General features: G+C 44.7%; 1 protein-coding gene across 1 annotated transcript; it reads right to left on the bottom strand.

Moving 5' to 3' along the window:
* Nucleotides 1–13,790: 13,790 nt before the first annotated feature.
* LOC144680590 (complement factor I-like) lies at nucleotides 13,791–108,709 on the bottom strand. The gene is made up of 13 exons (XM_078541750.1): nucleotides 108,251–108,709; nucleotides 94,342–94,389; nucleotides 69,726–69,993; nucleotides 68,072–68,228; nucleotides 67,750–67,952; nucleotides 66,839–66,955; nucleotides 66,553–66,660; nucleotides 35,734–35,763; nucleotides 33,436–33,554; nucleotides 28,279–28,382; nucleotides 22,907–23,190; nucleotides 18,950–19,048; nucleotides 13,791–14,270 (listed from the first exon to the last, which is right to left on the bottom strand). The coding sequence occupies exons 1-13, from the start codon at nucleotides 108,311–108,313 to the stop codon at nucleotides 14,053–14,055; spliced, it is 1,818 nt and encodes a 605-aa protein (XP_078397876.1). The 5' UTR covers nucleotides 108,314–108,709; the 3' UTR covers nucleotides 13,791–14,052.
* Between the last annotated feature and the right edge of the window lie 13,187 nt (nucleotides 108,710–121,896).

Genomic DNA, 121,896 nt, shown 5'->3' with positions numbered 1-121,896 from the left:
ATGAAGGGGAAAGGAAAAGACAATAAGTGACTATTGCAGAGCGAGAGAGCTATGCAATAGAGGAAAGGGGAACTTAATGGTGATGAAGGAGAGTGTGAATGGGCAGAAGCTGGGAGAGGGAAGAGGTTGAAAGTGGCACTTTTCGTGGGAGATAGGGTGGAAGCATGAATGGGGAGGGAGAATGTCAGTATGAACCGGGGAGGAAAAGAGCATCAGCACAAACTGAGATAACAACAACAACTTGTATTTGTAAAGCACCTTTCACATAACAAAAAATCCTAAGGTGCTTCACGGACGGATTACAAAGAAAGTTTGACACCGAGCCACATAAGGAGATATTAGCTTTGTCAAAGAGGTAGGTTTTTTAAAAAGGAAAGATAGGTTGAGAGGTTTAGGGAGGAAATTCTTGAGCTGAGGGCCCTGGCAACTGAAGGCATGGCCATCAATGGTGGAGCAATTCAAACTGGGGTGCTGAAGAAGTCAGAATTGGAGGAGCGTAGATATCTCAGAGGGCTGTGGGACATAGATAGATTACAGAGGTAGGGTGGGGCAAGGCTATGGAGGAATTTGAAAACAAGGATGAGAATTTTAAAATTGAGGCATTGTTTAATCGGGAGTCAACGAAGGTCAATAAGCACAAGGGTGATAGATGAACCGGACTTGGTCCGAGTAAGGACACAGGCAGCAAAGTTCTGGAAGACCTCAAGTTTATGAAGGATATAATGTAGGAGGCTGGCAAAGAGTCAAGTCTAGCAGTAATAAAAGCATGGATGAGGTTTTCAGCAGTAGTTGAGCTGAGGCAGGGGCAGACTTTGGGTGACGTTGTGGAATTGGTAATAGGCGATCTTAGTGATGGCCTAGAAATGTGGGCGGAAATGAACCTCAGGATGAAATACAATATCAAATTTGTGAACAGTCTGGCTCAGCCTCAGTTTCCAGGGAGAGTGATGGAGCCGGTAACTAGGGAACAGAGTTCATAGCAGGCATCAAAGTCAATGGGTTTGGTCTTCCCAATATATAATTGGAGGAAATTTCTGTTCATCCTGTACTGGATGTTGGACAAGCAGTCTGATAATTCAGCAACAATGGAGAAATCGAGAGATGTGGTAGTGAGGTAGAAGTAGATGTCATCTCTTTGCAATCATCAGCGAATATGCCCACTTCTGAGTTTATGATGAAGCAGCTGAAGATGGTTGGACCTAGGACACTATCCTGAGGAACTCCTGCAGTGGTGTTCTGGGACTGAGATGATTGGCCTCTAACTTTGCTGATGATTGAAAGGAGAGTGATGGGATGGTATTTGGTTGGATTGGATTTGTTTTGCTTTTTGTGGACAAGACATACCTGGGCAACTTTCCACATTGTCAGTAGATGCTAGTGTTGTAGCTGGAATAGCTTGGCTAGGGGCCAGACTAGTTCTGGATCACAAATCTTCAATACAAATGCCTGGATGTTGTCAGGGCCCATTGCCTTCAGTCATTTCTCAATATCACTATGTTGGAGTGAAGTGAATTGGCTGAAGACTGTGATTGTGATGCTGAGGACCTCAGGGGGAGGCCAAGATGGATCATCCACTTGGAACTTCTGGCTGAAGACGTTTGCAAATGCTTCAGCCTTGTCTTTTGCATTGATGTGCTGGGAACCCCCATCATTGAGGATGGGGTATTTGTGGAGCCTCCCCTTTCTGTTAGTTCTTTAATTGTCCACCACTATTCATAGTTGGATGTGGCAGGACTGCAGAGCTTAGATCTGATACATTGGTTTAGGATCATCAAGCTCTGTTTATCGCATGCAGCTTCCGCTGTTTAGCATGCAAGTGGTCCTGTGTTGTAGCTTCACTAGGTTGACTCCTCATTTTTAGGTACACCTGGTGCTGCTCCTGGCATGCTCTCCTGCACTCTTCATTAAACCAGGGTTGATACCTTGGTTTGGTGGTAATGGTAGAGTGAGGGATATGCTGGGCCATGAGGGTACAAACTGTGGTTGTATTCAATTCCGCTGTTGCTGATGGCCCACAACACCTCCTGGATGCCCACTTTTGAGCTGCTAGGCCTATTCTGAATCTATCCCATTTAGCACGATTGTAGCACCATACAACACAAAGGAGGGTATGCTTAGTGTGAGGAAGGGACTTCGATAGATGGGGCTACAATAGTTCACCATGTTTCTTTGTTGACCACAAAGCAAAAGAAGTCCATCCCATGAAATAATTATTTGAAAGTGCAGCCTACTCTCTAATCAAATCAGAAAATGACAGCAGCAGGAGAAATGAGCTTGTGCAATCATACAAAATACAATTGAATTTCTGGGAGATATCACATTTCAAATAATTCATTCAAAATTGGTGAATGGTGATGTTGTGAATAAAGAGATTTTGTGGGTGAATCTAGTGAAAGAGTGTCTGGTTTATAGGTTCAGGTGCATTACACATCATCTCAGATGGATTTGTGTTTTAAACTGAGCAAATTGTAGCAAAGAGGCCCAGGAATGAAGAGCCTATATTACCTAACCTGAATAAATTGAAAGCTTTATTGGCGATAGCATCAAGTCAGTGAGAGATTCCACATATACTGCATTCAATTTGTCTATTTCTCTAGTGCAGTCAACACACACATTGGTTCCTTAACTTCTTCTTAGTTTGTTCCCTAAAGAATGTTGTGCACAATATTATTAAGGTGGTTTGGTTTTTGGCTTCTGGGTTTTCTTTTTTGAGGCTTTTTGAACTTTTTGGGTTTTTCCTATAGTTCTGCTTTCTGAGTCAAATGTTTCCCCTTTCTGGTTTTTGGAGCTTTCTATTTTTCATTTTATGATCTAAGTAGTTTATATGCAGTGTCATTGACAAATTTCTTCACGTGACATTCAGTTAGTTTATTTCAAAAAAAGAAAGAGCTTATAGTTGCACAGCGCCTTTCATATCCTTGGAATCTTCACAACCAATGCGAAATGTTGTAATGTAGAAAAATAGCAACTAATTTGCATTTGCAAGTTCCTATGAGCAGCAATGAAACAATCTGTTTTCTGGTGTTGTCGTTTGAGGGATAAATGTTGACCAGGACAGCAGCAGAACTCCCCTGCTCTTCTTCAATAACATTAGTTTTATCTGTAAAGATACTCACGGTGTATGATGCAATCTCTGCCCCAATCAAAAACAGATTCAGCTCTCTTCTCTCTCGAAGGCAAGCAGAGAGTCAGCACCTAACAAGTCAGCTAGTAATGCATCAGATATTCATTACTCCCCTGGAAAAGAAGATCAGGTCTAGTCGTACCTTTACATAGTTTAAAAAGGAGACCCATGGTCCTCCCCAGTCTGTTAACTGGAATAATCTGTCAATAGAGATGCTGTACAGTCCCATAGACATCTTTCAGATCACCTTTGTACAAATTTTTGTTTTGTACAAATTTATCATTTACTTCCTTACTCTCGTGCACTATGCCTGTATTAGTAAAAATCAAAATACTTGGTCTTTTTACAGTTTCAACCATTGGTTTTCAGGGAATTAAATATTTGAACTCTTATATCTTGCTACTATTCACACCCTTCAGCATCTTTCCATTGAGTGTTAACTTCCATTCCTTGTCTTTTCTTTCTCAAGATGCAGTTCCTCATATTTCTCCTTAGTAACTTGTCACCAGCTTGTCCTCTCTGCTAACCTGTTCATGTTTTCCAAAGTCTTTTACAGTCCTCACTATTGGACAAACTCATTACTTTGGTGCCATTAACATATTTCAGCAGAGAATCTATGAATAATTTAGAGGGAACAATGTTTAAAGAGCTTGACAGCAAAAAAGATCTAGATGTCATCATGCACCTATTATTGAAGTTTCAATACCAATGTAGAGAAACTGTAACTAAATCTAACAGGCCATTAGGATGCTCTAATAGAACTATTCATATTAATTAATGGACACTATTTTGTCAATATACAGATCACTGGTCACACTTCATCTGGAGAACTGTACCTAGTTTTATTCCCCCTACATGGTGGGTGATATAGTAGCTTTGGAAATGGTCCAGATGAGAGCCACAAGAATGATTCCTAACTTAAAGAATTTCAGGACTCAGATAAGCTGACAGGTCTTGACTATTTACTTAGAGCAGCCTAGATTTAGTCTAGGTCTAACCAATGTTTTACCATGTGTAGTTTTAGGTGTCCTATTATGGAAGTACGTAAGAAACCATTCAATATTGATTCACCAAGATGCTGCTAAGAATGAGAACCTATGACTACAAGAAGAGACTAACTATTTTCACAGAGTATCTCACAGGATGCTCGAAAGAAAAATTAAGACATTTATTACAAGAAGGAATTTAGTATCATGAAAGTTGGTTGATCTGGAAAAATCTAGATCCATATCATCTTTCATATTTGGCTTCAAATTCCTGGGCTCGTCCCGACATCAAGAAGACATTTCTGCACCAAACTAGTTATACTGTAAAATCCAACTTCTGTCTCTGATTTGCTGCTCTTTTGTGATATTTAAAATATCTTAGGTCAGGCTGCTGCCTTTCCCTAGCACTGCTGTGGTTGAGAGACTACAATCTCCTGCTTGAAGAATCCTGCTTCAGACACCAGGAAGTAGGCTTCGTAGTCTTGAGTATATTAACAGCAAGTCTTTATTAACAACTCATAACTACATACATATATACGGTAGAGGGTACAGGTATGGAACTGACTCCATCCTAGGTCTTTACACATCTCTGTCCAACTCTAGACTGACTCTGGATCATGTGCCTTCTTACATCACTGTGTGGGTGGTACTGTACTCAGTCCCACAATAACTCTGTATGTACCAGACCCTACTACTACACCTCCCCCCAAATCTTTATCCCAGAGATATTGAGTCACTTTAGTTTACTTCAAGTCTTACATTGTTAAGTCTTGTGCATTTACCTTATTTTTACAGCCTTAATGCTATTGCAGCATTATTGCTGTTATATTATTCACATTAATAATTTTCTCACTACCCCACCTTCCCCTTCAAGTCCTGGACGTTAGAGGCTCACGTGGTCTGGAGGCCTTATAACCCTTCCACATCTCGTTCGCCGTTCTGTTGGGAGTGTGGTAGGCTCTGGTGGTTCTGGTTCTTGTTGTTGGACTGGCACCTGCATATGGTTTCATCAGTTTCTTCCATTGCTTGGTGTGAAACCATACCTGGTTCATCTAGCTAGCTTGGCAGCACATGATCATTGTTACTCTTGATTGTTTCTTGCAGGGTGGATGAAAATAGTATTCACCTGCTTCATGCCTTTTCTTCTTCATTTTCCATTTGGGCCCCTGGGAAGCTCTCTAAGGCTGAGCAGTGGTGTTCCTGTGGTTCACCTCTGCTTTTTGTTGTTGATGGTACGAGACTGTGATAAGGTTCCAGCATCCCTGGCATCTTGGCTGGATGTTGCAGTGTGTACAGAGTGATTGATATGTCTACCAACTGTACCATCAAATTGGAGGTAGAGACTCCTCAGACTGTTGATCCTTCTCTGGTACCACTCCTGCTGGAGGCGCTATGATAATCTCATGTGCGGTAGGTTGGTCTAACCACTGGGGAGTTTCCCAGATCTGGAATGATCGACAAACCTGCTCCGCAAAAAGAGAAGAGAGGTTGCAGGTGATATCAGAGTCTGAATACTCTTCAGTGTTTGAGGACTCAGGATTGTGTTGCTCTGGTTGGCTAATGACAGTGGTAGCCTTGACATCTTCTGCAGTCTGGAGGAGATCCAGGGCTAGGCAGGCACCTCTGCTCAGAAGAGAGAGAGGTTGATTCCTGACAATCCACATCAGCTCAAAGATCTGTTTGTTGCCATACCTCAGTGGTTCAAGGATCATGTCAATGTCAGGGAATTAGACCCCACCTGCTCCATAAAGTGGCGTGTTTGTCGTTCGAATCCAAAGGCCTTGGAGCCAGGTTCCTCATCTGACAGGACTGTCACACTGGCACCTGAATTTAATTTAAAATTTGTTAGATGACCATTTATCAAGAAGACAGCATTCCAAAATGAAGAACCACAATCTTTGATTTCACCCAAGAGGCATGGTTGTGCCTTCAGGGTATTTGCTCTCATCCTCGTCGATTAGCTTTGGGCTATCTTTGTGGTGCTGGGGATTAGACTTGCACTGTTTACCAAAGTGTCCCTGTCGGTTGCAGTGGAGGCATTGGGCTGTACTCGCAGGACAATGGTCTCTCTTTGAGGGCACTTCGCACTGCAGCGCTGGCAAGATCGCTCTACTGGACGGTGCAAGAATTACTTTTCTTGACTTGGATGGTCTGTATGTTTTCTCTGACCTGATATGGTGGACTGAGAATTGATTTCTGCCCCATGAAGTGTTCTGTCCTCTTAGGATGGTCCTGCATTGTTCACGTAGCTCAGACAGCCTAATTAGCTGGATTGCCTTTTCTAGGGAAAGATCATCTTTAGCTTGTGGGTGGTCAGAGAGTGAATTGTTTGCAACACCCACCACAATTCTGTCTCGGATGAGCTCAGACTTTAAATTGCCATATTCACATCCCTCTCCCAGCCTGTAGGGATTGTTTATGAAGGAATTGACAGGTTCCCCGGAAGTTGGACCTATTTATTAAATTTGACTGTCTCTAATGTTTCATTGGATCTCAGGTTGAAATAAACGTTGAAGGATTTTAAAACATCATCAAATTTGGCAGATGACTCATCGATAGCTGGTCCTGCAATGATGTCATCTGCAATTGGCCCAATCAAGTAAAGAAGTGTATTGACTTGTTCTGTTTCTGATTTTTTTATTTAGACCTGTAGCAATGCTGAATCTTAAAAATCTTTTCCTCCAAAGACTCCAATTCTGTGACTGGTCTGGGCCATGGGTGAATCCCAGTGGTGCTGGAAGTGTGGAACTGTGAGCGTTTTGAAGATTTTTTAAAGTGTAGGTATAGCTTTAAGAGATTACAGGCTTCCAAGGTGAATTCGCCGTTTACTGCCGAACAATGGATCTTCCCGCACTTGCCGTTTTTTTTTTGGTGGCTTTCCAAAATCGTGGCGGCATGCTTCTGCCTGAAGAAGGGTCCGCAATGGATGCAAGGATCAGCTAACTGCTGACTTAATTTAATCAGTGGTATAGCGTTGTGAGTTAGGACATGTAGAAAAGAATCACAGGCTTGCCGTTTAGGAAATCGGATAGTATTATGAACATACAAACATATGAATTAGGAGCAGGAGTAGGCCACTCAGCCCTTCGAGCCTGCTCCACCATTCAATAAAATCATGGCTGATCTGAATGTATCCTCAACCCCACATTCCTGCCTATCCCCGATAACCTTTCACTGCCTTGTTAATCAAGAATCTATCTTGCTCTGCCTTCAAAATATTCAAAGACTCTGCTTCCACTGCCTTTTGAGGAAGTGTGTTCCAATGACTCACAACACTCTGAGGTAAAAAAATTTCTCCTCATCTCTGTCTTAAATGAGTGACCCATTATTTTTAAACAGTGACCCCTAGTTCTAGATTCTCCCACAAGAGGAAACATCCTCTCCATGTCCACCCTGTCAAAGCCCCTCAGGATCTTAAAGGTTTCAATTAAGTTGCCTCTTACTCTTCTAAACTCCAGGGGATACAAGCCTAACCTGTCCAGCCTTTCCTCATAATACAAACCGCCCATTCCTGGTATTAGTCTAGTAAACCTTCTCTGAACTGCTTCTAATTCATTTACATCTTTCTTTAAATAAGACCAGTACTGTACACAATATTCCAGATGTGGTCTCACCAATGCCCTCTACAACTGAAGCAGAACCTCCCTACTTTCGTAACCAATTCCCCTCACAGTAAATGATAATATTCTATTAGCTTTCCTAATTACCTTCTGTACCTGCATGCTAACCTTTTGTGATTCATGCACTAGGACACCCAGATCCCTCTGAATCTCAGAGCTCTGCAATCTCTCACCATTTAGATAATAAGCTTCTTTTTTATTCTTCCCGCCAAAATGAACGATTTCACATTTGCTCACATTATACTCTATTTGCCAGATCTTTTCCCACTCACTTAACCTATCAATGTCACTTTGTAGCCTCCTTATGTCCTCTTCACAATTTACTTTCCTACCTATCTTTGTGTCATCAGCAAATTTAGCAACCATTCCTTCAGTCCCTTCATCCATGTCATTAGGCAAACAGAGTGCAGCTGAGTGAAGATTGGAGTTTGGTGAGAGGAAAGTTTTATGTGCTAATCTTCTTCTTAAATTTTGCTGTTAAAATCTAATCTAGTCTGTAATTAGCAGTAACTGGAAAGTACTGTGTCAGCAGGCTAAGCTCTTTCTTTCTTGCAGTTTAGGCAGGGTAAACTCACTCTCAGTGGTAGGAGCTGAGTAGTTAATTAGCTAACTGGTTGAATCTGGTTACTATAGCCCCAGTTCAGTTTACTATAAATTCAGGGTTCTTTAGTGCAGCCTTGGCAAACGGAATGCAGCTGACTGAGTGAAAACTTGGAGTTTGGTGAGAGAGGAGAAGGAATTGTTCGTTTCCACTTTCTATCTTTCTCACCCCATAAAAATTGGTTCTTGCTCTACCATAGGGAAAGGAGCTAGCTGGTTGGTGAGTATCTGGTAAGTGGGTAAGTTCTATTCTATCCCTAATGTTTAAAATAGTACACAATTTGGTGGTTAAATTAATAAAATAAATAAGAAAGCAACATAATTAGGTGATTAATATAATTTATTAATTATTTAAAACACATTAAGGATGGCAGGACAGGTGATATGTCAAGGCTGCAGCATCTGGAACCTCCTGGATAACACTGTGATCCAGGGCAAACGTATCTGCAGTAAGTGTTTGCGGCTTGAGGAACTTCGGCTCAGAGTCATTGTGCTGGAGGCTGAGCTGCAGCCACATCAAGGGGGGGGAAAGTTACCTGGATGCTTTATACCAGGAGGCAGTCACACCACTTAGGATAGAGTCTTCTGATTTGGTCAGTGGCCAGGGACAGGAGGGTGTGACTGTGAATGAGGCAGGTAAAGGGACACAGAAGGCAGGACTGTAGGAGTGTGAGCCTTTGCAATTGTCCAACAGGTTTGAGGTTCTCTCAGCTTGTTCGGATGAGAGTGGGGGCTACAGGATGGATGAGCAAACTGACCATGGCACCATGGTACAGGAGGGCATCCAATTGGGGGGAGCAAAAACGAATGTAGTGGTAGTAGGGGACAGTATAGTAAGAGGGATTGACACTGTTCTCTGTAGCAAAGAGCAAGAGTACAGGCAGCTTTGTTGCCTTTGCCGGGGTTTGGGACATCTGCTCAGGGTTGGAGAGGAACTTGCAGTGGGAGGAGGATGATCCAGTGGTTGTGATCCATCTAGGTACCAACGACATAGGCAGGATGAGGAAGGAGGCTCTGCATAGTCAGTATGATGAGCTAGTTACCAAATTGAGAAGCAGAACCTCAAAGGTAATAAGTCTTGCATCATTCCCTGAGCCATGTGCAAATTGGCATAGGACAAGTAAGATTTGAGAAATGAATGCATGGCTGAAAGACTGGTGTGGGAGAAGTGAGTTCTGGTTTGTGGGGCACTGACAACATTATTGGGGAAAGTGGGATCTGTGCCGTTGGGACAGTCTACACTTGAACTGTGCCGGGGCTGGTGTCCTCATGAGCCACCTAACTAGGGGAGTATTTATGTCACACGAGATGGGACATTTTAATAAATATCACAGAATCTTTATTAAAGTTTTTTAAAACCGACATGAAACCTCATCCCGCCGGTGGATGAGGTTTCATGTTTTTTCAGAAGCCCACTGGGGCTCTTGGCCTGCCCACCAACCTTAAGATTGGGCAGGCAGGGCCTTTAATTGATGTAACTACCCCGTCAATGGCCTCAATTGGCTATCGACAGGTCAGCGGGCGGATGGCTGATCTCGCTGTCCCTTGCCTTCCTGAATATTTAAATGGGGTGGGAAGACGTCAGTGGTTCCCCCCGATGTCATCCCGCGTCATTTTTGCATCGGTGAGCGGGCCCCGCCCCCAACTCGCCGACGGAAAAATTCTGCCCCAAGTCCTTCTTCAGTTAGTCAGCTGTGCTCCATTTGCCCAAAATGTCTGATTCCATTCAGATTCATGAATTTCTGAAACTCTGTGTTGGTAAAGGCTGTGCCGTTATCAGAAACGACGATTTCAGGTAGGCTAAAACAGTGATGCAGCTTCTCAACAGTTGCGTTTAATGTTGGTGATTTAACTTCGTATACATCCATCCATTTAGAATGTGCATCTACAATCAACAAAAACATGGTAACTCAAATGATCCTACATATTCGATGTGTACTATAACCCAGCGTCGACCAGGCCATTCCCATGATGTAGGGGAGCTGAAACAGGCCGCTTCTGCTGTTGCTGACAATGGAGACAGGGCTTGACCATGCTTTCAATGTCGATGCCTGGCCAACAGACAGAGCTTCGCGCTTTGATATGCCTGGATGCGCACTGTGAAGCTCTGTCAAGAGTGGATCTTTACCTTGTGATGGGATGACAACTCTTGATCCCCATAACGAAATTCCATCTTGACAGCTTAACTCTCTGTTTCTGGAATGGAATGGTCTCAAATCTTCAGGTACAGGCCAATTTGGACAACGTTGCTAAACAAAGTCTCTGACTTTCGACAACATTGGATTTCTGTTCATCCAATTTCTTATTTACTTTGCGCACGCAGGAAATTCAGTAATAACACAACTTCTTGTGGAACAGGAGCATGTACCATGCTATCTGGTAATGGGAGAAGACTGAGTGCATTTGCATTTGCAATGTGCAAGCCAGGACGGTGCATAAAGGTGTACTCATATGCAGATAATGTCAGAGCCCAACATTGTATTCTTGCTGATGCTATTGGTAGAACGGCATTATCCTCACTGAATAAACCCATTAATGGTTTATGGTCCAACACAATAGTGAAATGTCGTCTATGTAGGTCCTGGTGGAATTTCTTCATTCTGAATATTACTGATAAACCTTCCTTTTCTAGCTGAGAATAACCCTTCTCGGTTATGGAGAGGGTTATTGAGACATAGCCAATGGGCCTTTCTGATCCATTTTCCATTCTATGTGATAACACGGCTCCTAGACCACAAGGAGAGGCATCACATGTTAATACCAATTCTTTCAATGGGTCGTAGTGTATCAATAAACACGACAAATGCAACGGTTTCCTTACTTTCACAAAGGCTTCTTCCTGTTGTGAATTCCACAACCAACAGTAATTCTTTTTTTAACAAGATGATAAGTTAGGCAAGAAGCGACTATAATAGTTGATCATACCCAGGAAGGACTTGAGTTCGGTTACATTGGATGGTGAGGGCGCATCTTTTATTACCCGAACTTTCACTTCTACAGGATGCAAACCCATGGCGTCCACCCTGTGACCCAGGTAAGTAACTTCTGGTGCTTGAAATGTGCATTTTTCCTTCTTTAACCATACGTCAGCTTCCATGAACCTTCTTGGCACCTCCTCCAGGTTGGCCAAGTGTTCGGTCTCGGTTGACCCTGTGATCAGAACATCATCTAGGTATACTACCACTTGGGAAGTCCTTGCAAAGGACTCTCTATTGTTCTTTGGAAGATAGCACATGCAGACAATACTCCAAAGTGTAGGTGAGTGCACTGATAAAGACCCTTGTGTGTGTTAATAGTCACGTATTCTCTTGACGTGCTGTCCAGTTCTAATTGTGGTAGGCATGACTCATGTTGTATAGGACTTGCCTACAGCCAGCTTTGCACGTAAGTCGTCTATCCTTGGAATTGCGTACTTGTCTAGTTTTGCTGCCTCATTTATAGTCCCCACAAATGGTTATGGTTTGGCCAGGCTTAACCACTGGAACTATGGGTCTTGCCCACTCTGAGAATTGGACAGATTGGTTGATGCCCAGTCTTTCTGACCGGCACAGTTCTGCATCTACCTTCTCCTTCAACACATAAGGCACAGGTCTGGGCTCAAAGAAATGTGGTGTCACCTAAGGATCCACATATATCTTGGCCTGCATGCTTTTTAACTTCCCTAAATCATCTCAAAATACCGTGTTGTATTCCCTTAGCAGTTCAGGGATGCCTCCTGTCTTCAGGTGAAATTTCTCAGATCTTCTGTAACCAGTCTTGGCCTAAAAGACTGGGTCCTTCTCCTTTCACTATTACCACAGGCAGCTGGGCTGTCTGTTGCCTATATGACACTGGTACTGTGGAGATGCCCTTTACCTGAATAGATTCTCTAGTGTATGTCTTTAATTTAGCGCTTGCCTGCTCCAGGTTTATTGGCTGTCTACCTTCATTAAGGTATTTAAAAGTGCTCTCCCACCACTATAGTTGAGGCACCCATATCCACCTCCATTACTAGTGGCTTCTCATTCACTTGGATTGTGACAATGATAGGTTGGGTTTTTACAACAGTGACGTTATATAGGGAATAAATATTGGTGTCGGCAGCTTCAGGTCCTGCTGTATTTTTTAATTCAATCATGTTGGTTGCTGTTTTATGGGCTGTTCTGACTTTGCCCTGCATTGCTTTACCACGTGACCTTTCTTATGGCAGTAATGGCATTCTGCTCCTTGAATTTACAGTCCAGTCCGGTCCATGGTCACCTCCACCTCTATAACAACTTAATCTTGGAATCATTGCTGAAGTGTTTCTACTTGACCTTTTCATGTTTCTTACAGTGGACATTGCATCTCGCTTCAATGCTGTGGGTCAGATTTTCGCACCACGCTCAGCTATAGGTTCCCGCCGAAGATTAGCACCATGTTGTACGTGTTGCAAAGCCTGTGAATCTCTCGCAGCACTTTCCATGGTGAAGGAGATTTCTAGGGCGTGCTTAAAGTTGATGTTGACATCAGTGACTAAACGGTGCTGTACGGTGTCGTTGTGAACTCCACAAACTAATCGGTCCTGCAGCATATCATTTAGTGTGTCCCCGAAATTGCGGTGTTCTGTCAACTGTTTAAGGTTCACTATATAGGTTGCGATGGACTCTCCCAGAGCCCTAACTCTGGAATTAAATTTAAAACGCTGCATTATTACAGATGGCTTTGGCTGGAAGTACTTTTTCACGAAGTCCACTAATTCATTATAGGACTTAGAATCGGGCGCACTCGGGGCCATCAGGTTATGAATGAGATTGTATGTTTTACTGTCACATATGCTCAAAAGGGTGGCTTTCTGCTTTTCATTCACGGTAATTTCATTCACTATGAAATAAAACCTGAGGTGCTCTACATACTAGCTCCAGACTTCCATTGTCATATCATAAGGATCAATTCTGCTGAAGAGTAGCATGACTGGTGGGTAGTCTTTTCTTTTACTTAAGATTCGATGTACTCACGGTAACCAGGCAAGATGCAGCGTCAGAGCTATCCCATCCTCGTCGCCAAATGTAATGACTTGACGGAGTGGACAGGTTTCAACAAGGAACAGAAACTTTATTACAGAGAGCTTTTCAGATGCTACATACTCGACCAGGACTCTCATTAGGAAGCCCCACCTCCTGGATTGCCTGCGCTTAGGGCTCATTGGTCAGGGCCTCTCAGAACATCAGATGATCCCTGATAGACAGCAGGAGAGGCTATACCCACAGTTACTACAACCAGCAATTTGGAACATGCTGCAGGTGGAGTAGGCAGCATGTTTCTTGCTAGTTTATCTTTATCTTGGTTCAACCTGGAGACCTTTTAGGGAACCCTCACTTGGATTTCTGGTGGAACCCTTTGGCCTTCTCTTGATCTGATGATGTTTCTCCTTCCCTAGCTTTTTAAATATTTAAAACTTAATAGTGACAGTTCCTTGTAAAATAATTGATAAAATGATGGTTTTGATGTCATGAAGCATGTCTTTATTGTTAGTACAAAGGGTTATTAAGCAACACATCAGTATCTAACTCTTTTTAATTCTGATCATTGTTGTTTACCACATTTTTCCTGATAACACAGGATGATTGGTTGTAATTGTATTTGTATATTGAATGTAATTATGTTATCATTTTTAAAACCTCTCTAATGAAAGTGTGAGTTATAAAGTATGCATTTTCTGCAAAATTTAGGTGTTGGTACAAATGAAGAAGACTTTGAACATTCAGGCATTGTACTTGCTAATAAGAGCTCTACCAGTATGGCTGCTAATCCATTCAAAGTAATGAGACACCTTTGTGTACACACCAGGATATCCATATGTTCCACAATCTTCACCCCAGCTAACTAAACCCCACACGTAGGCTTTATTTCTTTCATCAGAACAGACTAATGGACCGCCAGAATCACCTTTGCAAGCATCGACTGTTCCATCTATTTTTCCTGGCCAAGAAAAGAAGTATGAATATTAGGAAGATATCTTCAAATTTGAAATAATCACTGATACAGATTCAAATTTGCTTTCATTTGGCTGATTATTTTTAACAAATAATAAAAATAACTTAATCTTTTTAGTGCTCATATTAGGAACATCTGTATCACTTCGTTGAATAACTTTAGGAATGGCAGGAGGAATTCAATGCAAAATTAAAAATTACAACTTTGAAATTAATTTAAGCATTCTAAGTTAATTTGGAAAGTATTGGAAAAAATATATATTTTGCAAATATGTAAGTAGCTCTTTCGGAGAGCTAGGGCATGCTCGATCAGCCAAATGGTCTTTTTCTGTGTTGTATAATTCCATGGTTCTGGAAATTCTGCAGGATCGCTTGGTCTTCCACAATGAGTTTAGTGACATTGGACCTCTGCTATTTGTTAGGGATTTCCTCTACTTTATCATTGGGCTTATGGCAGAAGGTCATGAGGAATTATAGGGCCCATTCTGTATTTAGCATCTGAAAATTTACACAACACAATTCGGATGTATGTTGTTCCCTGATACATATTATACATATTTTAAAAGTTCTAAAAGCAGTAAGTATTTGTAGAATGAAATCATTTTCATCAGACTTTCACTGTAATTCCAACAAGAGTACAGAGGAACATCCAGAAACTCCAGCGGGACCCAGATGTGTCAATTCCGAGTCCTAAATGGGAGTTTCATAAGAGCAGGGTGGTTCATTCAATCCCAAGCTTGTTCCATCATTCAGTCAGATCATATCTGATCAGTACTTGCACTCTCAATGCACAGCATTGCACTGTATCCCTTGAACAGCTCATGTAGCACAAATCTATTGACCTCAATGTTGACCATTTCAGCTATCCCAATATCTACAAACCTTTAGAGATGTGAAAAGATGCTTCCTGATTTCACTCCTAAAAGCCTATACCCAATTTTAAGATTATGCCCCCTTGTTCTAAATTCCCCCACCAGAGGAAATAATATTTCTGCAGCTACCTTACCAAACATGTTCCCCCAATACCCTATCCTCCCATCATTCAATGGTACCCCAGAATCACCTTTGCAAGCACCCATTCATCCCAAAAAAAGGACATCTTATGGAATTGGTAGAGCTGTGGAAGGGCCATTCTACGCTGGTTCCCTGGCCCTAAAATGACTCAGCAAATCTTTTGAGTTTATCAGGAAAGTGGTCTGGCACAATAAAGATTAAGCTAAGTCTTTAAAATTTGCAACATCAACTCACTTGGTAAAGATGTTAAAGTGGGGATAGGGGCAAACAAATCGCCATAGCTAAACAAATTACAAAGTCAACAGCATTCTACAGGAAAAAGGAAAACAGCCATACGTTCAATAACCTAGCTGGAGGAGGAGGCAACTGAGCCAATCAGCTGAGGAAATAATGGAAAGGAAGGTTCTGCACCCACAGTTGACTTGTACAGGACAAGTGCTAAGGTTTAATGATAAATAAAATCTGTTTTCTGACGCTCCTACTCTGTTATGTGAACAGAACAGTAAGGAAACAGCTGCCAGCACAAAGCTCATTGCATTTCCTGGCCTTCTCCAGAACTGGAAGAAGCGTAGAAGCAGAGAGAAATGCCAGCCCAATAGTAGGATTCTCAACAGTATGGCCAGCCTACAGAAATTCAGCCACACCAGCATTCACTAGACCAGATAGAGTCAATCAGCGGAATACAGATTAAGAGTGGATTCTGGGTGCTGTTAACATACGTGGAAGCCAGAAGAACAGGTTGTGCAAGTGAAGAAGGATGTTAAACAGAAGGTAAGGAAATGTCAGCCCTCATCTGAAGATCATTTAAACAATGGTCTGAGGGGTCTTGCAAAGAAAAGACAAATAAATGATGGCAGAGCATCTATTTATGTGAAAGTGTGGAAACATCGCTCTAAAAATATGCAGCAGACGACAGGGATAATGCCAGAATCCAGTGTCATTCATTATGACAACATCAGAGATGGCTACTCCAATGCACTCCACAGCAAATGACAACTACAGAAATCCCTGCTTACATCCCACAGAATACAGAGGCCTGGAGAAAAGTCATAATCTCCAAAGTGCGGGCTTTGACTGATAGCATTCAAGACTTGGGTGTCAGGATGATGAGAAAGGATGGATCAATATTTGCCAAATTCTGAGATCTCCAGACATCATTTCAAATATTTGTTTACCTGATGATCAGTGGCAACCTTTACAGCCTTCCGGACTCAGCATTGAGTTTAACAACTTCAGATAAGGAACTCTGTCCTCCATTTTGAATTTTTTTCCAGAACCTATATCTTGTTCTCATGTTTTTGCTTTCAAATGGCGCTGACCCTTTTCCCACTATTAACACATACTGCTATGTTGCTTTCAGATAGCGCTGACCTTTATTCCGCTATTAACACCTACACTGGACCAAAGCTTGAGTCTTTAATACTATCATTACAACTCCATTTGTCTTGTGTTCCATGACATCTTTAATCTTTAATCATTTAATCTCGCCTGCCCAGTAACCAATCCCTGATCTTCTATTTTGTTCCACCTGCCCCTCCCCACTTTGCCAACAGCATAAAACCTATCATATTTCTATCTCCCCCTCCAGTTCCGAAGAAGCATCATTAGAGTCAAAATGTTAGCTGTTTCACTCTCCACAGATGCTGCCAGACCCATTGCGTTTTTCCGGCAGTTTCTGTTTCTATTTCAGATTTCCAGCATCTGGGGTATTTTGCTTTTAATTTAATAAAAGATATAATTAAACATCCGGGAGAATATGTGCAAAAATAATTGAAGGTGGCAGGACAGGTTGAGAAGGGTGGTCATACAGGGCAGAATCTTCGGCTCGCCGAGGTGTAAAATGACACGCGGTGACGTCAGGTGTGCGTTCCGACATCATCGTGCGTCATTCAGATTTTCAGTTCGGCAGGTGTGCACCTGAGTCGGCTGCACGCCCACCAAACTATCAAAGGCCTATTAAGGCCAGTTAACTATCAATTAAAACAATAAACTGAGCTGCCCGTCCAACCTTAAGGTTGGCGGGCAGGCATATTTCATGGAATCTCATCCATGGGCAGGATGGGGTTTCATGAAGGTTTTTAAAGGTTTGAAAAAATTTTTCATAAAATTCATAGGCATGTCCCAGCTCATGTGACAGTTTCACATGAGGGTACATGCCCTAAAAATTTTTTCTTCCTTTAATAAAATTTTTTAAACTTGAAGTAATCTCCCTGAGGCAGCTCTGTGCCTCAGGGAGATTTCTGTACTCCTTCGCGCGCATGCGTGAAAGAACGCAGGCCCCAACTCAAGCAACACCCCCGCCCACTCAGGGAGTGCTCAGCGCTTCTGGGCTCGCATCATGCTGGGCGGGCCTTAATTGGCCCGCCCACATAAAATGGCGGCACACAGCTGATCGCGGAAGGCGATCAGCTGCGCGCACACCCATGCCTGCTCCCGCATAACACCCCTGACAGGGAGAAAATTCTCCGCACAGGATCCTGGGCTTTATGAATAGAGGCTTAAATTACAAAAGCAAGGAAGCTATGGTGAACGGTTATAAAACACTAGTTTGGCCTCAACTGGAGTATTGTGTCCTATTCTGGGCACTGAACTTTGGGAAGAATGTGAAGGTATGCAGGGTAGATTTATGAGAATGGTTTCTGAAGGATTTGAATTATGTGGGTAGATTTGAGGAGCTGGGGTTGTTCTCCTTCGATAAGAGAAGGCTAAGAGGAGATTTGGTAGAGGTGGTCAAAATCATAAAGGGCCGGGACAGAACAAATAGTGAGAAATTGATTCCATTGGTGGAAGAGTCGAGGATACTGATTTAAGATAAATGACAAAAGAACCAAAGGTGACATGAGGAAAAACTTTTATACACAGTGAGTGGTTAAGGTGTGGACTACACCGCCTGGGAATATGGTGGAGGCAGATTCAATTTTGGCTTTTAAAAGAGAATTGGATAATTATCTGAAGAAAACAATTTGCAGGGCTAGCGGGAAAGGGCAGGAAGTGGAACTAGCTGAGTTACTCTTGCAGAAAGCCAGCACGGACACTTCAGACCGAATGGCCTCCTTTTGTGCTGTAACCATTCTCTGACTGTATGATTTTTATGTTAAAGTATGCAGACGTCCGCTTCAGTAGTGGCATAGCTAGGTTGCACACGAGGCGGTGGAAAAGAAATGGTGGAGGAGGAGCTGGGAGAGCAGTACAAAGGTGCTCGTCAGAAAAAGAAACAGCACAGTAACTTTCTGACAGCTGATGACTTTGTGATTTACTGCTGTAAAGAAACAGGTCTTTCGAATAGTGTGGACTTTACATTAGCCAGGAAGGCGGTCCTGACAAGCAACTCACCCCTGCTTTGTGCTGGTGTGTGATGATTGAGCTGGGGGACAATGGAGGCAGCCAGGATTCCAGAAGGTAATGTAAACCCTACCAGTGATATAATTGCTGAAGAGGGCAGTTGCAAGAAACATCCACACTGATTTTCAGCAAAATTACTGGCGTACATCAATGAGGCATAGCAGATCCAGATCCCATCCCAAAATCTGTTACCACTTGGTCCACTATTGCCCCAAGATCTCTTATAAAAGCTTGTGGATTGTTGAACCCTTTATGTTCCTAAGAGGAGGACCGGATTTTTCATGATTGAGATCAATGTTTTAACCTTACCTGCACATTCCATTCCTTCCGAAAAATCAGACTTGTAAATAGCTGAACAGTTTTCAAAAATATCAACATTAGCCCAGCGTAAAAGGCTTACTTTATCACCTAGAAATACAATAATGCAAGTAAGTGACTACAGCACACTTTAATGTAACACCACCTATTTAATGCTGTCATTTGTGCAGCTAAGTTGATTAACTATTCTTCCAGCTAGAAACTTGCATATTAGCAATGCCATTTAAAATGGAACAAAAACAGAAAATGCTGGAAAAGCTCAGCAGGTCTAGTAGCATCTGTGGAGAGAGAAACAGAGTTGACTTTTTGAATCCGTATGACCCTTCTTCAGAGCTCTCAAAAAGTTAACTCTGTTTCTCTCTCTACATATGTTGCTAGACCTGCTGAGTTTTTCTAGATTTTCTGTTTTTGTTTCAGATTTCCAGCAATCGCGGTATTTTGCTTTTACCATTTAAAATGGGTTTTGTAGAATTTTGAAGAATTATGTAATCAATTTGGTTAATTTTATATGTAATTCAGTTTCTTACAGACGCATTCAAAATTATTAGGATTTCCCCAGAGATCTTTCCCATAATCTTCCAAATGGAAATCCTCCAATCTTGGTCGAGCTATCAAGAACTAGCTTCTATCAAGAGGCTAGATGCAAAATAATATTGGCAGAAGCCTAGCAATAAATTACTTCTTTGTTCTCTTAACAATGGAATCCCTCTTCCTGGTCATGGACCAAGGCTAAACTAGACATTTCACAACCTTGGCATTATATTTGGCCCTGAGCTGAGCTTCTGTCTGCATATCATCTTCAACCTCCAACCCAAGACTGCCTGCTTCAACTTACAGCACATTGCCCATCTTCACCCTGCCTCAGCTCAACTGCTACTGAAACCCTCATCCATGCCTTTGTAACCTCCAGAGTTGTCTATTCCAATACTCTCCTGCCGGCTTCCCATCCATAAACTCTGTTGGCTGCATCCCTAACTCGGACCAAATCCTGTTTACCCATCACCCCTGTGTTCGCTAACCTACATTGGTTTCCATTCTATTAATAGTTCAATTTTAAAATTCTTATCCTTGTTTTCAAATCCTTCCATGGCTGTGCACCTATCTATTTCTGTAATATCCCCCTGTCCTGTAATCCTCCAAGATCTCTGCACTCCTCTAATTCTGCTCCACCCCATCTTGATTTTCTTCACTTCACCATTGGCAGCCATGGCTACACTGCCTAGACCACAAACTCTGGAATTCCCTCTTTAAACTTGCCTGGCCACTTTTCTCTCCTTCTTTCAGAAGTTCATTAAAACCTACCACATGGACCAAGCACTGGGTTACTTGTCTTATTATCTCTTTATGTGGCTTGGTGTCAAATTTTGTTTGGTAATCACTCCTGTGAAACAATTTGAACATACAAACAATGAAATTGGAGCAGGAGTAGGCTATTTGGCCCCTTGAGCCTACTCCGCCATTCAATAAGATCATGGCTGATCTGTTTGTGTTTTGAATTCCACATTCCCATCTACCCCAGATAACCTTTGATTCCCTTACCTAACAAGAATCTATCTACACAAAAACAGAAATACCTGGAAAAACTCAGCAGGTCTGGCAGCATCTGTGGAGAAGAGCACAGCTGACGTTTCAAGTCCTCATGACCCTTCAACAGAACTAAGTAAAAATAGGAAAGGGGTGAAATATAAGCTGGTTTAAGGTGGGGGGGGGAGTGGTGTTGGGACAAGAAGAGCTAGGTAAAGGGCAGTGATAGGTGGAGATAACCAGAAGATGTCACAGACAAAAGGACAAAGAGGTGTTGAAGGTGGTGATATTATCTAAAGGAATGTGCTAATTAAGGGTAGAAAGCAGGACAGGCAAGGTACAGATAGCCCTAGTGGGGGTGAAGGAATATTAAAAAGGCTAAAAGGTAGAGATAAAACAATGGATGGAAATACATTTAAAAATAATAGAAATAGGTGGGAAAAGAAAAATCTATATAAATTATTGGAAAAAACAAAAAGGAGGGGGAAAAACGGAAAGGGGGTGGGGATGGATTCATGATCCGTTTTTTCCCCCTCCTTTTTGTTTTTTCCAATAATTTATATAGATTTTTCTTTTCTCACCTATTTCTATTATTTTTAAATGTATTTCCATCCATTGTTTTATCTCTACCTTTTAGCCTTTTTAGATTCCTTCACCCCACCCCACCCCCACTAGGGCTATCTGTACCTTGTTTGTCCTGCTTTCTACCCTTAATTAGCACATTCCTTTAGATAATATCACCACCTTCAACACCTCTTTGTCCTTTTGTCTGTGACATCTTTTGGTTATCTCCACCTATCACTGGCCCTTTACCTAGCTCTTCTTGTCCCAACACCCCCCACCCTTAAACCAGCTTATATTTCACCCCTTTCCTATTTTTACTTAGTTCTGTTGAAGGGTCATGAGGACTCGAAACGTCAACTGTGTTCCTCTCCACAGATGCTGCCAGACCTGCTGAGTTTTTCCAAGTATTTCTGTTTTTGTTTTGGATTTCCAGCATCCGCAGTTCTTTGCTTTTATATATATATATAAGAATCTATCTACCTTTGCCTTAAAAACATTAACCCCGTTTCCACCACCTTCTGAAGCAGAGAGTTCCAAAGTCACACAACCCTATGAGAGAAAAAAATCTCATCTCTGTCCTAAAAGGGCAACCTCTAATTTTAAAACAGTGCCCCCTAGTTCTGGACTCAGAAATGTTGGTGAAAGATTGGAATGGCCAGAAAGAGGGGATCATTAAATCTACTATATAAAAGCAAGTTGTTGCTGTCGTTGAGACACATCACCTCATTAAAATATTTACTCCTGGGAGCAGGTTGGTAGCTCATCCTCTGTCCCACCTCCATTAAAACCTCAAGAGACTGGGCTTGAGGTAGATTGGATTTTGGTTTGAGATTTTTAACATCCCACCTAATCCAGACACATCCATTTTTTGACTTAAAATGCCACCTTGTGGTCCTGGAAGTAAGCTGGGTTTCTTTTAATGTGGGAGTTTCTGCAGAGAGTTAAATGTAAGATTGTGAGAGCCAGCAGTTTGGGGGAGAAAGGGCAGGGGACATTATCCTGTCTATTTATAACTTGCTGTCTGTGGGAAACTGGCTTATGGAGGGTGTGTGCGTGCGTGTGTGCGCATGTGTATGTGTTTTGTGTGTGTGTATGTGTTAGAATATGTTTGTGTGTTTGTTAGGATGAGTGTGAGTGCTTGCAGGCATTAGAGCACATGTACACGTGTGCATGCATGTGTGTGTGTGTGAGGCAGATGCGTGTGTACTTATTGGTATCTGTTTTTGTGCATTTATGTGTGTGTTTAATTATGTATGTGTTTATGTATGTTAGAGTATGTGTTTGCTGGGTGGCTTAAAAAAAGGGCAAAGGATAGCAAATGATAAAAGCACAATCTAGGGAGGGGTACAATTAAGGAATCCACGATTAACCAAAATCATAAACTCACCTCTGACATATTTTTTTCTTGTAAGTTTTGGGATTTAAATTATGATGGACATTTTTCTGGTAATATGTGCCCAAAAGCCTTGATTTCCCTTGCTTGCTTGTAGTTTGAGCAGCATTAAAAGTTTAAACTGAAAGTCCACCAAGACTCACTAGAGTTAAGTTTAACTTAACGCATGTCTCTCAGGACATGAAGCCTAATTGATGCAAATCTTGAGGTCAGTTAGAGGATAATTGCTGCAAGGGTTTGAAAAGAGGGCAAAAAATCCCCCAAATATGTAAGACAAAACAGAAGCATTGATAGGAAATAAATTTTGCAACTAGAACTTCAAAAGTATGAGTGAGTTACTTGTTTGTCAGAAATGTACTTTAGATCCTGGTCTAAAACAATTGCACTGTTATAATGTTTATTTTGAAAGTAAAATCTTCAGAAAAGTATAAGACTCTCCACACATAACTCTGTAATAGTATGTTTACCTGCTGCTTGACCCCAACCAGATATTATGCAAGTCTTGTTGGGTCTGAATAGATACTCAGACCAGGGGATGCAGACAGGTTGGACGTCATCACTCAGTGGAATGCATTCCTTGTCTTTAAAGACATGAACCACTTTTATTAAGGCAATGTCATTCTGGTATGTTTTAGGTTTGTAGTTATGATGGACAATGATTTTCTCGACTGGTAAAATTTCTTCATTATCTGCAACATCTCTTTTATTGTACTTTGCAATTCTCACCATGTAGTCAGACAAGTGGTAAGGCCTGGAATAAGGACAAAAGAAATGAATAAAAATAATTTCTGCAACCTATTGCAAATTTTGTCAGATATTATAGTGCCAATCATTAGAAAGTAAATGATATTTGGGACATAGCTTATTTTCATTGACAAACCTTGGTGAAAAGTATATGGGGGGAAATCCATTCACGTAGTGAGACTAATGTCGATTTTCTGGTGCGGACAGAAGCTCTAGTTTCTACATATGCAGCCCTTGTGGCATTCTTCAATAATATTAATGAAGGATGCTGCACAAATTGTACAGGGATCAACCTGTGGCAGAATCTGCCCTTGGGGAATTGACATCAGCCTGCACAGTGCTACTAGAAATGGCGCAATGTGAACAAATTTCACCCCCATAATCCCATAGTTCCATATTCCGTTAGTGACGATCACGTAACACATGCTACATAATGATACTTACATTCTTCTCAAGCAAACCATATAACCAGTATCAATGTTAATACACTAATCCAGCTATGGCATGCACAATAGTTTGGAGAGAATACCAATTGAAAAAAGGTTGGCAGATGTAGAAATAGAGCGACCAGGGTGGGAATATTTTGAAAGACAAAGGACGGAATTTAATGTTGGCAGCGGGGGTCTCGCCCACCAGCTGGAGGACTGGCCGGAACCTCACGTTGCCTCCATTGGTGAAGGCCTCCCAGAATCAAGTGCCGATTAGGCACCTAACTCGCCAGCAGTGGGCCTTCCCCAGGATTTAGTACCCTAGGGGCAGAAATCCTGCCCTCCCCCTGCCTAAGAGTCGCTCAAGACCCCGGACTGTGAGGAGTAAAGTGAAGAACTTCAAAAGGACATAGACAAGACTGTGGAAAGAGTGGATAGGTGGCAGATGAAGTTCAATGCAGAGAAATATGAAGTGATTCACTTTGATAGGAGAACTTGGAGACACAATATAAAATAAAGGCTAGAACCCTAAAGGGGAGGTAGATGCAGATGGACCTGGATGTACATATGCATAAGTCATTGAGGGTAAAAAAGCATACAATATTCTGGGCTTTATAAATAAAGGCATAGAGTACTAGAGCAAGGAAGTTATGTTGAACTTGTTTCAGTCACTAGTTCAGCCTCAGCTACAGTATTATCTCCAGTTCTGGGTGCTGCACCTTAAAATGGATGTGAAAGCATTGGAGAGAGTGCAGAAAAGGTTCACGAGAATGGTTCCCGGGATGAGGAACTTCAGTTATGAAGATAGATTGGAGAAGTTAGGACTGTTTTCCTTGTCAAAAAGAAGAGTAAGAGGGGATTTGATATAGGTATTCAAGATCATGAGGGATCTGGACAGAGTAGATAGGGAGAAACTGTTCCCACTTGTGAAAGGATCGAGAATGAGAGGGTACAGATTTAAAGTAATTAGTAAAAGAAGCAAAAGTGATATGAGGAAAAAAGTTTTCACACAGCCAGTGGTTAGGGTTTGGAACTGCCTGAGAGTGTGATGGAGGCAGATTCAATCAAGGCATTCAAAAAGGAATTAGACAGTTATCTGAAAAGGAAGAATGTACAGGGTTACCAGGAGAAGGTGGGGGGAATGGCAATGGGTTCATGAGTTGCTCACTTGGAGAGCTGGTGTAGACATGATGAATCAAATGGCCTCCTTCTGTGCTTTAACAATTCTGTGATTCTGTAATCAGGCGAAGGTGGAAGGGTGGTAGGATCCCGACACCATCCCCCTCCAGCCCAGTCAACTGTCCCCCTCATCCCCAAACCCATTAAATTCCAGCCAGAATTTCCATGGCCAAATTATTATTTCTCAATTCCCACTGCCTCACGTTTAAAGGCAAATCTTGCACATAAAAGGACATGGAACAAGTAATGGGTCACTCCCTATTTGGAAGCAATTGTTGATTTGTGCAGGGGAAGACAGTAGAAGACATTTAGGATTGTGGAAATCAGAGGAGAGGACAGCTTTTGTGTTCTGTGCCAGATATGTACAAATACTAAATAAGTACTTTAGCCTAAAAATTGGATCTCATTGCTTTCATTTCCCAAGCAGAAAATAGGTGCTGTACGGACCAATTTTGTGAAACTATGTCCTATGCCCCAAAGATGTCTGAAGTACATCTGACAGGTTGGTCAGACTATTTTACAGGTTTCCTTAGTAGCTGCCTAAAACAGTTGTTAGGTAATGAAGAGTTTGCGCCTGTTCTAGGATTCCTTCCCAAAACTGGACTGCCCTGGATGCACTGAGTTACAGGCTTGTTGCGTTCAAGTTAACCTGGTCTGCAATGCAGCCTAACCAGAGTCCTCAAAAAGATAAGTTTCTTAAAACATTCTTACCTTCAGGTGGAGCAAGGAGAAGCAGGAGCATTTCTCTCAGCTTCATTGCAGTCCTGAATACTATTGACAGGCTCTGCTCAGGCTCCTCATCACAACCTTCCCTGCCCTTCCCAGGATCTATTTTCACCAGCAAGCTGCTTGAGGACGTACAGTAGGCTTCTGAGTTCAGTTGGTCTAATTCAAATGAGGCCTGAAGACAAATTTCTATTGGGCCTCGAGCCTACATGTGCAGACCCAGTTCATGCTAAATTCTACCCCTTTGCCTCAACTTTTGTAGAGGAAGTGAATATTGAGATTGTAGAACTGCAAGATATGGATGTAGAACTGTTAGCAAAGCTTACTATTCAAGTGAGTCAGTATTTAAAAAAAATCAAATTTAAAATGGACAAATCAATGGGACATAATTTATTTCTGAGAATTCTGAGGGAAATTAAGGATAAAAGAGTGAATTGTGACTGGTCAGCAGAGATTTCTCAAAGATAAGCTGTACATGGCCAACCTTATATCAATTTTATATCCTGATTGCTCTTTCTTTTCTCAGTGTCAAAATGTTTTTACTGGTATCATTCCTGTTAGGCACCTTTGAACGTTCTGTTACATTGAAGTCACTTAACAAATGCAAGTTATTGTTGTTATAGAGTTATTTGATGAAATAACTGGGAAGATAGATTAATGGAAATAAAATGGACGTGGTAAAATCATTTGATAAAGTGCAACATAAGGAAATTAAGGCAATGTTCAGGCATGCGGAATTAAAGGGAATGCAACCAAGTAGATGTTTGGAAAGCTGAAAGTAAAGGATTAGAATAAACAGGAGTAAATTAGACTGGAAAGATGTGGGGGACCCAATATTAATGGGTATTTCAGTGGACTCTGCTGTAACTGTGGCAGAAGGTCCACCAGAATAACTGGAACTAAGACTGCTAGCTGATTGTACCCAGGTCCTCTGCAGATTGGGCCGAGCCTTCCCATTGCATATCTAACAATGCACACTGATTTAAACTGTACAAAGGTAACATTAATAGGTTGTTTCGAGGGGAATTGGATGCGATGCACGCCAAGGGTCAATATAGGCTCCACGTCTGTACTACACACACACACTGTGACAGGGACGGGGCTGGAAAATGTGGTGAGCTGTTCAAAAGTCCAGTGACCTCGTTGGGACCGGAAAATCCAACTGACAGGAGGGGCCGTAAGTACAGCACTGTGTGTCCCATACTGGAAAGGAAATTAAAGCTGTAGAGAATGTACACTGTAAATTATCCAGGATCATGCCAGGATTGTAAAATAATAGTTATGAGGTGAGACTTGAGATGAGGGGATTAGAAATAAAGAAAATAAGGGATGATTTATTAGAGTTGTTTAAAAATGTGAAGAGTTTAATACAGTAAATAGTAAAGGCTATTAAATCTGGTTGAGAAATCAATGAAGAGTTGACATAAATTTCAAAATTGGCTCAGAGGGAATGAGGAAAGAGGTTTAGAGAATTATTTGTTTTACACAGAGTCTTGTTGGAGCAATCACAGGGAGTGATTAAGGACAGAAACCATTCTATATTTTCAGGGAAAACTGGATAAATATTTGAAACAGAGTAAGACACGAGGCTACTGTGCGAGGTGGTTCATTTTGATAGGAAGAACATGGAGAGATAATATAAAACAAGGGATACAACTCTAAAGGGTGTGCAGGAGCAGAGGGACCTCGGTGTATATCTGCATAAGTCATTAAAGGTAGCAAGAACAGGTGGAGAGAGCAGTTAATAAAACATACAGTATCATAAGCTTTATTAGTAGATGCGTAGAGTACAAGATCAAGGAGGTTATGCTGAACTTGTACAGGACATTGGTTAGACCTCAGCTGGAGTATTGTGTGCAGTTCTGGGCACCACACTTTAGGAAGGATGTGAATGCATTGGACAGGGTGCAGAAGAGGTTTACAAAAATAGTTCCAGGATGAGAAACTTCAGTTACGAAGATAAATTGGAGAAGTCGGGACTGTTCTCCTTGGAGAGGAGAAGGCTAAGAGGAGATTTGATAGGGGTGTTCAAAATCATGAGGGGACTGAGTAGATAGGGAAAAACTTCCCACTCGTAAAAGGATCGAGAATGAGAGGGCACAGGTTTAAAGTGATTTGCAAAAAAAGCAAATGCGATGTGAGAAAAAACTTTTTCACACAGCGAGTGGTTCGAGTCTAGAATGCAATGCCTGGAAGTGTGGAGGAGGCAGGTTCAATCGGGGCATTCAAGAGAGGATTAGATGATTATTTAAATAAAATCAATGTACAGGGTTACAGGGAAATGGCAGGAGAATGGTACTGAGTCACAATGGGCTGGATGGCCTCCTTCTGCACCATAACCGTTCTGTGGTCCTGTGATTGATACAGGAAGAGAGTGGGGCAGTGAGATAAGTTTTGGATTACTCTAGCAAAGATAGCACAGGTCTGATAGCCCAAATGGGTTCATTTTGTGCTGTAAATGTCCATCTTACTTTAAATGGTAAGATTTTAAATAAAGCAGAGAAACAGAAGAACTTTGCTGTGCAGATACCCAGGTCATTAAAGGCAGCTGCACAAGTAAATACAGCCATTAAAAAGACCAAGGGAATGCTCAGTTTTTTACTAGAGGCAAATGGTGCAAAAGCAAGGAAGTAAAGTTGAACTTAGACCACAGATGGAATGTTGCATGGAGTTACGTTATGGTTCTAAGAGCATCCCACTGCACATAGCGGGTTATTACATGGCGTACCTTATGAATAGTTAGTGCAAATGCAGTTTCACACCTTAAACAATGTGCAGCTGTCAAAATCCAGCAGCCACCAATGAAGACTCCTCCACAGTTCATATTTTTACCTTCATAAACTGCTATTTGCCAAGGAAATTCACCCTTTGGAAACAAAAGATTGACGTAATTGTCTGGTATTTATAACGGCACATCGAGAGAAAGAAAGACATAAAATACATCCACTGTTCAAATTCAGCTATGTTTCAAAGAATAGACAACATCTGTAAAAACGGACAATTCTCATGCAATTTTAGATATTTTAGACCTGAAATTCCATATGGATCTCCCAATCTTCCAGTTATGTTAACTTCTCCTGAAGTTTCGTCAATCTCACACCCAAATCACAGTGGGAGATGTGGACAAACCTTGCGGAAATTCTTTTCAAAGGGGATGCATAGAAAGTGAACACATGTCAATTTTTCTAGGGCTGTGCTTCCTCTGAGTGGCTACAAATGCTTTTCTTTCATTTATTCCAGTGTTTCACCTAGACGCAACCAAGGTGGATGGCTATTTGTACTCTACAAAAAACATCATAGGAATGTTGTGACCTTCATCTCTTAGCAGCTTGTTCCTAGCTGATCCCTGTTGGCTGCTTTATTTCTACAGCTTGGTCTTGGGCAATGCGATGTCAACTAATGTGGTTGCTCTGAGGAGGAAAGCTGGTGTCTAGCAAATGCTGCTGTACTTGGAGTTGGCAGGGTCAGGCAGGTGGGTTCCAGCCATCACTATTCTACTGGGCCCTGGATTTGTGTCCTTACTGATCAGCAAGATGCTGGTATATAATATAACTAATAATCTAATATAACTATAACTATCAGAACCTGATTTCCCAGAGGATACATTGTGGTTGGCATGGTCTGGAGGCCCTTACCCTGAGCTAGGGTGTGTGTTTCCATGGAGGTGGACTTGCTGACTGGTCCCTACTGCTCTACTGGAGCCTGTAACAAAGGTAAACCTTCCCTGATGTTATAGCAAAGGAGAACTTAAGAGTTATATCCATCAGATGTTGCATGTTTTTGGAGTCTAATCTCAGAGCATGCACATAAATGCAACATTCCTCAAATAATCTCCTTTTCAAGTGAGTTCTGGGTCTCACTTCTGGAAGGTAATAGACAGCCTTCTCCTCATCCTTAGTCATAAGTGGATATGGTTGCGTAGTGGTTATGTCACTGGACAATATAAATGGAAATCAAAAGCTGAGATCAGTAAAAGTGATCATGAGGTTGGCAGATTGACATAAAACCCACTGGTTCACAAATGCCATTTAGGAATGGATACCTGCTGGCCTGGTCCACGTGTGACTCCAGTCCTGCACCAACGTGGATGTCTCTTTATTGCTCTCTGAAGTATCCAGAAAGTTATAGCAAACCAGTGCAGGACAACTATGCATGGACAATAAATCCCTTGCCAGCAATACCCACTCACTTCCCAAGAATACATTTTGAAAAGCTGGGACAGAGTCATATCCTCACCCATTCACCATTCCTCTGGCTCCATCATGCTCTGTGAATCACGTTCTGACTAATACCACATAGTCCTTCTCTAGGTCTATGAAATAAGAAAACTTGATACTGCTGTTGTGTTTGAGGGGGTTTCACGTCGAGCAGGTCTGTGAGAACTTGAGTCCAACTTTATCTCCTTCATCTGCTTCTTCTTCATTATCCTCCATATCTTCCTCATCACCATGGTTCATAAACAGGCAGTCAGGTTTTTTTGTCCTTCCTCTCCCTACCCCTTGCTCTGGTGGATTTGCAGGAAAGGAAGACAGGGACTGTGAATAGGTGAAGAAGAGAGTGGAAGTTTGTGGCTGTATTGTGCTTCACAGAGATGCTAGGGTGGCAGTGTTGGTATTCAGTGACTAGTCAGCTACTGGCAATGTGCTGATGGAATGATCATCTCCCACAGCAAGACCTGAGCGCTTCCCCATGAGTTCCATGGTTCCCCTCATAAGGGCATAAGACAGTTAAAGATGTCCTGCAGGCATTATGCATCAAATTTTCCTGCAACAAGATTGTGTAGATTCGGGGAAAACCAGCAGTTGAAGAGTGTGCACCAATGACAAGGGAGAGTGATGTAAGAGATGTTGGGTATCAGCTTTTTAAATTGAAGGAAGGAATTTTAGAGTCATGCATATAAGAATTGTTAGGGGGATGGCCATAATGTATGATGCCAAGTTTGGCTGCTTCCTATAACCAGAGTGCATTGTGAAGGGTTAGTTGTACATGTGTTGCTTTCAGAGGGTGAAAGCATGATGGACATGGAAGTAAGGAACAGAGTTTGATTTATTACCTTGCTTATTCTGGTCAGGTCATTGAACTCCTTATAGAACTATTCTGCAGTCCTGGGCGTGAGACAGTTGGCACTCAGTGGCAGTACCACCTTCCAGCAGGTAACACCACTGAGGGGCTTTTTGCCACAGATATACAGCAGCCTGAGTCTCTTGGTTTGCAGGTTTGACTATGAAATTGTGCCACCTTCTCCTTTGCCAGCCTGCCAGACTCTGCTTTTGTTTGGCTTCATATGCCAGCTGCTCCTATGATATTCTTAAAAATTGCAGAAAATGATTCCTAAGATACGTAGTCAAGGTAACTAACAGTCAAGTGAGTGAGCCAAGCCATGTTTCTCACTTATGTGTTTTCCCCCCAGTCTGGTCACAACTCTTAAAGGCCGTACTCTAATTTCTACGCCGCTCAGCACATTACATTCATTTTACACAGAATTTACACCAGTCATCCCTCCAATAGCTATTAAAAAGAGCTGACCCAGAAAACTCTCATATAAATACTTCCTCAGGCCTTCGGTGAGCATAAATCTTTTTTACATTGGTGCAAAAGCAGTGCAGCTCCCCGTGTGGAATAGCTTTGAATCACTACTTTGAGAGTCCTGGTCGCAAACTCAGTACCACCATTGTGAACCCTGATTTATCTACGAAAGGCACAAGTCCTGATCAAAGGCATTGTCCTAGAAATCCAGTGGCACTGCTCCTGTTTAACAAGTGTAAATTTGTCATCTAAGCATCCACTCTGACGGACAGCCCCTCTTGCACAGAAATTTGCCACCCACCATATTGGATTGGGTTCCTCTGTAGGCAACCAGGATGCAAGCTGGAAATGAGCTTTAAAATGCTTATTGATTTGAAATAGCATTGACCTCTAGTGTCCCTCGCTGCCTCAGCTCATCTAAGAGTGCTTCAGCTGAACTACTCCTCCCATCACCAATGCACTAATGGTCCCACAATCCACAGTACCACCATTCGATCGCCTTCCTTCAGTCCAGATTTATGGTTCTTGCCTTCATTTCATTACAACTATAAAACACTAACACAAAATCTGGAACTAGAACAAGTTTATCCAAAAATACAATTCCATCTCTATTAGTTAAATGAAAAAATTAAGAATCACACTGGGGAATTGCAAGTAGTTATCTTCTGTGCTTATTTACTTATCTTAGTGCTCCTACAAAATATTTTCTCAATGGTTACAGCTTGAGAGGTGAAGGCTGCTGAGCTTCATTTGAGGACATTTCAGAAGGCTGTGGTAGGTGACCTCAAGCAGGTGTTGAGGGCTCAACTGCAGACTGCAATATCTTAGTGTTGGTTGTGTCAGCCTGACACAGCTGGCTGTCCAAAACTAATAAAGGAGTTGCTGACAGGGCACTAGGCATGTATTCATCCTGAGAAATAACAGCAAGTGCCTCTCCCACTCATACAGCTTTGTGCAAGAACAGAGTGCAGATGTAACATAACATTCTGCAAGTCTGTCAAAACTGGCCCCCAGAGCCAAGTCAGTGGTTGTGCTTCCATGAGAGTAGTCATAGCAATTATGGAAGCTGTCAGCAGGCTTCCATGATGGTGAGCAATATTGTCATGTTCTTGTGACTGGTCACTCTGCTCATGTTGGACAGAATGGTCTCCATGCTCTGTCTTGATACATAATGGAGCTGGACTCTTCCATGCTCTGAGGCTTTGTGCACTCACACACTGGCAAGGCTGTCCAGTGCACCTTGTTTTATCCTGGTGTATGACCATCAGCCTTCTTTTATACCCTGGGCCTTCCAAATCACCATATGAATCTCTGCAACTGAGCATGTAGACAATCTCCTCTCCAGTGAGCTGACATCTGTGGCATCCTAACTTCCTGCCCGACCTTCTACACGCTTGTGCCATGTGATTCATTATGTGAAGACCCATTTTCTAATCAACCTTCAAAAGAATGCATACTATCAATCTCTGAGCTGGGACTTGCTAGGGTTGGATGAAGTGACAGTGCATCTTCAGGAAGGCTGATCTCCTCTTGAAGTAGCACAGGGGCCTTGATTTTTTTTCAACATCTGAAATGAAAGTGAAGACCAAGGGATAGGTTTTAGTGTTAATACCAAGCAGGGAGAGAATAGTCTGGTGAAAGCAGTTCCATTTTGTCTTGCAGCATAAGGTGAGGTACAAGTAAGAGGGATCAAGAGGAAAAGGGTGTGAAGAAACTTTGCACAATGTCTCCTCCATGTGTACCACTCACCAGGGCTATGACTTTCCATGCCTCTGCTGGCCAACACATTTTATCCCATGATGGGGAGGAGGTGCAGGCAGGCTTGGCTTCCCCAGAGACAGAATTCTAGCAATAGCTGTGCACAAGATTCTGCATGAAATTACGGTGTGTGTTAGTGACCATCTTGTGAGGTACATAGGGAATGTGCTGTCATAATCACATAGTTGATATGCAGTGTGTAAGATGGGAGAAGTGGGAAGTAAGGGTTGCAATAGTAGTGAGTGTGAGAGTGTGAGGGGAAGGAGGCGGAATGATGCTTGTTGCGGTGATTGTAGGAGAGTGAAGGTAAGCAAGGAGGGGACAATTGTGAAGCGAGAGGTGAAAGTGTGAATAGAGACTAAGAGGATGGTACATTTACCTTGACAGCTCTGGTGAGATCACTGAATTTTCAACTTTGCAACAGTGGCCTGGAAGCTAGGCTCCAGGCATTGACCTACTCAGTGACTTTTTGGTGGCGGAGGAGTTGCCTGGAGGGCAATGAAAATAATATCAGCAGAGATGTAAAGCGGCTGCCAGCTCATTATCATTTGTTTTACACTATTGCACAAAGTCAACATCTACCCCAGGTTCTTAAAGAGCAATAGAGATTAAAAGTAATGAAATAATGAACATACCTGTAAAGCCTCTTTACCTCCCACAAGCCTTTTAGATCTCTTCAAGATGCTTGTGTCTCTGGTGACATTTGTAATCCCACAGGATATTTTAGGAAGTGATGATTTGAGCTGGCTTCTTTCTAAAGGTAATGTTAAATGCACATTGTGTTTATAGGCCCTCTAGTAAGACTAATACACCAAATTCAAGCCAGTCTACACAGACCGCTGTTTTTCAGCACCTGGAGATGTAAATTGGAGACAGGTCATCAAACCAATGGGGATAATTTTGACTTTGTGCAATAATGTATAACAGGTGATAGCGAATCAGCAGCCCATTTTACATCTCCCCTGTTTCTTATTTAATTCCTGTTGTGCTGAATTGTATCCTAATTAACCTGTGGGGAAAATCTGGTAACTGAATATTAACTGTCTGCATGCAAGATTCATCTATATGCTGTTACTGGAAAGTCAGATGAGTTCCTCTCCTTTTCAATTGCACATTTCCCCTCTACATGGTGGAAGGTCCATACAGGCAAAAACATGTGGCTGACCTAGATAGGTGGATTGAGAGCTTGCTGCAGCTATTTGTCTGCATTGCCAGAGACCCTCTGCCTCTTCCAGCAGGGAACAAAACCATTGTGGGCTATACTGTAAATAACCCCAAGATACATGAACCAGTGGGATTGCAGACCTGCAGAAATAAGGCTCCATGGTTCTTCCACTGGGATAAAACTGAACATATGTTCTCTTGGTCTCTATAATATAATGAAGCCCAGCAGAGCTACACAGACTTGATAGATCACTATAAACAGGGTATTTCACTTCAGAGGAAAAGTTCTTGAGGCCTTAATCAGCACTTCTGAAATGATTTTACCTTTATTTTCAATTTACACAATTACAGATATCTTTTGTGTATTCAGCAACCAAGTCGCTGGCACCTTGATGAGTTTCCTGGACAGTAAATAGTACATGCCAGAGAAGAACCTGAAGCGTTTTGTTTCTCCCTTAATTGCCTCATTTGCAATTTCTCCCCTCCACTGTTAACATAAGAGGGACATGTGTCAATCACCATCTGATACCTCCCAAAAGTCACTGTTCTTCATCTGTAGGTCTAGTGAGTGAGCATAATAAGCTATTTGATCATGGGGAGCTCAATCTATTCCACATTTAATATCAAGGGGTGAATTTTATGGTGTGGGGGTGGGGGAGATATATTCCTCACCTCCCCCCCACCAGCCAGGTCACAAAGTCAGTCAGCACCACACCAACCTTCAATCTGGCTGCACCGAAGCAATAATAGGCTTGGAGGGGCTGGGGGGCAGGGGGGGGGAAGGGGGCGGTCTTCATGAGGTAAGAGTAGGACTTCCGCCCCTCAAGGACAGGAAGTCTTGTCCTCGAGAGCTGATGGCAGTTCTGTAGTCCCAGCAGCGCCAGAAGCAAGTAGTGGGACTACATACAGTCCCCTGGAAGGAAGAACATGTGGCGGGATCTTCCGGTTCCACCCGCCACGGGACTGGAAATTTCTGCCTGAAGACAACGGATCTTTTGCTAGTCCATTCAATTTTCCATCCTGCCCATGACAATGCCTGTGGCAGGTGGGACTGGAAAACCCCGCCCATGGCTACTGGACTTTAAGGTAAGTCTGGGCATTTTGGCTGGGGAGGGACTGGAGACCCAAGCGAGGTAAGGGGAGGGTTTTAGGGGCTGGGGGGAGGACAAAAGTCAAGGCACCGTCATGGCGGTGGGGTGCCCTCCTCCCAAAGGAGGTACTCCCCCTTCCTTCCTACCTTTACCTGAAATCTTAGGCTAATCGCTTTCCTTCCGCCTTAGCCAATCACGTATTATTGCAGTGGAGGCGGAATGAGGTCCTTAATTGGCCATTAATTGGCCACCTCCTCCTTTCAAATATGCCGGCTATGGCGGGGGGGCGGCATAAAATTCAACCCCAAGGCACATCCGCCCATTTTGTGCAGCAAGGTACACTGAAGAGCGATCGAGAGTGGGCAGCATAGCTTATTTATTCATCCCTTCCACAGATCTACTGAGACCAATTGTAGCAATGCATTGTTATGCCATATGAGATAAACTAACTGCACAAACCAGCAGTCTATCCAATGGCCTATCTGGTTTAAGTCACCCAATTCTGCACCAGACAATGTGTTTGGCTGAGGAGATCATTATAAGAGTGCTGAAGCAAGTCTCTGACTCTTTTGGTCTCAGCTGTATGAACTGTAATCACATAAATTGAAAACACAATTGAAAATTGTTTCAGAAGAAAGCTTACACTTCACTAGGAAAAAAATCGCTATCACCACTTACCTGTATTATAATCTTTGATTGTGGTCGATCCTTTATAAAAACAAAGACACAAGAGGTGTATTAATCATAATGAAAACCATTTCCCTTTAATGTTATTAACACCATCACACCAGGGATTTACAACAACTGTCAACAAATAAATACACAAGTACACTGACTGCAATACCAATTCCTAAACAGATGGATAATGTGGAATGAAATTCCCAAGTATATACATAACCAACTAATATTGACTAATTAATATATTTAGATCCCACTAATACAGTAATGGATGACTCTAAAGTTGGTAATAGCTTGAACTATTGTAAATACTTCAATGGGGTAAAATCAACATAACTACATGATAATACCAAGCACCAATGTGTTGATGTGTTTATTAAAATATTTGAGAACGTCGTGTTCGGAGAGAATCGTGATGGTTTAGAGGGAGGTGTGGAATGGAATAGAAACTCTACCAGTCCATCTTGGACTACATCTTAAAATATATCTCTATAATTTCCTTCAGCCCAACAATGCACTGATAACTCTGCATTCTCCAGTTCTGGCCTCTTGTACGTTCTTGATATCCATTGTCCCACCTCCCTAACTCTCTCCGCTTCTCTCTTCTCCATTAAGATGCTCCTTAAAACCTACTGCTTTGACCAAGTTTTTGGTGTCAAATTTTGTATAGTAACACTTCGCTGAAGTGCCCAATTAGTCTATAATGGTGTTTATGGACTACATGAGGGTCTTTCCACTCTATTTCATCTAACACTATCCACACATCCTTATTTCTTTCCCCCCATGTGCTTATTCAGCTTCCCATTAAATGGATTTAGGCTATTTGCCTCAACAATTCTTTGTGGTAGCACATTGCACATTCTAAACTCTGGGAAAAGTTTATCCTCAATTCCCTATTAAATTTATTAGTGGTGATCTTATATTTAAGACCTCTGGTTTTAGATTGCCACAGAAATGGTAACATTTTATCTACACCTACCTTATCGAAACCTTTCATTATCTCAATGACTTCATCAAGATACCTCTCAGCCTTCTCTTTTATAGAGAAAAGTGCCCTAGTCTGCTCAGTTTTTGCTGAAAAGTATATTCTCTTGGTACTGGTATCATCCTTGTGAAGCTTTTTGTACCTTCGCCAATACTTTATATACTTCATATAATATGAAGACCAGAACAATGTACAGTATTTCAAATTTGGTCTAAACAAGGTGCAAAACAAGTTAACATAACTTCTCTGATTTTCAGTTGCACCCCTCCAGAAATGAACCCCAATACTCGTTTTGCACTTTTTTTAATGTCGTGTTTGTCCTCTGGCCATACGTTTAGTAATTTGTATTTCTGAACCCTGGATCATTTTTTCCTCTACCCCATTCAGATTCTTATTATCCGAGCAGTACATCTTATCTTGTGACCAAAATGTACCAGTCTTTTTGTTGTTGAAGAAACTCCAGAGACGGATGTAGTGGAGCGCCCATAGTAGAGGCTCTAATACCAATCTTTGCATGTCGCATGTGGCTATACAGGCCTTGGGATAAACTGTCAACTCCTCCTTGGAAGGTGTTGCTAATCAAATCATTATATGAAGTCCGTATAGGGATTTTAATAATATTATGGATGCCATGGGTCCATTTGCTTTTAGATTTGTAGGCACATTAACATGAAAGTCTAGGAACAACGTCTGACTTGTGTTGATAATGGATGATGTTGCTGTCCCTTCGCATGATGAAACACCCACATTCTTTAGTCAACACCTCTGATGACTGTCTGCGGGCCAGAAAACACAACCTATATCTGGACCATCTCAGCCCAGTGTTCACAGGGACAGGGTGCAGAAGCCTTTCATAAACATACAGCTGCCACCTCACAGCTAACAGAAAAAAAGTGCAATAGTAGGTAAAACAGCACAACACACAAAGAGTGTTAAGAAGAGGAATTGATGGAAGGAACTAGATTCGGAGATACATTGCTTTCTCAGTAATAAAGCACGATGGCACCTGATTTGCAGATTTCCAGAAGCTTTCATTTATATGGCTGCAGGAAATACATAAGCTGTTGAGAAAAGTGGGATGACTTGAAGATAATTAGGTTGTTGTGCAAATGTAGAGGAAAGCAGTTTATTATTGGGCATGAAAGACAGTGGCAGGACTCTTCATGCACTGAGTAGATGTGATGATTAAGTGAAGATACACTCTGTGGAGACTTTACAAAATGACACTCATACATGGAAAAGATACTTGCATAGCTAGCTATTCAGGCTCCTAAGCAATTGACAAAACAATAATTTATAAAACCTATATTGAAGGACATAGCCTGAATTGTCTAAGAATTGGAAAAGATGCTTCACCATGCCCATGGAATGCTCAATGGTGGCTCTGGCAGAGGCATATACCTCACTGTACTTGTGCTCCTGTGTTGTTTATGGCTGTAGCGACAGGATGCGCTCACCTGAACTGTAATGAGACCAGTGTCTTGCTGGAAAGGGAGATGGCAAAGGCTTTAAAATAGTAAGTTGAGAAGAGGAATCCACAAGAAATAAAACAAGCCTAAAAATGACGAAACAGGAAAGCAGACCATAGGACAGACTAAACTAAGGAAGGACATAAATGACCAGGGAGTAAATAGTTATAGAACAGGAGTGTTAAAAATAGTTAAAAATAAAGTGAGAGGAACTGCTATTAATAATGAGTTAAACTTTACATACAGCAATGTACAGTTTCAAAATAAAACAAGAAAACTGGAGGTAATAATACATTGGGAGGAACCAGATATCACAGGATCATGGCTACAGAAAAAATCAGAAATGAGAATGAAACATTGTAGACTCTAACACATTTAGAAAAGATAGAGAGGGAACAAAAGTGGTCAGGGCAGCTTTATTTATTATATAGGTAGGTAATTAGCCATTGTCCACAAGGGACCATAGACATCTATCTCTATTAGAGAGAGAATGGTTATATAGTTTGAGGGACACTAGTCCACATCAAGCATGGAGTAGGTGAGGAGGCAGGTCCCAAGTCTACCTCAGCTAGACCAGGAATTGAACCCATGCTGTTGGCCTTATTCTGAGCCACACATTAACCAACTGAGCTAACTGGTCAGTTTTATTTATTAGAGATAATATAATGGTAATAATAAAATGTAACATAGCCATCAGTAAAACAGAAATAGAATCCATGTGGATAGAGATAAAAAAACAAAGCATCAATTACACTAATGGTCTACAGACCTCTTGATAGTGGAAGGGAGGTGAAGAAATACAAAAATAATTCAAAGAAATTGGTAAAAGACATAGAATAATAACCATGGGTGATTTCAACTACCGTGCCAGAAGAGGTAGATAAAGAGGATAAAGGGATGGAGTTTCTACAATGTTACAGGACTTTCCTTTCCAACCTAATATGTAAGAAGTCCAAAAAGGCAGAATTAATTACTGGATCTTGTTGTAAGGGTTTGTTCAGTAGGTCTCATGAAGGGGTTCAGAGGCTTGTAAGGTTGAACAATAGTATTTATTGGTAATACATAACTAAATACATATGTACAAAATATAGCCCAAACTCGGAACTAACTTTGACTTCTACTTGAGTCTCTCCATACAACTCTGTCTCCTGTCTACTGTCATGTGTCTCTCTACATCATACTGTGGGCGGTACTGTTCTCCAGTCCCACATTAACCCTTGCTATGTCAAACACTCTTATACTACAGATCTAGTAATAGAGAATAAACCAGGGCAGCTAAAGGAAGTAAAAGTAGGGGAACATCTAGGCAATAGTGACCACAATATAATGCGTTTTAAGAAATAATGGAGAAGGACAGAAGTATGACAAAAAAACAAGGTAATATATTGGAGAAAATCTGATTTTGAAGGGCTGAGAATAGAACTTGGGAAAAGAAAATGGACAACAGCATTGACAAACGATGATGTAAAACGGCAATGGGGAAAATTTAAAATGGTAGAGCCCAGGAAAAATAAAAGCTTAAAAACAAGAATAAAATAAACCTTAATGAGACACCATGGATGAATAAATAAATATGAAAAAGTGAGGTAAGAAAATAGGAATGCACTAAGCACATGGAGAGCAGGAGAGAGTATGACAAGGTAAATATGAAAAAATTGGGAGAGCAGTCAAAAAGAGCAACTAAAAAGGCAAAGAGAGGGTATGAAATTAAATTAGCAAGGAACATAAAGTAATAAAATATTCTGCAGGCACATAAATAAAGAAAAGAAAGTTGGGATGGGATTAGGGCCAGTGAGGGATGGTCAGAATGATTTCACAGGCAGTGGTTGTGAAATGGCAGAAATATTTAATAATTATTTGGCTTCAATGTTTACCAGGGAGCCCTATCAGGTGGAGATGACATCCGCAGGTGAGATGAAAAATAATAAAATTGCATTTAAAATAAAAAGAGATGAATATTAAATTAAACCCCTTGTTCAGACAGTTTGCATTCATGCATTTTAAAAGAATCTAAAGAGATAGCCGAGGCACTATTACAAATATTTACAAGGCATTGCGCCAAAGGATTTGCATTATACCTATATTATAAGCATTATATCTAATATTAGTCCAAGGAACTGTAGACCAGTCAGCTTAACATCAGTGGTAGGAAAGATAATGGAATTCCCACTGAAGGAGAAAACAGAAAAACAACCAGAAACCAAAAATATAATAATGAATAGTCAGCATTGATTTCACAAGTGAAAGTTTTTCTTCACCTAACTCATTGAATTCTTTGAAGAAGTGACAGTGAGAGTACACAAGGGTAATTTAATTGGTATACTATGTCTTGTTTTTCAAAAGGCCTTCAAAAAGGTACCAAAAAGAATGGCAGAAAATAGGAAGTGGTGTTCCAGAAGCATCAGTGCTGGGACCACTGCTGTTCACAATTTACATTCATGGTTTTGACATTGGAATCAAAAACAACATTTCTGTATTTGTTCTAAGTTGTGGCAGAATAATCTATACTGAGGAAAACAGCAGCAAATTACAGGAAGACATCAATAAACTTGTAGAATGGGCATATAATTTGCAAGTTAATTTGAAAATAGGTGTGAGAATATAAGAAATAGGAACAAGAATAGGCAATAGAACCCATCTAACTTGCTCCACCATTCAATAAGATTGTCCATATCAGCTCCACTTTCCTCACACCTCTTGATTCTCTTAGTGCTCAGAAGCCTATAAATCACAGCCTTGAATATGCCCAAGGATTGACTATCCACAGCACATCCCCAGTGGATAATTCCAAAGATTCACAACCCTCTGAGTAAAGAGGGTTGGGGCACAGGGGAGCATGTAGAAAAAATTTAGAAGGATGGTACCTGAATGTGAGGTTATACTTACCAGGAAAGGCCAACAGACTGAGTATATGTTGTATACTTGAAAAGTGAAGGGTGGGCAGTAACCTAACGGACGTCTTTAAAATTATGAAAGATTTTGCTAGAGCGGATACAGAAGGAATGTTCCAACTTGTGGGGAAGAGCGAAAAGTAGAAATCATCAATATAAGATAGTCATCAAGTAATCCAATAGAGAATTCAGAAGAAACCTCTTATAAGGTTGCAAAGAATAGTAGCAAGTCTGAGGATTGGGAGTGTTTTAGAAACCAGCAAAAGGCCACTAAAAAGTTGATAAAAAGGGGAAAAAATAGAATGAGAATAAACAAGCCAGGAAGAGCTTTTACATGTAAATAAAAAGAAAATAGCTAAAGAAAATGTTGGTCCCTTAGAAGCAGAGACAGCAGAGATTATCATGAAGAATAAGGACATGGTGGAGACATTGCACAGGTATTTTGTATCTGTCTTCACCATAGAAGACACAAATTGCATACTAGAAATAGCGAAAAAGCTAAGGGCTAATAAAAGTGAGGAAATTAAGGTAATTAATAGCAGTAAAGAAAATGTACTCAGTGGACTAAAATCCGACAAATCCCCAGGACCTGATGGCACCCAAGGGTTCTAAAAGATTTAGCTGCAGAGATAGTGGATGCAATGATTATGATTTTCCAAAATTCCCTAAATCCTAGAACAGACCCAGCAGATTGGAAGTTAGCAAATGTAACACCGCTATTCAAGAAAGGAGTCAAAAAATATGGAACTACAAGCCAGTTAGCCTGACATCAGTGTTGGGAAAGTGCTGGAATCTATTATTAAGGAAGTCTTAACAATGCATTTAAAAAAGCATTGTATGATGAAAACAAGTCAACATGGCTTTACAAAAGGGAAACCCTGTTTGACAAATTTATTAGAGTTTTTTAAGGATGTGACTAGTAGGGTAGATAAAGGGGAATCAGTAGATGTCGTATACTTGGATTTCCAAAAGGTATTTGATAAGGTGCCACACAAAAGGTTAATACACAGGATGAGGGCTTATGGAGATGGGGTGATACATTAGATGGATAGAGGATTGGTTAATGGACATAAACAGAGAGTAGGCATAAATGGGGCTTTTTCAAGTTGGCAGATTGTGACTAGTGGAGTGCCTCAAAGATCAATACTGGGGCCTCAGCTATTTACAATGTACACTAATGACCTAGGCAAAGGGACAGAGGGCAAGGCCCGGGAGAGGGAGAGATGCACAAGATGCAAAACACCGGGGCATGAGTCTTTGGGGGGGGCCCAGGCTCAACCCACAGCTTTTGCCTTTACTGCAGCACCGCCCATCTCCAACTCAAGTGGCTGCCTCATGCCTCAGTGTGTTCAGACACAAGGGCTTGGTGGGCAGTCCGGTCTGGGACAAACTTACAGCACTCGAGATCAAACTGACCTGGAGCGAAAGCCTGAGTCCATGCGGCCATTTGTTTTGACAGGATGCATTCTGGGTGATGTAGTCTGCCTTTGGCCATGCTCTCACCCTGCCACACAGGCGCTGGCTCACTAAAGGACTACAGGAGTCGCCCTCACGTCAATATGGTGGAATGGGCCAGGGAGGCCAGGAGAAACAGCAGCTGCAGCAATACCGAGACCTGGGACAGCTCGAGTGTTAGACAAGGCCGAGAGGAAGGGTGCCTTGTCACCTCCACAGCTATCCCAAATTCCTACTCAGTGATATTAATCTCCCAACCTCCCAAGCATGGGGGGAGTGAGTGAGTGAATGAGTGCAAGAGAGAGTGAATGAGTAAGTGTGCATGAGAGTGAGTGAGTGAGTGTGTGAGTTAGTGTGTGAGAATGGACAGAATAATACGGGGCCTTAGGCAGCTCAGCCCCCAAACCCCCACTGGAAGTAAAATCGGCGTGGAGCCAACCCGCTTGACACTGGCCCTCCCCACAGCCACAACATGCTATAGGCAGGTTCAACATGGGCCAAGTGGGACTTCTGTCCCTCACTGGAGGGGGAGTCCCACCCTCTGGAGCTGCCAGCCAATCGGATTGGCCAGCAGCTCCATTAGTCCCAGCAGTGCCAAGGGCATGTTAGTGTCCGCTGCTGGCACTGCAAGAAGAAGATGGAGAAGGCCCAGGGCTACCCGAAGCCAGTGAGGTCAGGGTCTTGGCCAGGGACGGTTTTGGCTGGTCAGGGAGGGGAGCAGGCTATGAGAGAGGCAGGAAGAAAAGGGGGCTTCAATCTTAGGGCGGCTGCCCCCTAATCCGCAAAAGACAGCCCCCAAAGATTGAACTGCCCTTCCTTCTGGCCCTTTGAAAGTTGCATTAAAAAAAATCGGGCTGCTCACTCCCATCTGACTGCTCACACCAAATGTTTTATGGTGTGAGTAACGTATTATCAGGGTCAATTGGCTTGGTAACAAGCCTAATCGACCCTTTATTACCTATTTGAATATGGTGGATAGTCTGCCGATTTCGGCACCTACCCACCCCTGTGTTATGGCGGTGAGCTCGGGGGTGGGTGGGGAGGCGGTGGAGTTGGCACTCATCCTATTTTACATGCCCCCCCCACCCCTGCCATCAGAAACACGCCGAGTATGTGTGAGAGTGAGCGAATGTGAGAGTGAGTGTGTGAGAGTGTGAGTGAATGTTAGGGTGAGTGAGTGTGTGGGAGAGTGTGTGTGAATGAGTGTGTGTGAGCATGTGTGTGAGAGTAAGTGAGTATGTATGAGAGTGAGTGAGTGAGTGTGTATGAGAGTGAGTATATATGTGAGTGTGAGTGAGTGTGTGTGAGAGTGAGTGAGTGTGTGTGAGTGAGTGTGAGTGTGATAGACAGAGAACCACACACACACATATGATGCTTTGTGCAGGGACATACACAAACACATACACACATACTCCCCTTCTTCTTTCTCCTCCCTTCCCTAAAAACCTATCTACACACTGGGCCAGGCGAGGAGGCTAAAAGGCAACCCACTTCCAACCCCCAATTTTGTGTGAATTCTGCTGAGGCCAGCTCAGAGTATGTGTCACTAGAGGCAAAGGCAAGGTTGGTGTTAGTTAAACCCAACTCCTTAGCTCGGTTCCGGGCCCTTCTTCCTTCCCTGGTGACCAGGACTTGGGACCTAGTCTGTCTCTGAGCTCTGCCTCTTAAGCAAAAAGACAAACAGTTTTATTAGTCAGCTCTGCTGCTTGGCACTTTTTAATGGTCATTTTTATTAATTACTCAGTTTTTTAAATGATGTAGTTAGTGATTTGGCATTGGTTTTCCTTGCTCAGCAAGTTGTTTACTGTTTCTTTGTAGTTTAACTACTTTTTGAAATTCATGTTTAATGTTGTGCTGAACCAGATCTCAGGCAGCTGCTGGGTTTCTTGCTGAAGTGGAGTAAAAGGCTCACAAGAAGTCTGATTGTTTTTTGGAGGACTGGCAAAAACGGGTTATTTTTGCTTCCATTGAAATGGGAAGTGTTGGAAATACTCAGCGCAGCTGGTGACACCTGTGCAAAGAGAAACAGAGGTCAGTGACCCTTTGTCAGATCTAGTGCAGATCGTGGACCTAAAGCGTTGACTCTGTTTCTCTCTGCACAGGTGCTGTCTGACTGCTGAGTATTTCTAGCATTTTCTGTTTGTATTTCAGATTTCCAGCATCTACAATACTTTGCTTTCCTATTATGTGCTCCATGCTGGGCATTTGTAAGTATGGTACTTAGTTTCAATTTAAAATGAGAAAATATTTATCACTCAATGTAAAGTGTAATTTTTCTGTTAACAAAGCCCACTTGTGTGGTTAGAAATAGCACATTACTGCAGGTGAATTGTTTGGTGCTAATTTACTGTAAGTTTTGTCATTTTTAAACTTGGAAGTGAAACCACGAGTCATGCACCAATCAAATATGTCACTGTTACTTCAAGATATTCTCATTTGTACTTGGGATTGTTGTTTGCGGTGCTTGTGAGGTTCAAGTCTTTTGGATGTTGCTGTCTGGATATTGCATTGGGTCAGGTTCAAAGAAGCAGAGCTGGCTGCATAATATTAACAGCTAAGTTGTGTGTAATTGTCTGACCTGTGGTTGTAAAGTGTATCTTACTGAAACCTGAGCTTTTGATGGGCTTTATAAATAGAGGCATATAGTACAAAAGCCAAGAAGTTTTACTGAACCTGTACAAAACAGTTCGACCTCACTGTGAATGTAGTTCCCAATTCTGGGCACCCGAAGGATGGGAAGGCTTTGTTAAGGGGTCAGAAGAGATTCACTAGAATGTCTCCAGGGATGAGGGATTACAGGGAAGCTGAGGTTGCTCTCCTTCAAGCCAAGAAGTCTGAGGGGATTTGATGGAGCTGTATAAAATTATGAAGGGTTACATAGAAAAAATAGAAACCGTTTCCAATGGCTGAAGGATCGATAATCAGATGGCCCAGATATAACTTAATTTAAGTTGATTGGGAAAAGAGCCAGAGGCACCACGAGGAAAAACTTTTACACAAGGAGTGGTTAGGATTTGCAATGCACTCCCTTTCTGATATTGTGGTGGATACAGATTCAAATTAGTGTTCAAAAGGAAATTGGATAAATACTTGGAGAAAAAAAATTATAGGGAAAGAACAGTTGGGGGTGGTGTGTGGTAGGCCTGACTGGATTATAAAAGAAGTGGTGCAGACTTGATGGGCTCAAACAATGAACAGAAAAAGTTAACCTGCAGGTACAGGAAGCAATTAGGAAAGAAAATGGCATGTTGCCTTTCTTGCAAGGGGATTGGAGTACAAGAATAATGTAGTCTTGCTACAATTGTAAGGGACTTTGGTGAAACCACACCTGGAATACTGTGTGGAATTTTGGTCTCCGTATTTAAGGAAGGATATACTTGCATTGGAGATTGTACAGCAAACATTCACTAGATTGGTTCTTGGGGTGACAGGGTTGTCAAAGTAACATTGGGAAAGGGTAAATTCACTCCACAGAGATTACTAGGTGTTTGTAGGCAGCTTTGATCGAGGTCAGCAGCAAGTGCTATCACTTCACCAGTAACTGCAAACTCTGGACCAATATTCTCTGTTATACATCAAGGGGAGAATTTTCCCCATGTCGTGCGGGCCGAGCGGGAGCGGGCGTGGGCACACGCAGACCTGATCGCCGCCCACGATCAGGTCTGCGCCGCCATTTTATGCAGGCGGGCCAATTAAGGCCTGCCCAGCGTATTTCTCGACTCCCGAGGACAGCTGGAGTGGGTGGGCGGTGGCGGGCGTGCACAGACCACCGGGTCCAATGGCAACCTGGCAGCCTGTTTAAATGAAGGCCTGGCAGCCTTTGCAAGGCTGCTCACAATGGCTGACAGAAGAGCACAGCAGAGGGCTTCTGTGCAGTACGCAGGTCCGGAGGGTAGGGCAGCGGGGCAGGCCAGGCCGGCGGGTAGGGCAGCCGGGTAGTGTGCCCCTCGTTTCTCAGATGTGTGCCTAGCTGCCCTCCTGGAGAAGGTGGCAGCACAGTGGGAGGTCCTGCTTCTGAGGGACGGGAAGCAGAGGCCTCCCCACCTGACCAAACGTGAGTGGGAGGAGGTAGCCAAGAGTGTGAGTTCTCATAATGTGGTACGAGACACATGGGTCCAGTGCCGTCAAAGATTCGATGACCTCCTTGCGCTTGGGAAGGGTGAGTACCATGTTGGCTGAGTTCACTTAATGCAGTCGTCACCCTTTCTCCCCAGCAACTCTGGGTACAGTAACGGCATTGAATCCTTCATGGCATGTATCCCTCGCTGGGTGGGCCAGCAGATATTGCCCATGCCCAGTTCACTCTGAGAGGGTTGAGCTAGGATGGGTTCTGCACCCGCAGCATGTGTGACACTGACACCCAGAGTATAGAATGGGGGTGAAACTCAAGCATCTGCACTTAGGCATAGTGCTGGAACTGGGAAGCATGTCAAAGTCAGGGTGCTAACATGCTGGGAGGGGAGCTTCCAGGTGGCAGGGCACCAATGCAGCTGCTGGTCTTTGCGCTCCACGTGCTTGTGCGTCCCTGCTTAGCAAGGTTACACCTTGTGGTGCCACATGTGATGGAGGCAGCATGGGCAAGAGGGGTCAGCCCTGGCTTCTTTGCGTGAATGTGCGGCAGCTGCGCGGACGAAGAACTGGAGCCCTGCAATGTCCCACTCTGGCTGGGTTGGCAGGGATGTGATGGGAATTCAGGTATAGGCTGGACTAATCAATGCTCTTCTCTCTTTTTCAGGAGAAGACTGCGCACAATTCCACTGAGCGGATGCGGACTGGCGGAGGCCAGGCCCAGTTGGCGATCCTGACACCTTTTGAGCAGCAGGCCATGGATCTGGAGAGGTGCCATGCGCCCAGGTCCACCAGTGGCGGTGAGGCTGGGGTGCCATGGGGAAGTATGTTTGCCGAGCACTCAGGTCACCATGTGTGTCCCAAAAGCCATGGCACTGCTGAATGCTCAGTAAATGAAGTTTGCAACATGGGTTGAATGTTGATTATGGAAGGATGAGCGCATACTGATCGGGGCATGCAAAGTGACATTGTCTGCACTGTAACTAATCAAATGTCCTTGTTCTTCCTTTCAGCATCACTGGAGCAGGGCCAGGAGGAGGAGGCAGAGAGGCCACATCTCACACATGAGTACCCAGTGGAAATCGACTCACCAGTGTCATACCATTCTAGCCAGGCAGGCACCAGCGCAGATACTAGCACCTCAGTGAGGGCACTTCACACTCACTTGAGGTGCGGGCAGAGACTGAGAGTGCCCAGGGTGCCGGCAGTCGGAGGCACATGCTTGATCGGTGGCTGATGATTTGCCTCTGGAGTCGACCATGAGGCAGCAAATGCTGGAAATGCAGCAGGGTATGCGGGAGGATCTGGCGGAGATGCATGAGGCTATGCGTGGCATGATGTCCATGCTGGAGGAGTCCACGCGGAGCATCATCGATGCAATGAGCCTCATGGCCGAGCGCCATGCTTCCTCCATGGAGAGAGTGGTGACTCTCGTGGAGAGGCTCCTCCAGGAGAACAATCAGGGCCTATTGGGGTTGCGCTCGGACCTGCAAGCCCTCACAGGGGCATTGACATCAGCTGGTCATTGCCCGTGTGGGAGATGGTTTGGGCACCAAGTATCCCAGTTTGGTGCCCATCCATCTACGGTGAGCAGGGAGGTCCAAAGTGACCTCATGTCAGCACAGCAGCTGCCTGTCATCTCTGCAGTCTCCTCTCTGGATGAGGGCAGCAGCTCCTCCACCCCTCCGTCAGTGACCGTGGCATCTGATAAGGCTGCGGCAACTGGGGAGAAGCCAGCTGTGCAACTGGCAGCTCCCTCCCAGGCAGGGCCATCAAAGGCTCCATGGGCCAGACGATGGCCGCCAAGGTCATCGAGGCCAACAGGACAGCACAGTGAGCAGGCTGTCTCAGAATGCCAGTGCCAGCGAGGGGACAGCACCCAGACGTAGCAAACGTAAGCGTAAATTTAAGGCACCTTAGGCACAACACAGGTTTCTTACTGGTGCTTTTATGTTGCCCCATAGTAGTTAATTGAAGACATGGTGTGATGTACAACATCTTCTTTATTGGTTTCTGAAGTTACGTTTGTAATCTCAATAAATTTTGATACGTTGCCATGCCTCAGGGTGATTCCTTACTTCTACAGGTGGAAGGGAACCCTCATGAGTGAGTTGTTTGACATTCAGCTTTATTCACAAAGGCCTTAGTTAATGTTACTATCCAGGCAGATTTAGCACTCAGGTATCGAATATGGAGCCTGCAGGCCTGGCGTGTGTTGAAGGTCCATCACTGGTGTGCTAGCTGAAGGTTCTTTGGATTAAAGCCTCCTGGGTGTCCCTGCCTCTCTGGAGTATGCCCGAGTCAGCGTCTATCCCCTCAGTGTTCTCCTGTGTGCGCTCATCCTCGGACTTACTGCTGGACTCATCGTGTGCGTCCGGAGCAACTGCGTCTATGTCTTCCTCGTCCATTGCATCGCCCCTTTCCAGCGCCAGATTGTGGAGACTGCAGCATACAACCACTATCAGCGACACATGATCTGGGGGGTACTGGAGTGCGCCGCCCCCTGAACGGTCCAGGCATTGGAAGCACATCTTTAGAAAACCGATGGTTCTTTCCACCACAGCCCTTGTGGAGTTATGGCTCCTATTGTACTGTTGCTTAGCCTCTGTTCTTGGATGGCGGAGAGGCGTCATGAGCCACCATTTATAGACTCACAGAGTACGACAGCACAGAAAAAGGCCATTCAGCCCATCAAGTCTGTGCCGGTGAAACAAGTACCTAACTATTCTAATCCCATTTTCCAGCACTAGGCTCATAGCCCTGTATGCCATGGCATCGCAAGTGCACATCCAAACACTTCTTAAATGTTATGAGGGTTTCCGCTTCTACCACCCTTTCAGGCAGTGAGTTCCAGATTCCCACCACCCTCTGGGTGAAAAAATTCTTCCTCACATTCCCTCTAAACCTCCTGCCCCTTACTTTAAATCTATGCCCCCTGGTTATTGATCCCTCCACCAAGGGGAAAAGTTCCTTCCTGTCTACCCTATCTATGCCCATCATAATTTTATAGACCTCAATCATGTCCTCCCTCAATCTCCTCTGCTCCAAAGAAAATAACCCCAGTCTATCCAATCTCTCCTCATAACTAAAACTCCCCAGCCCAGGCAACATTCTGGTAAATCTCCTCTGCACTCTCTCTAGTGCAATCACATCCTTCCTATAATGCGGATTCCAGAACTGCACACAATATTCTAGCTGTGACCTAACCAGCGTTTTATACAGTTCCAGCATAACCTCCCTGCTCTTTATATTCTATGCCTCGGCTAACAAATGCAAGTATCCCATATGCCTGATACTTGCATGTGCAACAATATTTGTAAAGGATTTCATTCATCCAGGAATTACAATAATGCTTGTACTTATTTGCATTTTGTTTATATGCAGTGTCCATAAACCATCACCCATATAAACTAGGATATGAAATTTTCTTATATTCGTTTGTGGGATGTGCACGTCGCTGGCTAGGTCAGCACTTGTTGCCCACCCTTAAATTTTTATTTATTCCTTCATGGGATGTAGGCAGCACTGGCTGGGTTAGCATATATTTCCCATCCCAAATTGCCCTTGAGAAGGTGGTGGCGAGTTGCTGCAGTCCATCTGGTGTTGGTGCACCCACAGCACTGCCAGGGAGGGAGCTCCAGGATCTTGACCCAGCGACAGCAAAGGAACAGCGACACACCTCCAAGTCAGGATGATGAGTGACCCAGAGGGGAACCTACAGGCAGTGGTGCCCCCACATGTCCCCCGCCCCCCCTAGATGGCAGCAGCCGAAGGCTCGGAATGTGCTGTCCAAGGAGCCCCGGCGAGTTGCCGCAGCAGATCCCGCAGATGGTACACATTGCTGCCATTTACAGGTGAGTAACTCACCTCCTGACTCCCCAGAGCCTGTCCACCATTGATAAGGTACAAGTCAGGAGTGTGATGGAATACTCCCCACTTGCCTGGATGAGTGCAGTTCCTACAACACTCAAGAAGCTGGACACCGTCCAGGACAAAGCAGACGGCTTGATTGGCACCACATCCACAAACATTCACTCCCTCCACCACTGATGCACAGTAGCAGCAGTGTGTACCACCCACAAGACGCACTGCAGGAACCCACCAAGGCTCCCCAGACAGCACCCTCCAAACCCACGACCACTACCACCCAGAGAACAAGGGCAGCAGACAGATGGGAACACCACCACCTGGAGGCCCTCCTCCAAGTAACCCACCACCCTGACCCAGAAATACATCACTGCTCCTCCACTGTCGCTGGGTGAAAATCCTGGAACTCCCCTCCCAACAGTTCTGCGGGTGCACCCACAGCGCATGGACCGCAGCAGTTCAAGAAGGCAGCTCACCAGCACCCTCTCAAAGGCAACCAGGGAAAGGCAACAAATGCTGGCCCAAACAGCGAAGCCCACATGCCGTGAATGAATTTTTAAATAACTGCGCGTCAGCGGTGGAGGGAGTGAATGTGAATGGTGTGCCAATCAAGCAGACCGCCCGTACTGGACGGTGTCGAGCCCCCCGAGCGCCACCGGAGCTAAACCCATCCAACCAAGCGGGGAGCACTCCACCACACCCCCGACTCGCTCCCTGCAGACGGCGGACCGGCCCCGGTAAGCCAGGAGGCAAGTCACTCACCGCAGGACCCCCAGCCCCCGACCTGCTCCCGCACCCACAGCATTCACATGGCTAGTCCAATTCAGCTTCTGGCAACCCCGGGATATTGACAGTGGGGGATTCAGGGACGGCAATCCATTGAATGTCAAAGGGCATTGGCTAGATTCTCTCTTGTTGGAGATGGGCATTGCCTGGCGCTTGTGTGGTGCAAATGTTACTTGCCACTTGTCAGCCCAAGCCTGGATATTGTCCAGGTCTTGCTGCATTTGGACAGGGACTTTCAGTATCTGAGGAGTCGCGAATGGTGCTGAAAATTGTGCAACATCAGCGAGCATCCCCACTTCTGACCTTATGATGGAAGGAAGATCATTGATGAAGCAACTGAGGATGGATGGGCCGAGGACACTATCCTGAGGAACTCCTGCAGTGATGTCCTGGAACTGAGATGCTTTTGAGGGGATAGTCATTGTCGCCCAGCAGCCATCCAACCAGCCGGGCTGGAGCACTGAAGAGCCTTGGCACCCGGGAATGTCTGAGTATGTAGGCATCATGGGAGCTGCCTGGATACCTGGCACAGACTTGGAGAACCATCATCCTGTGATCACGCACTATCTGCACGTTCATGGAGTGGAAGCCCTTCCTGTTGACGAAGGCACCGGGCTCACCTGCTGGTGTCTTGATGGCCACATATGGGCAGTCTATTGTACCCTGGACGCGGGGGAAGCCAGCAATGGCCGCGAAGCCTCTGGCTCGCTGTGTCTGGCTGGCCTCATCCCAGCGGTAGCGGGTGAAAGTCAATGCATGCCTGAACAGAGCGTCTGTCACCTGCTTGACACAAGTGTGGACCAGCTGACTGGGAGACTCTGCAAAGATCACCCACTGACCCCGGAGGCATAGAAGTTGAGGGCAGCTGTGACCTTCAACGCCTCTGGCACGGGATGCCCGTCCACACAGTTTGCGCAGATCTCAGGGCCTATCATCTGACAGATGGAGGTGACTGTCTCCCTTGAGAGATGGAGCCTCCTTCAGCACTGCACCTCAGACATATTGGGGTAGCTGCTTTGCCGCCTGTAAACCCTGGCAGCAGGATAGTGGCGTCTTCTGCGGCCTCTTCTGCCTTGGACTTTCTATTGGCCCTGCGCCCCTTGTGCCTACGCCTCTCCTCCCAAAGATGGCTCCCCTGGGGGCTGAATGTGGACTCCCAGCCTCCTGCCCCTTCTGGCTCTCCCTTCCTCCTCAGAGGAGGTGCCTCCAGTGGAGAGCACAACTCCCATTCCCAGGCTAAGGGGAGGCTTCCTGAAACATGCAGGCCCCAAAATGATCTTTAGTATAGAGTCCTGACCTGATATTTTCAAAACAAAAAGGTTTACACAGGAGAGATGGGCTGCCTAAACCAAATAGGGACAAAAAGACTTGCAAGTAACATTAATCAAGAATCATTTCATTAGGACTAGAGCGAGGGGAAGTCAGGCAAGAAATAGGAACCCAGACGAGATTAAGTGTACAGTAGGAGAGTCAGCTGGTAATTATGGGCACAGATATTGCATCTGTTGCCTTATTATACACCCTGCCCAATATGCTAATATATGACATAGATGCTGATGCATCACTGGCATCAATCAGTCGTGTGTTACACTATTGAGAGAGATGTTGGAACGCCATGTTCAGGAGCAATGTGCCTATTCTGTAACCCGTTTAGATGTAGTACTATTAAACAAGTACCAGAATATGACTATAGTCTGTTCAGTAACCAAGAACCATGCCTAGAGTCCACAGATAAGAAGGACCATCTCAGAACATGGTGCTAGCAGTGAAGACGTCAATGTAAAAAATACATTAGTGTTATCGACAGAACAAGAGAGTGAAGGAAAGCTTGAAAGCAACTTGTACTTATGATTCGACAGAAGGAGGAGGCAAACCGGAGAGGTAACGATGACCGTACCCGGTGAGCAGCCCCTGTCCCCACCCTGCCTGTTTGACTGCCTCGAGGGCCCGCAGGAAGGTCAGCAGCGGGAGTTATGGAACAGCCATTTCCTTCAGTGTGGAGCAGCATCGGGCCTTCATGCTAAAGAGCAGAAGCATCAAGTCAGTTCCTGTCTTTATGCTGTAGGACCAGTAGCAGACAATGTTCTCTTGAGACAGGGGGTCAAGGAGGCCATCGTGGACTTTGAGACCGTATTCAAAGCCTTTAACACCTATTTTAGCCCGAAGTGAAATTCAGTTATGTAACGAGTATGTTTTAACCAAAGGTCCCAATGACCTGGGGAATCGATTGAATTATTTTGCACCGACCTATTGCGCCTAGTTAGTTCTGGGAGCTGAAGGACAAGCTAATTAGTGATTGCATAGTTTCAGGTATCCGAGATGAAAAACCCTCCACTGTCTACAGACTAAAGGTGGCCTTGCTTTAGATCAACCTGTCCAATATGTGAGGCACACCGAGCTTAGAGAATTTAACCGGGCTATCATTCGACGTCACATGACTCCATTGACTGGGATTATTGCACCTCTTCATTTCAAGGGGCAACAGATCGTTGATTCTCTCTCTGTTGTTCACAATCAATGCACATCCTTATTGAATGGTGATGTTAGCGTACTTCTAAGAATTTTGGAAAAGCCAAATGATGCCCAGCATTTGAACAACACAATGTGCATGGAACAATCTTCAACCTTTTACTTAGAACCAGTGGAACTTCAGGCTTCAGCAGCTGAGGAAGTTTATTCAATCACCAAAAGTTCCTTTCTTTCACAGAGAGGCCAAACATTAGACCCTAGGCGGAGACTGAAGTTATAAATCTCTCAGTTCTTCATGAAGTTAGGCCAGAGGTGGCAGATACAGAAGGCACTGCGGCAGATGGTGAAGACCTCCTGGACCTGAATTGGCTTTTTCCAGAAGAAAGTGATGATGAGGAAGCCATTGCAGCACTGTGCAATCCTTTGGAGGATGAGGTATTAGAGGTTGATCTGTCTTTCCAGTTATGGACACACCATATGAAGTCTCTGGGGCCTTTTTGAAAGAACCAGCTGTGTTCCTATTGGCTGAGCAGCAGTCAGATCTTTGTTCCACTGGACCTTCCAATGTATTGCCTAGTTTATCACTAGCTGCCCATGAAGGGTCCTCCAGGGAGAATGCCTTGCCTGATTCCATGTCAAAGTCCATACAGGATCATACGGCCAAAGAGCTGGTAGCTTCCAGGGGTGAAAGTAAATTGAAACTCACACCTCAGTCCCAGCTGAAAATCTTCTTCCCTCTAGAGCTGTATATCAGCACATAAGCAACGTCAGAAACTTTAGCACTTCTGAAGCTGCAGAATCCTGTACAGAAATCTTGTCTCAGAGTTAATTGTCTACAGGAAATTTGTCTCATTACAGGAGGTGGCTTTCTTGTCCCCATATCTTCAGCAATGTTTCCCATTGCCCAGAGTGGAGTAGCCTCACAAGAGAGAAGTGTGGTTCTCTTCCCACTGCCTACAGGAAGTAGACATTCCTTCTGAAATATCATCTGGAAATCATCTCTTCTTCTTTTCCTGAAAGGCTTAAGGAATGTTGTCGCTTTTTCCTTCATCATTTCTATTCATTGAAATCTCAGATCTTCAATACTTTTTCAGTCTTTAATTCAACCGTGAATGATACAGCTATGACTATTTTCCCTGGAGTTGAAGATCATTCCTCTTCTGAAGGCCTTTCCGTGTGCTCCGAGGGAGCAACAAGTTCCTCGGAGAGTCCTGATTTCTTCTCTTCTAGCCCCAGAAATTCCAAAAGTTGATGCCCTTCAGTCTTCTCTTTTTGATCAGTCTTTCATGGAAAATCCCTCGTTGTCCTTACAGTACACTAGTTCTGAAACCTACACTCTACTTATCAGCAATGCTGCTAAATTGCTGTCTTGTTCTACTGATGATGATCTGCTGGATGCAGAAAAAAGTTCTCATGTCTCCAAGATGTCTTTGTTAAGGGCCAAGAACACTGAGACATTGAATCCCCCAGGACTGTGATTTGGGGAGGTGGAAGAGTAGGAGTTGGCATTGGGTAGAATCTGTAGTTGTTAAAAGGGAGTTACAGAAACGTAATGTAAATACTTAAAGATATAGTTTCATATTGTTGCTGAAAACTGGATAGTATACTTGGGGGAGGGAGGTGTAGTATAAAGGGTTAACAGATGGGATATGCTAATGCATGATGTAGATGATGGTGTATCACTGACATCAGTCAGTCATTTGTTTGACTTTCTCTCTCTCTCTATCTCAAGAGAAAGAGAGAGAAAGATTGGAACACCATGCTCAGGAGCAACGTGCCTCCTCTGTAACCTGTTTAGATGTGGTACCAATAAAAAAGTGTTAAGCAAGTACCAGTGTATGACTACAGCCTGTCTAGTAACCAGGTACCAGGTCTAGGGTGCACAGATAAGAAGGGCCATCACAGAACACAGATGGCCAGAGTCACTACCAGGAAAGATGACCCCAAACTGTTTAAAAGAGCCGGACAAGATCATCAGCATTCTCCAAGACACTAGCTGCTCATAGACTTTGCTGGCAGAGAAAATTGAGGATTTTCCACCTGAAAACAGAGTAAACTCCTGTGTGGTTGTAAAAGGGCCAACAGAAGAGTGTATAAAGGTGTCACTAAATAAAGTTTACTTGCAGAGTGAGCTTGTTACTGGACTAGTAACAATGAGTGTGATCCCAAGCCTACCCATGCAAGGGATAAACATTTTGCAAGGGAATGACCTGGCAGGCTGGAGGGAATATCCTTGAAAAGTCAAGGACAGCCCAGAGAGGCTGAAAAGGCTGGAGAAAGCCAGCAGGACTCGGCAGAGGTGCAGGGAACCGAGAAAGGTTCCGAGGCCCTATGGCGAGCCTCCGAAGGGGTGATAGAATGCATAAGGGTTGAAGTGGCTAAGGGGGAGCCACTTGAATTTTAAAAGGCCAAAGCCAGACCAACAACAGTAAAATAGTCAAGATAGACACTGAGGAAGTTAAAAGGGCTGAAGCCAGGCCAGCAGAAGTAGAAGAGGTCCATGAAGGACCCATAAAGTTAAAAAGGATGAAGGAAGAGAGCTAGTGATCTGGGTAGCAGACACCTTCATAGCAGATTTAAATCGTGACCAGGGAAGTTTCCAAATAAACCAAGAAAGAGTGAGGGTGAAGCCCCACTCAGTTGAAGAGCCAGAGGGGAGCACAGCAGGAACTGAACATCCATTTGGGGGCGGTAGCTTTCCAGACGACATGGAACAGGTTAGGGGGAAACCCATTCCCAAAACAAAGGAGAAAGGGAAGGGAACATACCCCAAAGCAAATAGCACTTGTGGAGATCACAAGGGGAATATCAATGAAACCCATAAAGGGTTAACCACTGGCAAGCAAAATAAAGCAGACCAAGTTTTAAACCTCAACCAGCCCAGCAGTGTTGATGGAAAATTCACCAAAAGTGAGGTGCTGGATGCCTGTCCAGAATTCCTCCAGGCGGCAAAAATCAAATTACAACCCACTAACCTCCTAGAAATCAAATGTGTAAAAGTGCCTGGGTTTGAGCTATTAAATTTACAGGTTATAGAGGTGGTCCATGAAGGGTTAAAACTGATAACAGCAGACCAAGCTAACAATCCAAAAAATTGCATTTGCACAGTGACAGCCAATTCAGGGTATTAATGGTAGATCTAAGTGTGGGTGCCACTGGGTCCCACTGAATTATCTCTTGGTCAACATTCAGTGCTACTCAATGTCACATCATTGTGAAGCATCACATAAAGACAACCTTCCACCCCCTTCTCTGTCTCCTTATGCCCAGGGGTTTGATGCTAATCCATTCTAACCTTCTTCTCTCCGTTGCTGTAAATATACCACAGCAACAGGGAGGGCACAAGGGGAGGAAGTTGCTGAAGGTGGTGAAGAGGATGATAAGGGTCAAACCACCCACGGATTACATCCGTGGTATACTGCCATCTTTCAGGACAGCAGCACATGCTATGCTACCAGTCATCCACCACATGGAACCTTACCAGTCTAACACCGGAGACAAAGACCAAGCTACCAAGGAGTAAAATTAGAAGCTGGTACACCTAGTGAGATTAAAAATTATTTTTTGGGCACCCCCTCGCCCTGCCAGATGACAGCAGGCACCATAGTTAACAGCTTGTGTGGGTTGGTGGACACCTGACCTGCTCCCATAGAAACTCTCCCATTGACCCTGAATAGTTTTGCATGGTTCGAACCAAAGAGCAATCTAACTGTTGGGATCATACCCTGTGCAAATTCAGAGATTTTCTGTAAATAATAATTCAACTGATAACAGTCAACATGAAGTCAGAGGGCAAAATTCCTGCCTGACCAACCACCTTAACTTCTTTGAGGAGGTAACACTTCGAGTGGGCTGTAGGAAGTCCTATAATGTGCCGTACATAGACTTACTGAAGGCATTGAAGAAGTTCCACGTGGGCTTTTAGTCAAACTCAAAGCTTCAAGGAACCAGGGTTAGTCTTGGGTATGGATAGGAAAGTGGCTGAAGGGCAGGAAAGAAAGTCCTTACATTATGTTAAGGAGAAGTAGGGAGGGGGTCCCCAAGATCAGTGCTCACAAGAACACGAGAAATAGGAGCAGGAGTAGACCATATGGCCCATTGAGCCTGCCCTGCCTTTCAATAAGCTCATGGCTGGTCTTCAACTCCACTTTCCCACTTGCCCGTTCCCCATATCCCTTGATTCCCTGGGAGACCAAAAATCTGTCTATTTTAGCCTTAAATCTATTAAACAATGGAGCATCCACAACCGTCTGGGTTACAGAATTTCAAAGATTCACAACCCTTTGGATTAAGATATTTGTCCTCATCAGTCCTAAATGATCAGCCCCTTATCTTGAGACTGTGCTCCCGTGTTTTAGACTCCCGATCAGTGGAATCAAGCTCTCAGCGTCTACCCTATCAAGCCCCTTCAGAATTTTGTATGTTTCAATGAGGTCATCTCTCATTCTTCTAAATTCCAGACAATATAGGCCCAATTTGCTCATGGAAAAAACCCCTCATCCCAGGGACCAATTTATTGAACCTTCATTGTGTCAACTTCAATGAAAGTACATCCTTTCTCAAAAATGGAGCCCAAAATTACACTGTTAGGATCTAAGAGCTATAATTTATTAACTTGTTCTCAGAAACCCAGGGCGGAATCATCCCAGATTTGCACTAAGTGCGGTAGCAGGCGGGTAAAATGACATTTTACCCGCCAGCTGCGGTGGCGGGTTTTATGCTGTATCGCCCCAAACCTGCCACATAATTTATGACAAAAACAGAATTACCTGGAAAAACTCAGCAGGTCTGGCAGCATCGGCGGAGAAGAAAAGAGTTGACGTTTCGAGTCCTCATGACCCTTCAACAGAACTAAGTAAAAATAGGAGAGGGGTGAAATATAAGCTGGTTTAAGGTGGGGGGGTGGGTGGGAGGAGAGAATTTGAGGGGGGGTGCTGGTGGTTATAGGGACAAGCAAGCAGTGATAGGAGCAGATAATCAAAAGATGTCACAGATAAAGGAACAAAGAGGTGTTGAAGGTGGTGATATTATCTAAGAGAATGTGCTAATTAAGAATGGATGGCAGGACACTCAAGGTACAGCTCTAGTGGGGGTGGGGTGGAAAGACTGACAGGGCATTATAGGTATAGATTTAAAAATAATGGAAATAGGTGGGAAAAGAAAAATCTATATAAATTATTGGAAAAAACAAAAGGGAGGGGGAAGAAACGGAAAGGGGGTGGGGATGGAGGAGGGAGTTCAAGATCTAAAGTTGTTGAATTCAATATTCAGTCCGGAAGGCTGTAAAGTGCCTAGTCGGAAGATGAGGTGCTGTTCCTCCAGTTTGCGTTGGGCTTCACTGGAACAATGCAGCAAGCCAAGGACAGACATGTGGGCAAGAGAGCAGGGTGGAGTGTTAAAATGGCAAGCGACAGGGAGGTTTGGGTCTTTCTTGCGGACAGACCGCAGGTGTTCTGCAAAGCGGTCGCCCAGTTTACGTTTGGTCTCTCCAATGTAGAGGAGACCGCATTGGGAGCAACGAATGCAGTAGACTAAGTTAGGGGAAATGCAAGTGAAATGTTGCTTCACTTGAAAGGAGTGTTTGGGCCCTTGGACGGTGAGGAGAGAGGAAGTGAAGGGGCAGGTGTTGCATCTTCTGCGTGGGCATGGGGAGGTGCCATAGGTGGGGGTTGAGGAGTAGGGGGTGATGGAGGAGTGGACCAGGGTGTCCCGGAGGGAACGATCCCTATGGAATGCCGCCAGGGGGGGTGAAGGGAAGATGTGTTTGGTGGTGGCATCATGCTAGAGTTGGCGGAAATGGCGGAGGATGATCCTTTGAATACGGAGGCTGATGGAGTGATAAGTGAGGACAAGGGGGACCCTATCATGTTTCTGGGAGGGAGGAGAAGGCGTGAGGACGGATGCGCGGGAGATGGGCTGGACACAGTTGAGAGCCCTGTCAACGACCGTGGGTGGAAAACCTCGGTTAAGGAAGAAGGAGGACATGTCAGAGGAGCTGTTTTTGAAGGTAGCATCATCAGAACAGATGCGACGGAGGCGAAGGAACTGAGAGAATGGGATGGAGTCCTTACAGGAAGTGGGGTGTGAGGAGCTGTAGTCGAGGTAGCTGTGGGAGTCGGTAGGCTTGTAATGGATATTGGTGGACAGTCTATCACCAGAAATTGAGACAGAGAGGTCAAGGAAGGGAAGGGAAGTATCAGAGATGGACCATGTGAAAATGATGGAGGGGTGGAGATTGGAAGCAAAATTAATAAATTTTTCCAGGTCCCGACATAATTTATGCACTCCTGGGAAACACACCGTTTCTATGGCGGGCGACCTCTCATTTGCCTGCCTGCCATCACCTCACTGCTTCATCAAGCCAGGTGCCATATTTAAAATCCAGCTGCAAGCACACATCTCAGTGCTTCCAGACCATGACTGCTGCATGGAAGACAGGATGACCCCAAAAGGCAAAAAGGCTGCAGCCCACCACTTCAGCAATGCGTCTCTGGAATGCTTTTTGGATGGAGCGGAGTCCCGGTATATCCTCTACCCCCACTCTGGCCACAGGATAGGCAGCGGCTTAACCAACCAGGCTTGGGAGGTGGTGGCAGCATTGGTCAGTGCCAACGCCCTTCAAAAGAAGACAAGCCACCCAGTGCCGCAAGAGGATGAATGATCTCCTCTGTTCCGCCAGGGTAAGTCACTCTTTTCATCACTCTCAACTCTTACACTCACAAACTGATCACACATCCACAGGGCCCTCACTCACTGCCAGTTCAAGGGACAGCACCATTCACTCTCTCATACACACCTTCATTGTCCTCATCCTGTCCATGGGACCACTCACCACACACGCGCCAGGCATACTTATCCTCTGGCCTGGCAGGTGTCCTGCTTACACTCTCTCCGTCTCTATTCATACAGGACAAGCTGGCACACAACGGGGGGAGAAGTCGCAGACTGGTGGAGGAATGCCTGAGATCAAGCTCCTCATGGACTTTGAAAACAGAGCCATCTAGCTGGCCAGCGACGATCTGGACTGGTCCTGACGGTGAAGTCGGCAGTGCTGTACCAAGTGAGGATCCAACAGTGCAACATCCATCAGACGACCCTGCTGTGAGTGATGTGTCCTGTTTCACAGGCCACTGCCATGCACTAATTATCTCCCCTTGCTTCCGCAGGCACACCTGGGGAGCAGCCAAGAGAGTCCATGAGCCAGGGTCTCCAGTCAAGCCCCGAAGACACTTCAGAAGAGGGATCTGAAGGCACCCTCCTTGAAGTCCCGTCACAGCGCTCACCCACACCCTCGACCAGCGCAGAGGCACACATCTCAGTGGGACCTAGCTTTAGAATAGCCTTGGGGTCACAATCTGGTGAGCACATCACACTTTCTGATCCACAGCAGGTGGAGACAGGGACTTCTCAGGTCCCTGGCACTCGGAGGATTGCTGGAGGCCAGAAATTTGCTGAGGCCGAGTCAGATGACGAGCCTCTGGACTCGTTCATTTTACAGTTGCTGGAGCTGCAAAGGCAAGCTTGGGAACATCAGGAAGGGATGTCTGCTGCACTTCTTAGATTGCAAGGCACGATGGAGGAGTCCGTCTGCTTTCAGACTGAGGTGAAAAGTAAGCACAGCATATAATATGTAATGATGTGTTTAAACCTAATCATGTTCTGTTTAATGGTGTGTTTTAAACAAGAGCTAATAACTAACAGAGTAACCTTACAATTAGGCGGCGATATTGGGGCTTAAGGGTAAATTTCAGTATTTGCTGCAATAGAGAAATGTAATTATAGCTTGTGCAAACCATCGTGTGATGGTTGTCTGGGGCTGAAAACTGGGAACAAAGATTGAAAGAGGAAGGAGTGGTTGAACTTTGGGAAAGAAACTGATCAAAGATAAGGGCGCCAGAAGTGTGTGGCAGCATGGAGCAGGTTCATCTCTGAGCAAGGCAGTCGATAATAGGTAAAAGGGGAAGTGGGTGAGCAAGTCCAGTGGAATGAACCAGTTGTGATGGAGATGCTACCCATGTGGACCGCACCAACTACACCCCCCCTCCCCCCACCACCAAGGCCAGTCATGGAGGACAGGCCACGTAAGCAAGACTCAAGTCAGGTACACACATAGCCAAAAGTCGAAGTAGACATGATAAAATCTGCTGCGCATGAGGGACAAGCTGGCTAGCTCAGAAGTGGTCTGATCCACCACTTGGAGACAGAGACAATGGACTGATCATCCCTCTTGCTCTGATCTCAGATAAGGCTCCTGACAACTAGAACTAGTAACGAGTGTGAGTATAAGAATTTTAGGTGAGCCAATAAAGTTCAACGTGATTTTATTCAAACTTGCCTAGTGTGGTTGAGTGGGATTTGAGTTTAGGCCATTGATATCAAGAGTAAACTTACGAACCTGGGAGGGTACTGTCATAAGGGGAGGACAGCCGACAGATAGCACTGGCATGCCAATGCACCAAGGTCAACACTGGTCAGACATCGGCCGCCATGGAGACCTTGGTCCAGGACGTTGCTCCTGCACTGCTGCATGGGCTCAACTCCATCGCTGAGGCCATAGTTGGCCTCCAACAATGTGTATGCAACAGGGGTGCCAGGCAGCTCAATCTCACTCATTCTCTTCAAGGAGTCAGCCTGGGGCCTCAGGCACCCATAGAGAGGAGGATCAGCAGGTGCACACCCCGGGGCCATCCACCCAGGTGACTCTGAGTCCAGCCATCTGAATCCCCTCTCCCTGTGACCTCTGCAACTCCAGCTCCACAGGCTGAGGAGGGTGCCACTGCCCCACAGCAGGACCCCGAAAGCAGGCCAGGGCCCTCCAAGTCTCGGGCCTCCAGAGGATGCCCACCAAGGTCATCACAGATAGGGCATCACAGTCAGCAGGCTGCCTCCACCTTTGCTATGGATGTTCGGGAAGCACCAAGATGTAGTGGCAAGGTTAGGAAAGCTAAGAGGAATTAGTTGCACAGCCTGGGTATGGGTGTTAGTTACTTGTACATACTGTTCACTATTGTCAGTAAACTCCCAAGAATGTCTCCCTGCTTATGGCTCCTTGTTCTGATGAGCAGTGTTCTTGTCACACAGATGTGAAACCTTGGTTTCTACACAAGATAAAGGCAGGTGTTTCAGTCCAGGGCCTCTTCCCTGTGGTCTGTGCAACCTCCTGACCAAAGTGATGGTCCAGCCTCACATTCCCTGGAAACATTACTGATAGCACAAGCCAGCTGCCCTCGGCCAGACAGGAGACAGACATTCTCAGAGGCTATGTGTCCTCACTGCATGTCGTCATCATCCTCCAGAAATCTAGCAGCTATGAGAGCCTCTCGAGCATGCCTGCCTCGTCTAGCCAATGCGAGGGCCTCATTCCCATCATCGTCACCTCCGAGAACCTCCTCATCCTCATCCCCATCGGTGTCCTCCTCTTCGGAGGAGACATGCAGCTCCTCCATCTCCTCCTCAGCCAGTGCGTCTCCCTGTTGGAGCACCAGGTTGTAAAGGGTGCAGCAGGCGACGAAGATATGTGACACCCTCTGCAGTATTTCAGGGCTCCATCAGACTGGTCCAGGCACTGGAAGGTCATCTTCAGCATCCCGATGGTCTGCTCCACTAAGCTGCGACCTGCAACGTGAGCATCATTATACTGTCGCTGTGCTGCAGTCTGAGGCCACCACGCAGGTGTCATCAGCCACGGTCTCTGTAGGTAGCCCTTGTCCCTGAGGTGCCATCCCTGCAGCTTCTGTGGACCCTGGAAAACCCCAGGGATCTGTGACCAACTGAGGATGTAGGCGTCATGCATACTCCCTGGAAACTGTGCACAGGATGCATTTCTGGTGGTCACACACCAGCTGCACATTCAGCGAATGGAACCCCTTGCGGCTGATGTATTCCACCATGTGTTGCGACAGAGATCTGTGCGCCACATGAGTGCAGTCAATTGCACCCTGAATCTGTGGGAAACCTGCCCTCCATGTCCCCGTGGCACCAAATCCTGCAGTAGCTGGCAGATGTGACCGACCAGTTCTCTAGACATGCGCAGTCTTTGGCGACACTGGTTTTCGGTCACCTGCAGGAATGAAAGACGGTGTCTATAGACCCTGGGTGTTGCTAGGCGCCGACCAGCGACGGCTTGATGTGTCTCCTAGGCAGCGTGTGTGGGAGCCCCAGCCGCCCCTTCTTCCTGAGGTTGCTGCACAGCCAGGAGCCTCAGTCATTCTCTCCTCCGTCGTCTTCATGCTCTATAGGCCATCAGGCATACAGCTAGTTCACCAGGCTCCATGATCTTGATGTACTCCTCCTGCAGGATGAAAGAGAGAGAGACACGTGGTTAGCATGGATGTACTAAGAACCTGTCCTGGTTAAGTGTGACGGCCCCTTAACGCTTCCCGGAGAGTGCTGGCCACCACTTGGAAGGCCAGAGATTAGTGCGCTGCATGGCTGCCCTTTTAGCTTGAACCATGGGGGAGACTGGTTCAAACTGGGATGCTGACATTGCAAGGGGCTGTGAGCACCTCCAGCAGTGACTGCTCCATGGCCAGCTTTCGTGAGGAGATTGTACAACGTGTGCAGTCGTCCAACTGTTCTGCAGCCCACAAAAATGCTCATGAAATTGCAGTCTGTGCTGGGGGGGTGGGGGTTGTGCTGGGGTGTGGTAGCAACAGTGGCGAAAGGTTTGGAGCACTTGGTGGTGACACTTTGATGCCGCTTCATTGATTGAGTAGGCAGATAATCTAGGAGCCCAACCCTAACCATATCAATGTAACTGTGCCTGAACTGTCTCAGTTGCAAAGGAATGGTCATTTTCTACAGGTTTCCTTAATACGTGGCCATTCCTTTGCCCACCCCACCCACCACCCCAAATGCTTGTGCGTTATATTCAATGGCTGGGCTGCCCTTAACCCCAGCCCCCCAATGCCCCTGAAGTTTGAAGGCCAACAGATGACCCTGGCGAGCGCTGCACAACGTTACTGTGTACTCACCTCTGAGTTCCCCTCAAAGTGCAGGCTGTCAAGTGCATGCCTTTTATGTGCTGTTGTGAAACACGTCAGCATGCTTTCCCACCGACATAGGCGGACAATCCAGCGGGGGGGAACGATTCCAGCAGGCTGGTCTGATAATGATATGCTGATGTATTACAATGAGCTTCCCGACGTCCGATGGCGGGACAGACGATCACAAACTGGTTTCCCGCCATCGTAAAGCCGATCGTGACATATTATCCACTCATGCCACCGATCACGCCCGATGCCGGCGGGCATGGAAAATTCCGCCCCCAGGATAAAATGACCGAAAGTAACTAACTAGATGCTGTTCATAGATATTACCATGTGCTTCTGTCCAGTAAGTGTTTTGAAGTAACAAAAATTTCCCGTTTGTTTCTGGTGGAATAGGAAAAATGCTAATGCTAAAGCTAAACGTTGTGTTGCAAGAAAATGGAGATTTATGCTCAATTTAGTGATACATGTAGTAAATTTACACTTGGAATTGCATTTCTCCTACTTGGATGCCTTAATTTTGGTAGTGTCAGGGGTGTGAAGGGGGTGTGACTGTGTCTGGGGTGTGGAGGAAGCGGTGCCTTCCCTATACATCGCCTGCTGTTAATCACTGTCCTATCCCTGAAAGTAACGGCAAGAGAAGGATGAAGTAAATATCTAGACAAGCGTAGGGCATCAACCCTAAGTCTCCAACACTAAGGTCAGTGTCGGAGACATTCTCAGAGTGGCCAGGGCAGCGTAACTCTGCCCATCAGAAGCTTAAACTTCCGGGGTAAACACTGCGCATGTGCATGTGTCGGGATTTCCCCAGATGTACAATGATTGAAAATGTCTCAACACTTGTAGCTGTTACCAGATGCAAGACTTAGCAGCAGTGTTGCCAGCTTGCTCTTGTATAGGAGGCTATCTTGGTAAACTCTGCCCAATATCTATGCTCATTGCTTTTGAAAGATTAAAAAGAAAACAAGCACTTGCTTACCTCCATTGATTGACAGGCAATCTGCTTTGTAATGAACAGGACACTTATCTATTCAATTTAATGCTGTTGCAGTGGTCATTATGAATGCTTGGCTGAGTTCCAAAACCTTTGGAGGATTCAGTTTTGTTGACACAGCTGTTCCGGGGAATGACTGACAGTTTTACAAGGTGAGTGACATACACAGCCCTTGATGCAGTTTCAGAGTACATGTTTGCTAACACAACTTAACGGCCACTTAAAGGATTAACTTTAATGGAGAAGTTTTTTTGCAGCACCAATGGCAGACCTTAGAATGAGGGTTTTATTAAATTGTCATGGGTCTTATTGTTTTCATGCATGCATTTAAACACTTTCCTTTGCTGTTGCATGGTTCCTGAGGACTGTACATAGTGGATACTGGGTGAGCGGCTATGGAGGATACACAGAGGGCATGCAGATGGCATGGGGGATTTGAGGGGGCATGGAGGTAACATTAGGAATCTGAGGAAGCATAGAGATGGCATGTGTGTCTGAGGGGTCAAGTAGGTGGCAAGGGGGATCTGAGGGTCATGGGGTGGCATGGAGGTGGGTAAGGTTTGAGGGGTAAGGTTTAGGAGGCCTTTAAACGATGTTGAGAGCTGGGCTGCTGTGCTGGAGAACAGAGGTGGGCCTTCTAACTAGCCCGCCTCTGCACTCACACTCCTCCCACACTCCATTGCGGCTCACAAACTGCACTGCAAACCCGGACCCCGTGTGAAAAACAAAAGTCCTGGGCAAATTCATGAATGGGTCAAGTGTTCGGTTCAGAAGCCACAAAAGTGTGCAAATTGCATTTTTCCAAATCTACATGAAAATCCGAGCCACGTACTCCAATATTTCTTACCAGTACAGTTACTCTCATCACTTCCATCCAAGCAGTCATCTTCGCCATCACAAAGAGAAAAATTTGGAATACATACATCTGACTTGCAGCGGTAAGATTTATCGCAGTCTGTTTTAACAGAATAAAAAATGTAATAAGTTAGAGGCAATGATACTCAGTCACCATTTTGTACCTTTTTAATGAACTAAAAGTGCTACTAAATCAAGAACATCTGCAAAATACTAGTCTCACTCAAACCTCCAGATATAGCATCAAAAGAGAGACAAGATCTGACCCTTCCACTTACCTTTACAACATGACTCATCACTTAAGTCAGCGCAGTCATCGATGCCATTGCAAAGATTCTCCAGTGGGATACATTTGCCATTTACACATTTAAATTCATCATTGGTGCAATTTTTAACTAACAAACAAAAACAGAAACAATTTTAGTGAAGTAGAAAGCTAAACTACAACAAATGTGCAATCCAACATCATTTCTCAATTGTCAGATTGGGCAACTGGATAATGGCTATTACATGTCATGCCATGACAAGTTCTGAGTGAAGACGAAATTCCATGTATACTAGGGACTTGATTTGGATCATTGTGATCTATTGTAAACTGGTGCACTGCATTCAGTTTTATTCTTGATGTGCACCTACTCTACACAACTGAGCACTGACTGGTGCCAAAGTCCTGGTTGATAAAAGTTCAACAGCTATATTATTGACGCCAAGCTTTTGTTTTATAGTCACAGTACAATTAGACACTACATTGTTGATATCTGGAATTCTGCAACTGGGCCCCACTGCCACAGAGTAAGGGTGGGTAGAAATCAATGGGTCACTCTTAAGTTAACCTGCTAGAAAGTGTGTGCGCCATGGCATGTAAAAATATGACTAGCTCTACAGTGACACCTATACAAAAACAAACACAAGTGACACTGCTTCCTTTTAACTACTTAAAATCAAATTGTAGATTGCTGGGTATAACTGTAATCTCCAGAGGATTACATATCAGTGACAGGTCTTCCCTTCACTTAAATCAACAGATGGAACATCAGAGAAGCAACCATCTCCATCCAAGTGTGCTCCCTAAACTAGCCAGATGATCATTCATAGGCAAACCATACAGAAGTACACTACTCACCCACTCATCCCCACCCCTAAGTCTCTTCTATAAATGAAACCCATCATAACGACAGAAAATAAAAACCTGGAGGATAATCATAACATTTAACCAAAGCAAACTTTGGTTTTTTGGACATCGTCTGTGCCTTTCCAATGTCCGTGAGGCGGAAACATTCTGATAGACTCTTCTCAAACCCTCTGCAGCGTGTGCTGTTAGACCAGTTCACATAAATGGTAGCGCTCAGGGGACTTGTCATTTCTTCAGTTTCTAAAACTTTCTCTGCTCCTCTGGCAAAAGAGAATGAGATGATCAGCAGCAGATAAAATATCTTTAAAGGACAGAATACTCACTTGCAAGCATTGACTTGAATTATTTCAAATACAAAAAATTAAAGGTAGATCCTTACAAGTGAAAGTTGAGCTGTCTGCAGACGACATTTGCCTCATGCATTGTCCAACTCTTCTCATTCACACATATAGGCAATTTGTGTAATGTGTGATTGAAACTGAACAAAACAATTCCCAGTGATGTGTTATCAGATGACAAAGAAACAGCAGCATTTCCTAAAATTAAAAAGGTAGATTTAATATATAAGTTCACAAATACATTTGCATAGGCAGATATGATCCAAAACACTACTGAGAGTGATTCACGGTGTTAGAAAGTGGTCTTTTAACTCTGAGGATTTGATTCAACTCTAATCCAGATTAATGGTAAATTAGAGTTCTCATTCAGATGTAGAGAACAGAAAATGTTGCATTGGAGCAGCAGAGGGAGCTATTCTGAAGTTGCAACAGTGTTGGGATTTATACTCTGTATTTGCATCAAAGCACAGCTGGCCTTTTGCCTGTCCACGGGCAGCTCGCTTGCCTCACCAGCAATAGTCTGAAGATAAGCGCTGGAGGTTGGAGCGTGGGTATGTTGGAAGGAGAAATGAGGAAGTTGGAGCATGGGGTGAGGAGATTGGTCAATTGTGACCACTGTGAAGTAGGGGGATCACTCTTGGTTCTCCTAGACTTGCAAGAAGGTTTTATTTACACTTAAACCCTTTAAAAATATATAATTCGTACAAAAACATTTTTTTTAGCCTCACCTTTAGTTGGCAGCTGTGTTGGCCATTGTAATCACATTTCTGTGAGCATATTTGAGAGACACATCACCTGTTTTAGGCAGCTGTGATAAATAACAGCCCATGTCAATATTATGTTTGACGTTGTATGGGTGTCCTTGGGCAGAGGACCTGGGTCTTCAACATTGTGCCTTGTTGTATCTAGTTTATGCCGGTAAGATTGGTGCAACACAGTCCAATTTCTACCCTTGGGTGCCCAAGATGGGAGGTAGTCCATTGACAATGCTAACATTCCTCAGTTTGAAAATGACCTCAGGCTTAATTCTTGGTTTGTGATAAACCAGCTTGTGTTGCAACATCAGAGGGCCAGAGAAAAAGAATAAAATCACCTTGAGGTCCCATCCTTCATATTTAGTGCCCTCTGTTGAAATGTGCATTTTTATGCACATCAGATTAGATCAGGATCAGGTTTTGGCTCTAATACCCTTAAGGGCAGGGCATCTATCTACTACTCTAGAAACATAATGGGGCCAATTTTTGGGTGCGTGAGATATCAGTGCAATACGTCTGCTGCCCATCTGATGTCACAGATGAGGAGCCCAATCAATTTGCCGTCAAGTTTTCGACTTCCCATCTCTGGTTGGATGTATTCCTAGAGTTTTCATCACATGACCCCCAACGATGCACTCAGTAAAAAAACATCTTTTACCCCTAGCTCCAATGTTTGTACAACTGATAAATTAAAGTATTCAAAAAAAGCTTGAACAAAACTCGTAATTCTTTGAATGTCCCAGTGATTTTTTTTCTCCTGGGTTGCTTGCAGCAATTTGGCCAATAAATGAAATGTGACGGGAAAGACTGTTTTTCCCCCATTCATCTCACTGATGACTGTGCCCACCTGTCACCAGGCCTGAAATTGATTGCCAGAGTTTTCCTATTCAAATGGTGATAAGTAGAAAACACCTCATTACAATAATATTTGCATTCTCACCCAATGAGCACATCCCAAAGTGAGAGAACCTTTCCGAGTCTCGAAGACATTCAATACTTTTCAGCTGGCAGTATGACCTATATTTTTTGTTGTTGCTTGAGCACACTTCCGCCATATCCTTTGGACAAAGATACGGCAGCTTGCACATACAATGTCCACGAATGCACTTTTCCCAGGGCTGACAGAAGATTTTCTGGCATGATTTATAGGTGAAGTTTTTGTCTCGACAACCTTCAGCCAGTCTTTGAAGGTTTGCATTTGTCTTTATCTGTGATAAATTACAGGTAGAAATTTAGTATTAATGCAGTTTGTTTCTTACCAATTTTCTCCACTTGTCTCCTGAAGGCACCGACCTGCTAATTACAAATCCATGGCTGCTGACTGCCCTGTATTACCTCGCCCAAGCTTCATACATTCACTGACACAATAGGACTGATTTTCTAATGCCCTGCTGTCAAAAAGTATCCAAACATTGACTGTTTTTGGAGAATGTATTTACCATCTAACCAGGGGAGTCCCAGTTTTAATGCCTGAGTTACCTAATTATCATCAAGGTGGGATTCACTTGTGCCTCTATAAATAGGGACAGACTAAAAGTGTGGTTGTTGGGTGAGGAGGTACATGTTTGTCATTTGTATCTCTGTAAATAAATGCTCATACAATTTTGTAAAGATTGCTTTCAGTTCTATCCTCCACCACTTGCTTTCTAGAGCATAACAATCACTATCCAGTGATCTCTTTCAGAAAGTGGAGCATTTGTGCATGCAGGTCACATGAGAACAGAGTAAGGCTCAGCATTGAAAGTTCCACAGTTGAATAATATGCCAGCACTCATCATCTAGGCTTAAATGAAAAAAAGCTACTTGGATAAATTATTGAAAGGCTACTGCTGTTAAGCACAAACCTCAAGTACTTTCGGAAACATGACAGGAAATTGGAAAAACAGATTGAACTGGTGGGCATACTGCACCAATTGGAAAACAGCAGGTTTCAGTTCAATACAGGGGCCCTGGTTTCAGAGCTCTTCATGTAGTACAGAACTAATTCATTTATAGTGTGGAATTTTCACTCCGGGTCTCCTGTCAAGGCCAATAAAAGGCATATCATGTTCATAACCTTCAACATGGACAGTGCTCATATAGAAGCTTCTGGGACTGTCTTTATTTATTTAAAAATGGACACTGGTGAACTGTTGAGTTGGCTGCTCTGGGGGTCATGAGGGGTACACCTCAATGTTGGAGCATGTCTCCACATTCTGGGAACAACTGCTTAATGCCTGTGCTGTGGCCAAGGATCATTTAAAAGCCTCCCATGAAGAAATCAGGCAGATAGACACACTGAAACCCAAACTCTCCAGCCAGGTGACCAGGTCCTATAGCAGCTGCCACTGTCAAATGATTCTTTCAGAGCCAAATTTAGCAGCCCATATAGGGAGGCTAAAAGGGTCAGTGAGGTAAATTATTTGATCCACACCCCTGACCAGAGAAAACAGCAACAGTTGTGCCACCTTAATATACTAAAGAAATATTACAGCCGAGAGCCTAACCAACCAGTAAGTGTTTGCCAGGGGGTAAAAATAGCAGAGGACAGCCAGGGGGAGTCAGATGAGGAGGAAGGACTGGAGAATTGCCAGGTCAATCCCTCTACTGTTAGGCTGGCAAACAGGGAAATGCTGGACAACTTAAATGCCCAATTATCCATCCGACAGAAGAGCAGGGGAGGGATATAGCCACATTTCTCAGGAAATTTAAAGGAATCTGTAGGGGCCAATCGGGATGTACCCAACTAACAGACCACGGCATGAACGTAAGGGATACCCCACCGTTAAAGCAAAATCACTACTTACGGAGCCCCGATAAGCTGGTTCAGATCAGACAAGAAGTCAAATACATGCTAGACAATGATATAATTGAGCCCAGCTGGAGCTCCCCCATTCTACTTGTTGAACGGCTCTTCACTAACTATTGGAAGGTGAATTAATGACCGATTCATACTCAATCCCTCACTTCGAGGATTGCATAGACAAGGTGAGTCACTCTGCCTACCTCAGTAAAATAGATCTTTTGAAGGGGTGCTGGCAAGTCCCCAGAGCGAGAGAAATCTCAGCTTATGTCACCCTAGATGGCCTATACCAATGTAAGGTATTCCCCTTTGGTCTTAAAAATGCCCCTGCAACCTTTCAGAGGTTGACAAGCCAGGCAGTGGCTGGATTAACGAACTGTGCAGTATATCTGGATGACCTGTTAATTAACAGTGACATCTGGAAGGACCATTTAGACCAACTGGAGGCAGTGTTCTAGGGTCTATGGAGGGCTAAGTTTGTGGTGAACCTAGCTAAAAGCGAATTTGCTAAGGCAAAGGGAACTTACCTGGGGCACGTGGTGGGACAAGGGAAAATGCTATCCCAGGAAACAAAAATATGTGCCTTAGTCGATTTTCCTATCCTCAAAACAAAGAGAGAAATCCCGCGGTTTCTAGGAATGTGCCAGTTTGTCCCAAACTTTAGCACCCTAGCTGCCCCACCAATGGATTTATTGAAGAAAACCACAAAGATAGTGTGGACTGAGGCATGCCAAAAGGCTTTTGAGAAGTTAAAAGCCATCCTGACCCATGAACCCATACTAGCTGTCCCAAACTTCAGCAAATCTTTTAGAGTAGCTATCGACGCCAGTGATATAGGAAGATGATTCTGGAATTGAACGCCTGATTGGCTATTTCTCCAAAAAGCTGAACAAACATCAGAAAAGGTACTCCGCAGTTGCGATGTAAACCTTTGGCCTCTTGTTAACTCTCCAGCATTTCAAGATCTATGTTAGCAATGGACACTGAAAAACCCTAATATAATGCTTTAAAGTTTCTGGAAAATTTGAAGAGATCTGGGTGCTGTCTGCAGAATAATACCGACAGGATAATAGCTGCGGAGAAATGCTGTGCCCCCTTTGCTTTTTAAGAACCAAGAGGTTTAAATTTTTTTAAAAAGCTTTGCAGCCTAATTCCAAAGCTCTGTATTCACCTGTAAAGAAATTGGACCTCCTGATACAACGTCCACGAGTACCTGAATTCATGGCCTGCTGAACTTCTTTTCTTCAAAGTACTCCTGATATCCAACCCCCAGCAATTTGAACTTACCTGAACTAAAATCTAAGGCCTGTATTTTATGTACCCCTGCCCCCGGGTGTGTTTTGGGCAGGGGGGCACAAAAAATAGGGAGGGTGCTCATCCCACCACCTTCCCACCAGCCTCCGAGCTCCCTCTATAATACAGAGGGGTGGGCGGGCACCAAAATCGGCAGCCCGGCCACCATATTTAAATAAGTAATCAAGAGTCGATTAGGCTTGTTATCAAGTCAGTTGACCCTGATAATATGCTGCCCACGTCATAAAATGTTTGGCATGGGCAGGAGGCGGGCTGCACAATTTAAAAAAAAACTTCTTTAAAGGGTGGGAAGGGGGTGGGGTTCGATCTTCGGGGGTTGCTCTTCGCCAATCGTGGGCCACCGCCCCTAAGAGCGAACCCCACCCTTCATTCATACCCCTCCCCCACAGCCTTAAAACTTGCCCCTCCACTCTGACCTACTCAAACCTACCATGCCCAAGACCTCGAGCCTACCTGCTCTGGGGATCCATGGGCCTTCTTCTTTCTTCTCCTGCAGTCCCGGCAGCTGCCACTGATGTGCTCTTGGTGCTGCCGGGAGCTGCTGGCCATTTGGATTGTGGGCAAAAGTCCCAATTAGCTCTTGTTTAGCTGCCTCCCAGTGTGTTGTGGGAATCAGTGTGGAGCATGTTGGCTCCTTTTTGACTTTTCTGCCGAGCCATCCACATGTTCCCCCACTGTATTATTCATCCTTATGAATGGGAAAAGCTTCCTTCTGTGCTGGACTCACAAAGACCGTTAACTGTTCTTTTGGTTTGAAGCTTGTAGAAGTGTACTATCTTTTTTAATTGTATCTTCCTTGAGTGTGTGGTGAGTGACTGATGTAGTGTTTAGATCTTTCGGGGTGAGTGTGTGAATAAATAATCCTCTTTGTTTAGAAACACAAGCGTCTGCTGCTGGTACTTTAAACTGACTACACACTATTGGGCATTCAGAAACACACAACTCTACCTTTTCAAAATCAAACCACACTGACTATTGGCAGAAGGTAAGCGAGTTGGAGGTTTCAGTTTATCTTTGCTCCTCTGTCCATAATACTTATTTAATGTTCATTTCAGAAAGCTCCTACAAAATATAAGTAACATCATTATAAATCATGCTCTTTGGAAATTCAATTTTAAAAAGCAGAATGAAGTGTGAATGCTGCTAATGACATGGTGACAAAGGAGGCTTTGTTGCTTTCAAGAAGTTTGCAATAAACTGTTGATTCTGCTGATTATTTAGAAAAGTGTTTAAAATTCATTGAAAAAGTTATTTTCATTAGGGTAGCAACTCAAAAGCAATCCTGGGCCAATGTGACGTGTTTCTCACCGTATCTGAAGTATGACAGAGTTTGGAAATTAGTAAAGGTTTGGATGCATAGGGTGGATAATCAGTACTTTTGTCAAACTTTTCCAAGCAGATTAACATAAAAGAGAGATTTCATCTAGACTTTCACCATGTTGACATCTGACAACAAGCCCCATGTGCGGCACTAATTATGATATCAATATAATGGAGACAATGGTAAGACTATAGGATACTTGCTGCCAATAAGTTTAACCGTGTGGCAGCACTTGTCAGAAATTTGGATGCACTCTGCCCATGATCTTCTGACTATTTTAATCATTGAAAAACTGCAGGCAGTGAATGCTCTGATTTCCACTTGGTGCTGCCCGCTACTGAGGGTTTCTACAGTCAAAGCTTTCTGCTGGTGGCATGCACTCATAAAATGACCCCCTGCATTTACGTCAGAGCAAATTTGAAAATGAATACTTCAGAAAACGCTTGGGCAGTTTCCCTGGGCTAAATATTCTTCTTTATGTTGAGCATTAACCATAGAACCCATTCGAAAAAATATGTTTTAAACCCAGTAATAGGACAGCACTTAATTCATGCATAATCTATGTATTAAAAAATTAGGTGACTGGGTTCAAATCTAGACCAGTCCAATGGAACAAATTTAGCTTCCCATGGGTAACAGCCCCAAATTCAACACTGATTGAATGAAGTTGTCAAGTGAGTGCTAAAGATGCCATTGGACAGCCGGTAGGAGACATGGAAAAGAGCTCTCTATCGGTGTCCAATGTTGGGAGAAAGATCAGAGAGTTTTATTTACCTAACCATACTATACCTGAGCTAAGAATGCTTAATAATAACATTGGGCGACGAAAATGGAAAGTGCCCACCCGCAACCACAATCATCTTGATTATAAAATTCCGAGAAAGATATTGCATTGAATGGGAACATTCAGCTGATTGTGCCTGTGCCAGGTCTTATAGTAGAGTAATTTAATTAGGCACACACCCCTGCCTTTTCTCCCATAGTCCTGTCAATATTTTCCCTTCCATTCCTTTCTCAAAGTTATCATTGATTTTCCTTTCAGGTAATGCATTTCAGATTCAGGCAGCAGCGTGTACCATCTACAAGATGCAATGCAGGAACTTACCAAGCCTCCTTAGACAACACCTTTCAATATCATCTAGAAGGACAAGGGTAGCAGATACACAGAAACACCACCACCTGGAAGTTCCCTTCCAAGTCATTCACCATCCTAACTTGGAGATATATTGCCATTCCTTCATTGTCGCTGGGTCAAAATCCTGGAATTCCCTTCCTAACAGCACTGTGGGTGTAACTACACCACAGGGACTGCAGAGGTTCAAGAAGGCAGCTCATGACCACCTTCTCAAGGGCAATTAGGGTTGCGCAATAAATACTGGTAAGTATAGGCCTTTCCGGACTCAGCACAGGGGAGACGATTGGTAAGTGACAAGTGAGTTATTATATTATATTATATCATTCTGTAGTAAATACTTTATATAGACTTTAAGGTATGTTAGCGCAGCTCAGCCATGTGGAATGTGCATCCACCGGAATGTGGGAAGTTGTGTAGGCACAAAGTATACTCAATGACTACATCTGCAGGAAGTGTCATCAGCTGCAGAAACTTGAGCTCTGGGTTGTGAAACTTGAGCGGCGGCTGGAGTCGCTGTGGTGCATCCGCAAGGCTAAGGATTACACTTGGATGGCATGTTTAGAGAGATGGTTACTCTGCAGCTAAGAAGCTCACAGGCGAAGGGAATGGGTGACCGCTAGAGTATCTAAGAGAAACAGGCAGGTAGTGCAGGAAATCCCTGAGGCTATCTCACTCTTTAACCACTTTTCCATTTTGGATACTGGTGAGCAAGATGGTTCCTCAGAGGACTGTAGCAAGAACCAAGTTTGTGGCACAACAGGTGGCTCAGCTGCACAGGAGGGAAGGAGGAAGAGCGGAAGTGCTGTAGTGGTAGGGGATTCCATAGTTAGAGGAGCCCTCAGGCGTTTCTGCGCCATAGACGTGACTCCAGGATGGTATGTTGCCTCCCTGGTATCAGGGTCAAGCATATCACAGAGCAGCTGCAGGACATTCTTTTGGGGAAAGGTGAACAGTCAGAGGTCATGGTCCACATTGGGACCAATAACATGGGTGGGAAAAGGGATGAGATCCTGAAAGCAGATTTTAGGGAGTTAGGAAGGGAATTAAAAATCTGGACCTCAAGAGCAGTAGTCTCAGGATTACTCCCCATGCCATGTGCTAGTAAACATAAGAACAGGAAGATTGAGTAGTTCAACATGTGGCTGGAGAAATGATTAGGAGGGAGAGCTTTAGATTTCTGAGGCATTGAGACCAGTTCTGGGGCAGGTGGGACCTGTACAAGAAGGACAGGTTACACCTTAACAGGACTGGGACTACTGTCCTCATGGGAAGGTTTCCTAGTGCTGTTGGGGAGGGTTTAAACTAGATTGGCAGGGGGATGGGAACTTGAGGGGAAATTCAGAGTGGAGAGGAGAAAAACTGGCATTGGGAAGTAGAGAAGTATTAACTGTCAAGGAGGATATATCAGAGAGTAGTATCAAGGTTAATAAAATACTTGGAGAATTTGATAGAATTAGAGAAGGCTATATTAAGTCATTAGATAGGGTCAGAGTGAGGGGGAAAGTAAAAAAACCTAAATCAGGCTTAATGTGCATGTTTGCAAATGTGCGGAGTGTGGTTAATAAGATTGGTAAACTACAGGCACAGGTTGACAAATGGAACTATGATGGTATTGCTATAACATCCACCTGGCTCAAACAAGGGCAGGACTGGGTGTTAGATATTCCTGGAAGCAAGGTATTTAGGAGAGAGAGGAAAGGAAGAAAAGGGGGAGGTGGTGCGAGTGGCAGTATTGATTAAAGATAGTGTTACAGTACTGGAGAGAGAGGATGTTCCAGAGGGGTCAAGGATGGAATCTCTTTGGCTAGAGGTAAGGAATGAAAAAGGTGCAATAACATTAATCCGTGTAGTATACCGACAACCAACCAGTGGAAGGGAGGTAGAGAAACAAATTTGTGAGGAAATTACGGAGAGGTGCAAGAGTTATAGAATAATTATAATGGAGGACTTCAATTATCCAAATATAGACTGGGATAGGAACAGTACAAAGGAACAAGAAGGGCGAGAGTTCCTGGGGTGTGTTCAAAATAATTTTCTGTAGCAATATGATTCCAGTCCAACGAGAGGCAGGCACTGTTGGACCTGGTTCTGGGGAATGAGTTGGCCCAAGTGGATCAAATATCGGGAGAGCAATTAGGGGACAGTGACCATTGGTCATGGGAAAGGATCGAGAACAATCCAGAGCAGGGATAATTAATTGGGAGAAAGCCAACTTTGATGGTATGAGAATGCATCTGAGACGAGTGAGTTAGAATCAAAACAAAAACAAAAATGCCTGGAAAAACTCAGCAGGTCTGACAGCATCTGCGGAGAGGGATACAGTTGACGTTTCGAGTCTGTATGATCCTTCATCAGAACTAAGACATATAGAAATGAGATTAAATATAAGCTGGTAGAAGGGGGTGGGACAGGAGAGCTCGACAGGGGGACAGTGATTGGTGGAGGCCAAGAAGAGGCTGCCAAAGATGTCATTGACAAAAGGACAAAGGGGTGTTCACGGTGGTGATATTAGCTAAAGGATGTGCTAATGGGGACAGTAAGGGAAGCAAGCTATTGGCAGATGGCCCTAGTGTGGTTGGGGTGGGGGAAGGGATCAAAATGGGCTAAAAGGTGGAGCTGAAAGATTGGGGCGAAATAAATTTAAAAATAGAAGGGAAAAGAAAAAAATATAGTTGTAAAAAAAATATAAATTATTGGAAAAAGGGGGATCGGAAAGGGGGTGGGGATGGAGGAGAGAGTTCATGATCTGAAATTGTTGAACTCAATATTAAGTCCGGAAGACTATGAAGTGCCTAGTTGGAAGATGAGGTGCTGTTCCTCCAGTTTGCGTTGAGCTTCACTGGAACTTTGCAGCAGGCCAAGTACGGACATGTGGGCATGAGAGCAGGGTGGTGTGTTGAAATGGCAAGCGACAGGGAGGTCTGGGTCAACCTTGCAGACAGACCAAAGGTGTTCTGCAAAGCGGTCACCCAGTCTGCGTTTGGTCTCTCCAATGTAGTGGAGACCGCATTGGGAGCAGCGAATGCACCTATCACTGGCCCCCTATCGAGCTCTCTTGTCCCACCCCCTTCTACCAGATTATAGATCATCACATTTCTAAATGTCTTAGTTCTGATGAAGGTTCATACGGACTCGAAACATCAACTGTATCCCTCTCCGCAGATGCTGTCAGACTTGCTGAGTTTTTCCAGGTATTTTTGTTTTTGTTCTAGATTTCCAGCATCCGCAGCATTTTGCTTTTATTTGAGTTAGAATCAAATGTTGGCGGAAAAGACAGTGGCTGATCAATGGGCCACCTTCAAAGAAAAAGTATTGCAGGCAATGTCAATGTATATTCCCTTGAAGGGGAAAGGTAGGAAAAATAAACCTGGATGACGAGAAAGATAGGGGTGAAGATGAAAATGAAGAAGTGCGTGTACAACAGATGGCAGGTAGAAACTGCAATTGAGAATCAGGCTGAATATAGAAGGACCAGAGGGGAAGTGAAAAAATTAATCTGTAAAGCAAGCAGGGAGCATGAAAAGAGACTGAAAGCTAACATCAAAGGAAATCCCAAGGTCTCCTATAAGCATATAAATAATGAAAGGATGGTAAAAGAAAGAGTAGAGCCGATTAGGGATAACAAGGGGACTTGCGCATGGAAGCAGGAGAAATAACGGAGGTATTAAACGAGTACTTTGCATCCGTCTTTACATAGGAAGAAGATGCTACCAGGCAGAGGTGAGAGAGGAGGTAATTGGTACACTCGAAGAATTTACAATTGAGGAGGAGGAGGTGTTAGAAAGGTTATCTTTACTTAAAATAGATAAGGTACCAGGACAGGATGAGATGCATCCAAGGATACTGAGGGAAGTGAGAGTGGAAATTGCAGAGGCACTAGTGATAATCTTCCAGTCTTCCTTAGACACAGGGGTGGTGCCGGAGGACTGGAGAATTGCAAATGTCACACCTTTGTTCAAAAGGGGGGTGCAAGGATAATGCCAGCAACTACAGGCCAGTCAGTTTGACTTCAGTGGTAGGGAAACTTCTGGGAACTATAGTTTGGGACAAAATCAATAGTCACTTAGGCAGATGCGGGATAATTAAGGAAAGCCAGCATGGATTCATTAAGGGAAAATCATGTTTAACTAACTTGCTGGAGTTTTTAAGCAGGTAACAGAAAACGTTAAAGGCAATGCTGTTGATGTGGTGTACGTGGATTTTCAAAAGGCATTTGATAGAGTGCCACACAACAGACTTGTGAGCAAAATTCTAGCTCATAGGATTAAAGGGAAAGTAGGCACTTCGATAAGAAATTGGCTGCGTGACAGGAAACAGAGAGGGATAAATGGTTACTTTTCAGATTGGAGGAAGGTCTGTAGTGGAATTTCCCAGGGGTCAGTGTTAGGACCCTTGCTCTTCCTGATATATAGTAATGACCTAGGCTGTGGTGTTCAGGGCATGATTTCGACGTTTTTGCAGAAGCAAAGATTGGAAATGTTGTCAACTATGATGAGTATAGTCCTGAACTTCAAAAGGACATGGACTCGTTGGTAGATTGGGCAGACAAATGGCAGATGAATTTCAATACAGAGAAGTGTGAGGAAGAATATGGAGAGAAAGTATAAAATAAAGGGAGCAACTCTATAGGAGGTGCAGAAACAGAGGCACCTCGATGTATATATACATAAGTCATTGAAGATGGCAGGCTATGTTGAGAAAGCAATTAAAGCATATAGTATCTTAGGCTTACGGCATTGAATACAAGAGTAAGGAAGTCATGTTGAACTTGTACAATACATTAGTTAGGCCTCATCTGGAGTACTGCGTCCAGTTCTGGGCTCCATACATGAGGAAGGATGTGAAGGCATTGGAGAGAGTACAGAGGAGATTCACAAGAATGATTCCAGGGATAAAGAACTGTAGCTATGAGGATAGATTGGAGAGATTGGGACTATTTTCCTTGGAGATAAGAAGGCTGAGAAGAGACTTGTTAGAGGTATTCAAGATCCTGAGGGGTATGGACAGGGTAAATAGTGAGAAACTGTTCCCACTCAAGAAAGCATCAAGAACTAGAGGGCACAGATTCGAGAAAATTGGCAAAAGGAGTAAATGTGATGTGAAGAAAAATCTTTTCACCCAGAGGGTGGTTGGAGTCTGGAACAAACTTCCTGAAAGGGTGGTGGAGGTAGATTCGATTGAGGTATTCAAAAGGAAATTGGATTGCTACCTGAATTGAAAGAATGTACAAGGTTATGGGGATAAGGCAGGGGAGAGGGACTAGGTGGAATGCTCTTTCAGAGAGCCAGTGCAGACTCGATGGGCAGAATGGCTTCCTTCAGCACTGTTAAGATTCTGTGATTCTGTGATTTTCATTTCAGATACCCAAGAACTGGAACTCGCCCAGTCAATGGAGGCACATGAAGATGAAGAGCCACCATAACTCAATCTCCGAGTCACAGCCACTAGCCTAGACACTGATACACATGTATTTTAGAGGACTGGATGAAATAGGTATCTGCATTTGGAGAAATGTTATGCACATGTGCACAGGAGCCAAGGCAGAGGGAAAAAGATAGTGCAGGTGTCAGCTTACCAGAGGATGAGAACATACACTGGTTCTTCTGCAAAAGACTCAGATGAGAACTTTGGTGGGCTAGTTTAAAGGAAAAAGCTGATCGGTGCACAAACCCAGATGCTTAGTGAGCTGTAAAGCCTACCAGAAAATCTGCACTCAATAATAAGTAGCTTGGAGGAGTCCAGCACCAACATGGTACAGGGATTTATGCAGAGCTTGGAGCCCCTCCTTTCCAACATGGTCATCAGCACACTTGAGGAATCAACCATGATGTAGCATCTGATGGCCAATGTCACAACTTCCAATGTAGTACAAACAGCTTCCATCAAATGTCTGAGTGCTAGTGGAAGCGCAGACTGCTGCCATCATGTCTCTGGGTGCCAGTGTTCCTGCAGGAAAAGGAGATGGTGGATCCTGTTGGATGGTTCCCTGAGCAGGCTGTCAAAGTAATTTGGCAGAATGCCTCATTGCCAGAACTTTCCAACAAGCACCAAGATGTAGCTTGGCTGGTGGTGAGAATGGCCCTCCCCGTCAGATCCTTCCTACATGCCAGGAGTCTCACCCCCCTCTGCACGTTGCCCTCGAGGTGGCTGTGGTGGGGAAGAGACCGTTGTTCACCTCCTTGTGGAATGTGCCTTTGCAAAGAAGGTCTGGAGAGAGATGCAGTGGTTTTTGTTGAGTTTCATCCCGAGCAGTTCTGTGACACAGGACTCTGTTCCCAGGGACGTACACCGAGACAAACATCAACTGCAGCTGGAGGATCATCAATTCGGTGAAAGACGCTCTTTGGTCTGCCTGAAACTTGTTGGTCTTCCAGTGCAAAGAATTGTCCCCGACCGAGTGTTGCAGACTGGCACATTCCAACGTCCAGGGCTACGAGCTGAGGGACGCACTAAAGCTTGGGGCAGCCATCGCAAAGGTGCAATGGGGAAAGGTCGCTGTCTAAGACCTTTCTGCCATAGTGCACTGAGGGGCTGGGAATTGTATAGACCCCTCGGGTTGTATGGCTCACAAGGAATGTATGCTATGAATACTAAATGTATCATAATTGTATTGAAGCACCTCAGAGTGCTTGATCAATACGATAACTTGAATACCATTGCGCTGTCTGACTGTCTGTAATGACCATATTGAAATGTCTGTAATGTTCAGTGATTGTATTGAAGCATCTCATGATCTATGTGGAAAAGTTGAATATGATTGCACTTTTTGTGGTGGCCACCTTGAAATGTTTTCTAATGTTCTTTCAGATATTTTATGAATAAGGTATATTTTTCCAAAACAAAAATTTTGTGGCATGGAGTGGAAATTGCAGGTGGTGGTGTTCCCATGTCCCAGCTGCCCCTGCCCTTCCAGGTGGTGGAGGTCGCAGGTTAGGAAGGTGCTGTCTAAGGAGCCTTGGTGGGTTGCGGCAGTGCATCTTGTAGATGGTACACACTGTGCATTGGTGGTCGAGGGAATGAATGTTGAAAGCGGTGGATGGGTTGCCAGTCAAGTGGGCTGCTTTGAGTTGGCATCGAGCTTCTTGAATGTTATTGGAGTTGCACTTATCCAGGGAAGTGGAGAATATTTCATCACACTCCTTGTGCCTTCTGGATGGTGGACAGGCTTTGGGGAATCAGGAGGTGAGTTACCAGCCACAGAATTCCTAGCCTCTGACCTGCTATTGTAGCCACAGTATTTATTTGGCTGGTACAGTTCAGTTTGGTAACACCCAGGATGTTGATAGTCGGAAATTCAGCAATGGTAATGCTATTGAATGTCACGGAGATGGTCATTGTCTGACACTTGTGTGGCATGGATGTTATTTGCCAGCCTAAGTCTGAAAGTTGTCCAGGTCTTTCTGCATATAGACAAGGCTGTTTTAGTATCTGAGGAGTCACGAGTGGTACAGGACCCTGTGCAATCATTAGTGAATATCCCCACTTCTGGCCTTATGTTGGAGGAAGGTTATTGATGAAGACGGTTGGGCCTAGGCCTTCCTTTGTGCCAGGTACGACTCTAACCAGTGAAGAGTTTACCTTCTGATTCCCATTGACTTCAACTTTTCTAGAGCTTGGTGATGCCGCACTTGGTCAAAGTTTGAGTTCCATAAGAGGCACTCAGCTCCAGACCTCATTACAGCCTTGTTCCAAACATGGAAAAAGGAGCTGAATTCCAGAGGTGAGGTGAAAGTGACTGGGCTTGACATCAAGACATGCCAGGAACAGAACCAGACATACTTAAAAATGAGGTCCCAAGCTGGAGAAGCTACAGCACACGACTACATGCATGCTAAATAGAAGAAGCAACATGTGACAGACAAAGCAAAGCAATCCCACAACTAACAGAGCAGATCAAAGCTTGCAGTCTTGCCAAATCCAGTCATGAAAGGCGCTGGACAATTAAGTAACTTATTTAGCTCCTTTACCGATGGTTAGATCAAGGCTGAAATGAGTCTGGAGCTGAGTGCGCCTGAGTGCGCCGAAACTGCGGATCTTTGATCAGGTTATTGCTGAGTAAGTACCACTCGATAGCACTGTCGACGACAACTTCCACCACTTTGTTGATGATTGAGAGTAGACTAATGGAGTGATGGTAATTGGTTGGATTGGATTTGTCCTTTTTTTTGTGGACAGGACACACCCTGCCAATTTTCCACATTCTGGGTAGATGCCAGTGTTGTCGCTGTACTGGAACAGCTTGGCTAGGGGGCACGGCTAGTTCTGGAGCATAAGTCTCCTGTAGTATAGCTGTGATACTGGGCTCCTCCATCACTGAGGATGGGGTTGTTTGTGAGGCCTTCTCCGCTGGTTAGTTAATTATATGGCCATCATCATTCACAACTGGATGTGGCAGGACTGCAGAGCTTTGATCCGATCCGGTGGTTGTGGGTTCGCTTAGCTCTGACTATCACATGCTGGTTTTTCTGTTTGACATGCAAGTGGCCCTGTGTTGTGGTTTCACCATGTTAACACTAAATTTTCAGATATGCCTGGTGCTGCTCCTGTCATGCCCTGCTGCACTCTTCGTTGAACCAGGGTTGATCCCTTAGCTTGGTGGTAATGTTAGAGTGGGGGATATGTCGGGCCATGATTGTGGTTGAGTACAATCCTGCTGCTGCTGATGGCCCACAGTGCCTCATGGGTGCCCAGTTTTGAGCTGTTAGACCTGCCCCAAGTAGCATGGTGTTCGTGCCGCACAATACGATAAAGGGTATCCTCAAAATGAAGACGGGACTTTGTCTCCATAAGGACTGTACGGTGGTAATTACTACCAATAATGTGATAGAGAGGTGTATCTGTGACAGGGAGATTGGTAAGGATGAGGTCAAGGAGGTTCTTCCCTCTTGTTGGTTCTCTTACCAACTGCCTTAAGCCCAGCCTGGCAAATATGTCCTTCAGGACTCAGCCAGATTAGTCAGTAGTGGTGCTACAGAGCCACTCTTGATGATGAATATTGAAGTCCCTACCAAGAGTACATTCTGTGTCCTTGGCACCCTCAATCTTCTTCCAAGTAGTGTTCAACATGGAAGATTCATTAGCTGAGAGTGGGGTGGGGGGTGATGGGTGGCGGTACGTGATAATCAGCAGGAAGTTTCCTTGCCCATGTTTGACCTTAGCCATGAGACTTCATGGGGTCCGGAGTCAATGTTGAGGACTCCTAGGCCATTCCCTCCTGACTTCGTACCTCTGCAGGTGATGGTGCAGTCTGGAGCATTATCTGTAAGTTTTGATCCAGTGAGTATGACTATGTCGGCCAGTTGCTTGACTAGTCTGTGGGACAGCTCTCTCAATTTTGGCATAAGTCCCCAAATATTAGTGAGGAGAACGTTGTTAGACTGGGCAGGGTGTGCCTTTGTCTTTTCTGGTTCCTTGGTCGATGCTGGGTGGTCTGTCCAGTTTCATCCCTTTTTGACTTTTCTGTAGCGGTTTGATGCAACTGAGTTGCTTGCTAGGCCATTTCAGAGGGCGGTTAAGAGTCAACCACATTACTGTGGGTCTGGAGTCTCATGTAGGCCAGACCAAGTAAGGACAGAAGATTTCATTCGCTAAAGGACATGAGTGAATCAGATGGATTTTTACAACAATCAATGATAGTTGTCATGGTCACCATTGCTGAGTCTAGCTTTTTATTCCAGATTTATTAATTAATTGAATTTAAATTTCACCAGCTGCCTTGGTGGGATTTGAACTTATGGCCTGAACTTTGCGCATGTTGTTCCCACGTGATCGGCAGCCCCAGAAGTGGATGCCTTATCGTGGATGCCAATTAAGGGCCAGCCAGCATGAAACAGGCCCGGATATTGCCTCAGCGCTGTCAGCGGGGGCGGGAGTGTGGTGGGTGCCAGGTGCAATGGTGACACAGGGGCACGGGGTGGGGGGGATTTTAAAAGAGCACAGACAGCTCCCTGAAGGCTGCCAGGAGTTGGGGAGGAGCCTCAGGGAGATGTCAATGAGGGAGTGTAAGGTTGTATGCTTGGCAGGAATGATGGCCTCAGCACCTGCTGGGCATGCCAGGTTAGAGGGCAATGCCAGTGGGCCCTCTTCCCCTCAGTTCTCTGACAAGTGCCTGTGTGCTCTAGTAGTAGCAATGAGTGCCTGGTGTGACTTACTGATGCCATGGGATGGCAAGAGGAGGCCACCACACCAGACGAAGAAGGCCTGGACAAAGGTGGTTGCCCAGGTGAGCGGGCATGATGTTGTGTGCCACACATGGATCCAGTGCTGGAAACTATTCAATGATCTTCTGCGCTCCACAAGGGTGCGCACCAACTTGGCATGCAACTGTGCATAGATGTCTTGGAGGGTGACCGTTCTTCGTGGCGCTCAGAGGTGTGAGATGCAGAGTGCCAAATGGCACATATCTCTGTGTGTGCTGAAGGGTTCTCAAAATTCCCACATTTTTCATATCATCAAGTATATGACTTTTGGACTTTTATGGTAGAGGGCCCAACTGTGAGTTAAGTGTAGAACCCTACAGACAGGAGGCAGCCCATGAAGGCCTGGGACTGGACATGCCCGGGCTTGTTGAGTGCAGTGTGGATTGTTGCCTGCAACCAGACAACAAGAGGAGACAGAATACGCAGTCTTCCCTTTAAAACAATCAACCCAGAAAAGACTTCATCTTACACAAAACTAAAGCCCATCAAAATCTTGCATAAATAATCGCTTCTAACTACCAAGGCAGGAAGGCTGCAATCAATGCAATTATGCGAACCCATCAATACTCCACATATACAATGGTTTTCAGTTCAAGACTAGTTATGGGGACAGGAAGACAAGGATAAACATCATGTGAGCCCATTAAAAACGAGACAACAATCACCTGAAGAAAGCCCACCAAAATCAAACAAAGAACTAACCTTGATTTGGATTGAGATAAGAAATTCGAAAAAACAGTGTAAGTGGGCCACCAGTTAGGAAGGTGAAGCGGACAAAGTAGGGTGAGCAGTTTTGAAGGGTGAGCAGTTTTTGGAGTGGTTTAAGCAGAGTTTAAACAGGGAGCTGAGCCAAGCGGAAGAAGGAGATCTGGAGGTTTGCAGGCCCGCAGGCAACATCATGGTGAGGGGCACGGGGTGGCAGGCTCAACCGAAGACAACAAGGCCACAACCGCAGCCCTCCATGAAGATCGACCACCCACAACCGTGCCCTCCACCCAACTGAAGAACCTTCACAGATTCCACAGACCAGGACCACGTGGGGACGGCAGGCCCCAGAGGACACAAAGACCGTACCCCAAAACTGCAACCGGCTTACCTGGCTGGATTTCGAACTGTCAAGGAACCCTGGTTAGTGAGCATGATCCCTGACCTCTCCTAGTTCAATTTAGTTAGGTTTTGGGGGTGGGACAAGGGTAAGGGGATTAGTAGCATGATTTTCCCTCGTTAGGCCGTGTGTTACCCATTCTTAACTAAGTGTACTTTGTAGGTCTGTATAATCTCAGTGTAATCCTAATGTTATAAGTTCATTTGTGACTTCAATAAACTCAGTTTCTTTTCTTGCACCAAAACCAGTTGTCTGCTGCACTTTGTCACAAGCCCCAAATAAGTCCAAGGTTTAGAACCCAGGGAGTGGGAACGATTCGGACCGCTCAGAAGTCAGAGGTGAAGCTGACACACACCACCACCCCCTACAGCGCCAAGGCTGGGAAATGTGCCCGCTTGCCTTGTGTGTATAAAAGGGTGAGGTGTGCTGATCTGACAGGCACCTCTACTTGTGTCTCCTTTGGGTGGGGACGCGAGGCTGGAATGGTGTGGCAGGTACAGGGTGCACTAATGAATTGCACTTTTGCCCTTAAAGGAGAAGAGAAGCCATAATACGCTGGAACATGCATAAACAGGTGGTGATGTTGCCAACATACTGATACTTTCCAAGTTCAAGATGGACACCTTGGACATGGAATGCGAGTGTAGAGCAAGGTCTACAGGTAGTGGAGAGGCAGGGGTCTCAGATGAAGGTAAGAGTCCAGTGAACAGGTGAGAGACTGGGGAAGTGTGTAAGAGCTGTAGAATCGTGGCATCTCAAATGAGAAGTTCCAATCAACAGTCCCCATTGCTCATCCAATCACAGTGCCTCAGTTGGGCAGTTGTCCATTCTGACAAGCAACTGTGGTTCATGCACAGTTACTTTGTTACAATGTAATCAACTGACATATTCTGTGCCTCCCTCAGAAGTGCCATCCTCACGATGCCCGATTGACCCTGAGGACTTTCCCTTGACACCCGAGAAGGAGCCGCCGACAGATGCACCCGTGTCACATCATCTCTCCCAACCAAGCACCAGTGCAAATATAGGCATATCGGTGGGCAATAGCGTATCAGATCAGATGGTAGTGCACAATGGTGAGGGCACATCACACTCACTTAAGGAGCTGGCGGAGGCAGACTGTGCCTAGGGCACCGGCAGTTGGAGGACTGCTGGAGACCAGGATCATTTTGAGTCCAAGGCAGATGATGAGCTTCTGGAGTCGTCCGTCAGGTGGCAGATGCTGGATGTCCAGTGGAATGTGTGGGAGGAAGTGGCAGAGATCCCCGAGGATCTGCGTGCCATTGTGTCGGTCCTGGAGGAGTCCATGCAGAGAGTGAGCACTACGTTGACCTGGAGCTGTGAGCGCACAGCCTCCTCCATTGAGATTGTGGCAACTCTCATGGAGAGACAGCTCCAGGAACATAATCATGGATTCCTGGGGCTGTGCTCGGATCTGCATGGCTACATACTGGCTGTGACCTCAGCAGGTCACTGCCTGTGTGAGAGATGGATGAGGCACCTAGTCTCTCTGCTCGGTGCCTGTCCATCAATGGTGAGCAGGGAGGTACAAATGTACCTCTCGATGGAAGATGAGCTGCCTGTCGCATCTGTGGGCTCCTCTCAGGGCACTCCAGACGAAGGCAGCAGCTCCTCCGCCCCTCTGCCAGTGCCAGTAGCATCTGATGAAGTCATGATGACTAAGGAGTGCCCAGCCATGGTGGTGGACGCTCCCTCCCAGGCGGTGCCTGCAAAGGCTCCGCTGGCCAGAAAACATCAGCCAAGTTCATCAGGGCTGACAGGACATCACAGTCAGCAGGCTGCCTCCAATGCCACTGCCAGTGAGGGCGGTAGGGCACCAAGGCGCAGCACTCGCAAACTGAAGTTTACAGCACTATAAACACAAGAGGGGTTGTCACTGATGATATAACATCAGTTGAAGCCTGTTCTATGTTCAAATTGTGTAAATATGACCACCATTTAAAGATGTTATTATTTTCATGGCCCGAATGTGCTTTAGGTGTTGAGCATGGGAGTGGCTAGTGACAGACAGGAAGGGCTGCAAACTTTATTTCAGAGGTAGCTAGTCAACATAGGGGTTGCAGGATGCCCTCATTAGGAATTTTCAGTAAGGAGGCATCACCCTTGCCCCCATTTTCATGCCATGCCTTGGATGCTGAACTGAAAGAAAGGAGAATCAAGGCCTCCCTGGTCTCCCTGCCTCCAACAAGGTCCTGTCAGCCCTGATGAACTTGGCTGATGTTCTCTGGCCAGCAGAGCCTTTGCAGGCACCGCCTGGGAGGGAGCATCCGGCACCATGGCTGGGCACTCCTCAGGCATCATGACTTCATCAGATGCCATGGGCGCTGGCAGAGGGGCAGAGGAACTGCTGCCTTCGTCTGGAGTGCCCTGAAAGGAGCCCACAGATGCGACATGCAGCTCGTCTTCCATTGTGAGGTACATCTGTACCTACCTGGGCTTCTTCTGGGTCCCCCTCAGACCCATCAGTTGAGTCATTCTTTGTGGCCTGTGGAGCTGCCTCGCTGTCTTCATCCTCCATTGGGTCTTGACAGAGCCAGATTGTGCACAGCGCAGCGCACAATGACAATAAGAGAGACGTGTTCTAGGGGATAGTGCAGTGCTCCCCTGATCGGTTCAGACAGTGGAACCTCATCTTGAAAGGCCAATGGTCCTCTCAATTACTGCCCTCATAGAGACATGTCTTCTATTGTACTCTCCTCCGCTTCTGTCCTTGGGTGTCTGAGTGGTGTCATAAGCCACCTTTTCAGGGGATAGCCTTTGTCGCCCAGAAGCCAACCATCCAACCGAGCTGGAGCGACAAAGAGCCTTGACACCTGGGAGTGTTGCAGGATGTATGCATCATGGGAGATACCAGGGTACCTGGCGCACACCTGCAAAATCTGAGTCCTGTGGTTGCAAACAATCTGGACATTGATGGAGAGGAAGCCCTTTCTGTTGATGAAGGCACCCGGCTCACCTGCTGGCGCCTTTATGGCCACATGAGTGCAGTCTATAGCACCCTGGATGTGGGGGAACCCAACAATTGCAGTGAAAACTCTGGCTCGCTCAGCCTAGCTGCTTTATCGGTCTTGAAACAAATGAAGTTCATGGCCCATCTGAACAGAGCCTTAGTGACCAGCTTGACACAGCTGTGGGCAGCAGATTGGGTAACACCACATAGATCTCCTGCTGACCCTTGGAAAGAACCAGAGGCAAAAATGTTCAGTGCCACTGTCGCTTTAAGATCCACTGGTATTGGGTGGCCACCGACACAGTTTGACGCAATCTTTGGGTCAATCATCTGGCATATGGAGGTCACAGTCTCCCTAGAGAGGCTGAGCCTCCTTCAGCATTGGACCCCTGATATGTCCAGGTAGCTGGAGCGTTGCCTGTAGATTCTGCCTGCAAGATAACAGTGTCGTCTGCAGACCCTGCCACCTTGCACTTCCTGCTGACCCTGCGCCCCCCTTCCCACAGGTCACTCTCTGGGATTTTGCCTGCGGACACCAGCCCTCCCCACCCTTCTGGCCCTCTCTTCCTCAGAGGAAAAGGTCCCTCCAGCAGAGTAGACAATCCCCATTTGCTGGAATGCAGGTGGCATAGGATAGTGCCCTGAAGGGGGCATTAGGCATAAAGCCTTTCAGAAAGCTCATAAACCAAAGAGTCATCCAGAAAACACAGAAAATGCAAATAACTGTCAAAAAAGCAACTACAACCAATTCTCACCTAAACTCCTACCTACGCACATAGCCACAGCTCTGGCCGACCTTTATCCTGCCTGGATTGATTTTCACTTAAAAATGGAATGGCTGCCTGGCCCTGTGGCTTGTACGCCGACCACTAAATCACATGGGTCACACAGAATTTCAATCAATTGCCTTTTTAATGGCTTAATTGTCCATTTAATTGTCGGCGGGTGCACTTCCAACTCGCACGCGTGCCCAATATGGCGCGACGGTGCGATGACGCCGGGACGTACGCCCGATGTTTTCTCGCACGAGAAAACATTGGGCACGTGCTCGATCCCGCAAGGTAAAATTCTGGCCTGTCTTTAAAGCCCAAGTCCAGGCCTCTGGTGTATTAGTCCAGTAACATTACCACCATACTACCATGTGCAGGATCATCAAGACATTCCTCATGAGCTGGTTTTTCTCTGTACTGCCAGAATCATAGGAGCATCAATGGCAACAAAAGAGAACCAGCTGCGATAATGCTGCAGGCTGCCATTTTTTTCACCCAAAAAGACCAATAATGCCATTTCTCTGGGGAAAGATCCACAGCCACAGCATTGTGATCTTTCAACTGCACATTGATTCCCAATTGCTGATGATGCTCTCGCACATTGTAAACAGAGTGGGCTCAAGCCCTCAGCTACAGAACAATGCAGAACTATTTCAACTGTAAACAACTTGTTACCATTAATAATGAATAAGTGCATGTACTGCACTGATAACTGGGAGCTTGTCTTTCAGTTGGACCAGCCTTTCCTTAGTTTCCTGATTCTTGATACTATTCTGACTATGGTTTCTGCTGCAGTTTGAGACATTGGCCAAGATTTTCTGGCCCTGTCACGGGTGGAACCCGCCGCAGGCAACGCGGCGTCCCAGCCAGGAGTCAAGTGACTTGCGGCGGGACGGGAAGATCGCGGCAGCGGGCAGGTGTGGAAAATCCTGCCGATTGTCTTTCTTTCTGGTCATTTACAGCTTTCTAAAATCAGAAGTATTGCACGTACACGAGGGACCAAATAACCTCCTTTAGAGCTGTGAATTTTTCTATATTTCTATATCCATGGTTATTGATGTGCTGAAGGCGGTTAGCAAGAATCTAGAGAATGTGAGTTCAAATCCCACAATGGCAGTTTGAGAATTTGAATTTGTTTTAAAAACAATACATGAAGATTAAACAAAATAAAGCTGGTATCGGTAAGAGTGGCAATAATGCTGTCAGATTGTTATAAAAACCCAAATGGTTCATAATGTGCTCTAGGGAGGAAAATATGTCATCCTTACCCTGTCCGGCTTACATGAGACTCCAGTCCAACACCTAAATGGCTGACTCCTAGTCAACTCTAATCCATTCAGTTGTATCCAAATTGCTATATCAGGGCAACTAGGGGTCAGCCTTAAAACGAATGATGATGATGCGGCACAATGGGGTTTCTGTGCTTAGACCGCTTAGGAGGAGATGATCAGGGACTTTTAAAATCAAATAGGCTTCGAGTAGTTGAGACACGGTGACCGGCTGCTTGGTCAGCTGGGTGTCCTGTTGTAGGTCTGTTTGATTAGTTGGCAGCAGATGTGTGAGAGCACGACCGTCTATAAGTTCCCCTCCAAGCCACACACCATCTTGGCTTGGAAATGTCCTGGAACTCCCTTCCTAACAGCACCATGGGTGTACCTACACCAGATGGACTGTAGCGGTTCAAGAAAGCAGCTCACTGTCATCTCTGCAAGTGAAATTAAGGATGGGCTATAAATGCTGGCCTAGCCAACAACGCTCACTCCCCATGAAAGAATGAAAAAATCCCTGCAGAGTCAGGAATTTACCATTTGTAGGGATGCAGGAATTAAATATGAAATGAGTGTCTAGGTTGCTCAACGTCTTATTTTACTTTTAATTTTAATATATATATGTAATCTTTTTTCCCCTTATGTTAGACAACCTATGATGTCTAAATGACACCAATACATTCTAGGGATTCAGAACTGTGCCCGGGATGTATATTCGGACAGATAGTTTACTATCCGTTAAATGTGATATCTGTACTCATTACAGCAACGTTGTATAGCATTTACAGAGTCATAAGTTTGTCTACTGCAGGTTAGAGGCGTGATACGTTTAAACTTAACTGAGGCACATGTAGACATGTGCACAAAGTGTAGAAATAAATGAACATTTTGACAAACATGCTCTGCTTATTCAAGCATCTATTATTTGAATATAATGTATTTTTCTGTCAGAACTGCTTCTCTTGTTCTATTTTATCTCATTCCTTAATTTTTTTCATCCATACCCTGATCATTTTTTTTTTATTCCTGTGCCTACACCAGGGTCTAAATGCTTAACTCTTGGGCCATGTCCAGCGCATTTGTGTTTCTTCCACCTTCCTGCTCCAAATTCATAAAAGGCATTGGAAAGCCTAATGAAATGTCTGTGCTAAGCTGCGTAATTATAGCTAAAAATTGAGGTAGTGCTGTGGCTGCAGATCTTTGCAAAAGAAGTCTGGAGTTTTAAAAATTCAGCAACAAAAAATGAAAACATTAATGCAAAAATAAGAACATAAGAAATAGAAGCAGGTGTAGACCATTCGACCCCTCGAGCCTGATCCGTCCACCAGTCAATAAGATCATGGTTGATCTGATAGGTTGTAAATACACTTACCTGTCTGTCCCCAACAACCCTTGACTCCATTGTAGATCAAAAATCTGTCTAACTCAGTCTTGAATATATTCAGTGCCCTAGCCATTCACTGCTCGCTGGGAAGAGAATTCCAAACACTGATGACCCTTTGAAAGAAGAAATTCCTCCTCATCTCTGTCTTAAATGGGAAACCCCTTATTCTGAAACTGTGTCCCCTAGTTCTAGATTACCCCGCGAAGGGATACATCCTCTCAACATCTACCCTGTCAAGTCCCCTCAGAATCTTATATTTCAGGAAAATCATCTCACATTCTTCTGAATTCCATTGAGCACAGGCCTAACCTGCTCAATCTGACCTCAAAAAGCAACCTCATCATCCCAAGAATCAGCGTAGTGAACCTTTTCTAAACTGTCTCCAATGCAAGTATATCCCTCCTTAAGAAAGGTGACCAAAACTGTACACAGCGCTCTAGGTGCTGGACCCTGAGGTGTGGTTTTATCAATGCCCTTACAATTGTTGCAAGATTTCCCTACTTATATACTCCATCCCCCTTGCAATAAAGGCCAACATTCCTTTTGCCTTCCTAATTACTTGAGGGACCTGCTTTCTGACTTTTTATGATACATGTACAAGGACACCCAGGTCCCTCAGTACCGCAGCATTCTGCAGCATCACTCCAGTTAAATAATATTCTGCTATTCCATTTATCCTGATAAAGTGGACAGCCTCACATTCTCTCACGTTATACTCCAATAATGCAGAAACTGTTGGTATGGAAAATAAGGCAACAGATCTAACCACTACACAATGCAGTCCCAGATTTAAGAATTCAATCTTGTTAACGAGCAGCATGCAGTGCTGGAAGAACCTGTCACATACAAGCAGTACGACAGGAGTGAAGAGGCCAGAAAAGGCGCAGAAATTATTATGGGACCTGTTTAAGCGCACTTGCATTAAATTAGGAGTTCTAATGAGGCCCACTTGTGCTCTAAGTGCTCCCTCCAAAAATTGGTTAGGTCAGGGGAGTACAGAGTGCAGTGATACCAATTAGATGCCAGGTTCCACTATTCGTGTATGCAGAATGCCTGACTGACCATTACGGAATCAGCTCTTTGATTTCAACACTGTGATTGTGGAGCAACAATGTTCTATAATATGGCATATTCTGAATTTAGAGGAAGCAAGAGAAGAAAAGTGGGAGGAGCACTGACCATAGTCATAACAGTAAAATAGAAAGACAAATCAGTGTTAACTGTAATGCTTCATTTGTAATGTCTTTTTACTCTTGTTAAAACTGGACAGCAGTAAGCTACAGATTAAAAAGCATCACAATACTTACTGCAAGAGAGTCGTTCCTTGTTTCATTGCTCTCCCTCGACGGCGGCACCTAAAGAAGAAGGTCATAGTTATTGGTGAAGTAACTTTGGGAACATGATTACGACTCACATTTAAATAGAACACTTAACATAGAGTAATAGAGGTCTACAGCACAGAAAAAGGCCATTCAGCCCATCGATTCTGCGCCAGTCAAACAAGTACCTCACTATTCTAATCCCACTTTCCAGCACTAGGCCCACAGCCTTGTATGCCATGGCATCGCAAATGCACATCCAAATACTTCTTAAATGTTATGAGGGTTTCTACCTCTACCCCCCTTTCAGGCAGGGAGTTCCAGATTCCCACTGCCCTCTGGGTGAAAACATTCTTCCTCACATCCCCTCTAAACCTCTTCCCCCTTAGCTTAAATCTATGCCCCCTGGTTACTGATCCCTCCACCAAGGGGAAAAATTCCTTCTTGTCTACCCTGTCTATGCCCCTCATAATTTTGTACACCACAATCATGTCCCCCTTCAATCTCCTCTGCTCCAGGGAAAATAATCCCAGTCTATCCAATCTCTCCTCATAACTAAAGCTCTCCAGCCCAGGCAACATCATGGTAAATCTCCTCTGCACTCTCTCTAGTACAATCACATCCTTCCTATAGTGCGGATTCCAGAACCGCATGCAGTACTCTAGCTGTGGCCTAACCAGCGTTTTATACAGTTCCAGCAATAACCTCCCTGCTCTTATATTCTATGCCTCAGCTAATAAAGGCAAGTATCCCATATGTCTTCTTAACCACCTTATCTACCCATCCCGACATACACACCAAGGTCCCTCTGATCCTCGGTATTTCCCAGGGTACTACCATTCATTGTGTATTCCCGTGCCTTGTTTGTCCTGCCCAAGTGCATCACCTCACACTTATCCCAATTAAATTGCATTTGCCACTGATCAGCCCATCTGACTAGCCTGTCTATATCCTCCTGTAATCTATGGCAATTCTCCTCATTATTTACCACCCCATCAATTTTCCTGTCAACTGCAAACTTACTGATTAACCCTCCTACATTCAAGTCTAAATCATTTCTATATACCACAAACAGCAAGGGACCCAACACCGATCCCTGTGGAACCCCACTACACATAGGCACCCAGTCACAAAAACACCCCTTGACCATCACCCTCTGCTTCCTGCCAGTCAGCCAATTCTGGATCCAATTTGCCAAATTGCCTTGGATCCCATGGGCTTTTACCTTAGACCATAAAACCATAAGACATAGGAGCAGAAATTAGGCCATTCAGCCCATCGAGTCTGCTCCGCCATTCAATCCTGGCTGATAAGTTTCTCAACCCCATTCTCCCGCCTTCTCCCCGTAACCTTTGATCCCCTTACCAATCAAGAACCTATCTATCTCGGTCTTAAATGCAGTCAATGACCTGGCCTCCACAGCCTTCTGTGGCAGTGAATTCCATAGATTCACCACTCTCTGGCTAAAGAAGTTTCTCCTCATCTCTGTTCTAAAAGGTCTTCCCTTTACTCTGAGGCTGTGCCCTCGGGTCCTAGTCTCTCCTACTAATGGAAACATCTTCCCCACGTCCACTCTATCCAAGCCTTTCAGTATTCTGTAAGTTTCAATCAGATCCCCCCTCATCTTTCGAAACTCCATCGAGTATAGACCCAGAGTCCTCAAATGTTCCTCAAATGTTAAGCCTTTCATTCCTGGGATCGTTCTCGTGAACCCCCTCTGGACCCTCTCCAGGGCCAGAACATCCTTCCTGAGATACGGGGCCCAAACTTGCTCACGATATTCTAAATGTGGTCTGACCAGAGCCTTATAAAGCCTCAGCAGCACATCCCTGCTTTTATATTCTAGTCCTCTCGAAATAAATGCCAACATTGCTTTTGCCTTCCTAACTACTGACTCAACCTGCAAGTTAATCTTAAGAGAATCCTGGACTAGGACTCCCAAGTCTCTTTGCACTCCAGATTTCTGAATTCTCTCCCCATTTAGAAAATAGTCTATGCCTCTATTCTTCCTACCAAAGTGCATGACCTCACACTTCCCCACGTTGTATTCCATCTGCCACTTCTTTGCCCATTCTCCTAACCTGTCCAAATCCTTCTGCAGCCTCCCTGCCTCCTCAATACTACCTGTCCCTCCACCTATCTTTGTAGCATCTGCAAATTTAGCCAGGATGCCCTTAGTTCCTTCACCTAGATCATTAATGTATAAAGTGAAAAGTTGTGGTCCCAACACTGACCCCTGCGGAACTCCACTAGTCACCGGCCGCCATCCTGAGAAGGACCCGTTATCCCCACTCTCTGCCTCCTGCCAGACAGCCAATCTTCTATCCATGCTAGTACCTTTCTTCTAACACCATGGGCTCTTATCTTACTGAGCAGCCTCCTGTGTGGCACCTTGTCAAAGACTTTCTGGAAGTCCAAGTAGATAACATCCATTGGCTCTCCTTTGTCTAACCTACTCGTTACCTCCTCAAAGAATTCTAACAGATTTGTCAGGCATGACCTCCCCTTGATGAAACCATGCTGACTTTGCCCTATTTTACCATGCACTTCCAAATATTCTGAAATCTCATCCTTAATAATGGACTCTAAAATCTTACCAACGACCGATGTCAGGCTAATCGGCCTGTAATTTCCCGTCTTTTGCCTCACTCCCTTCTTAAACAGGGGAGTTACATTAGCGATTTTCCAGTCCTCTGGGACCTCCCCTGACTCGAGTGATTCCTGAAAGATCACCACTAACGCCTCCATTATCTCTTCAGCTATCTCCTTCAGAACTCTGGGGTGTAATCCATCTGGTCCAGGTGATTTATCCACCTTTAGACCTTTCAGTTTTCCTAGCACCTTCTCCTTGGTAATGGCCACCATACTCACCTCTGCCCCCCGAATCTCTTGAACTTTGGGGATGTTACTCGTGTCTTCCACCGTGAAGACTGACGCAAAGTACCTATTCAATTCCTCCGCCATTTCTTTGTTCCCCACTACTACTTCTCCAGCGTCATTTTCCAGTGGCCCAATGTCCACTTTTGCCTCTCTCTTACCCTTTAGATATCTAAAAAACTCTTGCAATCTTCTTTTATATTACTGGCTAGTTTACCCTCATATTTAATCTTCTCCCTCCTTATTTCTTTTTTAGTTGTCCTCTGTTGGTCTTTGTAGGCTTCCCAATCCCCTGGTTTCCCACTGCTCTTCGCCGCATTGTATGCTTTCTCTTTAGCTTTTATGCTATCCCTGACTTCCCTTGTCAGCCATGGTTGCCTCGTCCTCCCTTTAACATGCTTCTTCTTCCTAGGGATGAATTTTTGCTGTGTCTCCCAAATTACTCCCAGAAACTCCTGCCATTGCTGTTCCACTGTCTTTCTTGCTAGGCTCATCTCCCAGTCAATTCTGGCCAGCATCTCCCTCTTGCCTCTGTAGTTGCCTTTATTCAACTGTAATACCATTACATCTGATTCCAGCTTTTTCCTCTCAAATTGCAGGGTAAATTCTATCATATTATGGTCACTTCCTCCTAAGGGTTCCTTCAGCTTAAGCTCCCTTATCAAATCTGCCTCATTACACATCACTAAATCTAGAATTGCCTGTTCCCTAGTGGGCTCCACCACAAGCTGCTCCAAAAAGCCATCTCGTAGACATTCCATAAATTCCTTTTCTTGGGATCCACTACCAACCTGATTTTCCCAGTCTACCTGCATATTGAAATCCCCCATAATCACTGTAACCTTGCCTTTCTTACACGCCTTTTCTATCTCCTGGCGTATCTTGTGCCCCACATCCTGACTACTGTTCGGAGGCCTGTACATAACTCCTATTATGGTTCATTATCAGTCTCCCATGCGGGACCTTATCAAAAGCCTTGCTGAAGTCCAAGTAGACTACGTCAAATGTATTGTCCTCATCTACACACCTGGTCACCTCTTTGGAAAATTCAATATGATATGACCTCCCCTTAAGAAAACCATGCTGACTGTCCTTGATCAATTCCCGACTCTCCAAGTGTAGATTAATTCTGTCCCTCAGAATTGCTTCCAATAGTTTCCCCACCACTGAGGTTAGACTTACTGGCCTGTAGTTCCCTGGTTTATCCCTTCCTTCCTTCTTGAATAATGGTGCCACATTGGCTGTCCTCCAGTCCTCTGGCACCTTTCCTGTTGCCTGAGAGGTATTAAAAATTATTGCCAGTGCCCCTGCTATCTCCTCCCTTGCCTCACCCAACAGCCTGGGATACATTTCATCCGGGTCTGGAGATTTATCTACTTTAAAGACTGCCAGACCACTTAGAACCTCCTCCCTTTCTATCCTAATTTCTTTAATTATATCACAATCCTTCTGCCTGATTTCCATACTCACGTCGTCCCTCTCACTTGTGAACACCGACACAAAGTATTAATTTAGAACCCTACCTACGTCTTCCAGTTCCACAAACAAATTACCACTATGGTCCTTAATGGGCCAGACTCTCCCTAGTTATCCTCTTACTCTTAATGTAATGTAAAATAACTTTGGATTTTCCTTTATTTTACCTACCAATGTGTTTTCATGCCCCTTTTTGCTCTCCTAATTTCCTTTTTAAGTTTCCCCCTACACATTCTATACTCCTCTAGGAATTCTGCTGTTTTGAGTCCTCAGTATCTGCCATAAGCCTCCCTTTTTTCTTCATCCAATCCTGTGTATCCCACGACATCCAAGGTTCCCTGGGTTTGTTGGTCCCACCCTTTATCTTTTCTGGAATATGTTGGCCCTGTACTCTCCCTATTTCCTTCTTGAATGAGTCCCACTGCTCTGACGCAGATTTACCTAAAAGTAGCTGCTCCCAGTCCACTCTGGCCAAATCATATCTGATCTTATTAAAATCAGCCTTCCCCCAATTTAGAACTCTGATTTCTGGCCCTTCCTTGTCCTTTTCCATCACAACCTTAACACGAGGAAATATCTCCCAAAACACTTCACAAATTGAATGCAAAAATAGATGTCCAGGAAGGGAAGAGGAGTGGCTAAAAGATTGGTCAAAGACATACTGAAAAATACCATCTTAGGATCATAGGAATTATAGCACAAAAAGAGGATGTTTTGGACCCCCGTGCCAGTGTTATGTTTTTAACTGGAGCTGTGTAGCTGAAAACCATCTCCGCACCCTTTTTCTTCGCTTATTTATATTTTTCCTCTCAACGTTTATCCAGTTCCCTTTTAACTAATATTTTCATCTCTGTATCAGTAACCACTTGTGGTCAAGCATTCCATATGCAAAAATTCTTCTCCCACATCTTCTATTATCCTGAGTCTATGCTCTCTTGTTACTCTTTTGTTAATCAATGGTCGCGGGCATTTAAGGCTCTGGAATGCATGCCCCCATCAGAGTTCAATCAGGAACTCTTACAGATTCAATTCTCCCACATTATCAACATCGCAATTACTCATAAATTCCACATGTACATGATTAAGCATTAGCCATTAGTTGAGAGTGTGTAGCCTGGCCATGCACCACGCAAGGGCTACTTGCAGCTTGCCATGTTCTGACCTCAGAAAATGTGTTCATCGAGGTCATTGCATCTCCTGCTGCTGTTGCCGTGATGTCAGGTGTGTGTGGATACTATGAGTACTCGAAGGGAATTAAAACTGCTGTGTGAGTCACAAGGAACAATGTAGAATCAATTTCAGGGCTGAGAGAGTGAAGCTTGACACTGCCTTCTTAACAGTAGAAAACCAGATGCTGTCCTACGTGTCTGGAGGAAGCAATTGTCCAACAGTTACAAGGTTCTTGCAAGGTGTGTGTGGATAAGAGTGGGGACTGCAGGGAGGAAGAGCAAACTGACCACAGCAACATGGTACAAGGAGCCATTCAAGTAGGGGGAGGAAATAAGAAAATAGTAGTGGTAGGGGACAGCATAATTAGGGTGAAAGATGCTGTTTTCTGCAGCTGTGAGCGTGAGTTCCGAAGGCTGTGTTGCCTGTCTGGTGTCAGGCTTAAGGACATCTCCTCAGGACTGAAGAGGAACTTGGAGTGGTGGAGGAGGGATTCAGTTGTTGTCGTCCACATTGGTACCAACGATGTTGATAGGACTAGAAAGGAGTTCCTGATGAAAGAATTTGAACAGTTAGGAGCTAAATTAGAAAACAGGACTCCATGGTAATATTCTCGGGATTACTACCTGAGCCACAGGCAAACTGGCATAGGGTAAATGAAGTCAAGGAGTTAAATGCATGGCTCAAAGATTGGTGTGGGAGAAATGGGTTTCAGTTCATGCGGCACTGGCACTAGTCCTGGGTTAGATTGGAATTGTTACGGTGGAACGGGCTTCACTTGAAACATGCTGGGACCAGTGTCCTGGCAAATCGAATAACTAGGGCTGTTAAAACATAGCAGTTTTAATTCCCTTCAAGTACTCGTGGTATCCACATACACCTGACATCACAGCAACAGCAGCTAAATAGAGGTGGGGAGGGTTCTGGAGAGGGGATACATAGGCTTACAAAGCGAAAGGATATGGCAGCATTGCAGGGCAGCTATTTAGGTAATGATAACCAGACTGTGACAGGAAGGGAGAGAGTGTACAAACATACAAAAAGCAGCAAATAGGGTCAAAAGGGGAACAAATGGTAAAAAGGCAAAATTAATGGCTCGTTACTTAAATGCACGTAGTATTCAGAACAGAATAAATGAATTAATGGCACAAATAGATATTAATGGGTATGATCTTATAGCCATTATGAAGATATGGTTACAAGGAGATCAAAGCTGGGAACTAACTATTCAGGGGTATGTGACTTTTCGAAAGGACAGGCAGGAAGGAAAGGGTGGTGGGGTAGCTTTGTTAGTACGAGATGGAATAAGTACGATAGCAAGAAATGACCTTGGATCGGAAGATGTAGAATCCATATAGGTGGAGGTAAGAAATAATAAGGGGAAGAAGACATTGGTGGCAGTGGTCTATAGGCCCCCTTACAGTAGCTATACTGTAGGACAGAGAATAAATCAGGAGATAATGAGGGCATGCAACAAAGGCAGCATATTAATCATGGGTGACTTTAATCTTTATGTAGGTTGGGAAAATCAAATTGGCAGAGGTAGCCACAAGCAAGAATTCAGTGAGTGTATTTGGGACAGTTTCCTAGAACAATATGTTGTGGATCCAACCAGGGATCAGGCTATTTTGGATTTGGAAATGTGTAATGAGGCAGGTTTAATAAATGATCTCAGGGTAAAAGATCCCCTAGGAAACAGTGACCATTATATGGTGGAATTTAGCATTCAGTTTGAGAGTGAGGAACTTAGGCCGGAAACAACTGTGCTAAACTTAAATAAGGGTAATTACACAGGAATGAGGGCAGGGTTGGCTGGAGTGGACTGGGAAAGGAGTTTAGCAGACATTTAAGAAAATAGTTCATGACTAGGAAGGGGATAAACCAACCATGGTTAACCAAGTTAAGGATAGCATCGCCTCAAATGAAGCCATATGGGTAGAGCTAAAAACAAAAAAGGAGCAATCACATCGCTGGGAGTATACTATAGGCCCCCAAACAGTCAGAGAGAAATAGAAGAGCAGATATGTAGGCAAATTTCAGAGAAGTGTAAAAATAATAGGGTAGTAATAGTGGGGGATTTCAACTTCCCCAACATTAATTGGGTTAGTCATAGTGTGATAGGTTTAGATGGAGCGGAATTCTTAAAATGCATCCAGGAGAGCTTTTTAAGCCAGTATGTAGAAGGTCCTACAAGAGAAGGGGCGGCCCTGGACTTAATTTTAGGGAATGAAGCCAAGCAAGTGGTAGAGGTGTCAGTGGGGAGCATTTTGCAGATAGTGATCATAAATCCGTTAGATTCAAGGTTGTGATGGAAAACGACAAAGATGGGCCAGAAATCCGAGTTCTAAATTGGGGGAAGGCTGATTTTAATAAGATCAGATATGATTTGGCCAGAGTGGACTGGGAGCAGCTACTTTTAAGAAAATCTGCTTCAAAGCAGTGGGACTCATTCAAGAAGGAAATAGGGAGAGTACAGGGCCAACATATTCCAGTAAAAATAAAGGATGGGACCAACAAATCCAGGGAACCCCGGATGTTGAGGGATACAAGATTGGATAAAGAGAAAAAAGGAGGCTTATGGCAGATACCAAGGGCTCAAAACAGCAGGAGCCCTAGAGGAGTATAGAATGTGTAGGGGGGAATTTAAAAAGGAAATTAGGAGAGCAAAAAGGGGGCACAAAAAAACATTGGCAGGTAAAATAAAGGAAAATCCAAAGCTATTTTACAAGTACATTAAGAGTAAGAGGATAACTAGGGAAAGAGTAGGGCCCATTAGGGACCATAGTGGTAATTTGTGTGCGGAGCCGGAAGACATTAGGGTTCTAAATGAATACTTTGCGTCGGTGTTCACAAGTGAGAGGGACGACGTGGGTATGGAAATCAGGCAGAAGGATTGTGATATAATTAAAGAAATTAGCATAGAAAGGGAGGAGGTTCTAAGTGGTCTGGCAGGTTTAAAAGCAGATATATCTCCAGGCCCGGATGAAATGTATCCCAGGCTGTTGAGTGAGGCAAGGGAGGAGATAGCAGAGGCACTGGAAATAATTTTTAATACCTCTCAGGTAACAGGAGAGGTGCCAGAGGACTGGAGGACAGCCAATGTGGTACCATTATACAAGCAGGGAGGAAAGGATAAACCAGGGAACTACAGGCCAGTCAGTCTAACCTCAGTGGTGGGGAAACTATTGGAAGCAATTCTGAGGGACAGAATTAATCTACACTTGGAGAGTCAGGGATTAATCAAGGACAGTCAGCATGGTTTTGTTAATTGCAGGTTATGTCACACCAATTTAATTGAATTTTTCGAAGAAGTAACCAGGTGTGTAGATGAGGGCAATACATTTGATGTAGTCTACTTGGACTTCAGCAAGGCTTTTGATAAGGTCCCACATGGGAGACTGATAACGAAGGTAAGAGCCCATGGGATCCAAGGCAATTTGGCAAATTGGATCCAGAATTGGCTGAGTGGCAGGAAGCAGAGGGTGATGGTCGAGGGGTGTTTTTGTGACTGGATGCCTGTGTCCAGTGAGGTTCCACAGGGATCGATGTTGGTTCCCTTGCTATTTGTGGCACATAAAAACAATTTGGACTTCAATGTAGGAGGGTTGATCAGTAGGTTCACGGATGACACGAAAATTGGTGGGGTGGTAAATAGTGAGGAGAATAGCCTTAGATTACTGGAGGATACAGACAGGCTGATCAGTGGCAAATGCAATTTAATTGGGATAAGTGTGAGGTGATGGGCAGGACAAACAAGGCACCGGAATACACGATGAATGGTAGGACCCTGGGAAGTGCCGAGGGTCAGAGGGACCTTGGTGTGCATATGCACTGGGCCCTTAAGGTAACGGGACAGGTAGATAAGGTGGTTAAGAAGGCATATGGGATACTTGCCTTTATTAGCTGAGGCATAGCATATAAGAGCAGAGAGGTTATGCTGGGACTGTATAAAACGCTGGTTAGACCACAGCTAGAGTATTGTGTGCAGTTCTGGAATCCGCATTATTGGAAGGATGTGATTGCACTAGAGACAGTACAGAGGAGATTTACCATGATGTTGCCCGGGCTGGAGAGTTTTAGTTATGAGGAGAGATTGGATAGACTGGGGTTATTTTCCCTGGAGCAGAGGAGATTGAGGGGGGACATGATTGAGGTGTATAAAATTATGATGGGCATAGATAGGGTAGACAGGAAGGAACTTTTCCCCTTGGTGGAGGGATCAATAACCGAGGAGGGGGCATAAATTTAAGGTAAGGGGCAGGAGGTTTAGAGGAGATATGAGGATGAATTTTTTCACTCAGAGGTTGATGGGAATCTGGAACTCACTGCCTGGAAGGGTGGTAGAGGCAGAAACCCTCATAACATTTAAGAAGTATTTGGATGTGCACTTGCAATGCCATGGCATACAAGGTTATGGGCCTAGTGCTTGAAAATGGGATTAGAATAGTTAGGTACTTGTTTGACCAGCACAGACTCGATGGGCTAAAGGCCCTTTTTCTGTGCTGTAGACCTCTATGACTCTATGAGTATCAAAGTGAAAAAAAAACATACAATGTGGCAAAGATTAGTGGTAAGCCAGAGGATTGGGAAAGTTTTAAAAACCAACAGAAGATGACCAAAGAAACAATAAAGATGGAGAAAATAAACTTTGAGGGTAAACTAGCAAGTAATATAAAATTGGACAGTATTTTTAATATATAAAATATATATAATATATAAAAAGGAAAAGAGAGGTCAATATCGGTCCCTTAGAGAATGAAGCTGGGAAATAATAATGGGGAACCAGGAAATGGCAAAGGAGTTGAATAAATATTTTGCACTAATGCATATCAAAAATACTAAATAATCAAGGGGCAAAAGGGGGAGAGGAAATGATTACAATAACTATCAATAGAGAAAAAGTACTCAGGAAACTAATCGGGCTAAAGGCCAATAAGTCACCTGGACCTGATGGGTTGCATCCTAGGATATTGAAGGAAATAGCTGCAGAGATAGTGGATGCACTGGTAGTAATTTTCCAAGAATTCTTAGATCCTGGAAAAGTCCAGGAGGATTGGAAAACTGCCAATGTAACACCCTTATTCAAAAAGGGAAGGAGACAAAAAACAGGTAACTATAGGCCAGTTAGCTTGACATCCGTCATTGGGAAAATGTTATAAAGGATGTAATAGCAGAGCATTTAGAAATGCATAATATAATCAAGCAGGCTCAGCATGGTTTCATGAAGGGGCAATCATGTCTGACAAATTTATTAGAATTCTTTGAAGAGGTAACAAGCAGAATAGATAAAGGGGAACCAGCAGATGTAATATATTTGGATTTCCAAAAGGTGTTCAATTAGGTACCACACATAAGGCAATTTAATAAGATAAGAGCACATGGATTGGGGGTAGTACATTAGCATGGATAGAGGATTGGCTAACTAATAGAAGGCAGAGAGTTGGGATACAGGGGGCCTTTTCAGGATGGCACCCTGTAACAGGGGTCAGCGCTGGGGCCTCAATTATTTACAACACATATTAATGACTTGGATGAGGGAAATCAATGTACTATCGCCGAGGTTGCGGATGACACAAAAATAGGTGGGAAGGCATGACACAAAGAGTCTGCAGAGGGATATAGACAGGCTAAGTGAGTGGACAAAACCTTGGCAGATGGAATATAATGTGGGAAAATGTGAGGTTATGCACTTTGGTAGGAAGAATAGAGAAGCTTAATATTACTTAAATGGAGAAAGACTGAAGAAAGCTGCAGCACTGAGGGATTTGGGAGTCCTCGTGAATGAATCCCAAAAAGCTAGCGTAGCAGTTCAGCAGGTAATAGGAAAGGCAAATGGAATGTTGGCCTTTATTTCAAAGGGAATGATCCGGTGTGCTTCCCAGGAATGTATTATTAATGAAGTAGGACAAGATGGGAATGGGATGATACAGCAGGAAAACCTGCCATTATGGCTGGTGGGTAAAATGACTTTTTTCACGCCCAGTAGCACAATTTGTGCAAACCTGAGATGATTCCACCTAGTACTTTTTTCAGTATGTCTTTGACCAATTTTTTAGTCACACCTCTTCCCTTCCTGGACATCCATTTTTGCCTCCTATTTGTGAAGTGTTTTGGGAGATATTTCCTCATGTTAAATGTTCTATTTAAATGTGAGTTGTAATCATGTTCCCAAAGTTACTTCACAGCTTTGGCCTTCTGCTTCAGATGCTGCCGCCAAGCAAGAGCAATGAAGCAGTGAACAGCACTCTTGCAGTAAGTATTGTGATGTTTTTTAATCTGTAGTTTACTGCTGTCCAGTTTTAACAAGAGTAAAAAGACACTGAGATTATGCCCTCTGGTCCTAGAATCTCCCACAAGGGGAAACAACCTCTCAGCAACTGTCCTGTCAAGCCCCCTAAGAATTTTATATGTATCAATAAGGTTGCCTCTCATTCTTCTAAACTCCAATGAGTACAGGCCCAACCTACTCAACCTCTCCTCATAAGAAAATCCCTCCACACCCAGGATCAACCTAGTGAACCTTCTCTGGACTGCCTCCAATATCAGTATATCTTTCCTTAGATAAGGGAACCAAAGCTGTTCACAGTATTCTAGGCGGGGTCTAACTAGTTCCTTGTATAGTTTTAGCAAGACTTCCCTATTTTTATACTCCATTCCCTTTGAGATAAAGGCCAACATTCCATTTGCCTTCCCATTTACCTGTTGAACTTGTATGTTTGCTTTTTGGGATTCATGCACGAGGACCCCCAAATCCCTCTGTGCTGCAGCTTTCTGCAGTCTTTCTCAATTTAAATAATATTCAGCTCTTCTATTCTTCCTGCCAAAGTGCATAACCTCACATTTTCCCACATTATATTCCATCTGCCAAGTTTTTGCCCACTCATCTGTAATCATTCTGCTGAAATTTGTCCTTTTGCCCACTGAAGATTTGAAAGAGCAGGATAGAATTTTCTAGTGCCCAAAACACAATCAGTAGAACAAGATTCAGAGCAAACTATTACAGACTCTATCCAAGAAAAAAAACCTCATTTTGTCCTGAACTGATCCCCTATTAAGGACTTCTCTCCAGCACAGTTCACAGTCCTGAGAAAACATTGGAAAATTGATTTCGCATCCTTGCCTCATTTAACAACAAAATAAATAGGTGAAATGCAGCATGTCACTACTTTACATTCACATCTACTTTTTTAACAAAATTCATGAAGATGGGAATTCACCCTCCAAAGGTTGTGTTTTCATAAAGTGCCTTGTTCCAGCTGCAATACCTGGGAGCAGTGAATTGGAGAAACAAGTAGCTTACACTAAGTTGAATGAGTTGAAGTGGGATGGGATGAGAAGTCAAAAATATCCCATTCACAAAATGAATCTACCAATTCTGTAACTCGCAGAGAAGTATAAGCTGATGATAAGATGTTAAAGCAAATTTATCTGATTAGAGTGCTGATTATCTCTCTTCAAAGTGCTAACTACTGTTGGGGTTAGGAAGTTTTGGGTATGTCTCTTTTATTGGTAGAGGACAGAACCAGGTATTTAATAAGACTGGAAAAATGAAGAGAAAAGTGGAGGAAGAGAACAATAAATAAAGCAATCCCTGAGAGGAAGTTAATGGATTCAATGACATACAAACTTTACATAGAATTTACAGTATGGAAACAGGCCTTTTACCAAAACTGATCTATGTTGCTGTTTATGTTCTACACAAACCTCCTCCCATCCTATTTCATCTAACCTTATCAACATATCCTTCTACCTGCTTAATAGAAGGCTATTAAGGCTATCTCAGTGAGATGGTGCAGAGATTATACAAAAAAAATGCAAAGAATGGAAGTAAAAAAGACACTGGAAAAGTCCACACAGCACAAAATAGAGAATGATAGAGAGGAAAAAATAAGTAGCAAATACAGCGGATCTAAACTAAAACAGAACATGCAAGAGGCCATGGGACACAGTTCCTTTGGTGATGACAACTTTTGACACTTCATTCTTCACATACAAGCCCACTGGATGAGCATAAACAGGCTATCTGACAGTGAGAGCACTGCAGCTGTCTACACCCAACCAAGTGGAATTCACTGCTGCCTTTCCCTGAGGCCCGCAAGTGTGCATTTTTCAGCTGCAGTCCCATCTCTTAACAGAGCAACGCTGAGATCAATTGCAGTACCTCCAACCTATTGCACTTGCTAACTCAGCAAAGCCCTTGACTGAACTGGAGCCTACGAATCATTCAATATTGAAAAATGCAGTGTGCAAACTCAGAATCAGCAGAACGCCCTTACAGCATACATTTCAGAGAAATTCACCAAAAGTTTGATCATGCAATATTCGTTATTTTGCTTCTGAGCGCTGCACTCATGGTGTGATAAATAAAAGCTGTTACCTTTTGTCCATCTGCAATAATGGAGAGGCACATCAAAAACAGTGGAGACACTGAGAGAATCATGATAAAACTCACTCTTGTGAGTGCTCCTCAATCTCTGTTGGGAAATAGTGGATTCCACTCTGTTCAGGCAAATCAATGTTTGAGGATTAATTTTCAACTAAACATTGCATAAGCCAGTCACCTATTAGATTGGGGTGAAATTGGGCTTGATAGCTCCTGTTTGCGGCGCTACAAGTGCCCTTAGGCTTCCAAAGTAGTGTTCACAGCACGCATGCACACTCCTCATGCCAAGTATACTAAATGCCATCTTGATGAGGGTGATAGAATGTACACATTTAACTTCTGTCAGAAATACATGGGACAGGAAGATTATGATGTTAATCAGTGTGCAGTGTTGCTTTGACATCAGCGCTGCTATTCTGTTCTGCTCATGCCCTCACTTAACCTCACACAACTGGATGCACATTGGGTAACAGGAAGGATCCATCCGCCCAAGACCACCTCACCTCTGCCCAAACACTAATGCTATTTGAAGGGATCGGCAACTCCTTACAGATAGTTGCTGAGTGATTTCTTCTGGCTGTTGCTACCAGCCTACATGTTTGTGGTGCTTTCTGGAATTGTTTCAAAAGTCTGGAGGGTATGGCATGGCAAGTGCTGAAGTACTTTTTGCTCAAGGCTTCTGGACAAACCAGTTTCTCTCAGACATGGCTGCATGAATAGGTCTTGCAATTGAACATGACACAAAGAATGAGCAGAGGTGGCACAGAGCAGGACAAGCTGCTGGAAGAGGAAGGTGGAGGAGGGGAGAAGGTCTGTCAGAAGGGGACCATATTAACCCAGCATGTTCAGGGAACAATTCCCCAACCCTGAACCTCAGCAAAAACCAATATTTGAGATGCCTGAGTTTCACTAAGGAGATTATCCCTGAAATTTGCCAACTGTTGCAGCCATAAGTCCGGTCTGAGACCAGGACAAGGATGGCATTGCCAGTGGCTGTGAAGGTGACTGTAGCTATGAACTTCTTTGTGTCTGGATCTTTTCAGGCTGGTGTTAGAAATATTAGCAACATTTCACAGTTTGCAATCCACTGATGTATAAAGGAGATCAATGAGGTTCTCTGTTCAAAGAGAAATAACCACATTTCATTATTTCTCGCCAGAGAAAAGCAGGCAGAATGAGCATGAGTGTTTGCAAGGATTACAGCCTTCTCCATGGTGCAGGGTGCTATTGACTGTACACACATTGTTTTGTGTGCGTCTCATATCAACTCTGTCATCTACCCTGAGCTGAGCGGGATTCCACTCCCTTAATGCGCAGCAGGTGTGTAACCACAGACAGCACTTTATGCAGGTCAATGCCTAGTATCCTGGCATCAATCATGCTTCCTTCATTGTATGGCAGTCCTCTGTGCCAGCCGTAGTTTAACCATGACAGCAAACTAAAGGATGGCTACTGGCAACAAGTGTCCACTAACGACATGACTTGTGACACCAACTCACACACACATGTGCAACATGCATACAATGAGAGCCATGCTGCTAGAAGAAATGTGATAGAGCAGACCACTGACGATTCCATTGCTCTGGAGAAACCCACAGGTATTTGACTGAGTAGGTCTCAGGATTTGTGGAGGTCTGCTCCATGCTGCACAACCTTGCCAATGAGGGAGCAGCTCTTGTCACCAACTATATATTGAGCAGCTGAGGAACAGGAGAAGGAAGTAAAAGATGAGGGAAAGCTTCAATTTAACAGCCCTTTTGCACCCACTTGATGAAATAATTCTTGAGTAATATCACTAACCTGAACCATACCACCCCTTTACTAACTCCTTACCTTTCCACTATCAGTGACCAACACATCGCTCTCTTTCCCACAACACAAAAGTAAAACCCAAAGTAAAATACACATTCAAATCCAAATTTATAAAGTGAATCATTTCATAATGCAAAAAAAGACTAATCACCCTTGTGCATTCCCTGAATGCCTATCTTTCATTTGCCTTTGCCTGGCTTGGTGCTCCTACACAGTGCTACCCCAGTGGCTGCAGCATGTATGGTGGAAAGCCACTAACATTCATGGAAGGAGACTGTAGACCTTGCTGCACAACGTTAAGCAGTTCTGAGCTTAGATCCTGCGGAAGACTGCATCACCTCAACATGGGCAACAGAAGTCTGGCCTGGCAGGCAACTATAAGGACACTGGCAGAATTTCAGGGGTGAGAGGACGAATGCTGTAGTATTGAGAGAGGACAGCAGGTTGTACTCTATGGAGTCACCATCACTGACCTAAGCTGATGCTTCAGCAATCCTACTGATCTATTGGAGAGCACATTGCTGCTGCTATAACAACCTAGAAGTCATTTGAACACTGGCCAGCACCATGAGGGAGGCAGTCTGATCTGGCACCTGCACTATCCTTTCCCTCTGCCTACTGCATGCTTGTCTTACCACAAGCAGATCCCACCTCTAACCTATTGTCTGATATTTGTGCAGTTTCAGTGTCTGAACAGGCTGCAGTTGTTGGGTATCTGAAAGTAAAAAGGGACAACCATAAAATTGTGGTGAGGGAAAAGTAAGAGGTGCATGCTTACACCATTGTAAATCAGAGGAGATTGTAGGGTGATGGGGAAGTGTGATGTAAGAAGGAGGATTAAGTATGAGGATACCATCAACATCAATAGCTTCAGTCCCACCAGTGGCCACAGTCTCCACAATGGCAACTTCGATAAAGGCCAGCACTGACTCTTCCTCGGGAGGTAAAGCATGCAGGTGCACCTCCCCGCCTCTGCTAGTTCCTGCTGCCTCCTGTTATGGACCACCTTTTCCTGTGAGAGGGGGCAGTGCGCAATATGTTTAGATGATGTGCCTGTCATGGTTGAATAGCTGGCAGTGTATATAAGCTGTGAGATGTGGATGTGAGGCTTGTGGCAGTACTAAATGCGCGAGGTTGAGGTGAAGCTGTAAATGTTAGGTGTGAGCCCTGATTGATACAGACTGTTGGTAAATGATTGATGGAGATGTGGTGAATTGAGCAGTGGCCGAGGTTAGCGATGCATTTGAAGGTGAATTCACTGACTTTGATCATTCATATGAGGTCATTAATCACCCCGCAGAACTGTCTCCAGGTCCCTCGGGCTCTATTCCTGGCATGAACCTCCGTGGCTATATGTCTCCATTGCCTTCTCACCGTGTGTCTGGGGGGGGTCTCCTGGCCCCCTGTGGACACAAGGAACCCCTCCTTTTTCCACCTCTTCCACTAAGAACTCCAGTGCTGCATTTGAAAACTTTGGAGCCCACTCTCTCTCATGGTCAGGCATTGCTCTTTGTTGCACAGCACATTCCAAATGATGTCAGCATCTCCAGCCACCACAATGCACCTTCCCTTCAAAAGGTGCAGGCTGGCTTTAAACAGTGGAGAGTGTCGGATAAGGGCGTTCACCATAGCAAGGGTTAATGTGGGACTGGGGAACAGTACCGCCCACAGTATGATGTAGAGAGACACATGCCAGTAGACAGGAGGCAGGATTGTATGGAGAGACTCAAGTAGCAGTTAACATGGAATTAGTTCCTAGCTTGGGCTACACTTTGCATGTATGCATGTAGTCATGTGTTACCAATAAACACTACTGTTCAACCTTACAAGCCTCTGAACAAACACTTACGACATGGTGGGAGCTAATGGACAAACCCAGAACCAAAGAAGCTGGTGAAGGACCCGGAATCTGAAAAACTGAAAGAAGAGCATCCTGACTTGATGGAAGTGCACCTGGACCAAAGACACAGGAGACAGGAAATCGCCTAAAAAGAAGCTCCATTGCAGGCGTGGAGACTGAAGTGCAGAAGAAAAATCCACTGTGCAGCTAAAGGACTCCACCAGAGCACATGGAGGTCCATTGTGAATCCCCATCGATTGTAGAGTCAAAGGACCTAGCAAGGGTGCACAAAAATTCAGTTCTAATGCTGAACTAGCCTTTAAAAGTCTTCAGGTTATTAGAGTCAGAGCAGTCCGTTTCGTTAATCACTGTGGCCAGCCGGGTTCGGAGTCGGCATTATACCACGTGGCAGCCAAGTTCAGTTGAAAAAATAATGAAGAAACAAAATTTTTAAAACTTAGCCAAAGCCGTGAATCACATTTTAATTGCCCTAACATACTCAGAAAATGTAAAGGGCTTAAATCTTTGATTAAAAACTTCACTGCAAAAATCGATCCCTTTGAGATCAGGTCTGTAATTGCCATGGGAGCCTACAAAAACCCGACAAGTGCAGGAAGAAGCATTGAGAAAATGGCTACTGCAGTGTCATCTTTATGAGAGAAAAAAGATTTAAAGCTGTACTACCCTATGCTGAAAAACAGCCATGGATATTAAATCAACCCTACCAGATCAATTTGGGCTGATGCAAGGGCCAAAGCAGACACAAAATTGGGTGTCATGGAGAAGAATTTTTTAAGTTACCGCAGTACATCAAGATTAAGTAGGAAATCAAGGGAAGTCCAAGTTAACATGTTTTAGTACTTATTTGGTGAAATTACCAATGAAATAATCCTAATGCAAGGCATTGGTGAATCCTCAGCCAGCTTTGATGAGGTATTAAAGCCTTTGAGAAGTATTTTCATCTTCAAATGTTGAGGAGTACAGATAAAGCACCTAATAAAGCACCAAAAGGGGAAACGACAAAACTCAAGCAAACCACACAATGGTGGCAGACCATGTCAGCCCAATGAGGTGCACAAGCTGAATAGCTTAGTGCAGAAGAAAGAGGAGGCTGAGAAGCAGCCAGAAAGCTTAAGAATAGAACTTCTTGAAAATGACAACACATTACTCAAACTGCAACAGCAGGTAGCAGTGCTGAGTAGGCAGCTGGCTCTGTATAAGGGAAAGTCATACAGTGTTTCAAGCGGTGAGTGGATAATGAAGCCATGAGTACCACGATTACAGAACTGAAACAAGTTAAGGCTTCGCCAGAGACAGATCTGCCTAACAGTGAAACCAAAATGAAGGACAAGGACAAAGCTCTGCTGCAGGCGGAGAAAGAAAAGACAGAAATAAGATCGGAAAATGTAAATCTGAAGCTGAAGATAAAGGAACTAGAGGGAAAAGCATGGGACGCTTCAAGCTTACTGAGAACCATTGAGTTGTTGAAAGGTGAAATGGCTGAAATGAAAATCAAGAACCTAGAATGTCAAGAAAATGTTGAATAGTTGCACAAGAAAGGTAGAAGTTCTCAGAAAGAGCATGAAGAGTCTCAGGAACAATTATGTTACAAACCCAAACTGACCTGCTCATCTCGAACAAAGGTTGGGAGCTCCAATTCCCAACAGTTTTTGGGCTTCCCACATATGCACAGACCAGGAGCGGACTGCACATGTGCAGTTATGCATCTTTAATTCTTCAGGCCCAGGACAAGCCCAGCATGCCTGCACACAGCGGCAAAAGAAGAAGGGTGCAAAAACCTGGGTCAGGTGACAGGGTGCGGAGTTCAATAACCAGCAAACGTCCCAAGGAGAGGGACAAGGGAGGGGGACAGGGAGAGGTCGCAAAAGGAAGTCCAAGGTAAGGGACAAGAGACAGGGGTCAGGAACAAGTCCCAATTAAAAGGAAGGAGCAGAGAAACTGACTCCGATTAGAAAAAAGGGCTGCGAGGAGCAGACTTTAAGTGAAGTGGGTTCGGCAGAATCCCTGGTAATCAAGAGGGCTCAGAGGAAGCCCTGAAGATCCAAGAAGGCAGTGGAAGGTTGGTGACTCCCTGCTGCAAATGTTGGGGCAAATGTACCCCTTTGGAGCTGCAGTGTTCTGCTGGGCATGGCCAGAGAGCTCAAATTATGCTTATAAGTTGATATTTGGTTGCACTCGGGAATCCAGGGGAAATGGAATCTCGGAAACCCTGCAAGGTTGTAATTGCTGTACTAGTTGGAGCGACCTTTGCAGAGAATTCCTAGGCAAGATTATCTTCAAAGGTGAAGATTGGAAACCCACAGGAGAGAGGCAGAGTTTCAGTGAGATTGTTTGACTCACAATATTGCTGACATCTGGGTAGGTTGTTGAGAAATCCATGGAATCTGTTTTGGTCGCATCTGTCGTTCATTGTGTAGTGTGGTGTGCCCAACCACAGTTTGCTTGTTAATTCACATGTACCTCATACTTACCCCGAATGTTAGAGTATAAGATGGAAATTTTAAGTTATTTTATCTTTAGTAAAGTTTATTTTTGTTTGTTCAAAACCTGTGGAATCTTGTGGCTTTATTCCATAAGCAAGTGTCCTGAATCTCAAACTTCGTCTACTTTAAACAAAATGCTATTGGTCCCTCCTGGATCTCATCGACAACTTAGGGGTCTGGCCAAGGATCATAACAATTAGCAGAATTAAAATTACAGAATGTAAGCCTGAAGGAATTTCTGATGAATCAGAACAGTTGGTTGAATGTTGAATTCACAGCCAAAGCTGATGAAATTCTTGAACTTCAATCCAATCTGAAGAACATAAAAGATGAGATGCACAGAATGGAAGTCCAAATCCAGACTTTAAAAGCAGATAAGGAAAATTCTAAGGAACAGATTGAGGGATCTAACAAATTAATTGAAAGAGTCTGAGGAGTAGTCAGTGACCATGGCAGAACAATTCCAAAAGGAACTGAATGCCCAAATGAAGTTGTTAAGTTTGCATAAGGGTTCCACAGATAACTGTGAAACAAAGACAACTGAGCTGACCAGAGTAGTGGCTGAACTGAAAGAAAAGATTCGTAAGCTTGAAGATAAGAGTAAACAAATATTTGGATAAAATTGTAAAATAAGTGGAAAAGAAGGTTCCAGTTTTGAAACAACAACTTCTAGGAAGAACATGGCGGACCCCAAGGACAAAGAAAACCCAAGTCCACTCTACAAACGAATAGAGTGAACACTCCCTTCGGAAGGAAGGGGACAGGCCTAGGGTGTCTGAACAAAGCAGATGTGTTGTTGATAAGGGAAAGTTCAACTCCGAGGAGTGCAAAAAGTGAATCAGATGGAGACAACCAAGTGCAGAAAACACAGATTGCTGCAATTTCAGCTCCAAACCAACAAAGCTTGCCCATAGCAACAGAGCTTACCGCTCCTCCAAACATAACCAGAATGAGATCTGGAAGAATTGTCACACCTCCAGACCATCTGAATTTATAAAGTTAGAGATTTGAGGGAGGTTCGGGGCAGAAGGGGTAGCACATAAAGGAAGATTGTACTAGAAATATGATGCGTAAAGACTTGGGGGGTGGGGGGGGGGGGGGTAGTATAAGGGTGTTTGGCATAGCAAAGGTTAATGTGAGACTGGACAACAGTACCGCCCACAGTATGATGTGGAGAGACACCTGACAGTAAACCGGAGATAGTGCTGTATGGAGAGACTCGAGCAGAAGTCAACATGAAGTTAGTTCCTAGTTTGGGCTATGTTTTGTACATATGTACATAGTTATATGTTACCAATAAACACTATTGTTCAATCGTACATGCCTCTGAACCATTTTGTGAGACTTACTGAACAAACTCTTACACCAGAGTAGCTTTAAGTAGTATTAGCAAGTAACAATATTGGATCCCCTGATGTGTGCAGCCAGTGAATAATGCAGTTAATACTGGCTGTACACAGCAATCATGATCATGAGCAGGCAGCATGAAAATGATATCATGATTCCCACATCCCATTTTCAAGAACTATCCAATTTGGGATTGCCAACCTTCCAGGATTGGCCTGGAGTCTGCAGGAATTGAAGATCAATCTCCAGAATGCTGCTGTACGCAATCGTGAAGCAGGTGGGGAGGGGGGGGTGGGGAGGCTGTTTGGCTGACAGTGAAGCATCATCCAATTGGGTAATGAGTTATTTTGCTTTCCAATTGGAGTAGGAAGACAGTATATAACAAGGATGGGCATGTTGGCTGACTAAAGGCTGGATGTGGGGGTACATCATGTGATGAAATCTCCAGGAATACATTTAATTACAGTTAGTAACCCTTAATCAATTTATTCCCCATAATGGCCTGCAGATGATTTCAACCCCTGGCTGATAGAAATAATAAGAGCAGTTTTGCTATTCCAAATGTTTTCAGCTTGCTTGCTTACTTTGCGCGGGAAAAGTTTGGCTCCAGATTTTTCTTCCACATCAGTGTCTCTCCATATTGGGCTTTCAGTCAGTTTTTAGCTGTCTTCTTTTCCACCTCTCCTGCTGATTCCACCATTGCTTTTCCAGTATAGTGCTGGTTTTCCCTCGGCTCACGCTCTGAGTGCAGAGCACAGTTACAAGTAGTGGAGGCCTGCGATTCCAGGAACGCCGGATTCTTCACGTTGCCCAAATGTGCCAGGGTTTCCCTGAAGTGGGGTGGGGTGAGTAGGGGGGCGGGGGACGGTGCGGAGATGATGTGCCGACAGCTCCAACGGGTACACAGGCTAAGGTTAAACAGATTCATGCGACGGGAGGAAGCCTTCTGGGCCAACTCTGCTCGCTGGGCCGGGGGAAGCACTAGGTGAGGTAGGCGGCCACCGAGGGCAGCATGATTTGGGATGGGGTGGGGGGCGGCGGCACCAGCATCACTGCCGACATCGCAGCAAAAAACGGAAATCTGAATTCTGAAACTTTTAAGATGATGTCAATGTGTATGAGCGTGAGCAACTTAACCAAGTGCCTGAGGTACGCAGTTTCAGTTCAGTCCCCCTCTGGAATTTTCTAGAAGGCAACAGGAGCGAGCAGCTCTTTCCCGGCTCCGACTATACCCTCCGCACGAGGTGTCAGCTGTGGCTCAGTTCATAGCATCCTCGCCTTTGAATCAGAAGGTTGTGGGTTCATGTCCCACTCCCAGAAACCAAGAACTGTGAACGTACTCGAAAGAGTTACATGAGATCTGTTGATAACTCGAAAGAGTTACACCCTCCGCACGTGCTCATGGAGCCTCCCAGCCGTTTCCCTCCGTGGTGCATGTGCTCGCTGACTATCGAATGGCTTTCCATCCGGGTGCTTATATCCTGATGCGGCTTGAGATCTGCTGAGAGGTGCAGGAGCGGGGCGCCTGAACCTGGGCGGTGCTCTGGGAACATGGTGCTGTGCAAAAGCAGATCATTGCGATGGGGACTCGGGAGGTTGGGACTGGAGTGAGGCCTGAGGGCAGGATGTGGATAACAACTATCCATGAGCTTGTGTGAGAATGGAATGATTTTACTATATTCGTTTTCGAAAGTTAATTGTAGGGTGTGTGGCGGTGGGTGGGAGGGCGCCAGGCTGAAGGTTTGCCTAGGCCAGCAAATACCTTTGCGTCAGCCTTGTCTATTTGCATACTTTTGTGGAGATTTCATCACATGACCTTTCTCCAAACACCCTGCCCTGTCAAACAGGCATTTTCCCCGATCTCCAGTACATTTATAACTCATAAACAATGTTTTCATGACCCTATGGTTCTTCTCCTGCAGCACAGTCCAGGAGATTAATCTTTAACTCCTGGTATCCTAGCAAATTCCTGGCAAACCCTAGTTGCCAGCAGAACGCCCACTCTGGAAAGAGCTTTCAGCTTTGCGGGCAGTCTCCCCTCAGGTTAGAGATCGAGCTGATAACACTCCAGGATATCAAATGACAGTGAGATTCCTGTACTTAGATTGTAACCGCAACTTACTGTTGTGATACTATTGTAAAGAAATAAGATCAGAGCTGTAGGGAAAGACCACTAATTGAATAGCTCTTTTAAAAACATAATGGGCCAAGTGGCCCCTTTCTGTGCTCTATATTTCAATATGTGATGTGGACTGTTGATCTGGTTGTCACTCATATACTATTTGAAAACTCTTCTCAATTTGTTTATGCATCTATATGCAGTTCCCTTTGTGAAAATGCAGTATCCCAGGAGAGCCTATAGAGGTTAGAGTAGTCAATGTCCATGAGGGAAATAAAATGCAGCCGCGCTCAAACCTCGCAGTGCTTCCAGCCCACGACTGCTGCAAAGGAGACTGCAGCCCCCAGGTTCAATGATGCATCCCTCGAGCGCCTTTTGGATGCAGTGGAGGCTTGCCATGATGTCCTCTATCCTCGCTCTGGCCACAGATGGGCAGCGACCTCACTAATCTGGCTTGGGAGGTGGTGGCAGTGGTGCTCAGCGCCAGTGCCCTACAAAAGAGGATAGCCACTCAGTGCCATTACAGGATGGATGCTCTCATCCGTTCCACCAAGATAATTCACTCTTCTAATCACACTCAACTCACAAACCCATCACACATCCACAGGGATCTCACACCTCAAGGACAACACCACTAACTCTCACACACACCCCCAAATCTCCATCAGGCTCATATCCTCTCAAGCCCGTGACCTCATCCTGTCCATGGCTCCGCTCACCACACAAACATTCCATGCAGCGCCATGTGTCCTGCTCACACTCTCCATCTGTTTTCATGCAGGAGAAGCCTGCTCACATCAGCAGGGAGAGGTCCCAGGCCAGGGGTGGAGTGGCCCACATTAGGCCCCTCACTTTGAGGAGTATGCCATCGCACTGACTGGTGAGGACATGGATTGTGCCTGTGGCAATGGTGAGGTCGGCAGCAAACACTCTCGTAAGGATCCTGCACCACATCATCCCTCTCTCAATGCAATTGTGAGTGTTCTCTCTCCTGCTGTTGACTCTGGTGCCATGTGCCAGTGCAGAGACACACACCTCAATGGGACCTAGATCTAGAGCAGGCCCGGGTTCACAATCTGGTGGTCACTGCAGCAGCAGGAAGCAGGCTCGGCCGAGCTCCCTGGCACTTGGAGGACTGCTGGGGAAGAGACTTCTGAGAGGACCAAGTCAGATGATGAGCCTCTATATTTGGCCTTCCAACTCATCGTGGAGGGTCAGCAAAATGCAGGGGAACATCACGCAGAGCTGTTGGAAGCGCTCATCAGAGTGGTTCATGAGTAAGAGGAGTGTGCCCGCCTGCCCTCTGAAGAAGTGGTGCCCACATGTGCCCGTATGGAGGTCTCCATGGGGAGGATGGTGGACACCATGGAGATCCTGGTCCAGCACAACGCGGAGATGTGTGAAGACCTGCACTCCATCGCGGGAGACATGGGTGAGTTCCTACAGTGGCAACGCGAGAGGGAAATGGGGCACCCTCTGGGTGCTCCTTCCCCTCAAGAAGTCAGGCCAAGGACCTTGGGCACCCAACGGGAGGAGGAGCGGCAGCTGGACACCCCTGGGTCATACACTCAGGAATCTCAGAGGCTGTCCTCTCCCTCTAAGTCTCCTTTGCCTGTGAGCCCCTCAACCTCGTTCTCTGTCACCGCAGAGGGAGCAGCTGGCCAATGAGTAATTCTGGAGGGGTGTGTGTGGCAGGGACTTTTGGAGTGTCGTGCGAGCACTCCCAGGCACGTGGATCTTTCACTTATCACACTCACCTCAATGCCCTGAGCATTTTGAATGCTGCCTGCTGGGGTTCACTTTCAGTTGTCCATCTGAGCTGACCTTCATCTCCGGATCTCCGCCCACCCACTGATCACACTCCCATGCAGCACCTGATCTCACCTACCACAACTCTCGTTTCACTTTTGATTTAGACAGCATGGTCTGGATTCAGCTTTTCGTGTGCTCCCCCATCTTTTCCCCTCCCCCTGTCACCCATTTCTTTTCCCCCATTACTGTTGACGCTACTGTCACACCCTCACCCTCCCAGCCTACTGCCTCACTCTACCTTCGGTCATTCTCACCATTCCCTTCTACCATGACCACCTTCAGTTCGCTCCCCAGGAGGCAGTCATGGACCCTTCAGACTCCTCCCTTGCACATTCACCTGGACACCCCCCCTCCAGACCCGCCCCCTCCGACCCCCGGAACTCACCCCCACCCCCCCAACCCCCGCTGCCCCCGACCTTTGTTCCTCCCACTTCCTGACTCCCTCAGACACTTGTACTACTTCCGCCACCCCTCCTGACTCTCCAGCCATACCTCTTCCTCCAGTCTCGCTTCTTCCAAACCTACTCCATCCCCCTTCCTGACTCCCTCGGACACCCTCACTTCTTCCTCCAGCTTTACTCCTTCCCCTTCCTGACTCGTTCCTCCACTCTTACTCTCTCCGCATTCCTTCTTCCCTTGGACTCCCTGCCCTCTCCACACTCCTTCCCCCCTCCGAACTCCTTCCCTTATACCTTCCACCCCCCACCCCCCAACTTACACCTACCTCCCCGTTGCCATCTTCTCCCCCATTATTCCCACCTCTCCTGTACACCCCCATCCACACTCCCCCATTATTCCCACCCTCACCCTCCAGACACCTTCATTCCCCCCTTCCAACCTCAACTCCAACACCTCTTCCTTTCCCAGTCAATCCTAGACCTTCCTCTCCCACCCCCTCAACCATCATCCGTTATGAACATCAATGGCGACTTTCCAGCTTCCGTGACCTGCTTCACAGCAGAGCCATGCCCATGAGAATCCGCGCAGCATGCCATGGAAGTTTCTCCAGTGTGCCGTTACTCTCGGGCTTCAGCATCCTCTGCTCCTCAGATGTCCGCGATGTGAGCTAGGCCCTGACGGTAAGTCCTGACTTCTGCACATCAACGTGGGTAGACGATCCAGCGGGGGGGATGAATCCAGTGGGCTGTCTTTCTAATGATATGCTGATGTATTACAATGAGGTTACCGACATCCGATGACGGGGAACATGACCCGCCATCAACGGGCTGAGCGATGATCGCAAATTCATGACGTTGTGAAACCAATTTTTGGCCTTCTCACCATATTGTCCGCTCACGCCATCAAAGACGCCTGATGCCAGATGGCACGGAAATCCCGGCCAGTGTGTTCTCCTTATCCTCCTGGTCACTATATGGGCACATATCATACCCACTGCACTCCAGCAATTAAGAGATGTGAGATGTTAACAGCAGCTGCTTGCCTCACTGCAGTTCAGTAGTGATAGCTAGTGAATTCTGGATATGAACATGCTTTCTAAAAGGCCACCAAGTTACAAAATTTCCTCATTAACAGGGTTGAATCTTGTAGAATTGGAGCACAGTTTTTGAAATGCTTAGTACACACACACCCCGTTTTAAGTAGTCTTGAATAGCATAGTTTTGTGATTAAATAGTTTAAAAATTACTGCCAATTTATTTGTTGCGTGTATTGCTTACCCCGATATAAAGTAGTTCCCCACCCAGGATTCAGCATTTTTCACAATGAAGTTGATGCATATCCACTCAGAGTTCGAGAAAGCACACAACCGGCAAGAGTCTGAACATGTGCAAATTGTCCAAAATATGTTAGCTGGTGTTACTTGTTTCGTTATTTTATCCTGTAAAATCTGCAAGATGGTTAGCAAACGTGCCAGTGACAAATGACAAGGACTCCACTACTCCCAAAAGAAAGAGGCAAACTGTTACTTTGGAACAGAAATTAGAGGTGCTAAAACGTGATGATGCTGGTGGGAAGGCGGCAGCCATAGCGAGTTCACTTGGGCTTCTAGTATCGACTGTGTGCACTATTATGAAGAGTAAAGGTAAGATAAAGATAAAGGCTAGTGGCTAAGTGTTACTCCTCTAAGCACTACAAAGATTACCTGTACTAGGTGCAGCATGTTAGAAAATATGGAATGATTATTAAGCGTGTGGATCAAGGACTAGAACCAAAGGAACGTGCCTGTTAACATGCTGGCTACGCAAGT

Source organism: Cetorhinus maximus, chromosome 1 (genome assembly GCF_964194155.1).
Source record: "Cetorhinus maximus chromosome 1, sCetMax3.hap1.1, whole genome shotgun sequence".
Taxonomy (NCBI): Eukaryota; Metazoa; Chordata; class Chondrichthyes; order Lamniformes; family Cetorhinidae; genus Cetorhinus; species Cetorhinus maximus.
This window is presented reverse-complemented; position numbering and strand designations above follow the sequence as displayed.

What these genes read in the sequence shown, in the direction of transcription:
- LOC144680590 (XM_078541750.1), bottom strand. Translation starts at nt 108,313, where the DNA reads ATGATTCTCTCAGTGTCTCCACTGTTTTTGATGTGCCTCTCCATTATT. An exon ending in ATGTTATGATTATCCTCCAG is followed by an intron (nt 66,956 to 67,749) that starts GTTTTTATTTTC and finishes TTTGTTTGTTAG; the next exon opens with TTAAAAATTGCACCAATGAT. An exon ending in GGAAGGAATGGAATGTGCAG is followed by an intron (nt 14,271 to 18,949) that starts GTAAGGTTAAAA and finishes TTTCTTGGCCAG; the next exon opens with GAAAAATAGATGGAACAGTC.